This window comes from Nycticebus coucang, chromosome 9, assembly GCF_027406575.1.
Source record: "Nycticebus coucang isolate mNycCou1 chromosome 9, mNycCou1.pri, whole genome shotgun sequence".
In the NCBI taxonomy this organism is placed as follows: Eukaryota; Metazoa; Chordata; class Mammalia; order Primates; family Lorisidae; genus Nycticebus; species Nycticebus coucang.
Window position 1 is genome coordinate 71,832,465 of NC_069788.1, and position 144,179 is coordinate 71,976,643.

The window sequence follows — 144,179 nt, forward strand, 5'->3', positions numbered from 1 at the left end:
GCCAGCTCAAGATAGACAATATGTGCAGGGCTGCCTGTAAAGAACTTGGACCACATGTTCTACTGTCCTGAGCAAGATCTTAGAGGTCCTCTGTGGCACCAAAAAATTGATATTACACCATAAACACTCAGTTCCATCATAATATTTTCTTTCCATATTGACATTTAACTTAGAAATGTAATCTTTAAAATGTGCTCACTTTTAAAATTGCACTAATAGTTTTTATTTTTAAACATTAAAAAATTAATGTTTTTTTTTGAGGCAGAGTCTCACTTTGTTGCCCTATGTTAGAGTGCTGTGTTGTCATAGCTCACAGCAACCTCAAACTCTTGGGCTCAAGCAATCCTCTCATCTCAGCCTCCTGAGTAGCTGGGACTACAAGCACCTGTCACAACACCTGGCTGTTTTTAGATACTAGGTCTCCAACTCCTGAACTCAGGCAATCCACCCCTGAGTCCATGTCCCTGCTGCTGTGGCCTCAATGCACACTTGTGGCCTGCTTCTTGGAACCCCTATCTTGCCTTTCTTCTCTTGCCCTTCATTTGGCTCATTTGATCCTTTCCCCTCTGGCTCCTAGGGAGAGGAGGAAGCAGTTACAGTGGAATTAGGGCTGGGGAACACCTCTCCCTCTTCAATTCCCACAAACCCCACTGGGCCACTGATTTGACTGACAGTTACATAAAAATAGCTCTCTTAAATTATAACTTACTGTCACACCATCTTTCTTTTTCCTCCTTCATCTCTGATCTTCCCTTCTCATGGTATCTTGTCTCTAATGGCCCTAAAATGCTAGCATGTTACATTTCTGTCCCCTCTGCTTGTTTCTTTTCCTCTTTTCTCCCTTCCTGGATATTTTGTCCTGTCCTTTCCTGTCTCTGTGCAGTCTTTATATCTCCTCTAAATGGCCTTATTCTCTCCCCAAATTGCACCACCAGGCACTCTTGATCTTATTTTAATCTGGAATGTTTATTGCAGCTCAATTGACAATCTCTGAGTGCCCATCAACTCATGAACAGATTAATAAACTATGGTAAATGTATACCATGAAATACTCTTCAGCCATAAAAAGATGGAGACCTTACATCTTTTGTGTTTGCCTGGATAAAGTTGAAGCACATTCTTCTTAGTAAAGTATCACAAGAAATGGAAAAGCAAGCATCCAATGTACTCAATACACATTGAGAGAGGATACAGAGAAGGGGAAGTCTAGGAGAACAGGTCTTCTCAAGGAGACCGCAAGGATACACCTGCAGGGTCCTCTCCATGGCGACTCAGCTCTTGGGAATTTGTAGACTTAACTTCCTGGAACTTGGAAATTTCCACTTCTGTGAAATTCTGTAGTTCCGTGGGGGCTGGAATAGCATCTCCTGCTTGATTCAAACTGACAAAACTACCTATGGGTTGGAAGTTTTTGGTTTTCTTTCTTTTTTTTTTTTTGCAGTTTTTGGCTGGGGCTGGGTTTGAACCCACCACCTCCAGCATATGGAGCGGGCGCCCTACTCCTTTGAGCCACAGGCGCCGCCTGGCTTGGAAATTTTTGACTGGAGATAAAAGGGGAAAGACCAAGCCAGTTGGGGAGCGCGGCCATTTGGAATTCTTTTATGCCGTAAGCTCCCAGCTGGTGAATAAAGCCTTTCTCTTATAAACATGGTGTTTGGGTGCTCTTTCTCTCATTGGGCCTCGTCTTCCTACCACAAAATATGAAAACAATTGATAAATAACTACACACCAACATGAGAGAAAAACACAATTAAATTCAAATGGGGGAGGGAAGATGAAGAAAATGGGAAAGGGGCACCTGGTGGTACAATCTTGGGAGAGAATGAGGCCATTTAGAGGAGGTATAATGACAGGACAAAGGAGAGTGGTTGGTAAGCTCTCCCCTGAGTTGCACAATGTGAGGGTAGACAGCGCACCCCCTGGGTGAAGGGCTCAACTACAACTTGGACTTTACCTAAGAAAAGCAAACAATGTAATCTGATCATTTTACTCTCATATCAATTTGAAAAAAAATAAATAAATAAGTTAGCCTCTCTACAGTTAAAGTTCCATTGCCTTTCATTTACCTTTTGAGTCTCCTATGCATTTGTTGTGCAGCAATGAGGAAAACACTAAGCTAAAAGAGCTAGATTAGCAGGCTATGAAAGGCCGAAGTTCCTAACACTTCCCAACTCATGGCCACAGCCTACAAGGTCATGGTCAGCCCTTCAAGGTCTGGTCCCTCATGACCGCTCAGCTTTCACCACTACCCAGAAGTCTGCTATGTGGGCCTTTGTCTTGCCTTGGGGTTTCTGCCTGCAATGCTCTCCCCTATCCCTCTGCTCTCTTGGCTTAGCAGCCCCTTGTCAGTCAGACCTCAGGTCAAACATCACCTCTTCAGGGAAGCCCTCCAGTCTTCCTGACCACCAGCCTTCACCCAGTCACTCACTGCCGCAGCACACTGCTTGAGATCTCCCCACAGAATGTAGCACTACCATCTGGAAGTTCTTTGTGCTCCTCTTCTGGGCTATGAGTCCCATGAAAAAGGGAATCTCAATCACCTTCTTCATTGCCATTTCCCCAGAATGGGACACAGTACATACTCAATGTACACATGCTGAGTGAGTGAACATTTAGCCTCCAGAAGTGTGAGAAATAAATTTCTGTTATCTAAGCTACCAGTCTATGGTATTTTGTTATGGTAGCCTTAGAAGATTATAGGGTTTCTTTCTGGAGTAATAAAAATGTTCTAAAATTGATTGTGATGGTGGGTGCACAACTCTGTGCATATACTACAAGCCACCAAATTGTGTATTTTAAATGGGTAAATTGTATATGAATTATATATATCTCAAGCTGTTTTTTTCTTAAAGCAATATTATCTCACACCTGGATTTCTTCTAGAATTTATAAATAGTTAAACAAAGGTAAAGTAAGTATGAGGCACATCTACCTGTAAGTTGTAAGCACAGGGGAGTGTGCACATCTGTTAGGAAGTTTGGGACTGCAGGTGACAATGACAGTTAACTATAAGGATGTTTTATCTTGAAAGAAAATATTACCATGAGAATGTGACCACCTCTCACTCCCTACCATAGGAATGTGACCTTTTGTAACTTCCAGAAGATAGCTCCCCAGCTAAAGTGGATGTTTATTGTTAAAGACAACTATTTGACTGTTGATCTTAAGACAGTTGAATAATGAACCAGAGTTCTTCTCATCTGGTTAGAGCCCCTGCTATGTCTACTCCCTCTTACTTTATGGTTAGAGCCCCTGCCATGTCTGCTATTCCCGCCTACTTTGTAGCTTTTGCCTTTATAAGCTTGTAAAAACTGCTGTGCCGGGCTTGACTCCTGGGCTTCTAAAAAAAGTTGTGGGTCAAGCCCCGGCATGCAGGAATAAAAATCCTCTTGCGTTTTTGCATCAAGTGCCATCTCTTGCAGTTGATTGGGGTGGTCAGAGCTCCGGGCAGAGTGGGGGGTTCTGCCCCAAGTCTTTCAATCTCACATATTAAGAAGTTCACATGAGGAGCACTTCCAGGGTCAGGTTCAGAGTCTCAACAACATTGTCAGGAACCAAAGTTCTCCCAGATTACCAAAGCACACTGGGTCACCCTTTTAGCACAACAGGCTCCACTCATAATCAAAAACGGCTACTGGGGCATAGAGACTCGCAGCTTCGTGGACCGGACTCAAGCGTAGACTCTCCGCCCGGGCGCACCCACGAGGACAGCGGCTAATCAGCCTGGGAGTCCACGATCTCCTGGAAGATCTGCCTGATGAGAAGGCTCTGTTGGCCGCCGCGATTAAAGCGGGGGTAGAGGACAAGGAGAAAATGAAGGCCAAACCTGAGCCGGGAGCGGCAGAAGGAGAAGAGCGCCACGCTGGCGCGGGAGCTCCCGACATCTTGGACGACGAGAACCCGAAGGGCGGCGGCGACCAAGAGCTGGAGCAGCAGCGGCCACTGGAGATGGAGCCACCTGTGGGGCCGCCGCGGGTCTGCAGCCCCAACACCCGCAGCGTCGTTTCCGAGGCAGCCTTCACCCGCCACAGCTGCAGGCGCCGGAGACCGTTTTCCAGCGCACTCAGTACCCGACGCGTTGGCGCGAAAGGAGCGTGCGACGTGCGCGGATGGGACTGAAGCTGGAGCCCAGTCGGCACGAAGAACCGTACTAAAACCTGCCCCAGGGTCTGGGCAGTTTGGTCTCCAACATTCTCACGCTGTTGTGTTTTCTTGCCTTTTCCATGTTTAAGAAATTAGTTTTAGGGCGGCGCCTGTGGCTCAGTCGGTAAGGCTCTGGCCCCATATACCGAGGGTGGCGGGTTCAAACCCGGCCCCGGCCAAACTACAACCAAAAAATAGCCGGGCACTGTGGCGGGTGCCTGTGGTCCCAGCTGCTCGGGAGGCTGAGGCAAGAGAATCGCTTAAGCCCAGGAGTTGGAGGTTGCTGTGAGCTGTGTGAGGCCACCACACTCTACCGAGGGCCATAAAGTGAGACTGTCTCTACAAAAAAAAAAAAAAAAATATATATATATATATATATATATATATAAAGAAATTAGTTTTAGCGCTTTTAGGGAAAGTTGAAAATGAGATAAGTAAACCCAAGCTTACAGAAATTTGCCATTAATAAAGGGAAAATGATTTTTGAAGGGAAAAATAAAAACGAAAAGAACCAAACTGCTCCTCCTATTCCCTGTACAAAATTAAGCATTCAATAAAGTTAAACTGCTCTGAAAAAACAAATGGCTACCTATGACTGTTGGGGGCTGCACAATTTAGTCTGTAGCACACTTCATTCCCCCTTTCCCAACGCCCCCACCCCCCACAACTAGAGCGTTCCAGGCATAGTTCTTCACATTTGTCTAGAGGTACAAAAATCCGCTTTTTTCCTAATATGTCTCCTTTTAAGAGCTATAAAAGCCTTTCCCAGCAAACGGTCTCTTTTGTAACATTGGCCAGAACTGTGTCACATGACCATACCTAAGCCAATGACTGGCAAGGGGGGTGAGATCATATGACCAGCTTAGACCACTGAGGTCTGCTCTTTGAGGCCAGGGAGTTTTCTTCCCGAAGTCCGTGGGTTCTATAAACAAGGAAGAAAAGGTAAGGAATGGATTTAGATAGGCAACCAGCTGTGTTTGCTAAGTGAGCTAACTGATCTAGGTCATGACAGCCTGACTATTCAGTCACTATTTGAAACACCAACAAGAAACCTTGCCTAAGTAGTACTCCTTATTTCTACCATAAACATGTCCTAGACTTTGCCTCTTTGTGGGTTTGTTTTTTTTTTAAGACAAGAGTGTCACTATGTCACCCTCAGTAGAGTGCGATGGCATCACAGCTCACGGCAACCTTAAACTCATGGGCTTAAGCGATTCTCTTGCCTCAGCTTCCCAAGTAGCTGGGACTACAGGCGCCCGGCACAACGCCCAGCTGTTTTTTTATTGCAGTTGTCATTGTCGTTTAGCTGGCCTGGGTCGGGTTTGAACCTGCCAGCCTTGGTGTATGTGGCTGGCGCCCTAACCACTGTGCTACGGGCGCTGAGCCATGATTAGAATTTTTTTTTTTTTTTGCAGTTTTTGGCTGGGACTAGGTTTGAACCTGCCACCTCCAGCATATGGGGCAGGCGCCCTACTCCTCTGAGCCACAGGCACTGCCCCAAGATTAGAATTTTTTAAGACTCCTGAAGAAGGATGAAATGTATTAAAATCTACTGTTCTAATCTAGTGTTTCTCAACCTTTTTTATCTCACACCACATTTGAACCTATGGTTAAACTTCCATGGCACACTTACATTGATCAAAAAAAAGGGTAAAAAAGAGAATATAGTTACTGTGCTTTGAACTTGTTTCCAAAATAATTTAATTAATGATCTTTAAAATTTTTTGCAGCTTGGGGAAGCACCTGTGGTTCAAAGAGTAGGGACCAGTCCCATATACCAGGGGTGGTGGGCTTGAACCCGGCCCTGGCCAAAACGGCAAAAATAATTTTTTTTTTTGCAGCTCATCTAAGATCCTCTCACCACACACCAGTGAGAAGCCAGGCGTGGCGGCTCACGCCTGCAATCCTAGCACTCTGGGAGACGAAAGTGGGTGGATTGCCTGAGCTCACAGGTTAGAGACCAGCCTGAGCAAGAGCAAGAGCAAGACCCGGTCTCCAAAACTAGCCAGGCATTGTGGTGGGCTCCTGTAGTCCCAGCTACTTGGGAGGCTAAAGCAAGAGAATCACTTGAGCCCAGGAGTTGGTGGTACTTCCCAGTGCTGGTCTATGAACTAGGACCAGGCCAGCTTCATCAGAATCACGTGGAGGGCGTTGTAATAGCAGGATACTGGGACTCTGTGATTACGTAAATGCACCATATAAATATGCTGTGCTCCTGTTTGGGGCACTCATATTGGTCGGTGATTCACTGTCAGGGTTCAGAGCACAACACCCCCAAAGTATGGCACCTTCTTTGTTGAGTATTTTGAAGTGATGGAGACCAAGGCCAATTCTTTCTGATCTTCCCTCTCACCTTCCCATGCCCTCTTTTCTTTCTCCATTTCTGCCTGATGGTTGGTCATGGAAACTTCTCCCCTGAAGCAAGCCATAAAACTGGGAAAGGTCACTGTCGGACTTACCTCCCCTGACAGTAAGCAGGTGGTAGGACTTGTTGCCACAGGTGTCCTTGGCTGATAAGCAGAGGGAAGGAATGCTACCCAGAGAGGCCAAGAAGAATCTGTACTAGCAGGACTGAGTTCTATGCCCCCAGGTATGTCCTTTAGATCCTTTTGCCCAATCACATTCCTCCTCCACAACTATCCACCTCTTTCATCAGACTTAGCATAAAAACAGCACAGTTTTCCCTTGGTTTGGGGGTTTTCCTTTCTGAAGGCTCCAATGTCATGTAAAATTTTGATTAAATGCTTTTGTTATTTTGTTAATCTTGTTAATCTTGAGATGTCAGCATGAACCTTGTGATGGGTGAAGGCAAAGATATTTCTTTTTCTCCTCCCCTACAATATCAATATCTTTTGAAGATCCATTGCCCTTCAAATTTTATATAGTTCATTTAAGAAAACTGACCTTTTTTTCTTTACCTCTATGCATTTTCCCCCTAAAAATAGTAAACTCATATGACATTTGGTCATCCTTAAATGGAAATATGAAAAAGAGGATTTCAGGCCTGGTATGGTGGCTCCCCCTGTAATCCTAGCACTCTGGGAAGCTGAAGCAGGTGGATCACCTGAGCTCAGGAGTTCAAGACCAGCCTCAGCCAGAGCGAGCGAGATCTCGTCTCTATTAAAAATAGAAAAATTAGCCAGCATTGTGGTGGGTGCCTATAGTCCCAGATACTTAGGACGCTGAGGCAGGAAAATCACTTGAACCCGGAAGTTTGAGGTTGCAGTGAGCTGTGATGACACCACTGCACTCTCTAGCCCTAGGACAGAGCAAGACCCCATCTCAAAAACAAACAAACAGACAAAAAAAAAAAAAAAACCAAAAGTGTGCAAGCAGGCCAGGTAAGAGGCTCATGCCTACAATCCTAGCATTCTGGGAGGCCACGGAAGATGGATTGGTAGAGCTCAGGAGTTCAAGACCAGCCTAAGCAAGATTGAGCCCCCTGTCTCTATTGAAAAGAGAAAAACTGAGGCAGGATTGCTTGAGCCCAGGAGTTCAAGGTTGCTGTAAACTATGATGATGCTGTAGCACTCTACCCAGGGTGACAGATTAAGATTCTGTCTCAAAAAAAAAAAAAAAAAAAAAAATGTGAAAGCAGTGTGGCTGACCATAACAGAATCATAGTCTCTTTTTCCTTTATGTCCAGCAAATCTCTAACACAAAGTCCAATCAAATAATTATGATCTTTGTATAAACTACTATCCTTTTCAATAACCATTCTTGTTCTCTCTCTGTGATGTCTAAATCCAGTTGGTTTGTACTTTATTATTTTTTTTCTTTTTGCGACAGAGTCTTACTATGTTGCCCTCAGTAGAGTACCATGGTGTTACAGCCCACAGCAACCCCAAACTCTTGGGCTTAAGCAATTCTCTTGTCTCATCCTCCCAAGTAGCTGGGACTACAGGCACCCGCCACAACACCCGGCTATTTCTTTGTTGTTGTTGTTGTTGCAGTTGTCATTGTTGCTTAGCTGGCCCAGGTTGGGTTAGAACCCCCAGCCTCAGTGCATGTGGCCAGTGCCATAACCACTGTGCTATGAACGTCGAGCTTTGCTTTGTACTTTAACTGAGAACTTAAGGTATCTGAGAAATTTGTTAAAAATAGAAATTTCTAGTCCTACCCCAGACCTTCAAATTGAAATCTCCAGGCCAGGCGCATTGGCTCATACCTGTAATCCTAACATTTTGGGAGAGCAAGGTGGGTGGATCTCCTGAGCTCAGGAGTTCCACACTAGCCTGAGCAAGGGCAAGACCCTGTCTCTATAAAAGTAGAAAAAGTAGCTGGGCAATGTGGCTAGCATCTGTAGTCCCAGCTACTCAGGAGCCTCAGGCAAAAATATCACCTGAGGTTATGGTGAGCTACGATGCCATGGCACTCTACCCAGGGTGACAGAGTGAGACTCGGTCTCAACAACAACAAAAAAAATCTCCAGAGGAAAAAAAAAAAAAAAATCTCCAGAGATGGCATCCCTTAATCTGCAGGACTTCATGAGCTCCCCTTGTGGCTTTGATGTAGTCAACCCAGTTCAGATTCCTAGGCCAAGGCCTACAAGTGGCACTGAGTCACACAGGCTTGGTCTTCAGGGACCTGACAGTTATGCTGACTGTCCTGTGTATTGATACACTGCATCACAAAACCATAATGACCAAAGGTCATTCATCCAGTATTTGTTAATGACTTTGCACTGTGGGATTGGAGTGATGCTGGCTAACCAGCCCACCTCCAGCCCCTGGTAGGGAATTCTAGTTCTACTCAGTAGGTGAAAAGGTGGCAGCCTGGCTCCTTGATTTTATTTTTCCCTCACAAATACCTTGTACCAGGAAACACAGAAGATGAACAAATACCCAGGCAAGCGTTTGAGTAGCTCATGCAAAATTTTTTTGTTTGTTTTGTTTTTTTAAGACAGAGCCTCAAGCTATTACCCTGTGTAGAGTACTGTGGCATCACAGCTCACAGCAACCTCCAACTCCTGGGCTCAAGCGATTCTCCTGCTTCTGCCTCCCAAGTAGCTGGGACTACAGGCACCTGCCACAATGCCCGGCTTTTTTTTTTTTTTTTTTTGGTTGCAGCCGTGATTGTTGTTTGGTGGGGCTGGGCTGGATTCGAACCCGCCAGCTCAGATGTCCGTGGCTGGCGCTTTAGCCGCTTGAGCCACAGGCGCTGAGCCTCATGCAAAGGTTTTTAGGAGTGATGACAGAGTGAAGAGGAGACATACCTGGGTTTTCAACCTACCTGCATTCCAGATGAGAAGATGGTGACCTTGGGCAAAGCCTAGAGTCCTGCAAGTTTAGTTCCTTCAGTTGTGAAGCTGGGACTAGTGACAACTGCCTCTGGAGTGATTGTGAAAAGCAAATGCAGCAGTGTATGAACCAGCCTTTGGGGACTAACAGAAGAAACCACTCTTGCTCTTACAAGAAGACTGTTGCCAGAGAACCCCACCTAAGACGTCTGTACAACACGCCCCATTGATAGGAAGCACTCCATAAAGGGAAGCTGCCATACTTTGAGTCTAAGAAACAGAAGATATACACCATTAATGGAGGAATTAAATGCTTCCAAAATCACTGAAGACTGGAAATACAGAAGTAACTCCCAGAAAAACACCCAGAACTGCCTGGCCAGGAGAATAGGAATTGGGAAAGATTGACAAAGATCAGGGTCACACAACTTGGCAAATAGCGAATGGTAAGGTAGCTGCTTTCACTGTGGCTCCAGGGACAAATGCCCTCAACTCAAGAGCACCAGGAAATCCCTCTAACAACTGGTGCTTCCAGAACCACACCAATAAAGCACATGTCCTGCTTCCTGCAGAGACATATGCTCACACTGTGCAGAAGAAACAATGACGTTTTTGTCGCCAGCAGCAGCAGCAGAAGCCCCAGAAATAAGGACCCCACTTCCCTTCACCTGCCACATCATCAGTGGGTTCAAGTGATTGGCTGACCTGGCGTATCCCAATTCTAGCTGCAGTGGTACCTAGAAACACAGTTTTAAGCCTCCTTCAATCTCTACAATTCAGAAAAGCAAAGCAGGAGGGCAGAATGCATACCAATCCTCCTTACCCACCCAACAGAGCTTATATACAGGACCTCACTGTGCCAGGCTCCTAGTATACACTCAGTATGTCTCCAGATAGTGAAAACAATGAAAACAACAGGAAACATGTTTTCCTTGTTAGCTTAGGGAAAAAATCAAAGAAAAAAGGAAGACTAACCTGTTTCTTTTCTCTAGGGTGGCTTTTGTTGGCAAACAGGAATCCACTGTTATCTTCCCAGCAATAACACAGATGGTTTTTTGAAGTTGCTGGCTTGCATAGCTGAGAAAGTGAAATTCCTAGATAAAGCAGCAAAAGAATGCTCTCTTCCATGAAGACAGGTGCCTTTTATGGCTCTGCTAGAAGATTCACTGCAAAGCTTTTTTCCCCCTACAAATACATTGCTCCTCCTCAATGATTAATTAAGCCAGTAAAGCTTCAGACATTTCAGGAAGCTGCTGACAGGTTTAACTTTTTTTTTGAGACAGAGTCTCACTATGTCACGTTGGGTAGAGTGCCTCACAGCTCACAGCAACCTCCAACTCTTGGGCTTAAGCTTTTCTCTTGCCTCAGCCTCCCAAGTAGCTGGGACTACAGGCAATGTATTGCAATTGCATTGAATCTGTTGTTCAATCTAGAGAGAACTAATAGCATAACAACATCTAGGGCTTCTGATTTGTGACCATGGAATAGCTCTTCATTTATTTAGGTCTTCTTTAATTTGTCACCAGTATTTGTAGTTCTCAGTGTATGACTCTTGCATATATTTTGTTAATTTAATCCTGATATAGTTTATGCTTTTGTATGCTATTTCCAATTTTCATTAGTAATATATAAAAATAACAGACTTTTTATGTTGACTGTGTGTCCTGTGGCCTTACTAAATATTCATTTATTAGTTTCAGTAGCTTTTCCTGCTTTGTAAATTCCTTAGGGTTCTCTTCATAGAACATCATGTCATCTGAAAAAAGCAAGAGGGACTTTACCTAACAATTGCAATCAGTGTAACCTGGCTTATTGTACCCTCAATGAATCCCCAACAATAAAAAAAAAAAAAGAATAAAAAAAAAAAGAACATCATGCCATCTGAAAAAAGATATTTCATTCTTTCCGATTTGTATGTATAGTAGAACCTCCATGGTTGCCCTCCTCCCTAGATTGACCTCCTCCTTAACGTGATCTAATTTTTGTAGATCAGAAAGTACCATATGTACTTACCAAAACAGTTGACCTAGTTCCTTAAGTTGACTACCTCCATGTGTTGACCAGTTTATTATAGTCCCTTGTGTGATCAACTTACAGAGGTTCTATTGTACTTTTTTTTTTTTTTTTTGAGACAGAGTCTGTTGACCTGGGTAGAGTGGCATGGCATCACAGCTCACAGCAACCTCAAACTCTTGGGCTTAAGCAATGCTCTTGCCTCAACCTCCCAAGTAGCTAGGATTACAGGTGACTGCCACAATGCCCAGCTATTTTCTTTTTGGTTTTGTTGTTGCAGTTGTCATTGCTGTTTTAGCTGGCCCAGGCCAGGTTCAAACCCACCAGCCTTGGTGTACGTGGCCAGTGCCCTACTCACTGAGCTACGGGTGCTGCCTGTATTTTCTTTTTATTGCATTACTGCTCTGACTCGGACTTCCAACACAATGTTGAATAGAAGTGGTGTAAATAAATAAATAAAAATAAGAATAGAAGAGGTGCTTCCATTATAGGAAGAAATTGCTGTCTTTCATCATAAAGGGCAAAGTTAGCACTAGGTTTTTGTTGAAGGGGAAAATGCAGGTTCTCCATCACATAACAGAAACACTGTGCTTAGTAAAATTGTTACAAAGTAGACTAAACAGGTCCAAAGATAACTACTTGGGGGGGAACCACTTTCTTGGGTGCCTCAGCATTTCCCTGAAACTGCCAGTTCAAATTGGCCCTGACTGCTTTAGAGCTGCTTTGGTTGTCCTACAGTGCCCTTTAGCTAACTATATTATAATGCCAAAATCTCTGCCTAGGGGAAATTGTAGTATCATTAACATAATATGAGTTGCATGACTGTATATGATGACTGTACTGAGCCTGCATTGTTTCACTGTAAACAAGCAAAGATACAATGTAAAAACTTTGCATTACTCATTGGGAAGAGATTTAAGGCAACACAAGAGATTTTGAAAGAAAGAAATGCAAGAAAGCTCCTATGGAAGAAATTCCTGTGCCACCCAGGAGCAAGTGCCCTTATATCAGTAAGTAGCCTCTACTAAATGTATCTAACTCAGTCCAGCCTGTCTTGTTGGTCTTGCTTGAGTCATTCTTTGGTCTCCTACACTGTTTCCCTGAAAATAAGACAGTGTCTTATTTTAAGGTGTGCTCCCAAAGATGCGCTAGGTCTTATTTTCAGGGGATATCTTATCTTTCCTGTAAGTAGGTCTTATTTTTGGAGGATGTCTTATTTTTGGAGGATGTCTTATTTTCGGGGAAACAGGGTAGTTCTATCTCTTGTTTGGTGGCAGTTTTTCTATACTGTCCCAGGATAAAACATCTGTAGATGCCCTTTATTGGGTTGAAGAGGTTTCCTTAATTAAGAAAGTGAAGTGAAGGCTATGTATACCAGTTTGTTGTATTTCAAGCTGTATATAAAAACAGCACATTGTACCCCATAAATGCATTTTTGTACACAGCTATGATTTAATAACAAAAAAAAAAAAAGAAGAAGAAGAAGTAGAAGAAGAGGTTTTCTTCAATTTCTAGTTTGTTGAGAGTGTGTTTTTTGGGTTTAATTAAGAATGTATGGAACTTTATTATATGCTTTTTCTGCATCCATGGATAACCATGTAATTTTTTGTTAACATGGTAAATTACACTGAGTTATACCAACCTTGCATTCCTGTAATCAAATTTATTTAGTCATAATTTTTTTTCTATATTGCTGTATTCATTTGTTGGCAAAAATTTGTCAAAGTTTTGTTAAGGTGTCTGTGTTCCTGAGAGATATTAGTTAATACTTAAACTATAATGTCTTTGGTTTTGGAATCAATATAATGCTGGTTGGGAAGGTTTTTCTTTTCTTCCATTATCCAGAGAGTTTTGTGAAGAATTGATAAAATTCTTCCTTAAATGTTTGGTAGAATTTACCACTAAAACCACCTAGGAGTTCCGTTGAGGGGAAGTTTATAACTATGAACTCATTCCATTAAACAGATACAGGACTATTTCAAGTTATGCATTTCTTCTTGATTAAGCATCAGTAATTTGACTTTCAAGGAATGTATTTACTTTATTAAGTTTTTGAATATATTGGTATAATGCATTCACAACATTCTTATCATTTTAAAGTCCACAGAATGTATAGTAATGTCCCCATGTTCATTCTTGATATCAGTAATTTATATGTCCCATTTTTCTTTTCCTGATTAATCTAGCTAGATCCACCTACCTAAAAGCTATCCATTTTATTAATCCTTTCAAAGAACTAACTTTTGGGTTTCATTTATTTTCTCTACTGTTTATCAGATTTGTTTTTCTCTTTTTCTTTCTTTTGTCCTCTGATCTTTACATCAATTTTCTATTTCATTTATTTCTCTTCTTTATTATTTCCGTCATGGTTAATTTTATGTGTCATCTAGACTAGGCCATGGGGTATATCCAGCTATTAGGTCAAACATTATTCTAGACATGTCTGTGAGAGTATTATTGAACAAAAGTAACATTTGAGGCCAAAGGGCTAGTTAATCAGTACTCCTGGAGCACAAACGCAACTTCTCTTTATCTGCTCATCTAGCCAAACAGTGAAAAATAATCATGGGACGGAATCAGCAGAAAAACTCTGGCAACATGAATAATCGGAGTAGATCAACTCCCCCAAGGCAGACACACCAGAAGATCCCATTCATAAACAAATGGCTGAGATGTCAGAAATCAAATTCAGAATTTGGATTGCAAATAAGATTAATAGAATGAGTTAAAGTTGGAATTAGAAATTCAAGGAGCATTTCAAAACTTGTCTCAAGAATTCAGTGAATTCAAAGACAAAAATCAACAAAGATTTTGACACATTGAGGCAAGAACTTGCAGCCCTCAAAGATCTGAGAAATACAGTAGAATCCCTCAGTAACAGAATGGAGCAAGCAGAGGAAAGGATTTCAGACATTGAAGACAAAGCTTTTGAACGTTCCCAAAAGCTCAAAGAGGAAGAGAAGTGGAGAGCAAAAATGGATCACTCTCTCAGAGAGCTCTGGGATAATCCAAGAAAACTAATATTCGTCTTATAGGAATGCCTCAAGGTGATGAGGTTGCTTCAAAAGGCCCAGATGCTCTACTCAAAGACATAATGGAAGAGAACTTCCCAAACATGACAAGAGATTCTGAAATTCAGATAGCAGACAGTTTCAGAACCCCAGCACGACTCAACCCAAATAAAGCATCTCCCAGACACATTATAATTAACTTCACCAAAGTTAATAGGAAGGAGAAAATTGTGCAAGCAGCCAGATGTAAGAAAACCATAACCTACAAGGAGAAGAATATTACAATGACTGCAGATCTCTCTGCTGAAACCTTTCAAGCTAGAAGAGCATGGTCATCAACTTTTAACCTCCTAAAACAAAATAACTTTCAACCCAGGATCCTATATCCAGCTAAACTGAGTTTCATTTATGATGGAGAAATTAAATACTTTAATGACATTCACATGTTGAAGAAATTTGCCATAATTAAACCAGCTCTCCAGGATATTCTCAGACCTATCCTCCATAATGACCAGCACAATCCTCTACCACCAAAGTAAACTCACTCAGAAACTTTTGATCAAATTCCAACTTCCACAGTGGTGAAAGAATTAAAAATGTCCACTGGACTTTCGAAAAACTCGATACCTCAAATACTACCAGGCTTATCTATATTCTCAGTTAAGCTGATTGGCTTAAATTATCCTCTAAAGAGGCACAGGTTGGCTGATTAGATACAAAAAATCAGGTCAGATATCTGCTGCATACAAGAATTTCACCTTACCTTAAAAGATAAATTTAGACTCAGGGTGAAAGGATGGTCATCTATAATTCAGGCAAATAGAAATCAGAAAAAAGCAGGTGTTGCAATTTTATTCGCAGATACAATAGGCTTTAAACCAACAAAAGTAAGGAAATTTAAGGATGGTCCCTCACTTCATATTTATTAAGGGTAACACTCAACAAGATGAGATTTCAATTATTAACATTTATGCACACAACAAAAATGAGCCTCAATTTATAAGAGAGACTCTAATGGACATGAGCAACTTGATTTCCTCCAGCACCGTAATAGTCAAAGATTTTAACACCCCTCTGGCAGTGTTGGATAGATCCTCCAATAAGAAACTAAGCTAGGAAATTTTAGACTTAAACTTAACCATTCAACAATTGGATTTAACAGACATTTATAGAACATTTCATCCTAACAAAACTGAATACACATTCTTCTCATCAACCCATGCAACATCCTCCAAAATTGATCACATTTTAGGTCACAAGTCTAACCTCAGCAAATTTTAAAAAATAGAAATTATTCCTTGCATCTTCTTAGACCATCATGGAATAAAAGTTGAACTCAGTAACAACAGGAATCTGCATATTCATACAAAAACATGGAAGTTAAATAACCTTATGCTGAACAATAGCTGGGTCATAGATGAGATTAAGAAGGAAATTACCTAATTTTTGGAACAAAACAATAATGAAGACATGAATTACCAGAACTTCTAAGATACTGCAAAGGCAATCCTAAGAAGTAAACTTACAGTATTGCAAGCCTTCCTCAAGAGAATGGAAAGAGAGGAAGTTAACAACTTAATGGGACAGACATCTCGAGCAACTGGAACAAGAAGAACCTTCTAATCCCAAACCCAGCAGAAGAAAAGAAATAACCAAAATTAGAGCAGAATTAAATGAAATTGAAAACAAAAAGATTATAAAACAGATCAATAAATCAAAAAGTTGGTTTTTTGAAAAGATCAATAAAATAGATAAACCTTTGGCTAACCTAACCAGGAATAAACGAGTAAAATCTCTAATTTCATCAATCAGAAATGGCAAAGACGAAATAACAGCAGACTTCTCAGAAATTAAAAAAAAACCCTTAATGAATATTATAAAAAACTTTATTCTCAGAAATATGAAAATCTGAAGGAAATTAACCAATACTTGGAAGCACGCCACCTTCCAAGACTTAGCCAGAATTAAGTGGAAATGTTGAACAGGCCTATACTAAGTTCTGAAATAGCATCAACTATACAAATCTCCCTAAAAAGAAAAGCCCAGGACCAGATGGCTTCACGTCAGAATTCTACCAAACCTTTAAAGAGGAACTAATACCTCTATTACTCAACCTTTTCCAAAATATAGAAAAAGAAGGAATACTACCCAACACATTCTATGAAGCAAACATCACCTTGATGCCCAAACCAGGAAAAGACCCAACAAGAAAAGAAAATTATAGACCAATATCCCTAATGAATATTGATGCAAAAATATTCGATAAGATCCTAGCAAACAGAATCCAGCAACACATCAAACAAATTATACACCATGACCAAGTGGGTTTTATCCCAGGGTCTCAAGGCTGATTCAATATACATAAATCTATAAATATAATTCATCGCATAAACAAAATAAAAAACAAAGAACATATGATTCTCTCAATTGATGCAGAAAAAGCTTTTGATAATATCCAGTATTCTTTCATGATGAGAACGCTTAAGAAAATTGGTATAGAAGGGACAGTTCTTAAACTGATAGAGGCCATCTACAGCAAACCCACAGCCAATATCATATTGAATGGAGTTAAATTGAAATCATTTCCACTTAGATCAGGAACCAGGCAAGGTTGCCCATTGTCTCCACTGCTCTTTAACATTGTAATGGAAGTTTTAGCCATCACAATTAGGGAAGAAAAGGTGATCAAGGATATCTATATAGGGTCAGAGGAGATGAAACTTTCACTCTTCACAGATGCTATGATTGTATATCTGGAAAACCCCAGGGATTCTACTACAAAACTCTTAGAAGTGATCAAGGAATACAGCAGCATCTCAGGTTACAAAGTCAACATTCATAAATCTGTAGCCTTTATATATACCAACAATAGTCAGGCTGAAAAAACTGTCAAGGACTCCATTTGTTTCACAGTAGTGCCAAAGAAGATGAATATTTGTTAGTTTACCTAACAAAGGACATGAAAGATCTCTATAAAGAACTATGAAACTCTAAGAAAAGAAATAGCTGAAGATGTTAACAAATGGAAAAACATACCATGCTCATGGCTGGGAAGAATCAACATTGTTAAAATGTCCATACTACCCAAAGCAATATACAATTTTAATGCAATCCCTATTAAAGCTCTACTGTCATACTTTAAAGATCTCAAAAAAATAATACTTCGTTTTATATGGAATAAAAAAAAACTCAAATAGCCAAGACATTACTCAGAAATAAAAGCAAAGCAGGAGGAATCACGCTACCAGACCTCAGACTGTACTATAAATCGATAGTGATCAAAACAGCATGGTATTGGCACAAAAACAGAGAGGTAGATGTATGGAACAGAAAAGAGAACCAAGAGATGCACCGAGCTACTTACTGTTATTTGATCTTTGAAAAGCCAATTAAAAACATTCAGTGGGGTTGGCGCCTGTGGCTCAGTCGGTAAGGCGCCTGCCCCATATACCGAGGGTGGCGGGTTCAAACCCGGTCCCGGCTGAAGTGCAACCAAAAAAATAGCCGGGCGTTGTGGCAGGCACCTGTAGTCCCAGCTACTCGGGAGGCTGAGGCAAGAGAATCGCTTAAGCCCAGGAGTTGGAGATTGCTGTGAGCTGGGTGAGGCCACGGCACTCTACCGAGGGCCATAAGGTGAGACTCTGTCTCTACAAAAAAAAAAAAAAAAATTCAGTGGGGAAAAGATTCCCTATTTAACAAATGGTACTGGGTGAATTGGCTGGCGACCTGTAGAAGAATGAAACTGGATCCACACCTTTCACCATTAACACCATTAACAGGATAGACTCACTGGATTAAAGATTTAAACTTAAGACATGAAACTATAAAAATACTAGAAGAAAGTGCAGGGAAAACACTTGAAGAAATTGCTCTGGGAGAATATTTTATGAGGAGGATCCCTCGGGCAACTGAAGCAACGCCAAAAATACATTACTGAGATCTGATCAAACTAAAAAGCTTCTGCACAGCCAAGAACACAGTAAGTAAAGCAAGCAGACAGACCTCAGAATAGGAGAAGATATTTGCAGGTTATGTCTCCGACAAAGGTTTAATCACCAGAATCCACAGAGAACTCAAACGTATTAGTAAGAAAAGAACAAGTGATCCCATCTCAGTGTGGGCAAGGAACTTGAATAGAAACTTCTCTGAAGACAGGCGCACGGCCTACAGACACATGAAAAAATGCTCATCATCCTTAAATCATCAAAGAAATGCAAATCAAAATCACTTTGAGATATCATCTAACTCCAGTAAGATTAGCCCACATCACAAAATCCCAAAACCATAGATGTTGGTGTGGATGTGGAGAAAAGGGAACACTTGTGCACTGCTGGTGGGAATGCAAACTAATACATTCCTTTTGGAAAGATGTTTGGAGATCACTTAGGTATTTAAAAATAGACCTGCCATTTGATCCTTCAATTCTTCTACTACATATATATCCAGAGGACCAAAAATCACTTTATAACAAAGATATTTGCACCAGAATGTTTATTGCAGTCCAATTCATAATTGCTAAGTCATGGAAGAAGCCCAAGTACCATCAACCCATGAACGGATTAATAAATTGTGGTATATGTACACCATGGAATATTATACAGCCTTAAAAAAGATGGAGACTTTACCTCTTTCATGTTTACATGGATGGAGCTTGAACATACTTGTCTTAGCATAGTATCCGAAGAATGGAAGAAAAAGTATCCAATGTACTCAGCCCTACTATGAAACCAATTTATAAATACCCACACTTTCATATGAAAGCTATAACCTAACTATAGCCCAAAAAGAAGGGGAAAGAAGAGAGGGAGGGAAAGGGAGGGGGGAGGACGAGTGGAAGGAGGATAATTGGTGGGACCACACCTACAGTGCATTTTACAAGGGTACAAGTCTATTAAGTGTAGAATTTAAATGTTTTAACACAATAACTAAGAAAATGCAGTGAAGGCTGTTAACCAGTTTGATGGAAGTATTTCAAATTATATATAAAACCAGCACATTGTACCCCATAACTGCATTAATGTACACAGCTATGATTTAATAAAAAAACAAACAAGTAACATTTGAATCCATGGACTGAGTAAAGCAGATTGCCCTCTCTAATTCTGGTGGGCCCCATCTAATCAGTTAAAGACCCATATGAAAAAAAAAACAAAAAAACGCTTAACACTCCTTCAAGTAAGACAGAATTCTTTCTACTGGATGGTCTCCAGTTTGGGACCTAAACTTCTCCCTGCCTTTGGATATCAACTGAAACATCAACTCTTCCTGAGCCGTTTCATGGCCTACAACAATGTTTTTCAACATTTTTAATCTCATGGCACACTTGAACCTGTAGTTAAACTTCCATGGTATACTTAAATTATGTTGATCAAAAAAAAAGAGCAAGGGAGGGTTAATAGGGGGACCACACACCTATGAAGCATACTGCAAGTACAAGTTGGATCTATCAGGTGTAGAACACAAATGTCTTAACACTGTAATTGGGTAAATGAGGTGAAGTCTATGTTAATTAGTAGGATGTAAGCACTCCAATTTGTACAAATAATCAACACATTGAATCCCACAATGGCATAAATGTATTCATGATCTATGTACGAATGATAAAAAATAAATGTATTCATGATCTATGTACAATTAATAAAAAAAATTCAAAATAAAAAAGAGCAAAATAAAAAGAATATACTTACTGTCCTTTAAACTTCTTTTGAAAATAATTTTTTTGAATTTTTAAAATATCTTTATTCATATACATCTATTTGATAACTTCAAATTTAGAACCCTTAAATTCAGCATTAACAAGAACCAGTCCGTGACATACTGTAACTGGGTCCTATCAACCACCCCCTGTGATTTGTATCTTGTATCTCATGCAGTGAAAATTTGATTTACACAGCTTCATGATTGCAGTATTTTTCTAATACCCCATTTTAAACTGATCCATGTATTTAAAGATGAGAAGCAAGAAATCTGCATTGTAAAGTTGAGTAACTAATACCTAATAAATTCATATTTCTTTCCATTAATATAAATATGGAACAATTTACAAGAAACAAACTATCCACGATTTAGTAACAATACAACAGTTCATAATTTTACAGAACATTTTCTGTGAGCCATCCCCTGCATTAAACATCTGAACATGCAATTTCACATTTAATTGTCACAATTGGAAGAGTCACAGGTTCAATGTGTTTTTCACAACCGATGATGATGCCTTGATGACAGCCTGCACTGGGCACTTGTGTCCAAACCTTTACTGCCTTTTCCTCATGACCCACTTGCAGCAGCTCACAGTGTTTGCTTGCACAATTTTACAAATGTTAACCTGAATATGCAGGCTTGATTATCCCTACCCCAACCACTCCTTCAAAACAATAACAACAAAACCCCAAAATAGAACAGGGTAAGTCTTTACTATTCAGAGACACACCCACCTCTAAGACTCCACGGGGACAAGGAAGCAGCTGTGACCTAGGTCTGCACTAAAGCCCCTTTAGGGGACTCCGAAGTGCCCCTCTAGGCCTAACTGCAGGAGGGCTGTCTCAGCTTCCTCCTCCTCCTCCTCCTTGACTTTCTCCTCCGGGATCCCCACCAGCAACTGGAAGTGGTTTGGGGCCAGCCCTTCCGCAGCCTCCGGATGGCCCCGCTCTGGTTGGTCCGGGCATTGACCTGCTCCCAGCGGGCCTGGTTCATGTTAACTTTATCTATGGTCCCCATTTCCACTGCCTTCTGCAGCAGAGGCTCCAGACGAATGACATAGGCAGATAACTTTTCTCCAGGTTTCTGGTAAGTGTTCAGAAATTTGACCTGCGCATCCCTTGAGCTCTCCACGCTCCCGAACACCTGCTGAAGCGCCTTCAGGCATTCAGTAGTGGTTATAGCAGGGTTGCTGGTTTTGAGGATGCGAATGACATCAGCAGCCGGCCCTCTAAGACTCTCCATCAACCGCCGCCTCTTTTCCACATCAGACACCAGCCACTCCTGTATGACCTCATTAGTGTGCTCCAGCCAGGGATCAAAGGTTTCCTCCCCAGGCCCCGGGATGTCCCTCCCCGAGAAAAGCGTCAGCTTCTTGTACCATATAGACTCAACGAGAGGCTGAATAACATTATCCAAGACATAGTTAAGCATCTCTGGGCCTGGGGCTGGAGTAGGGTTCTGAAACCCAAGGACACGGGCAACATCTTGCACGGTCCACCCCTCTCTAGCTAGGAAGATGTGCAACCTTTCTAAAAATTCTGCATTGGAAGTTGGGGGCTTAAAGAGCACTTTCCAGACCCCTCCTTTGCCTGGCATCTCCCTGGGGATCGCGGCATAATCGACAGCGCCAGTGAGTTCTAACAAGGCTGCTTTCCCATTCTCTTCCCTCCAAAACATTCTCCCAAGTACTCGGTAGGGCACCTGGGGCATTGCAGCCTGGAGGGTCTCTTCGATTTCAGCCTCATCACAGTTCACTGGGATCCCCCAGACCAGCAGAGCCCTCTGGGAGTTCACATCCATCCCTCTGCACCAATCTTCCAACAGTGTCATCGCCATTTTCCCAACTATCTGGGGCGCCAATTCTACAAACACGGATTAGACGTAAGCTCACCGTGCTCTAGGACTTAGGACAGTATCAAGACTCCTCCCGGGCAGACCTGAGGAAGGCAAGCTTCACACGATCACAAGGAACAAATGGCACCAGAGTCCTGCTCTCACCCCTTCCCTGCCTGCAAAGCCAGTCCGCGGCGCGTCCACTGAGAGGCGTCTTGGGGATGCTCAGTCACGCGGCCGTCGCCATCTTGCGTCCCGGGTGGGGTCCGCAGCCCGCAGACAAGGCGTCCGGTGAGGCGCAGAAGACTAACGGGCGAGTGGCGAAAGCGGGAGCCGTGGGGCCCGCGAGCGGCCGGGGTGCGGTTACGAGGCGTGGCCGCCGCCGCGGGCCGCAGGGGCGCTGCGCACTCACTGCCGCCGGAGGGTCGCTCTGGCGCTCGCGCTCGGAGCCCGGCCTACAGCCTGGCGAGGAGCGTCGATTTAGCAGACGAGGATCGTGCCGACCCCGGAGGGAGAGAGAGAAGTGGCGCGGGAACTCCTCTGATCTGCGAGCAGGACCAAAGACCAAGGGCGGAGGCAGCAGAGGCGCGGCGGAGCGAGGGCGAGCGCGGGTACGGCGGCGCGGCCCCCTGCGCACTGCGGCGGCTCGGGCGCAGCGCGGGTACTGCGCGTCCCACCTGCCGCCCGGCCAGCAGCTACTGCTGCAATCGGGGGCGGGGCCTGCTCGCTTTTTCGAAAATAATTTAATTAATGATCTTTAAAAATTTTCACAGCACACCTAAGATCCTCTCACGGCACACCAGTTGAAAATCACTAGCCTAGAATATGGCCCATTTTGGTGAATGTCATAACTGCATTTAGAAAGAATTTATTCTGCTGTTGTTGGGTGAAGTATTCTACAAATACCAGTGGGATCAAGTTGGTTGATAGCATTGTTCAACCTCTATCTCTTTACTGGTGTTCTATCTACTTGTGCTATGAATTACTGAGGAAGGAGTGCTGCGATCTCCACCTGTAATTAATTGTAAGTTGCCTGTTTCTCCCTTCAGTCCTATCGATCTTTGTTTTGTGTGTTTTTTAGACAGAGTCTGGCTATGTTGCCCTCAGTAGAATGCGGTGGCATCACAGCTCACAGCAACCTCAAACTCTTGGGTTAAGCAATTCTCTTGCCTCAGCCTCCCAAGTAGCTGGGACTACAGGCGCCTGCCACAATGCCTGGCTATTTTTTGGTTGTAGTTGTCATTGTTGTTTGGCAGGCCCGGGCTGGATTCGAACCCACTAGCTCCAGTGTATGTGGCTGTAGCCCTAGCCACTGAGCTACAAGCGCTGAGCCTGTTTTGTGTATTTTGAATCTCTCTTATTAGGTGTGTTGAAGTTTAGAATTGTTGCATCCTATGAACTGTCATTTCAAAACGTTCCTTTTTATTCCTGATAATATTCATTGTTTTTAAGTCTAGATTCTCTAATAGTAATATAGTTTTCTTATAATTAGTCTTAGCATGGTTCATCTTTTCCCATCATTTTACTTTAAACCTAAATGTTTCCTCATATTTCCTTCCTTTGAAGACATCAGGGTCTACCTTTTAATTGGAGTATTTAGGACATTTACATTCAATATGATCAAAATGCGTGAGTTTAAATCTACATCTTGCTCTTTTTCTATTTATTTTGTTCACTTTTTCCTCTTTTCCTGATTTTTAATTTTTTTGGATTGTTTCTAATGACTTCATCTCCTCTCCACAAGGGCTTATTAGCCATACCTCTCTGCTTTATTCATTTAGTGGCTTCTCTAAGGTTTACAATATACTTCTAACTTACCCTAATCTATCTTCAAATAGTGTTTTAGCAGTACACGTGTAGCATGAGAACCTTACAAAAGCGTATTTCCATTTCCTCTTCTATTCTATGCGGTTTTCTACAGATAGCCTTGGCTCATTTAAGTGCATGCAGCTATGTCCATGCTCAGTATTGCCATAGCACAGCAACAGGGGCAAAGTAAGAAATAGAGCTATGTTCCATGCGAAGATATAACATTATTGAGGAAAGGCTGACTGCCTTGCCATCAATCAGAATAGCCACCAACCAGCCTCCCCAAGCTGCTCAAGGCACTGGCCCTTTATTTACTGGACCATGGTGGTGTGGGAGAGGGTCAGGAATTTCCAGGGCAAAGAGGAGGAAAGGATAGGTTTGAGACAGCAGTTACTTCCCAGTTTAGAAGTATTCTAGTACTTTAACACTGGTAGGTCATTCAAGTGTGTACTGCCTGTATTTATATGCTATAGGGAGGTAACATGAAGCACCCCTTATACAAACTGTTTAAGTCTTCCATGATATATAGCATGTTTTGTTTTTTTTTTGGAGATAGTCTCACTGTGTCATCATGAGTAAAGTGTCTCGGTGTCACAGCTTACAACCTCAAACTCTTGGGCTTTTGGGCTTAATCCTCTTGCCTCAGCCTCCTGAGGAGTTGAACTGCAGGCATGTGCCACAATGCCTGGATAGTTTTTCTATTTTTAGTAGAGACAGGACAGGACACTTGCTCAGGCTGGTCTCCAACTGCTGAGCTCAAACAATCCACCTGCCTTGGCCTCCCACAGTGCTAGGATTATAGGTGCAAGCCCAAGTGCCCAGCCTATACAGCATGTTTCTCTGAGGGCACAAGAAGTATCTAAGTTGGTCCATAAGCAAAACCAGACTCAGGAACCAGAGTAGAAAGAAAAAGCTCACATCTGTATTATAAACCATAATAATGGCAGATATTTAGTACTTACCATGTCAGACATTCCATGAGCCAGATCAAATTCATTATCTCTAAGCCTGACCCTGCAACCCTTTGAAGGCATATTGTGATTCTCAATTTGCAGATGAGGTACAGGAGGCATGGAGATTAAGAATTTGCCTAGGACCACACTGCTAAGAGGCACATTTGTATTGTACCTAACTCATCCCACCGTCCCCTTTCATTAAGATCGTTCCTTCTAGTATATGAAGAATTACTTAAAAGTGTTTCATTTGTGTTAGTGTCAGCAACAGCAAATAAAGCCCAGGCTCCTGCTTCATCTCTGTATTCCTGAAGCTCCCTATTACCTTTCTCATTCTAGACTAAGAATCATGGCTTGGAGCTGGAGAACATGATCCATGATTATGGGAAATCTGCTTTATAAACAATACTAAAGCAACCTAACCCCAAACCCCTTACTTGGTGCCACAAGATGTGATTCTCATGAGGCAGAGAATCCTGCCTGGAGTCTGCAGCCTTCCTTCATTCAACATTATTCTGATAGTGTGTTCACAACTCTACAAACTGGAAGTGCCTTCTGCCTTATATTCCTAAACCAAAGCACTCATGTATTTTAAGGCAGCTTCCTTTTTCTAAGGTGGACTTGTTTTTTGAATGGGAAAGTGACTTAGCTTAGAGATCCAGCTCATAGCCTCTGAAGTCTGAAAGAATTATTTTTATTTTTCTCAAAGGGAGCTCTAGAAATTAGTGGTCCTAGTCTAAATATCCTAAATCTGTGAGGTCTTTTCACAACACCCAAAACTCCCAAATTTGTGATGAGAACAGGCAGCACAATGTAATAAAAAACAAGAGTGGTTTTAAAAGCTTTAGTTTAATAATTCACATGTCTGCAGGCTCAATTATAACAAATGGAAAAGCAAACTATACAAAAGGAAATTAGCTGCTAAACACACTCAAGCAAATGTAAGTGGAAGGCAACAAATGCAACAAAGCTTTGCACCAGAACTCCAAGACCTTCATAAACTCACTAAAAAATAAAATGTCCTCAGAAAATGGGGGACATGTTTATAGTATTCAATTAGTATTTCTACACTTTAGGATATATAGGTAATTAGAAAACTTTTTTTTGTTGTTGTTGTTGCAGTTTTGGCTGGGGTCAGGTTCGAACCCACCACCCTCAGTATATGGGGCCAGTACCCTACTACTCACTGAGCCACAGGAGCTGCCCTAGAAAACTTTTTCAATGCCAATTTATTTTACCTCAAATTTACCTTTCAAAAACTAATTTTCACTAAAGGGTTTGTTTGAGATTATCCAATTAGCCATACTCTGTTGATTCCGTTACTGAATATAACCGGTGCCCTATGCTTAGCACAGCAGTTGCCTTGTCATTTTAGATATTGCCTTGTCAATATCCAAGTTAAAGTGAACATCAGACTAAATATTTGAGAAGTTTCTTTAGTATCTTTTTGCTTACAAATGCCTCCCCTATTGAAATTCAGCATAAATACTCTTTTCCTAGGGTAGGTTGAAACCACACCCACATTTCTTTCTTATCAAGATAAGTAGGAGGTAGGCCTGGGATGGGATTTAGGAGAGGGTAAATTAAGTCCTATTCTTTCCCAGTGATTCCAACTTCCTTATATGGGTTCATATTCCTCCTGGAATCTGGCATTTAATTGTCAACCAGTCTTAATTTGGGAAGAATTTGGGGAGGTTCTGTGAAATCCTGGTTTTTGAGTTTTCATGTGAAATTTCACTACATAAAGTTGACTGATGCAATCAACTTTGGTTCAGAACTAAGTGGTATCAAGATATAATGCAAGTTTAAGATCATTTGTAGATCAGTTTACTGAAATGGTAGGTGGTAGGTAAAATTTTCAAATTTTTTAACTTTATGAGTTCATAGAACTCTGAATATGGAGAAACTGTTATGAAATGAGAGAGACTATCAGGATGTGAATGCATGAAAAACACTGCACAGTTAATAAATGTTTATAAAGTGGTAAAACACTCTAATTTCAATCTTTGTTGTATTACTTGTATGATGCTGAGGAAATAACTAAGCTTCTCTATGGCTTTATTTCCTCACCCATAAACATTTATTACCTGTGTCACTTAGGGAATTATGCTAAGCACTTTGGGGATTCAAAGATAATCATCACATGTCTTACTTTCAAGATTTAAAACCAAGTTGTGCGACTTTAAAAAAAACCTAGCTGAGAATGAAAGCAGTATATAAGTACTTTGAAGGGGGGAAAAACTGAGTGTGGATTTAGGACCTAGACTGCCTGGATTAGACTTCTAGCTCCACCACTTTCTCTGCAAACTAGAGCAGTTACTTAAGTCTTTGAGCCTCAGTTTCCTCATCTCTAAAATGGTGATTAACAGTAAGCAGTTATACCTTATTATCATATAATATTATGATTATATTATATGATAATAAGGTATTAAATCAGCTTAATATAAAGAGTTCATCAAAACCACAATGAGATGCCACTTCAGATCCAATAGAATGGCTATTATTAAAACACAACATAACAAAACAGAAAATAACATGTATTCCCAACAATGTAGAAAAATTGGGTACCTTGTGTATGCTGATAGGAATGTAAAGTGTACAGCCACTGTGAAAACTATATAATGGTTTCTCCAAAAATTAAGCTACCCTATTGACCCAGCAATTCCACTTCTAGTCAAATACCCTAAAGAATTAAAAGCAAGGAATCTAACAGGTATTTGTATAGTCATGTTTAAAGCAGCATTATTCACAGTAGCCAAAAGGTGGAAACAACCCAAGTGTCCACCAACAAACGAATGGAAGAGCAAAAGGTGATGTACTGTTAGAATAGTCAGACATGTATAAGTGCTCAGTAAACATTAACTAGCATTAGTCTTTAAGGGAGTTCAGAAGAGAAAATCATTTGCAGCAGCCAGTATATAAGAAGTGGCCTATCGAAGCTAGGACTTAAGATGGATGGGATCTATAGTCATTATTATTCACAGCAGCACTCTAAAAATCAAAACTAGATGTGAGGTGATGGTGTTAAAAGCTTTTGTCAAAATTTAAAAAAACAAATTGATAACTGTTAGTGCCAGGCATAGGGGTCACACTGATGAAGATACAAAACTTGCTCTAAAGGAGCTCATAATCCAGCAACAGAGCCAAAACACAAACAAGTGAGTATGGAAAAATTAATTCAAGGATCAAAGAAATGTCACTTTTCACCTCATTCTACATTTTATTAAATAGTGCAGCAGTTGATACTTAAAATTCAAACTTTAAGGAGATCTGGATGCCTTTAGATCTTTTCCTTTCTCTATCCTACTCTATCTTCCCCTATTCCTCCACCTCACTCCCAATCTCCACTTATTTCTCTTTTCTAAGAAAGTTCTGATGTGTGGTTGCCTCGGGCTAGCGTTAGAGGAACTGTTTGCTAAAGGGATACAAGGGAACTCTGGGGTACAATGGAAATATTCTACATCTTGACAATGATGATGGTCATACAGGGGTATAAATTTGTCAAAACCCAGTGAAATACACACTTAAAAATGGGTGCTTTTTAATGTAGGTAAATAATACTTCAATTAAGTTGATTTACAAAACACAAAATGACAATGTATTTTAAATTAACATGTGAAACATGAATACCTTCTTTTTAAAATGAATTAATATATTATTGATAAAGCTCAAGTCTCCTTTGACTACTCCCCCAATCACGGTATCCACCCCTAATCGCTCCCATTTATACCCCCTAATTGCTGTTAGTTTATTATAGATTCTTCTGAACCCTTAAAAATGTATTTATATATATTTATAGACATAAAAAATGCATAGTATTGTTATGTACATAAATATAACTTATATATAACTTTTTTTTTTTTTTGCAGTTTTTGGCCGGGGCTGGGTTTGAACCCACCACCTCCCGGCGCCCTACTCCTTTGAGCCACAGGCGCCACCCATCTTGTATATAATTTTTATAACTTGCTATTTTCATTTAGCATATTTCTGAGACTGGAGCCATGTTAATACAGATTTTGTTTGTTTTAATTCCAACATAGTAATCTATTCTATGACTATACCATACTTTATTTAGCCAAGCTATTCCTCTTCAGATGTCTAGATTGTTTTTCAACATTCCAATTCACTGGGGTAGTGATAAAGAGGAGTTACCATAGGAATGGGCAAAGAAACTGCAGACAGTGTTCCATGGGGACTTTAGACTCCTATGTCAAGTACAATTTTCACAATGATAAAGTATTCATACATAACTTATATACTTTGACTTTTTAAATTAAATAATTTATGATACATAAATTAACCAAAAGAACAAAACCAAATCAGTAATAGGAAGTAAATCATCTAATAAAATATATGGAAAACAAAATTGTAGGGCATATAATGTACTCACAGTTCGAAGAAGTAAGTATTTATTGAAAATAATGTGCACTAAACAGATCATATAAATACATTTTCCTATGCAAAGCTATTAAAATATTAGCATATTGATTATCATGGCATAAGCATAATTAATACATGCACGGATAGTCCATTTACATTTTTTGCTTTCTTCTTTTATGACTATGATGTCTCTCTCCATCCCTAAAGTGAAAAGGGTATAAAAAAAATTATAAATAATATATTTTAATATCAAAGTTTTAAAATAGTAATTCAACAGCAATATATTTGTTCATAGGCCAAGTTAAAACATGCATTTGGAAGTGAACAGTGATTTTAACAGTAAATATAAAACATTAATTATTAAAACTAAATGAAAAACTGAAATAGGGATAAGAAAAATATTTTTTTTGAAGTTCTACCTTAAAACTGAACTGAGTAACTGAAAATAATAGATGACCAGAGAATTTACTTCAAGTTGAATATAAAGCCCATACAAAGAATTCAGAAATTATCTAATTTCCTTATCCTGGCTCTTACCTCAAGTCCTCATAATTCATTCTACCTCAAGGACAGATATCAAAGATTAGCTTTGTCCTATTAAGAAGTATTTCTTTCTTTTTTTTTTTTTTTGAGAGTCTCAAGCTATTGCCCTGGGTAGAGTGCCATGGCATCATAGCTCACGGCAACCTCCACTCTTGGGCTCAAGCAATTCTCTTGCCTCAGCCTTCCAAGTAGCTAGGCTATAGGTGCCTGCCACAACATCCAGCTATTTTTAAAGATGGTGTCTCACTCTTGTTCTGGCTGGTCTCAAACCTGTGAACTCAAGCAATCCATCCACCTCGGCCTCCCAGAGTGCTAAGATTACAGGCATGAGCCACTTACTTGGCTGAGAAGTATTTCTTGCTAATGCCTATTTATCTATCCTCTTTAAAGAAAATAATTTCATATTTAGATTTTTAAGGACTTCTAATTTAGTTAAGACAGTGAGGAATGATTAAAGACGTCAAAAATTACTTAAGTTGAAGAAGTACTTATAAACTTGAAAGAAATGAAACAGCACAATTTCTGACTTAATTAGGAGTTAGTCTAGGTAATATATAATTATAAAATATTGTATGAATCAAGAGATCACTAGGCAAATGTTTCATTTTTGTAAGAGAAGGGCCAAATCACAGCTAGCTTTATACCTACAAACTGAATAATATTAGATGAACAAAATTACCAAACCAATATAAAAAGTTTTACTAATTACCAATGACCAATGGCCCTAGAGAGACAAAATGTCACTTGAAAGCATATTATTTGATAAGCACTATGTATATAAAACTAAAAGAGGCCAGGTCCTCATGCCTATAGTCCTAGCACTCTGGAAGGCTGAGGTAGGAGGACTACTTGAACTTAAGAGTTCAACAACAGCCTGAGCAAGACTGAGACCCTGTCTCTACTAAAAATAGAAAATAGGAAAACTACCATCATTTTCCAGATGGACAGTAACATGGACAGAAAGAGGAGGTATATACAGGGTATCTTAAGATTAACAGCAATAAGGAACTGACAAGATGGCAAGCAATAAGAAGTATCTAAAATGACTGCTTGAACAGATGAAGGTCATCTCTTTAATCAGGATAGTAATAATGGGGAAAGAGAAGCAGACTGAGAAAAAGTTACAGACCTGACGAATTTGAGAGCCAGGTAGATGCTTCATAAGCAGCTAGGATATAGGAACAGGCCTCAGTTGATTTAAATTTACCCTGTTTCCCTGAAAATAAGACATCCTCCGAAAATAAGACCTACTTACAGGAAAGATAAGACGTCCCCTGAAAATAAGACCTAGCGCATCTTTGGGAGCACACCTTTTCGGGGGAAAGGGGTATTATTTTAGTATTAATTCATATATCTCTAGCTATCGAAATTTTACTAACAAGGCCAAAACTGACTATCAAAGTCTGGATCTTCTCTCTTACCCTATATACCCTTTAACTGAAAAATTATCAGGAAAAAGAATGAGAAAGAATAAGAGTAAGAGGGAAGAAAGGAACAGAAGAAAGAAATCTAGGCAAACATCTTTTAAACATAGTTAACTTCCCACCTAGCCATTACTTTAAAATATCCTGGTTAAGAAGCAAGCGAGTGATACAAAAGGGAAACCAATATCCAATCACACATAAAATTATGTCACTGCAACTGTGATTATCTGAACTCAACTATGATGAATGTTAAGAATCTTCATCAGTTACTTACTCTCAACTTATTCTTTCAATCTACTTTCTCAGCATTGTCTATAAAGGGAAGACGTATTCTGCTTTTTTTTTTTTCGGAGATAGAGCCTCAAGCTGTCGCCTTGGGTAGAGTAGAGTACTGTTACATCACAGCTCACAGCAACCTCCAACTCCTGGACTCAAGTGATTCTCCTACCTCAGCCTCCCAAGTAGCTGGGACTACAGGCACCTGCCACAGCGCCTGGCTATTTTTTTGTTGCAGCCATCATTGTTGTTTGGCGGGCTGCTGCTGGATTTGAACCTACCAGCTCAGGTGTACATGGCTGGCACCTTAGCTGCTTGAGCCACAGGCGCTGAGCCCCTATTCTGCTTTTCAAAAGTAAACAATTCAGGGTGGCACCTGTGGCTCAAAGGAGTAGGGCACCGGCCCCATAGGCCAGAGGTGGCGGGTTCAAACCAGCCCTGGTCAAAAACCACAAAAAAAAAAAAAAAAGAATCCAAAGTAAACAATTCAATGCTAGATGATGCATATTAGACTCACCTCTCTTTCCTTCTTCTCGACTCATAGTTTTTATCTTTATCTTTATTTCTTTTTCGTCTATGTGGGCTCCTACTCCGATCCCTTCTATGTCGTGAACACTCAGCATCCAAATAGCTTCCAACAGACTGTCGTGAATCTACAGAAGCTGATCGCCTTTCTTCATTCCTGAAAGAGAAAAAAATTCATCAGTTCGTTTTACTGGTGGTCTCTATTATACACACACAGATACACTCAGCCTAAAATGCAATGTTCTATATCATACTAATGGCAGATAGGGTCTAAATAAATAGGCACAATCTAATTTACATAAGAGGACAAAAACCATATATCTTATGGTATGTTTTGCTATTAAAATATTTCACTAATATGGCTACCTCCCCACCCCAAACTGTTGAAGAGCTCTGGTATAATCATACTGAGAACTGACAACAATGAACAATAAGCATTTAGATTATATACAGCATGCTATCAAGGATCTTAAGAATGCTAAAATTAAATAATTATATGTAACAGATTAAAAGTGATTATTTCACCAATAAAGACAATGACATACTTTTCAGCATCATCCTCTGCTTTTTCCTGTTCTTCTTTCCAGTGATTACTGAGTTCTTCCATGTGCACATTTATCACATCTCGAATCACCTAGGGAGAATTCAGCACCGAGATTCAGATAAGAAAGCTGTGAGAAAGTTAACACTACAAAACTAGAAAAATTATTGTTAACAATCAATCAAATATTTAGTTAGGATCTAAAACATAATGGACTCTGTGATATGTTCAATTTAGATAACTTTAAAAAGGCAATGGTCAAACTGAAATATGAACAGTAGATAAAAGTATGATATCAGTGTTAAATTTGAAACTGATAACTGCAGGGCACTGGCCACATACAGGCTGACAGGTTCAAATCCGGCCTGGTCCAGCTAAAACAACAATGACAACCACAACAACAAAAACAAAAATAGCCGGGCATTGTGGGGGGTGCCTAAAGTCCCAGCTACTTGGGAGGCTGAGGCAAGAGAATCGCTTGAGCCCAAGAGCTAGAGGCTGCTATGAGCTAGGCTGATGGCATGGCACCCTCACCTAGGCAACACAGTGAGACTCTGTCTCAAAAAACAAAACAAACAAAAAACCCTAATCTTTCTGTTAAGAGATTATTCACAATTTTTTTTTTAACCTATGACTTAAGACTGCCCAGACACCTTCCTAAAGAGACTTAATCCTTTATGTGTAAGAACTATATGAAAGTTTTTTCTTTCCTATTTACTCATGGTGTCAAGCATAGGACTAGTCTCTGAGGAAGCAAAGATCAAATTAAAATAGCAGCTTTTACTTACCTCATGTTTAAATAGGAAATATTTTAAAAACAAAGGTACAGGAGACAAGGGACAATCTCAAAGACACTACAGCTCAGGGCTGGCTGTGTTTCTCTCCACCTTAAAGAAATTTCAGTGGTTCCCAAAGTAAAATGAAAAAATATACAAACTCCTCAGTGAAGACTTTAAAGCCCTCCAGCATTTTATAACACCAGGTAGAAGCCAGCCTTATCTATCAATGGACAGGTCCTCAGAAGCTCTAAATTCTAGCCACCCTGGATTATTAATGGGTCTATAAAAAACTCCTGTACTCTTACCTACTTTTAAGAATGTGAATCCTTCCTCCTGGAAAATCCTTATCCACCATTTCACACCCCCACAATATGTTTCTGTGGAGTGACATGAGTCACACACACTGGTAGTCAAATTCTACCTCTCACCATTTCCCTAGACACCCACTGGACACCCTGCCTAGCAGGTCTACATGAGTGCCCTGAAGCTCTAGAACCCACCTAACATAGGCCTACCAAACATTCCTTTATTCCTCCCTGCTTCCTTCTCCCCTTTCCCTCAAACGAAAACTTTTTGATAAGGCCCTCGCCAATCTAACCTTTTAAAAACTACCACTCCCTCCTCCCATATACTTCCATTTCACCTTTATTTCAGCGCTTAACACAATCCGTATTTTGAAATGTCTGTTTTACTTATTAAACTATTAAATAAGGTCCTTAAGGCTGGCGTCTGGGAGCCATTTATCTTTGCATACCCCATAGCAGCTGTGCATAGTACTAACTAAAGTATATAATAATTTTTCCCTGAAATTTGTCAAAGTCATTTTGTTCTAGAATAGAGCAAACAAAATGTAGTATGTAGGACATGAATGAGGCTAGAAATGAATAGAATGTTGAAAAAGCCATGACCAGAGATATAATAAGTCATTAACAGATTTAAAGGGCGGCGCCTGTGGCTCGGTGAGTAGGGTGCCAACCCCATGTACCCAGGGTAGCGGGTTCAAGCCTAGCCCCGGCCAAACTGCAACAACAACAACAACAAAAATAGCCAGGTGTTGTAAAGACACCTGTAGTCCCAGCTACTCAGGAGGCTGAGGCAAGAGAATCGCCTAAGGCCAGGAACTGAAGGTTGCTAAAAAGTATTTGGGATCTGGTTTCAAAATTGGCAAGAGGAGATAGACAGTTATCAGGGGTATAAGATAAAACAAAAAGGCCGTATGTTAACAATTTTTGAAGCAGGGCAAATGATATGCACGTAAGGGTTCCTTAGGTTATGCCATTCACTTTAGTAGATGTTTGAATAAAAGATTAACCATAAAATCATGGAGAACGCTAGCAGCAACACTTAAACTTAATTACAAGGTTATGAGACCAGAAAAGAAGCGATGAATCAAGTATCTGAAGGATTTTGAGAATCACCAAGGTAGTATAACATGGCCCCAGACTTCTACTGGGGAAGGCAAGGGTAAAACACATACTTAAATTGTAAAAAGAATGGCATAAAATTAAGTGCTAAGCTGTGTGGTACAGAGTATTAGTACAATAAACCAGCAACAGCCCAGAGTCAACTTGTACCTTGGGGAAACAGTGGCCCTTAAACTCATCAAGATGTAAAATGGCAAAAACGAAGAGCATTTCTGGTGAAAAAATAACATGTATCAAGGCATGGTGATAAGAATAAATATGTATAATCAGATATAGTTTAAGAAACATGCTTGACTAAGGCAAAAGAAAGTACAAGGTAAAAAGAGGCCAGATTATGGAAGGTCTTTGAATCAGAGAGAAGAAATAATCTGGGAACAATTAGGAAATCAATGAAGAAATTATTTATAGTCTGGGCAAGGTAATTCATACACCAAAAAATTCATCAACTCTAGTCAGCCATTAAATGTTATCTGAAAATAAGTCTAGAGATACACCAAGAGACTAAAGCATAAATATACCAACACATTTTTTGTTTGTTTGTTTTTAGACAGTCTCACTCTGTTGCCCAAGCTAGAGTACTGTGGTGCCAGCTTGACTCACAGCAACTCAAACTCTTAGGCTTGAGTGATCCTTTTGCCTCAGCCTCCCAAGTAGCTGGAAGTATAGACACTAGCCACAATGCCTCACTGATTTTTTCTATTTTTAGTAGAGCCAGGGTCTCGTCTTGCTCAGGCTGGTCTCCAACTCCCCTACTCTTGAACGCAAGGGATCCTCCTGCCTTGGCCTCCAAAAGAGCTACGATTACAGGTGTGAGCCACCATGCCCAGCAATATACCAACATATTCTTAAAGCCAAATATATACTAAAGTACACAGACACACTAAGACATCTGCAAAAAAAAGTTAACAGCTAATATTTATTGAGAAATTTCTGTGTTCACATGCATTATCTCAATCCTGCAGAATCTATAAAATGAAAAATATTCAGTCCAAAAAGCTCAAAAAATGTGCCCAAATAAAAGAGCCACTGAGAAACAGTAGAATACAGTGGCACCCACAACTCAGCAGGTAGGGCGCCAGCCATGTGCACAAGAGCTGGTGGGTTCAAACTTAGCCAGGGCCTGCTAAAACAAAACAACAACAACAACAAAATAGCTGGGCGTTGTGGCAAGCACCTGTAGTCCCAGCTATTCAGGAGGCTAAGGCAAGAGAATCGCTTGAGCCCACAAGTTTGAGGTTGCTATGAGCTGACACCACAGCACTCTACCCAGGGGAACAAAGTGAGACTCTGTTTCAATTAAAAAAAAAAAAAAAGAAAGAAAAGAAATAGCAGAATAGGGCGGCGCCTGTGGCTCAGTCAGTAAGGTGCCGGCCCCATATACCAAGGGTGGCGGGTTCAAACCCGGCCCCGGCCAAACTGCAACCAAAAAATAGCCGGGCGTTGTGGCGGGCGCCTGTAGTCCCAGCTACTTGGGAGGCTGAGGCAAGAGAATCGCCTAAGCCCAGGAGCTGGAGGTTGCTGTGAGCTGTGTGATGCCATGGCACTCTACCGAGGGCCATAAAGTGAGACTCTGTCTCTACAAAAAAAAAAAAAAAAGAAAGAAATAGCAGAATAGCTGGGTGTAGTGGCTCACTCCTGTAATCCCAGTACTCTGGGAGGCTGAGGTGGGTGGATTGCCTGAGCTCAGGAGTTTGAGACCAGCCTGAACAAGAGTGAGACCCCATCTGTAAAAAAAAAAAAAAAAAAAAAAATAGCCAAGTATTATGGTAGGCACCTATAGTCCCAACTACTTGGGGGGCTGAGGCAAGAGAAGTGCTTGAACCCAAGAGTATGAGGTTGCTATGAGCTGTGACACTGTGGCATTCTATCAAGGGCAGACTCTGTCTCAAAAAAAAAAAAAAAAAAAGAAAGAAAGAAAAAGGCTGGGTGCCTGTAGCTCAGTGATTAGGGCGCCAGCCACATGTGGGTGGTGGGGCTAGTGGGTTCGAACTGGGCCTGCTAAACAACAACAACAAAAATAGCTGGGTGTTGTGGCAGGCGCCTGTAGTCCCAGCTACTAGAGAGGCTGAGGCAAGAAAATCACTTGAGCCCAAGAGTTGGAGGTTGCTGTGAGCTATGATGCTACAGCACCTACAGAGGGTGACAAAGTGAGACCTTGTCTCAATTTAAAAAAAGAAGAGACAGCAGAATCAAAACTCAAGCTGAGGTCTATCTAAAGTCAAAACACATGTACTTATGATACAATACTACTTTCTCAAAAGCACATTATTTTTTAAGACTGTACAACAGTCTTAAATATATATATTAAATATATATAAATATATATATAAAAGGGTTGGTACTATGAAAGACTGCCTGGGTGGGTCTAAAAGTGATAGGGCAAATACAAATCAGGTGGGACACCCTGAAGATCCTTCCTTTCAGAAAACTTTCAAGGACTGTGGAAATTCATAAAACAGATTTAGAAAACTACCTAAGGGAAATTTTTGTACATATCAATGAAGACATATAAGATTGTGTAAAACTTACCTCAGTATATGATTTCTTGGTTATGTGAACATTCTTAGCTCTATAGGACTGTCGTCGTCTTTTATAATCTCTCACCTCTGCCAAGATTTCAAGGTAGGATTTTGGACTTTTTCGACTATTATCTAATAAGACAGTAAAATTATATTTTTGGAACTTTTAAATTCTTATGAATTAGCAGGTAAGAACACCATAATCCTATATTTCAATGTTTCCAGGCAGCAGACACAAATATTCTAAAAATTCTACACTGTATTTCTATGTGGACTACATGGGGGGGTGAAGGGGGCGCGCGTGGCAGTGTCTCACTGTTGCCCCTGGTAGAGGGCAGTGGCATTAGCCTCCCCAGTAGCTGGGACTACAGGCACCCGCCACTATGCCCAGTTAGTTTTTCTATTTTTAGTACAAAGTCACACTCTTGCTGAGGCTGGTCTCCAACCTCAGCCTCCCAGAGTGTTAGGATTATAGGCGTGAGCCACCACACCCAGGCTCTGGGCAAAAATATTTCATTCCTTTTTTTTGGCCATTAGTTACAGAGATTAAAGTAATAGCATAGTTGTAACATTCTTACAGAAGGAAGGTACGCTTAATGTAAAAGTCAAGCACTGAGTAAATAATATATATATTCATCTCTCAGTATACATGTGGGATTGGTTCCAGACCACCCCCATGATAACAAAATCCATGGATGCTCAAGGCCCTTGTATAAAATGCCATAGTATTTACATATAACCTATACACAGACTCGAATATACTTCGTCACCTCTAGATTACTTTTAATACCTAACACATGCAATGTAAATAATATGTAAATTGTTATACTGTATTATTTAGGGAATTATGACAGGAAAAAACTCTAGATGTTTAGTCTAGACACAACCATCCATCTAGTCTCTCAAATATTTTCAATCCATAGTTGGTTGAATTCATGGATATGTAACCCACAGACATCGAAGGCTGACTATAATGTCAATATTAAAAGACAAAAACCACTCCAACACAAAGTGGCCTGACCATTAAATCATCTTAGTAACATTCACAGAATGAAATAATTAAGAAATGTAAAGCTATTCATCTCATACCTTGATTGACTTTGGCAGCCAAGTCCACAAATAGATCACTGTCATTTTCAATGATTTGAGAATTGGAGCGCTTTTTCTTTGTCTCTTCAACTACAAAATCATAGAGGGCAAGGCGATCCGCTTGAGTTAGATCACAAACAAACCGTTTGTGATTAAGAGGAACTTCAACAGGCAATGAAGAATAAATCCCTAAAGTAAAAATAAAATCACAAGAATAAACAATACATGAAACATCTTGGACTTAAAATCTATGACTTACCTTAAAACACATGCTTTAATAATGCAATACTAACACAAACTGCTTTTTCATAATCCATAAATATACAAAATATCAATCTATGCAACAAATGGTAAACACTGACTCTACCCTGAACACTACAGCCACCCAAAGGATATACCAGATATTACAGATGCTTGCTATTCTCTCCAGCAATCACATAGATCCCATGAAGGCAGGCAATAAAAACCAGAAGAGACAATTTGCTCTAAGGAAAGCTATGAAGTTATTATTTTTATTTTTTTTGGGACAGAGTCTCACTATGTTGCCCTTGATAGAGTGCCATGGTGTCACAGCTCACAGCAACCTCAAACTCTTGGGCTTGAGTGATTCTCTTGCCTCAGCCTCCCAAGTAGCTGGGACTACAGTCACCCGCCACAACACCTGGCTATTTTTGTTGTTGTTTTAGTTGTCATTGTTGTTTTAGCTGGCCTGGGCCGGGTTCAAACCCACCAGCTTCGATGTATGTGGCCGGCCCCCACCCACTGAGCAATGGGCACCACCTACAGTAATAATTTTTAAAAGACTACCCATATCGTGAAAGTAGATATTATCAATATTTACATGCTTTCCTTCATAAAAGCTGAAAAATGCTTTTAATAGGTAATAGACATTAATGTTCCTTTGAAAATAAACTATGGAAATACTTTTAAAAGTGTAAAAAAAGGCTTTTTTGTATGAGACAGCAGACTAGATGGTCAATATTCAAAATACATTCCACTCGTGCAGTGACTTAGAGCTAGGGACCAAAAAACAATTAAATAGCAGAAATCCCATGTTTCCTCAGACCGAAGACAGATTAAACTGAAACTAACCTCATTTCAATTTTCTTAGGAGGAAATATACTAGCTTAAACAAATTAATTTTAAAAAGTAAATAGCAGTGCCCCCCGGAAGTTACAGAACTTTCCAAAATCTGCTCATTAATGAAAAAAGTAAATACAATACCTTGATATGATGTATTAAACATTGAAGAAAATTTTTGTTTTGAGATTCAAATTTTCTCAAATAAAAAAAATGATTGAAACTGTAAAAAAAGCAATTTAAAACAATTCTTGCTAGAGTTCATTACTTACTAATGCAAACAAAAAGCATGAGTTACTAAAGGAATCTTAACCACTTCTTGGCCTTTTGGCTAAGATCAAGTGCAAAGGAATCCTTTCAATGTTCGCTAGGTTATCCTAAACTAGCAACTATGGTTCACAGAACAATGTAAAAATCAGTAGCTCTTCCCAGATACTTGATAAAGTCTAACCTCGTTAACCTTCTTAGGTAGAAGCAAAAGAAGAATTCAAACAAGAACATACTATGAACTAAGCATTACAAACAAAAAGAGATGACTTTACATTTGTCTACAAATTCAGAGGAGAGCTGCTGCTCTAAACCCGAGGCTGTGGTTTAACAGCTATAGATAACAATTTATGGCCATTTTTACTAGACTTTGAATTAGTGGGGAAGAAGATTCCTTCTCAAGTAAATCAACTTTATTCTAACTCTGGTAGGCACTAGGAAAAGTTCTTTTATGTAGCTGGGTATAAAAACATCTAATTTTATAATATAAAATTGTAAGAAAATTAACTTTGATATGCCAAATTCCTTTGAATATAGGCTATAAAAATCTGGTAGAAAAACACAAAACTATCATTTCCTTTAGTAATTTACGATTAAACTGTACTAAAGGTTAAATAAAGATTTTGATATTCTTCAAAAAAAAAGAAAAGAAAAACACAAAACTTAAAAAACAAGGATGAATGACAAACAAGCTCCACATAAACCTTTGCCTATAATTTTTAAACAAAGAAATGTGATTTCTTCCTTAAAATATTTTGGCATTTTCTTTGATTTATTTATCTCCAATTTCTTTATGGTGTAGATTGATACTAAAATTCCTTGTAATTCAACCAAAATTCCAAATTAAGACTATAATATTGTGATAGCTATTAAAATAAAGTTTAGAAATTTGATTGATACTTTTAAAAGGATATCATTTGCAAAAAGGATACTGCATATCTTTAAATAAGGAGTATATTCAGGTTCCTAATTCCTCTTTATACTCACCCCAATTACTGAAAAAGAAAAAGTACAAGAAAAGTTAAGCAACAAGCTGCATTCAAATCATTCAGAACATAGATATTTCTAGCAAAAAATAAAAAGGATAAACACAAATAAGCTTACATTTACATAAAATGCACATTTCTGTAAGATTTAGAGGTACATCTGAATGTGCTGTAATCAGGAGTAACTCATGACCCTCCACCTGCCTTTTTTTGCAGTTTTAACCATAGTAAAGTTTAATGTGTCAACCATTTTTAAGTGTACAGTTCAGAGACATTAAGTATATTCACATGTTGTGCAGTCATCATCTCTATCCATCTCTAGAACTTTTTCATCACACCAAACTCTACTTTTTTTTTTTTTGAGACAGAGTGTTATTTTCTCGCCCTCAGTAGAGTACTATAGTGTCATAGCTCACAGCAAACTCAATCTGTTTGGCTCAAGCAATTCTCTTGCCTGAGCTTCCCAAGTAGCTGGGACTCACCCAGCGAGTCCACAACACTTGGCTATTTTTAGAGAAGAGTTCTCGCTCTGGCTCAGGCTGGTCTTGAACCTGTAAGCTCAGGCAATCCACCCGCCTTGGCCTCCCAGAGTGCTAGGATTACAGGCATGAGCCACCGCACCCAGCCTAAACTCTATTTTTAGTAACACCAATTCTTCATTCTTCCTTGTTAGTCATGTTTGCCATCACAGGGTATCTTATTAAACACATGACATACAATATTTAATAGTAGTAGAGGTATCGTCACAAATATAATTTAGAATTTTAGGGAGAATTCATAGAGTCAATTCCTTAACATCAGAATAAAGAAATTAAGGCCCATAGAAGTAACATAACCGGGCGGCGCCTGTGGCTCAGTCGGTAGGGCGCCGGCCCCATATACCGAGGGTGGCAGGTTCAAACCCGGCCCCAGCCAAAACTGCAACCAAAAAATAGCCGGGCGTTGTGGCTGGCACCTGTAGTCCCAGCTACTCGGGAGGCTGAGGCAAGAGAATCGCTTAAGCCCAGGAGTTGGAGGTTGCTGTGAGCTGTGTGATGCCACAGCACTCTACCAAGGGCCATAAAAGTGAGACTCTGTCTCTACAAAAAAAAAAAAAAAAAAAGAAGTAACATAACCTGCTGCAAGTCTCACAAGTGGTAAGAACAGATCGAGTCTAAAGCCATTCTAACCTCTCTTTAAGGTTCTTTTATAGTATACTGATCTTCAAATCATGGCCATGACTCAAACACACTTCTTGAAATTGAAGTATAGAACTTGAATATTTAAGACTGAAGGAAAAGAAAAACTACTAAATATAAAATGACTCTTATGATTAAAATTAATGTCTTGGTTTTAAAATTAACCAAAGTAACTATCCCTAAAAATAAGCATGTAGATCTAATGATAGTTCAAGTTTTTATAAAAGTTAACAGATTGAGGGCGGCACCTATGGCTCAAAGGGATAGGGCACCAGTCCCATATGCTGGAGCTGGTGGGTTCAAATCCAGCCTCGGCCAAAAACCACAAAAAGTTAACAGATTGAGAATTCTGTACATTGAGTTTAGGCCCAACATGACTAATGGAATGAAACATACATAAAACTTGTCAAAAACTTTACATATTAGAACACAACAAACAAAATATTAATTAGAAGGAAAAATGTAAAATGTTAATCATTCTCTTCAAAGAAAAATACATCAATAAGAAGATATCTCAAAGAGATTCTTGTCTTAGGGTAAAAGTTTTTTTTTTTAGACAAGAGTCTTACATGTTGCCCTCAGTAGAGTGCTGTGGCTTCACAGCTCACAGCAACCTCTAACTCTTGGACTTAAGCAATTCTCTTGCCTCAACCTCCCAAGTTGCTGGGACTACATGCGCCCACCACAACACCTGGCTATTTTTTTGTTGTAGTTGTCATTGTTGCGTAGCAGGCCCAGGCTGCATTTGAACCCGCCAGCCCCGGTGTATGTGGCCAGCACCGTAGCCACTGAGCTATAGGCAATGAGCCAGGTAAAAGATTTTAAAACATGTTAAGACAGGGCGGCGCCTGTGGCTCAGTCGGTAAGGTGCCGGCCCCATATATCGAGGGTGGTGGGTTCAAACCCGGCCCCAGCTGAACTGCAACCAAAAAATAGCCGGGCGTTGTGGCAGGCGCATGTAGTCCCAGCTACTCGGGAGGCTGAGGCAAAAGAATCGCTTAAGCCCAGGAGTTGGAGGTTGCTATGAGCTGTATGATGCCATGGCACTCTACCAAGGGTCATAAAGTGAAACTCTGTCTCTACAAAAAAAAAAAAAAAAAAAAAAAAAAAACATGTTAAGACAGAAGTAGGCCACAAAAACAATCTGTTGAGAAACTGCAGAACTCTACACAGGATCAAAAAAAAAATTTTTAAGAGGGTTATTAAAATAGTTATTCTTGACATTTAAATTTTAATTATAAGAGTATTTAATTTAATTTAAATTTTAATAAAGGACTGTGACAGTACAAGAATTCAAAATCAAATAAAAGTTCTTAACTATCTACTGAAAAAACTCTTTTTGAGACAGAGCCTCAAGCTGTCACCCTGGGTAGCGTGCCGTGGCATCACAGTTCACAGCAACCTCTAACTCCTGGGCTCAAGCGATTCTCCCACCTCCGCCTCCCAAGTAGCTGGGACTACAGACGCCCGCCACAACGCCCAGCTATTTTTTGGTTGCAGCCATCATTGTTGTTTGGCGGGCAGGGCTGGATTTGAACCCGCCAGCTCAGGTGTATGTGGCTGGCACCTTAGCTGCTTGAGCCACAGGTGCCGAGCCTGAAAAAATTCTTTACTTTTGTAAAGAACTAAACTTCATGCCCAAATCTGCCTTATTAGCCTGTTATTTATAAAAAAAAAAAAAAAAAAGAACATTTTCTAAGTAACTCATACATATAAAAATCTCCACCCATTTCATTATCTTAATATTGCTTTTTGCAATTAATTTCACTTAGAAAATAGCAGCTACCAATTACTGGACCTAGGACATGGTTAGCATTCACTATCTCTGTTTCTCTAAACATAAAAGATAGCTTTATATCATAGATAAGGAAAGAAAAATTAAAAGAAGTTGTCCTTTATACAAGGCTAAGCAACTAGCTTATTTCTTTAATGTATGTTTACACAAATTAGAATAAGCAATGAACAGCCCTGACAGTAGCAGAGATTATGCACAGATTTGAAGTTTTTGATAGACTTCCACTTAATCATGAAATCCTATTCCATACATTTCACTAAATATAGAGAGTTTCTAACAGAAAACAGAACAACTCAGTTCAAAGTTTATACCAAAATTCAGAACTTGGCTCTGTACCCAGCTTTGCTATTACCTAGCAGAGGCGATTACTTCACTTTCATGCACTTCTATTTCTTCACCTAATATGTACAAATACTTGTCCACCCTATCACAAGCTTGGTGTGAAAGAGAAATGAAATACACAAAAGAGCCCTGAAAAAAGAACCTTTTAAAAAATAAAAATATTGAAGACCTTTAAAATAAACACACCAGAACTTTATCACATGTACGTATCAGACAGAAACTGTTTCCTTATCTGTAAAATGCAGATGCTGAATTAGATGATCTATCTCCAAGTTCTCTTTCAACTCTAAAATTAAATCAGGAAATTTACCTAACTAGAAAGTCAAATAAAGTCCTTTAAGTATCAACCCCTCCAAAAAAATCAAAACTTTTACTTTTTTTGTGGATATACTATAAACAGGGACACTGAGTAGAACCAATAAGGCCAAAAAAGCCTTGACAGCTCAGTTGTATCTCCAGGTAAGATGAGAGTCAAATGTTCAAGAAATCCTGGAATTTAGCTCAGTTGTATCTCCATGTAAGATGAGAGTCAAATGTCAAAACACCCTGGAATTTAGCTGACTGGCACAAAAATGGGGACTTCAGAACAGGAAATACAAGAAATGTGCTTCAGGCTATTATTGTAGGGAACCCTTAATGTAGACGGGCTAAGTAAGGGTAAAATGGTCTTCCTTCAGATGCCACAACACAACTAATAGAAATCAAATTCAGATACTGGCTTACAACAGTTTGGTAAAAACTCTTCAACAAGAGAGAAAGAAAACTAACCATTGAATATAGCCTGGTGAATATAATACAGCTAGAAAAAGGTAACATGTCCAGAGAAAGCTACCTATGGAAGACAACTCAGAAAGTCTATCTACTATTAACACATTTATTTCTGTTTATTTTTTTTGTTGTTGTTGTTTTGAGACAGAGCCTCAAACTGTTGCCTTGGGTAGAGTGCCGTAGCACCATAGCTCACAGCAACCTCTAACTCCTGGGCTCAAGCAATTCTCTTGCCTCCACCTCCTAAGTAGCTGGGACTACAGGCGTCCTCCACAACACCCAGCTATTTTTTTGGTTGCAGCCATCATTGTTGTTTGGCGGGCCCAGGCTGGATTTGAACCTGCCAGCTCAGGTGTATGTGGCTGGCGCTTTAGCTGCTTGAGCCACAGGCACCAAGCTTTCTGTTTTTCATATAGTAAGTTTTCTTTCAATTTCCTAAAAGTTTATGCTTACAAATTCTAACCCAGTCTCTGTTGGAGCCCCAAGAAGAAAATCTCTTACTCAGCTCCAAAACTGGGCATGAATAGATCTACAAATTCTCTGAAATTATACATAAAACTCTGTGTTTATGCTTTTTTTCTGAGAGGGGAATCCCTAGCATTCATTATTCCAAAAGGTCCAAGATCCAATTCACAGGACCGGGTGCAGTGGCTCACCGCTGTAATCCCAGTACTTTGGGAGCCTGAGGCAGCTGGACTGCCTGAGCTCACAGGTTCGAGACCAGCCTGAGCAAGACCTGCATCTCTCAAAATAGCCAGCATTGTGGCTGGTGCCTGTAATCCCAACTACTTGGGTGGCTGAGGGAAGAGAATCATTTGAGCCCAAGAATTTAAGGTTGCTTTGAGTTATGATGCAACGACACTCTACCAAGGGTGACAAAGTGAAACTCTTCTCTAGAAAAATAAAAATAAAAATAGAAAATAAAATAAAATAAAAACCAACTCACTTAAACGGTAATGCTCTGAAGGCAGCTGAGAGTCTACCCTCTTTCAGCCTAAGCCTATCTTTTACACTGCATTTCAACATTCTAGAAGAAATCTCAGGGTAAAACAGTCTCACTCAATGGCATTTGCTCCTCAACTGCTGACGGGAATAAGTCCCAATAAATTCATCATAAGTTGAAAATACAGTTAAGTTGAAAGCACAGCCCAAAGAGTGTTTGGTAAAAGAATCACTAGTGCTTAAAATCTTAAACTTTATGGTTATGTATCACTTTGACACCATCTATAAAGCTGAAAAATCCTAAATCCAACCATGGTAGTCAGAACAATCTATGTTTACTAAGTAATTTTTCAAAAATTATCCACAAGGCAATCTCATGTATAAAATCACCATATAATTCCAAAGCATGAACCTTTAGCTAAGATAGTGTTCTAGTAAGACTCTGGTGTACTTGAGTAGGTGGTATCTAACAGATTAAGCTGAAACCAAGCAAATACCCCAATGTTAAATGCAAAATTTAACCTTTCCCATGTAACTTTTTTCATGAAGGTTTTCCTGAAAATATTAGTAACCTGTGCTTATGAGAAAAAACAATTTGATTCATTAATTAGTTCAAACTATGATGCTACTTACTTTGATTGTTATAATCACCATCTTTTCCAACTGCGGTTCTAGCTTGTTTAATTATCTGGAATTGAGAGTCCTTATCTGTCAAAAAAAAATCCACAAATATTATTAATCAGTGTCACAATTAAATGATTAACTGGTTTCCAATCAAAACTCTTTGGGCACATAGACAAATCTTCCAGAATCTAAAAAGAGCAAACATCTACATCACTACCTAAATAATCTGAACACAGAATTCTTTCTGATCTATCTAGAGCCCAGTAAATAACCAGACTTCAGGCAGTTCACAAAACACTGTAATTAGGAATGCAACAGCAATAGCAGCTACAAATTTTAGCGATCAATAGCTAACATTTCTTGAAACCTGTGCTGTAACTATATTAACTGTGACCCCTCTGGTTGCTTCCAGCTAAGTTTCAGGCACAATTCTAAACATAACACATTTGTCATTTAATCTTCATAAATTGCTATTATCATTGCCCGCACTTTATAAAAAAAATTTAGGCAACAGCTTAATTACATTGTTGAAACTTAAACATTTGTTACAAAACCAGGAATTCAATCTGGGCATTCTATTTCCAGAGCCTAACACTTTAACCTCTGAATATGCTATGCATCTCTGGAACCCATTTACATTTCTTAGTATTATGCTCCAATCTTTGTTATATGCTCAGATTTTTGTTATAATCAAGAAGGAAGGCACCTTCCCTAATATACAAGGCTTTATGGGGTTTTCACTGCCTTTTTAATATAAACCTGGTCTCCAAATTTCAGATTACACAAACTAGTTTCCCCAAAACATTAATGAATCCTACATTCTCTTATGGTACTGAATGTCTTTTTCAATCATAAGCATGCTTATAAAATCCACTCTTGATAATTCAAAAATGAAAAATCAATACCTATACTAAGACATTTTAAAATTATAATCAAATAAATAAAATAAAATTATAATCAAATAACTTAATACTTACTCAAAGTAACTGAAGGTATCTTCACATTCTCATAGAAAAAATCAGGATTATACATTTTATCCTAAACATTAAAAAAAAAATTGTTAGTGTTCCTAAGTATTAGATACTATTTTAAGATTTGACATAAACTGCAGATTAGTACCATTTAAATATTTCTCATTATAATTTGTGAAATTAGGCAAGTACTATCCTACCCTACAAAAAGGGCTATTATTTTATGTTAGAAAACCTTACAATGTTAAGTTTTAAATATTATGCCTTTATTAATACATGAATTACATGACACACACACACACATATATATATAAAATACAGTAAACATATGGTACCTCTTCTTCTTTGGTATAGCCCAGTTTCCTCAATTTACAAGATACGACGTGCTTTGCTAAAGATGATTTAGGCATGTGATGATTAGAATCAAAAGGACATATCACAACTTCACCCTATAAAATTCAAACAGAAGCAAACAAAATAGATACATAACTTTTAAAGAAATAATTATACCATAAAATGTTTACTATCTGATTAAGTACCAGACTTCCTCTTCTGCAGATCTCTCCCAACCCCCACATAGGTGTGTATGTATTTAAAATTAAAAAATAAAAAAAAAAAATCTCCCTCAACACTCTGTGTCCCCTTAAAGCCTCTGCCTATGTTCCATCTCATCAAAGACTAAGTCTTTGGAAGATCTGTTTACATTCCCTGTCTCAACAGTCTCACCTGCAACCATTCCTCACTCACTGCCACCTGGTTGAAACCAATTAGTAGGTCACTACTAACAACCTTCTCACTACTAAAGCCAAAGAACATGTCATAGGACTCATAAAATTGAAACTATTGAAAGGCCACATTGCTGTTGTCCATTTCTGTCATCCTGATATACATTTCATATTCCTTTTACCTCTCTGGCTCCTTCTTGGTCTCCTCCAAAGATCTGCCTTTCTTGCTCTACTCCTTTCCTTTTAATGTTGATGTTTAATGTAGATGGAAACTACTGATCTTCTGCAATTCAATACATGCTTACAGAGCTCATGGCTTCAATTCTCACTATACAGTGATGACTCTCAAAATCTCTATCTTTAGGCTTTGTTTCTCTCTTGAGCACATTATACTAAGGAAACTAAAAATTCAACATGAACAATAATACATTCATTATATTCATAGTCTACCAACCCTAAAACCTGTTTCTCTTGTGTTTTCCTATTTCAATGAAAGGTCCCACTCGCTCAAACAAGAAATTTCCTCTTCTCCCTCATCACCTATATTCAATCAATCACCTAGTTATAAATTTATTCCTACAAATCCCTGAAATCCCTTCACAACCACCATTCCCAATCATCACCTCTCTCCTGGATTACAACAGCCATTTCCAGACTCTATCTGCTTCCAGTCTCGCTGCACTGCACCCCATTCTCCACACCTGCTAATTACTGGCTGTACAAAATTGAGAAAGGTACTTAACCTTTCTTTACCTCAGTCTCCTCTTTGATAAAAATGAAAATAACAGCAGGACTTCTCTCACAAAGCTACTGTGGAAATTAAATTACACGAAGTTTATACACATAATACAATTAGAACAGGGCCTAGTACACAGCAAGTGTTCAAGAAACATAAGCAATTATTATTTTATTAAAAGGCAAATATTATTATGATATTCCCCAGCTTACAGTATTTCCAGGCCTTGCCCACTGCACTCATTAAAAAAAAAAAAAAAATAGGCTGGGCGTGGTGGCTCATGCTTTGTAATCCTAGCACTCTGGGAAGCTGAGGAGAATGGATTGCTTGCACTCGCAGGTTTAAGACCAGCCTATGCAAAAGCAAGACCTTGTCTCTACTAAAAATAGAAAAATGGAGGCAACAGTATCGCTTGAGCCCAAGTTGGAGGTTGCTGTGAGCTATGATGCCATAGCACTCTACCTAGTACAATAGCTTGAGACTGTCTCAAAAAAAAAAAAAAAAAAAATCTAGATTCTCTAACATGGCCAACCAAGGACCTTTAAGATCTGGCCCCTATCTGCCATAATCACTCTTTTCTAACCCCACACACACCCTAAGCTTTAGCTATTCTTAACTACTTAATGTTTCTTGATCTGGTCACTCCTTTATCTTTGGATTTCTATACACACTGTTGATGCTTCCTCCATGTTTCACCTAGCTAATTCTGCTCACTTTTATTTATCAGCTTAGAATTCACTTTGTCAGGGAAGCCTTTGCTGACCCACCACAGCCTATGATAACCTGTACCACATACCAGCCCCACCCATCAGATTTTAAGATAGACTACTGCAATGGCTGACTTCTCAGTATTGCTCCTCCCCACTCCCAAACAACAAACATTAAAAACACTAGTGGAGGGCAGTGCCTGTGGCTCAATGGGGTGGGGCGCTGGCCCCATATGCTGGAGGTGGTGAGTTCAAACCCAGCCGCAGCCAAAAAAAAAAACACTAGTGGAAAAGAGAAGATTCATTAACTGGACTCCACCTATTCTAGGATTTATGGATATCACTAACTAGAATTTTTAAACCAAGTCACTCCCTTTATTATTCAATAACTGGTTTTGCGAAAATTAGATGTACACCCATAGCTGATTGTCAGAATTGTAGGATTTTTACAAAGAAGTTTCAGAGAGGCAGCACAGCACTTTAGCACACTCAAAAGATCCAGAATGCCTGGGTTTAAATCCTAAACGCCACATACTGTGCAATATAAACTTGAACAAATTACCCTTCTGTGTCTGTTTCTTCATGTGTAAAATATGGCCAACGGTACCAACCTCATAGGGTTATCCGGAGTTTTAAATGAGGGACCTTAAACATTAAGTGGTATACACAAAGCTCTGCTTCTATGTGTTAATACAGGGAACCCAATGCTACTGCAATGCTGAGTAAACAGCCCTGTGGAAAGGTTTAGTAGGAATTCACACTATGGAATTCAAGCTTCAAACAAATTTTAAATTGTCCACTGAGCTTTTAATACAATAAATAGTGAATAGTGTATATACAAATTGAGTATGCTTTAAAGGCCTCTGAGGAATCAGTCATGTAGCTTAAACTTGGGAAAAATTATCACAGCACAGTAAACCCATAAAGAATACTAGAGATCATGATTTACCCCACGTTGGACCACTTCTTTTCTTCTCATAAAAAAAAAAAAAAGTGAAGATTGTTCGCTTGACTACATTTTTAAAAAAGCAATTCTAACGTCCTGGTTACCATCTCTTTGAAACGTCTTTAATAATCCCATAACCGTGTTTGTTTCAGTCCTAAGTGTCCAATTTTGAGGCTGAGAAAGGCGAACTATTAAACTCCCAGCTCTCCTGACACCCAATTTGGTGCAACTAGAACCCATTTGACAAATGACAACGCAAATTGCCCAACACTGAGATCCATTCATGCATTTTCTAAACAAACACCAGATCTACCTTTCGCTCCCCACCCACGACATGTTCCCATTTTCTTCAAACCCGAAGTTCCGCAGGAGGAGCGCCAGGCCAGAGGTGGGTGCGGAGTGCTCGGAGGCCGTCACGCGCCCCAAACCCAGACCCACAAGCGGCAAGGCTGCGCCAGGCCTCACGGCGCCCCTCGGGTCCCGGGCGCCAGCTACGGCTCTGCACACCGATCCGGGCTCCACGCTCTCCCCGCCGCTGCACACCGTGCATATTCGCTCGCCACACGAGACCGCGGGTCCCCCAAAGGGCCCGACTGCCTCGCCCCTCACCTCCGCCGACTCCTCTTCCCCGGGATCCAGGCTATCCAGGTCCCAGCCCAGGGACGTCGTCACCTCCTCCAGCGTCCGGCAACAGTTCTCCACGAACTCGCCCAGCTCCTCTTGCAGCCGCCGCCGCTCCTCAACCGGAGGAGGTTCGCCCTCCATAGCCGCAGCCCGCCAGCCGGGAGGAAGCGGCGGAACTGCCGGTCGCGCGCGCGGGCCTCTGGGAGCCGTGGGCGGGGCCGAGACGCCACGTGACTGGAGCAGCCTAGAGGGAAGAGCCGAGGAAACCGGGAGGTCTTTCAGACGCTGGTTCTGCTACGCGTGGGTGCATTTTCCTTGGTCTTCCTTGAATTGCATTTTCCTTCCTCCTCAACTTACATTTAGAAAAAATGATTTATATCTACAGATAAGTTTAAAGTATAATACAATGAGCGTTTATTTAATCGTCCTTCTGCTCATTAATTTTTAACATTTTGCCACATTAGATTTCTTTTTTTTTTTTTTTCAGACAGAACCTCAGGCTGTCGCCCTGGGTAGAGTACTATGGCTTCACAGCTCACGGCAACCTCCAACTCCTGGGCTCAAGCGATTCTCCTGCCTCTGCCTCCCAAGTAGCTGGGACTAAAGGCGCCACATTAGATTTCTACATCTCTTCACATTTACAGCCCCACACGCTTATTTTTGCCGAATTCTTTGAAAGTAAGTTGCAGATTCTTCACCCCCCAAGTATGTTAGCATGCATGTTCTCAGAATAAGAACATTTTCCTGTACTACAATATGTGATCAAATCTAAGAACTGTAATAATTCTATAAAATCCTTTAATATACAGTGCATATTCGAATTCTCCACTGTCCCCAAAATTCCTTTTATAGTAGTTTTATTATTTTTTTATTTATTTTTTTTTTTTGTAGAGACAGAGTCTCACTGTACCGCCCTCGGGTAGAGTGCCGTGGCGTCACACTGCTCACAGCAACCTCTAACTCCTGGGCTTACGCCATTCTCTTGCTTCAGCCTCCGGAGCAGCTGGGACTACAGGCGCCCGCCATAACGCCCGGCTATTTTTTTGTTGCAGTTTGGCCGGGGCTGGGTTTGAACCCGCCACCCTCGGCATATGGGGCCGGCGCCCTACTCACTGAGCCACAGGCGCCGTTTTATTATTTTTTTAACCCATAATGTAATTGGTTATTGTCTCTTAATCTAGAAGTCGCCCTCACCCTTTTTTAAAAAATTAAGTCATTGAATTTTGTGATGAGCCTACTTATCAGATTTTTTTCCACTCATAATTAGAGTCAGTTTAATCATTTTTGCAAGAATACTACGTGGATCTTGTGTGCCTCTTATTGCAACCCATAGAGACACTATCTTAGATTCTCCTTTTAGTAATGCTAAATTTGATCAAGTGGTGAAGGTGGTGGCTGTATTTCTTTATCCTAATAGTATATTTTCCTCTTGGTAACTGATAAGTAACCTGTGGGATTCTATCCTGAGGCAGTAAGTATATCCTGTTCCACAACTGCTCATACAATCCTTCACTGAGTGTTTTATTACATAGGGAATTATAAATGATGATGCTCTGTCGTGGCTTTCTACATTTATTAACTGGCATTCTTTCCACACCTCCATTTTGTTGTTTGTTTCGCTATGAATCAAGGGTTTTTTAAGAAATTACTGGTGTAATATTTTTAAATTCACCCCCAAACATATGTGTATATAAATCCATTAACATCGTGATTCTTATTGATGCTCACATTATCCCAAATTTGGCCAGTTGATGCCACATAAGCCACCAGTGTATTTCTTTGACATACCCCATTAGTCCTTGAGTGCTTTCTTGCTTTGATAACCAAAGCTTGCTTTTTACTGTGTATTTCCTACACAAGACCTGCAACTAGCCCTTTGTTTCCCCAAATGCTTTTAACTCCCAGAATCTAATCCTTTGTATATTTTTATTTTTTCAAGCCTGATTATTAAACTTTTGCTTCCCCTTGCATTTTCCTTACCCCATGAACAAACTGGAGGAAATTTTTGTGAACAATTATTGCCACAGGCAAGTAGCATGGTTCTCACCTTAAAAAAAAAAAAAAAGCACAGATAGGCAGCACCATAAAATACAGCAGTGGGCTGGTAACTGCAAGCAAACATGGGGTAAGAGAGTAGTTCTAGAAGTAATACATTCATGCTCTGCCCACAGTACCTTTACTTTTAATGTGGATTTCCATAGTTACAGTATATGTTTCCCTTTTCTGTGTATGCACCATGTATGTGAACCAAATCAAAACTTAGCCACGGACAAGCACGTCCTCTCTCCAGGACATAACCCCATCCCATCCCAGAGCTTAGTGACAACTTTGGCAAAAGCTTGGAGGGGATAAGAAACATTTATCATTTGACTATACTCTATTTACTGTTTCATCCTAAGAAATAACTCTATGCTGATGCTGTTAACCTATATAATAACATAGCTGGAGAGATCTTCAAGACCTCTGCACGAGGCTGGGCCTGTCCACTGAATTGCTCCCCCTCACCCCTTCCAAAGTCCTAACTCATGATGTGACTGTGTTTAGAGATAGGGCCTTTAGGAGGTAATTAAGTTAAATGAGGACATGAAGGTAGGACTCTAATCTGGTAAAACTAATGTCCATATAAGAGACACCAGAGCTCTCTCTATCCCCACCCCTTTGCATAAGCACAGAGAAAAGGCCATATGAGCACACAGTGAGAAGGCGGCCATCCACAAGCCAGGAAGTGGTCTCCCCAGAAACCAACCCTGCCTGCACCTTGATCTTGGACTTCCAGCAACCAGAACTGAGAAAATACATTACTGTTTAAGGTAGTATCTTATCATGGCAGCCTGCAATGACAAATAGGGTCTCCCAGCTCTAGTATAAGGAACTTCCTTCGTTTCCCCCAACACACCATTTACCACATTTTTCTTCTTCCTCTTAGATGATGAGTGCTATTTTTGTACCATGTATTTCTAGCATGTGATCCATGGCTTCTGGCACAACATGTTGAACTCACTATTTAGTAAATGAAATTAATTCAAGTCCTCTAAATTGTGAGGAAGAAATGAGTGCTGTGGAGGAAAAATGGCCCATACAATAAGAATGGAGGTAACTCACCCTAAGCACCAAAAGCTCCTGATAAGTATTACATGACCATAAAGATCCTTTTTGTTCTACACAATTAAGCGTTTCACTTGCTTTCCTATGATCTGTACAATAAAATTTGACTGTTTTGCTATACACTGCTGATGTGGGAAAAGTGTTCCACTGATTGGCTTCCTGTATGTCTTCTGTCACCACCCAGACTGCAAATGCTTTGTAGTCAGAGGGCTTAAAATTCTACTGAATCTTTATAGTACCTCACTCACTAGACATAGCAAGTATTCAGTAAGTTATTATTCATTTAATGAAAAATGTCTGAATTTCTTTGATTAAATAGATGTATTTCCTTGTCTTGAAAGCCAAGAACATTTCAGTAATAATTTTCATACATTCTAGGACAATTCTTTCCACTTAAGGGACAAGATCAAACACCATCTATTTTGAGGATGCTCAGAAAGGAATGTTAGCCACCTCAAGTTTTTTCAATTCTATGATGGTGACTTTGCCAATGCTACTTGGTACTCACTGTCCAGAATAAACTAGAACAAAGTATTGATCTCTTGACACAAGCTTCTTTTTAAAGACTCTATCTGGTACACAGTAGGCACTCAAAAAGTGTTGAAAGGCCTCAGCACCTGTAGTTCAGTGGTTAGGGCGCCAGCCACATGCTGGTGGGTGTGAACCCAGCCCGGAACTGTTAAACGATGACAACTACAACAACAAAAAAAACATAGCTGGGCATTGTGGTGGTCACCTGTAGTCCCAGCTACTTGGCACAAGAGTTTGAGGTTGCTGTGAGCTGTAATGCCATGCACTCTACCAAGGGCGACACAATAAGACTGTCTCAGAAAAAAAAAGAAAAAAGTGCTGAAAGGATTAATTTCAAAAGACCACCTTCTAACAAGAATCAGGACTAAAATAGTTTTTTTTTTTTTGTAGAGACAGAGTCTCACTGTACCACCCTCGGGTAGAGTGCCGTGGTGTCACACGGCTCACAGCAACCTCTAACTCTTGGGCTTACGCGATTCTCTTGCCTCAGCCTCCCAAGCAGCTGGGACTATAGGCGCCCGCCACAACGCCCGGCTATTTTTTGTTGTAGTTTGGCCGGGGCTGGGGTTGAACCCGCCACCCTCGGCATATGGGGCCGGCGCCCTACTCACTGAGCCACAGGCACCGCCTAAAATAGTTTTTTAATAGTCTTTTTTTTTAAGTCTCCTCTGTCACCCAGGCTAGGCTAGGATGCAGTGCCATCACCATAGCTCACTGCAACCTCAAATTCCTGGGCTTAAGTGATCATCCTTCTTCAGCCTCTAGATTAGCTGGGACTATATGCACAGGCCACTACACCAGGCTGTTTTCTATTTTTTTTTGTAGAGATTCGGTCTTATTCTTGCTCAGCCTGGCCTCAGCAATCCTGCCTTGGCCTCTCAAAGTGTTAGGATTTCGGGCATAGGCAGTAGTCTTTCTTAATAAATAAATGGTTTTAGGTCTATTTTACGACAAACAAAAAGCGACTGCTATATGCCCACGTATGTATATAAACATATTATTAAATTAAAACACAAAAACTTCAAAAGTCTAAAAGTTTATTGCCAGAATAGCAAACTTCATAAAGATACCTTTTAAAAGTACATAGAAAATGACAAGCAAAATAAACAGAAAACTTTGGCCAAAGAAAAGCAAAGATTGCTGTTATCATGCACATAGTCAAATTAATACCAAACCAAACAGGTACATTAAAGAGTATATGAGTTACACAATCCACATTCTAAAACTAAAGGGGACACATTCCAAAATCCTTGTATTTGGGGTGGGATTTTTTTTTGTGGGGGGGGAGGGTGGAGGAGGGCAGGTAATATTTTCCTAATACAGAAAATAGATATATTTAGATAAGAAATAGAAAGATTAAAATATCAGTGATCAATTTAATTTTTATCTCCAATAACAGAAATCTGTATTATAGGCCCCCCAAAGTTGATGAATTAATCAAATATCTAAATACAGAAGAGAAGAAACAACCTCTAAGTTCAATTCGTTCTATCCTTACAAGTGATTAGCACTTCATGCACACTTCATCCAAGTGTACTACCCTAGTTAAAACGAGCTAAGAAGCCAGAACAGCCTTTGCTATTTGATTTCAACGTGCCTATGTTTTTCTGTAAGCAAAAAGTGTTCTATTACTATACTGCAAACTACAGGTTTTCATTTTTATTGTTTAATAAAGTGGAGATTCGTATAAAAGAAACCAAGGTATAGCAACCCTTCCCAACTGACTACTAGCGCCCGATAGAGCTACTGCTGAATGAATAGGAGTAAGAGTAGGAAGAATTCCCAGTGGCATCAAAGCTTCCCCTCCGGGACCCACTGCGGGAACCAGAGCGAGATCCTGAGCGGGAGCCAGAGCGGGAGCCTGAGCGGGAGCCTGGGGCTGAAGACATGTTATAAGGGCTGGGTAAGCCCTTGGATGACACAGAGGCGGCTTCCAGAAGGCGCAACCCAGTGATGTCTTCAACCATGGAGCGATTCACGGCATCTTTATAGGATATTTTTAACTTGGTTTTAGGGCAGGTCAGGATTTTGGCATAGCTGCTGGTGTCTTGCAGCCTCTGTGCTGCTCGGCCATCAATAAACCCCTTTCTGATGGCTTCTTCCATGCTTATCCTCCCCTGCCCTTCAGGGTCAACAAGGCCTCCTGTGAGATACTGGAACTCCAGGAAGCGCTGGCCAGCCTCATAGGGGAGCCATTTCTCTTTTACTGCCTCCGCCGCTGACATCTTCTTCTTTCCCTTCACGCCCTCAAAGCCAATGAAGGCTTTCTGAGCAGGCTTCAGCCTGGTGGCCATATCTTGGTCAATCAGACCCTGGGAAACCGCATCCTGAAGCAACAGCTTCTGACCTGTGGCAGGGTGGATAATGCCACCTGTGCAGGCCTGAGCCTCCAGAAGCCTCTGACCAGTGATGCTATCCACGATGCCCCTCTCTATACCTTCTGTAATGGAGATTTTCTCAAGGTTTTCAGTGTCAAAGATGGCTGCAATGGGGGTAGATTCTTCCAGGGGGTCAGACAGAGAGCTGCTCCTGATGGTTAAATTCCTCATGCTGGATATGGTAGTAATCTTACTTACTGAATCATGTCGTGAGCTGCTGAACACATCATCACTAACACTACCACTCAGGCCACCGCTACTGCCCACACCATTTTTCAAGGAGATCATGTCAGCAAACTGAGTGAGGCTGAGGCTGCCGGATCGGTACTGTTCAAAGAACTTCCTATCAACAAGGCCCTTGTCAATAGCATCTTGAATATCATACTGACTGCCTGTTTTCCTATCCACTAGGACCACTCTGGTGGAGCCATCTGATCCTGTGATGGTTATTTCTTCCCACTCACATTCCTGCTCACACAGTTCTTTGAAGGTATCATAATCGATAAGGCCCTTCTTGTAGGCCTCCTGAACAGACATCTCCTTATTGGTTTCCGGGTCAACTATAACCACTCTGCGCTTCCTGAGTGTATTCTTTTGTGATGTCTGCACCTGTTTCTTCTTTTCTTTCAGGGGCAGAAGACAGAGCCCCGTTTCCTCATCCTTAATGCATCTTTCTTTTAGTTGTAGATAGGTAAGGTTTTCTTCAGTGTTGGGGTCAAAAAATCCTTTCGTATCATCACTTGGATCTGAGAGAATCTCACTGAGCTCCTCATTGAAATAGCCCCTCTTGTATGCCATGTCAACTGGTAAACGATGGCTCTCTTTCGGGTCAATGATCCCACCAGTTGCGATCTGTGCTTCCAATAAGCGAATGCCATGGCCCTTTTCAATGAGTTCTTTGTTCATGGCTTGGAACAAAGAGATGATGTTTCCTGTTTCAGGATCATTATAGCCAGTGACAGCTCGTTCCGCAGACAGGAGCTTCTCTTTGAACTCAATGCCCACCAGACCTCTTTTGTAGGCTTCCTCCACCGGTAACCTCAAGTTGCTAACAGGATCCACTATAAAGCCAGTAGCTGCTTGGGCTTCCAGCAACTCCAGAGCAGTACCAGGTCGGACCAAGCCAATCTTCATGGCCTCATAAATGCCAAGCTTCCGTTTTGTGGTCTCATCATATATGCCTGCTATGCAGCTTGAACCCTGGAGGAAGTCCTTAATTCTCTCACCGACCTCATCGTAAGAAATTTGACCTGATTCCAGTTCATTGACAGTGGATGGTCTCAATATACCAGAATCTACTAGCTCAGTAACAGTCACAGGTTGTCTGATTCCTTGGAAGGACATGCTTCTCTTCTGTACCGTCAGCAAGAGCAGACCAGTGTGTGGTTCGATTCTGCACCGCTCCTTCAGCTGCATGTAACTGACCTTCTTTTTGGTAACTGGATCCACAAAGTTTTTCTGACTATCTCGGGGATCATTCAGGGACCTATACAAATCTCTATCAATCAGCCCACGGGCCAAGGCGACATCTTTTGGCAAAAAGACACTGTTCACAGGGTCTACTACACCCCCTGACGCAAGCTGGGCTTCCAGCAAGCGCATTCCAGTTTCTCTATCAATCAAATTCTTCTTAATGGCTTCTGAAACAGATACTGTCTTGCCTGAAAATGGATCATCAAAACCAGTGATAGCTTTTTCTGCTGTATATATCTGCTGGCGGTCATCGAAGTCGATGAGGTCCCGAGCTATGGCACTGTCGACAGTCAGCTTCTCATTCCGATGGGGATCGATCACACCACCTGTAGCTGCTTGGGCCTCCAGAAGCATGACTGTAGATTCTGGGGTGATTAATTTTTTTCTCTTGGCCTCTACCAAAGAGTATTTTTCCTTAGGAGAAGCAGACGCTCCAGCAATGGCTCCCGCACCCCGAAGGAAAGGCTGAATTTCAGAAGCAACTTCTTCCACTGACTTCTTCCCCTTCAACAGTTTGTCCAAGGTCGTTTTGTCGATCAGCTGGCACTCATAGAGCTGCATGGCTGTCACCTTCTTCCTCAGCCCATCAAACACCAGCTTGGAGGAGTCGACGGTCCACTCATACTCAGTCTGGGTCTCCCGGTGGGACCCGTACGGGCGCTGTCTGAGCTTCTCGATCTCTCTCTGAAGTCGGCAGCGTTCTGTTTCCAGCTGCGACTGTGTCTCCCTGCTGGAATCCTCCAACTTGCGCCTGCACCTCTCTTCAATCCTCTTGATCTCCGCTTGGAGTCTTTCAATCTCACTCCTGAGGCTGTTCTTCTCTCTCTCACTCTTTTCTCTCTCTGTCTCTATCTTCCTGATAGCCTCCTCCTTGCGAGAATATTGAGTTTTCCACTGATTCAAGTCATTCTGGATTTGCTGCTTCTCACACTCCAGCCGCTGCTTCGCCCTGCTTTCTGCCTCGAGAGTTGCTTTTGCACGATTCAGCTCATCCTCCAGCCTCTGCAGCCTGGCTTTGTCTTGCTCCAAGACTTTGATTTTCACCAGAAGGCTCTCTCTTTCCTGTACCACCTGTGTGCACTGACTCTTTGATTCCTGGATCCTATTAGATGCCTAAAATTTAAACAGAAAGAAATGGGAAAAAATAATGTTTTGAATCCATCACATTACTATCATAATTTAACCTCATTTCCTATACCTTAAAAAAAACTTGTTTACTTATGTTCTTTTCTGTGTTTTCCCTGAATATACTGTGAGCTTGTTATCTTACACATTCAAGGAAAAAATTCTATCAATATATGTTGCCACTTTGATTAATGGCCTCATACTTAGTGTTTTTTTTTCCATAGACAGAATTGGGAAAAGTTGTAGACCTGTCTTACTCTTAAAAACAATTATAGTTTGAAAAAACATGGAGAGTTTTATTCTAGGTCATCATGCCTATCATACCTACTTCTCACCTGTTACAGCTACGCTAAGATGTTTGAGAAACCAATACAAATACATGGATATTTATATACACACACACATCCCACCCAGCCCCACACAAATATTGTCTATAGAAGTCAAATGTATTAGAAGTTATTTTAAAATTAGGGGTTAAAAGAGGAAAAGGCAAACAAAAAGAATGATATGAGGGACATGATCAAAAGAGAACACAGAATAACACATGCAGGAAAATAATCTAAGCCAGAGTGAAAAAGTGATTTCAGAATTGTATATAGAAACACTTTAATATGGCTTCTATTTAGGAAAACTTTCATTACAATTGTATATCACAGCATAGAAAGTAGAGTGAAATGTTCAGAGGAAGGGCTCATAGAACACATGCTAAAGTTCTTAAAAGCAGGGCCAAACACAGGCTGCACACAGACGGGCATTTGATGCAGTGAGAGAACAGCAAGGTCCCAAGCACCGAAATTATTTTAAAGCAATTATCTGGATTATGACATGCAGTAGTCATAAACAGAGCAATGAATACAAAGGTTAGACTTTCCGCAAGCATCCAAGTAGCAAGAGGACAGTTCAGATGAGATGATAATGAAGTGAATCATTCAAGAAACAGTGAAGCTGAGATCAAATATTTGTGAATACCTCTAAAGCCTGCTTTTGGAATTTCTCAATTTCCTGTCTCAAATTTTCCCTCTCTCTCTGTAAATCATTAATCAGCCCCTGCAGTTCCAGGGTCCGGTTGTTGCTGATCTGCAGCTGGCTCCTTAGTTCAGAGATGGTTGCGTTTTTATCGCTATCAGCTTCACTTCGGCCCCTCCTCAGCTCGTCATACTCCAGCCTCAGGTTCCGCAGTTCTTCCTCCAACATCAAGTGCTCCTTGGTCAGGTTCTCCGTGAGAGACTGCAGCCTCTCAATTTCTATTTTGCTTTCATTTAAGCTTCTGCTCTTATCTTCTATGGCCTTCTGGAAATGCTCATTCCTCAAGTGTGCCTGCTTGACATTTTCCTGTTCCTGGAGCAACTGCCGACTGAGGGCCTCAACCTCAGCGGAGAGCCTCCTCAGCTCTTCCTGGGTCCTCTGCTTCTCCCTCAGGTGGCCCTCCAGGACGTCCCTCTGCTGGCGGAGATCGTCCTCGCTCCTCTTCTTGACAATGGATGCCTGCTCCAGCTGCTGGGTCAGGCCAGTGATTTTGATGGCCTGCTCCTTCAGTGACCTCCTCATGCCTTCCAGCTCCTCCTCCAGCTTCTTCCTCTTGCTGGAGTCTTCGGAGGCTGTCCTTTTCAGCCTATTCAGCTCCTCTTCCACTTTCTGCTTCTGCAACTGCAGCTCTTTCAGAGAGCTCTGGAATCGCGTGATGTCCTGGTCCCTCACGGTCCTCTCCTGGAAAACCCTTTCGTAGTCAATTCTCAGGCGCGTCAGTTCTTGCTCCTGACCCTTCAGTTTGTTTATTGTCTCGGTTGCACTGCTGTTTGCTTTCTGCAGGTCATACTGGGCCCTCTGTAACTTCACGTTTTCATCTTCCAGGCACTTCCGTTCGTTTGTTTCTTTATCGATCAGTTGCTTTAACCTTTCTATCTCCTTGTTTTTATCCTGGATGGTTTTGGCAGCATCATCAAGAGACTGCTTATATCTCACGGTCTCTTCTGTTCGCATCTGAGTGACCTGCCTCAGCTCAATCTCCAGCTGCTGTTTTCTCTGAGACACCTCGGAGCCAGTGGCCTTTTGCTGTTGGACATTTTCTTCCACCCTCCTGAGATTTTCTGTGGTCTGAGTTAAAGTGTTCTTCAGCCTCTCTATTTCTTCAGATAAACTCCTGTTCTCTCTGGTGAGACAGTCTATCTGGGCTCGGTAGTTGCTGGTGTCCTCATCCTTCTGCAGGGTGAGCTGGTGAATGGTGGTCTTGCTGATGTTGACCTCCGTCTCGAACTGGTTTTTTAAGCTAATGATCTCCTCATCGTAACTGTTTCTTACCTTGCTCAGTTCATTTTCGTATTCCCAGCGGCGCCTGGCCTCCTCCTGAAACTCAGCTTTGAGTCTTTCGATCTCCTTGTTTTTGTCCTGAATGGTCTTGGCAGCCTCCTCCAGCGACTGCTTGTGCCGCGCGTTATCCTCTGAGCGCTGCTGGATGACCTGCTTCAGCTCTATCTCCAGATGCTGCTTCTTCTGCATCATCTCGGAGCCGCAGGCCTTCTGCTGAAGGGCATTTTCCTCAGCCCGCCTTCGCTGTTCGGTGGCCTGCAAGATGCTGTCATTGAGCCTGACAATTTCATCCTTCAGATCTCGATTTTCCCTGCACAGTTTGTCAAGCTGGTTTCTAAGATTTTTGGAATCATCCTCCTTTTGCATGGATATTTCCTTGATGGTGGTCTTCGTAATGTTAATCTCTTTTTCATACTTGTTCCTTAAATTACTCATCTCCTCATTATAGTGGTTTCTTACCTTTGCCAGCTCATTTTCATATTCTCTCTTCCGGGCTCCCTCCTCCTGCAGAAGAACCCTCAACCTTTCTATCTCAAACTCCTTCTCCTTGATGGCTTTCTCAGACTCTAACTTCTGCCAGCCGAGGCTCTCCTTTTCACATTGCCTTGCTTTCTGCAGTTGGTCGTAGTCACTCTTCTGTTGGTCAAACCTGTCTTCCACAGATTTCCGTCTTCTCTTTTCGTCTTCGATCTCGTACGTCAGCCGGGTGATCTTCTCGTTGAGTTCTTTTATTTGGCCATAGCACTTGTCTAGATTTTGCTTAGCCGACTTCCCATCCAGCTCAGCCTGTCTCTTCAGCTCCTCCAGGCTGACAAGCTTGGCTTTGAACTGGGAACACTCTGCCTGGTATTTCTGCAGGTTCTGATCCAGGAATTTGTTCTTGTTGCAGTTTTCCGAGTTGGCATCTCGGGCCAGTCTGAGCTCCTCTTCCAAAACTTCAATTTTGGTATTTTTCAGCTGTGGAAGTGAAATCAGAAATTAGGTTAAAAGAAAAACACCTCATTCATATCCCAAGAAAGAAGCAGTACTTTTCCCCTCACAGACGAATGTGTATTCTTATTTCTCTTTGCATACCTGCACGTGCCCACGTATACCCTCCACACACATAAAAAGTGATCTGAGACAAGAACTATTTATTAGACATAAGTTCAAGAAATCTGGATTCTCGTTAAAATTCGTTTATCAGCTACTGATTTGATCTTAGCAAATGATACATTATTTTTGAGTCTTAGGGTCCTTACCTGTAAAAGGAGATAATTTCTTTTAAGACGCTTATGATTTCATAAACGTTGTTCCCTTTATTTTAAGGTATAAGGTAAGTTTGCATATAAACTTAATTTGAGTACCAGAAATGAGGAATCAAGTGAAGAATCACTCAATATGAAAAATTCAAATCGGCTAGTCCAGGATGTTCTTACCCGTAATAAAAGCAAATTCTTTGAGCAAATATTAAATGAAATTACTGTGTTTTGGCAAAGCAGCTGCACTTTTGCAAATATTAACCAAAGTCCATTTAAAGTAGTGTGCCGGAGCACAGTGCCAACCCCAGACTTAAGAACAAAATATATTAAATGTTTACAGGAATTATAGTTTTACCAGGAGTACATCCTAATCCAAGTTATAATGAGGCAATAAGGTTTTATTCCATTTTCTTTTTTGATGCTCCAAGGAAATAAACTAAGGAAATTACCTTCAGATCTTCCAAACTCTTTAGCATCTCACTTAAGAATCTGTAATAGTCTCCAGACCTCGTAAGTAGTTCTATGTACCGAGCATGAATATCTGCAGCCTTGGAGAAAAGGAGAGAAAGAAAAAAATATATATCACATTCCAAAAAAGTCCTGTGCAAGTTGACCAATTTTGTTTTCTAAAACAATATAATAGTGAAATTATAATTTAAACAGTAAACTCCTTTCGTTCATATGTGCTAATTCCAAAACCTAGAAGTACAGCAAAACAAAGGGTCAAAAACACTGGACCCCACCCCCATCATGCCAGGTGTTTCCCCTAAACCATCTGACAGGTGATATTCTCTGACATCTTTGGGAAGAAGCTGTCTTTTTAGAATCTACATATGTAGTATTTTCCACTTTGTAAAGTCCAATTTCTGCAAAGACTCTAAGTAACAGACTTGGTCTTCCCTTGGTCATTCCTAAAAATGTGTCATCTATCAATGATTCACACTGGAGGGGGCATAAGCTGCTATTAAACCTTTTGAATTCATCTCTCTACAAAGGATGAATTCAGGGATGGGAGGGCAGGCAGAAGACAGGGAAAAGAGAAGAGACAGAAGGAGAGCCGGGTTCTAAGAGCAATGCAATGACATCTGTACCTCTTGCAGAATCACCCCAGAAGGGGACTGGACCATGGTTCTCTTGATAGGTATGCTGAGTAGAGTCTCCAGTCCTGAGGTATATGATGCCAGCTGGAGCTCATAATCCTGCAGAATAAGAAAGTTTAAGAAGGGCGGCACCTGTGGCTCAGTTGGTAGGGCACCAGCCCCATATACCAAGGGTGGAGGGTTCGAACCCAGCCCCAGCCAAAATGCAACAACAAAAACAGAAAGTTTAAGAAAAACATTCTTCATGGACTTAAAAGGAGTCACGAATAGCTACAGATCCAGTTTTAAGTCATGAAGCTGCACTTCTAATGACCAAACCTAAAGATAACGTGCCACTAATGTCCAAGCAGCTAATATTATATTACTAAACCAAGCAGTACATCTTTGTATGCTACCTGGAGAATTTGGCCCATACCACCAATCTACAGAATAGAGACCAGCACATGGATGTGGATTATTGATGGTATGGAACAAATTCAAGTTAATGGATAACAAAACTTTATGGCCTATTCAGGAGACAATACATAAAAGCCATAATCTCTATCCTCAAGAAGTTTATAATCTTTAAAACAAATCAGCAAATAATGCAGTTAATAATATTCTGGATGAAACACCCTTATTCTTTATAAAACCAACCTACCTTTATTGAATTTGCACAAAGTTCAGCAATTTTTTGTACTTCTTCTGATTTGTCTCGTTTGCCAGATATTTCATTGTGCAAGTTCTATACAAAAAATAAAGTATTTACAAATGTTAAGTTATACCAGTATTTTTAAATAAATGTTACTTCACTCTTTTATCACTGTTATCTTTTCCTTTAGGTTATTACTATTTTCTGGTTTTTTTGTTTTGTTCTGTGTTCTTTATTCTACATGTGATGGTCTAATATTCTTACAGTTACAGCTGAAGAGATGAGCATATTTTTCCATTCAGAAAAAAGAAGAAAGCTCTTCAACTTCTAGGTTACTTTCTAGTCAGCACTATTTTCTCATCTTCAATTTATAAAGACACTTTATAACAGTAACATGAGAAGAACATTACATTATTTCTTTGTTCATAATTACATTTCTTCATAAATATCTCAGTTGCTTTTTTCTGAGCATTCATTAAATAATAAAAGGTGGACTAATAATATTAAATATTCACATTTTAAACCCACGCACTACTGTGAAAACCAGAGGAAAATACAGTTTACACTGAATTAATCTCAAAACAGCTATGGAATTACAAGTCAGCTTATACCTTTTGGTCATTCAAAAATCTCATGACGGTGTTGGAATCACCAAATTTCATGGATTCTAAGGAATCCTGGCGGCGTTTGGCATCATAGAGCCACTTGCAGAAAGCCTGATAGTTATCACGATAATTCCTGAGTTGCTTGATTTGTTTTTCCAGATCCCATAATCTGGGGGAAAATAGATAAAATAAAATCATTATTTTATTAGTTCCTAAAATATGTAATATAGAGTCATGCAGCAATTCCCTTGGCATATACTCAAGAAAACTGAAAACATATGGCCACACAAAAACTTACACATAAATGTTCATAGCAGCATTTTTCATTGTAGCTAAAAAATGAAAACAACTCAGCTAGTTACCAACTGACAAAAATATTAACAAAAATGTTGCATAGCCAAACCATGCAACATTTTTCAGCCCTAAAAAGGAAATGAAAAAAATAAAATAGAAAATAAAGAAATGAAGACTGAAACACACTATGTGAATGAACCTTGAAAGCATCACGTGAAGCAAAAGAAGCCAGTTACAAAGAACCACCTGTTGTATGATTCCATTTCAATGAAATGTCCAGAGGAGGCGAATCCATAGAGACAGAGAGTAGATTAGAAATCGCCAAGGATTGGGAAATCGGCAGGTAATGGGGTGTGACTGCCAATAGTGCAGGAGTTTCTTTTCAGGGTAACGAGAATGTTCAAAACTCAGGTTGTCATGATGGTTGCATAATTCTGAATATTTCTCAACCCCACTGATTTGCACATTTTAAATGTGCAAACTGTATGGTATGTGCATTATACCTTCATACAGATGTTTTTCAAAGCACTGCTAGTAAAATGCACTATAAGCAAGACAATTCTGAAGACTTGTTTTTAGACCCTCATTTGTAGTAAGGCATTTCTTTTGTATAAAATTTAATTTTGATGCATTTTTGGAAAAGGCTTAGTCAAAGTAGCCACTTTTTCCAACAGTCATAACAAGAGTTTATAGGACACGAAAGAGCTGGCTAAATGGCTTCTGCTGTTTCTCTAAGTCTCTGGACGGCACATGTGATGCACTCTCCATTTTAAATAAACCTGCCTACAGGTAGTCAGGAAAAGAGACTGTTACGCCTAACTTAAACACAGAACAAAACCTCGGTCTTTTACCATGACATTCAAGTGACATTATCATGGGAACACAAAAATGGGAAGAACATGGGAAAGGAAGTTGGCACACCTGTAGTCTATCTGTTTATCTATCCTTTGCCAGCGATCTGTCAGCTGTGTGACTTTTTCACTGAACTTGCCCAGATCCAGGTCATAAAGCGGATACTGCTGTGAAGTCTGAGAGTGGATCTGCTGGGCTTTCTGCAGTTCTGTCTTCATAGTGGCCAACAACGACTTCTTCAAGTTCAGGTCATTTTTTATTTTCTGTAAGAGGAGAAAAAATGACTATAAATGTTTCCCATCTCCCACTGTATGCTATTCTACAAGTTACCAAATATGAGTTATGAAACTCTTTAGAATATATGTATATATTTTTTTGAGACAGAGTCTCACTTTGTCATCCTGGATAGAGTACAATGGCATCATAGCTCACAGCAACCTCAAACTCTTGGGTTTAAGTGATCCTCTTGCATCAGCCTCCCAAATAGCTGGAACTAAAGGCGCCCACCACAATGCCCAGCTATTTTTAGAGACAGGGTCTCACTCTTGCTCAGACTAGTCTGTCTTCTGAGCTCAGATGATCTACCCACCTCGGTCTCCCAGAGCACTAGGATTACAGGCATGAGCCTGGCCAGACTATTCATATTTTTAAGGAAACAATCCAGGAAAACACATTTACTGACTTGCATTTCCCAGTATTTGTTCCAATGATCTAGTTCCTTGTGCTACTCTGTTTAAAAAGGACAAAATGTGTAATTTGGTTTGAGAGATGCTAAATATCATATGTCATCCCTGAATAATTATTAATGTAAGGTCTATTAACATATTAAAACTTCTGAAAAGTCCTGTAGTAAAAACATCAGTTTAACTCAGCATTTCTCAAACTAATCTTACTGCAAGTTACTTTCTCACCTAGTTTCTGCTAACCCACTCTGGAAAACAGTTTTAGAGATCACTGATACCAACCATGTGTGGCCAACGGAATACAGTCATCCTCAAAACTCACGAAAACCTAGGGAGTCTTTGTAACTGAGTCCTGCATTATTTTCTATAAACGGAGCCACTGTTATAACCCTCCGAGTTACCCTTAGTCCACAGCGGTAAGCTTCCACTTTATCCAGGTCCAGGCAGACGGTTTCTTCTTCAGTGAGTCTGGCTTCATAAACCTTTAACATGTCTTCTGTTTGGAGAATGGCTTGGAGTAGGGCCCGGACTGTGCATAGGCTACAAAGAGCAGAAGAGACAGACACAATTGCCAGGAACATAATGAGACTGTGCACACTTGGCTCTCATCACTCCTAATGAAATGAACAATATTAATATGAGTAAAATTTTCTTTTGCTGATTTTATAAGCTGCAAGAGCAGGAATTTTTTTCTCTATCATGATTCAGACTACCATTTCGCGTTCACTGAAGAATTCTCAAGGTCTGGCCTAAGATACATTAAATTTCAGAATAGAGGGAAAAAAATAAAATAAATTTCAGAATAGGGGAATGAACATGCTAGTCTAGGGGACACTGTCTCAAATCCAGAAAATACGGTAAGTAACTCTCTAGAAATGAGAGAAGCTATAAGGCAAAGGTTCTAGGAAGCCAAACATCCAAAGGAAATGAAGTCTGAAAAAATGAGACTTGAGAAAAGCAAAACATTTTAGATGAGTATTAGTTTACCTATTTAAGTAGCCATCTGTAACACCATTGATATTTTCCAGTTTCTGAAACAGTCCAAATATCTCATTCTGCAAATAGCAATATTTTTCAGAACCTCTGAAGTTAGCAAGCATATCTTTAAGCTGGTTGAGAACTGTAGCAATTCCGTGTGAATCATTCTGCACACTCTGTCAAAAAAGGAAAGTTCTTTTGATTTAGCTGTAATTCTTTTTTTACTTTACTTTTTATTATAGATATTTCAGTTGTCCAATATGCTGTTTGTATACACACACACACACACACACACAGGGTCAAGATTGCCTACAAGTAAGCAAATTAAACTCCCATAGTTACCTTTTTCTATTATGTGTGGTAAGAACACCTAAAATCTACTCTCAGAATGCTTTCAGTATTACCACTTTCAGAGGTCCTCAAACTTTTTAAACAGGGGCCCAGTTCACTGTCCCTCAGACCGTTGGAGGGCCGGACTATAGTTTAAAAAAACAACTATGAACAAATTCCTATGCATACTGCACATATCTTATTTTGAAGTAAAAAAAACAAAACGGGAACAAATACAATCACACTGCCTCATGTGGCCCACGGGCCATAGTTTGAGGACCCCTGCATCAGATGTGTTTATTCTACATAACCGTAAATTTGTACTGTTTGACCTACCATTTCCCCATTTCCTTCTTGTTGCCCCTGGTTACCATGGTTCTACTCTGTTTTATTTTTTTTTTTATCATGTAGTGCACTTTTACAGGGCCTGTTATCACAGTTATCGCCCTCGATAGAGCACAGCTCACAGCAACCTCCAACTCCTGAGCTTAGGTGATTCTCTCACCTCAGCCTCCTGAGTAGCTGGGACTGCAGGCACCCGCCACAACACCCAGCTATTTTTTTGTTGCAGTTTGGCCGGAGCTGGGTTTGAACCCACTACCCTTGGTATATGGGGCCAGCGCCCTACCCACTAAGGCATAGGTGCCACCCAGTTCTGCTCTGTTTCTATGTATTAGACTTTTTTCTTAGATTCTTGTATATAAGTGAGATCAGGCAGTATTTGTCTTTCTCTACCTAGCTTATTTCACTTGGTATACTGCTCCCTAGATTCAATCATATTTTTGCAAATGGCAATATCTTCTTTTTAAAGGCTGGGTAATATTTTATTGTATACATATATCTATACACACACAATCATGTGCCCTATAATGATGTTTCAGTCAATAATGAACTGCATTTATGATGGCAGTTCCATAATACCATAATACTGTATTTTTACTGTATCTTTTCTATGTTTATATATGTTTAGACACATACCTGCCACTGTCTTTCAATTGCCTACATTATCTGTACAGTGACATGCTATACAGGTTTATAGCTTAAGAGCAATTGGCTATATCATAGGCCATACCTAATAGCCTAGGTGTGCAGCAGGCTATACCATCCAGGTTTATATAGGTATACTCTGTGATGTTAGCATAATGACAAAGTTGCCTAATGACACATTTCTCAGAATGTATCCCTGTCACTAAGCAACATACTACTAATTTTTGCACACCCTGATCATTATAGAAGTTAATGCTATCATTGTAGCTGTATGAGTCTTATGAACAGTTAGGCCCTGTAAAAGTGCACTACATGTAAAGAATTCCAGAGAGAGTTGACATTTCACTTGTTTCTTTGGCATGGCCATATTAGCACTGAGTAAACGTGGCCCTCTTATTTTAGAATATACATACCTCAGAATATACATAGGATATACATATCTCAGAATATACATACCAGATAGAATATACGTATCTTTAGAATATACATTGCAATGCAGTGCTCAGGAGTCGTTGAACAGAAAGTATCACTGAGTTAGGAGTTGACACACCTGGGCTGCAGTCACAGCTATGTCTATGGCCTGGAGATCTTACCTTACCAACTAAATTTCTTTGTGTCAGTGTCTTATCTATAAATAATGTCACGTGTCTAGCCCATGCCATAGGCTGCTCTACATAAGAAGCCAAATCAATGTGTGTGAAAACTTTTGAGATGGACTGTAGCCTGATTGGCAACCCACAAACTTAACAGCAAAGGTGGTTTAGCCCCCAGCCTAATACCCTTGTACAAATTTAGAAACATGGGAAAGAAAAAAGGCAATCCTAGCAGAAGCCTGTCATCTTTTGAAAATTAATGTCTCTTGCCTAAAAGATTTAAACTAGACAGCTTTTTTTTTTTTTTTGCAGTTTTTGGTGAGGGCCAGGTTTGAACCCGCCACCTTCGGTATATGGGGCCGGTGCCCTACTCCTTGAGCCACAGGTGCTGCCCCAGGCAGCTTTTTTATCTGTCTGCAAATATATATACATGGAGAGAGAAGTCATGCAAAACACTAATGGACACCCACCTTGAGCTCGTTTATTTTCACTGTGATGTGGTGTGAAGACCCCTGGTCTGTTAGGAGGAGGTTTTTTAGAGACATCCTGCCCTCACAGTGCTCCATCTGCCTGCGAATCTTCTGGAGCTCCATCAGCATCCATGTTTCTTGCTTGTCATTTTCTCTGTTGGTTTCGATTACTTTATTATGGTTGACATCTTGGCAGGTACCAAGATGAGTGATTTCAGTTGTGGTTACTGGAAAAAGAAGTGAGGGCAACAAAAATCAGAATTCCTAACAAGGGGATAGGCCTCAAAAAGCATCTTTACTGAATGGAAGTATACCTATTTCCTTTGATTTGATTCTAAAGATTTAGTGTATAAATGACTTTGGATATGTATCATTCAAAGAAAGCGTTCTGAAACTAGTTTTATATAAGCCACTTTCGCATTTAAACTGCATACGTAGTTGATACAAAGATGTCCTAAGCTCACCTGTCTGGTGCTGGGGGTGGCCAGGGAGTTGAATGACCAGGGTCTGGTAATGCTTCTGGGCGTCCGTGAACTGAGACTGCATTTTCCGCTTGTCATCGTCTCCAAACATCTCTGAGCCTTGGCTATTCCTGATAAACTCTTGGTAATGTAACTCAAGATCAGATATTGTCTTCATGTAATCTTCCTGCCGCATCGTTTTCAGCTGGAAGCAAACGAGGCAGAAGTGATTTGAGACGTATATTTGCCCACACAATGTAATCCAGGAAAGCTGGCAAACAAGTGTCCCCGCTAGATGGGGCTCACGGCAATATTCACCACAGGCGACTTACGATATAAAAGGTCTGCGGGTTTAGACATTGCTCCCAAGAACCAGAACGGTAACTTGCCAATTTTTATTTTCCTATAGAATTTTTTTTTCTGCAAATGAAATATTACTCAGAACCCTCAAATATAAAGCAGAGCATAGTAAAGCAGCTCTCACTAAAAAGCTGAAAAGGTATTGGGGGACCCCAAAACCTACTTGTTCTGTGCCCCTCTCCCACTTCCATCCCTATCACTCCTAAAGAACTTTCCCAAACACACCTAGGATTCTTCAGATCCTAACTTGAAAACCACTGATTTATAGTACCTAATGCTTTGGGTGCTCTTCTAAGAATTCTATCCCATCTTTTACCCCTGTGATATCCAGTTAATCTTTTTTTTTAAAGAGTCTTATTCTGTTGCCCTGGCTTCAGTGCAGTGGCATCATTTCACTCACTGCAACCTAAAACTCGTGGGCTCAAGTGATCCTCCTGCCTCAGCCTCCTGAGTCGCTGACACTACAGATGTCTGCCACAATACCCTACTAATTTTTCTCACTCTTGCTCAGGCTGGTCTCAAACTCCTGAGCTCAAGCAATCCTCGCCTCCCACTTCGGCCTCCCAGAGTACTAGGATTATAGGCGTGAGCCACCGCATGCAGCCCAGTTAATCATTTATGACCTAACTGCTGCATCTAAGGAGAATATGACCCAGAATCATACAGGACCACATGCCTTTTCCACAGATACTTTTGCTTATCAGGTCACTTGAATTAGTATAACCTCTTTATCTCATAACTAGCCATGTGCTATTTCTTCCCATTTTCCCCACAGGATAGACTGAAATCTCTAAGGAAGGCTGAGCTGACTTATTTGATAAGATACAAAAGCATTAGCTGCACAGATAAGTCTAACTGGTGGTAATAAGCACTCCCTCTAGGCAGCCTGAGTGGTCCTGAAGACATACCTTGGCAATGGTCATGGCCCTAATCTTCTCAATGTCGATCATGCAGTAATGCCAGGACACCAGGCTCTTCATGTTGATGTACAGCTGGTTCCACAGAGCCAAGATGGCTTCATAGTACTGCTCAATCCTGGGAGGCACAAAGGGAAAACATGCTAAAGTCAGACTCTCCAACTTCATCCCAAATGGGAAACATGGGCATACTTGCACAACTGCACAAAAACCTAAAACCATCACTTAAACAGTAACTGGAATATGCATAATTTTCAAAACAGTTGACTTTTTTTTTTTTTAGAGACAGTCTCGCTCCACCGCCCTCTGTAGAGTGATGTGCTGTCACAGCTCACGGCAACCTCCAACTCCTGGGCTTAGGCGATTCTCTCGCCTCAGCCTCCAGAGTAGCTGGGACTACAAGCGCCTGCCACAACACCTGGCTATTTTTTGTTGCAGTTTGGCCGGGGCCGGGTTCAAACCCGACACCCTCAGTATATGGGGCTGGCGCCCTATCCATGGAGCCAGAGGCGCCGCCCAACAGTTGACATCTTAATGACTTGGATTCATTTATTCCCCCAAAGTACATTCTCAATTATCTACATCATTGGCTTAAATGCACACTACAATTTATTGTTGTCATCTTGTTTGCCAACAACATTTTAATTGACATTAGTCTGACGCAGGATGGCAGGTGCCTGAGACACTGACGACCACCCCAGCTTGGGTGTGAACACGTGGGAGCTCATTACGCTACTTTCTATGTTCTGTGTGGGGTTGAAGATTTTCATACTAAACGGTTTAAAAGAATCTACCATGGTGCTCACTTCAGCAGCACATATACTAAAATTGCAACAATACAGAGAAGATTAGCACAGCCTCTGTGCAAGGATGACACACAAATGCATAAAACAATCTGCAAACGAATGCTCTACCTGTTGATGAGCAAATAAATATTCATATCAAAGACATTTTACATTTGTGCCTACATATAAAATGACTGATTTACAAAGAAGGAAATAACCTTAAAACAGCACCTACAAAGTACGTGACAAGCATTATTCACCCTAACCTTCCTACATTGTCAGACATTTCTTTTTATCCTCCAATAAGGGTAGTCTCTTCCACATAAAATTATAAGAGAAAGTGAAGATGCCCTTGCCAGCTTCCTTTTTTGAGGAGGTGATCATGTGTCTGAGCTTCTCACATAAGCACTTGCCCTCTTTCTCTCCACTTGTATTCACGCCATCGCTGTTAGGAACTTACTTTCCAGAGAGGTCCACAGCCAGTGGATTTGGAGGAGGAATAATCAGCCCGACAGAGGGAACGAGCATGTCAACGCCTCCGGGGCCCGTCACATACCACTTGCTACGCTCATTGTTGTCCTTCAGGATGCACTCATCCCCCTTGTGCACGATTTTCTGTAAGGCAAGCAGTCCCACGGTTTGGCTTTATTCATAAGGACAGGTTTTTAAATTTTCTCTCAAAGGGATGAAAACGTGCACATCGTTAAAAGCTTTTATCTTATTTTTTTTCCTCCACAAATGAAGCAGATCACATACAACCCACTCATACGAATGCTCTAAATAAATAGTACATGGGAATCTAAAATGTGTACATAAAGTGAGCTATGTTTTAAGGGGAAGTGACTTTTCCAAGATAGCCTGGGAACCTACAAAATCTTTCTGTAAAGCAAAAGCTCATTCCATCAGTTTCCTATTTTTGTGCATTCATTTTTACATTTTAGACTTTACGATAAAGTGTCATTTGTCTCATTCATTTGCTCCTAAAATTTTAAATACATATTTTAAAAATTCTCCCATCAGTCTCCAGAAAATAGCTTGTAAATAAACCCCAACATCTAAAAAGCTTCTCTTCTAAACTGACTTCTTTTCTATATAGCTTCTTAAAAATGACTACCTGAGAATATGACAACTATCTTACATACTAAAATGTAACAATCTTGGTTTTTATGTATTTCAATTTCCGTTTCAACTTGCTTCTTACTTCTCCACACAAGTTCTTAACACCTTTCCACACGGTAGAATAAACCCCATTGTTTAATAAAGTTTATCTAGTCACATTTTCTATTTGTTAAACCCTACATAATTTTATAATAAAAAGCAGAGGTGTGAAAAATCATATAATTACAAAAAGTAAATTTTCTGCATAAATGCTTATATTTGCTAGCAAATATGAAAAAAATAAACTGATATGCCACTAAATTACTGCAAAAAATCTGCAAAGACATTCATTTTATGTGCAGCTTAATAGTGTCATTTCTCATTTCTTTCATCAGAAATTTAAGGATGACGCCAGGCGCAATGGCTCACACCTATAATCCTAGCACTCGAAGAGGCCAAGGCAGGTGGATCACTTGAGCTCAGGAGTTTGAGACCAGCCTGAGCAAGAAGAAGCCCCATCTCTACTAAAAATAGAAAAATTAGCCAGGTGTTGTAGCAGGTGCCTATAGTCCCAGCTACTCAGCCACAGAAGGCTGAAAGCAGGAGGATCACTTGAGTCCAGAAGTTTGAGGTTGCTATGAGCTATGATGGCATAGCACTCTAGCCAGAGCAACAGAATGAGACTCTGTCTCAAAAAAACAAACAAACAAAAAAAGAAATTTAAAGAAAAGAGTGATCACAGATAAATACGTTTTATTTTCTTTTTTCTTTTTTTATTATTATTTTCTTTTTGTAGAGACAGAGTCTCACTCTACCACCCTCAGTAGAGTGCCATGACGTCACACGGCTCACAGGAACCTCCGGCTCTCGGGCCTACACCATTCTCTTGCCTCAGCCTCCCGAGTAGCTGGGACTACAGGCGCCCACCACAACGCCCTGCTGTGTTGTTGCAGTTTGGCCGGGGCCGGGTCTGAACCTGCCACCCTCGGTATATGGGGCCAGCACCCTATTCACTGAGTCACAGGCACCGCCTTTTATTTTTCTTTTTTTGAGACAGAGTCTCACTAGGTCTCCCTGGGTAAAGTGCTGTGACATCACAGCTCACAGCAACCTCTAACTCTTGGGCTCAAGCAATTCTCTTGCCTCAGCCTCCCAAGTAGCTGGGACTACAGGCGCCCACCTATTTTTTGGTTGCAGTTGTCATTGTTGTTTGGCAGGTCTAGGCTGGGATTGAACTTGCCAGCTCCGGTGTATGTGACTGGCGCCCTAGCTGCTGAGCTATAGGTGCCAAGCCAGATAAATACGTTTTAAATACTAGAAGAAGTATTAAGCTCTAAATAGAATTTTTTTTCAGTTCTAAAAATAACTATTGTCCTAACTATTGACAACAATCATATGATTCAGAATAGAACTCTAAATTTGTTCAACAGCTTGCTGCTTTATACAGAAAAGACAAGACACTGGCTGTGGTGACTATTAAAACCTAGATTAAAGTCTGCTCTCTTGATTAACAAAAATCCAATGTAAAGAAAGGGAAAACTTTTGTACCATTCTAAATGACTGAATACACACCTGGTCTTGTTTATAGTCACAGAGAGCCCTGAGAATAATAGGTTTATTGCTTCTGTAGTCTGGGTTGCGTGGTTTCAGCTGTACAATCTTCTTGGACTTGTTTACCAAATTCTGCACCTGACGCTTGTATTCAAGGATTTTCTCTCGTTCTTTCTGCAATTGCAAATAAAATCATACTTTAACATCAACACTCTGTGAATTTTAGAGATCTTCAAATAGCATTAATGTGGCCACTATGACATTACAAATTATCCATAAATATCACTGTAGTTACATTAGCTGTAAAAAGCCACAAATTCGTCAGCAGGAAACATGAGAACCTTCATAACAGGACTCTCCAGAAGCTACACAGCCATGAATTAAATGGACAGGAAAAGAATATCCTGTGTGACAAACTATGCTTTCCCTAAGGAATCACCATGGTAAGTAATCAGTATTCTCTATGTTTTGTGCCAAGTGAATTACCCAGACACTAACAGTAATTCTCAGTAGTAGTTGAGTAGTAGAATGCCAAGAAATACCCTGGGAGAAAAGCCACTGAAAGAGGAAGAAAACATTTGCTTGGGCTCTGGGTGTACTTGTACAAAAATACCCATCAGCAGCATGCGCTGCATGCAGGGGGTGCATTTTATCTCCGCCCCAGGTACAGCTACTGAAGTTCCAAGGTGGAGATACTACCTCCAGCTCCTTGATCTGTTCCAGCAGGTGCTGCAGGGGCATGTTCTTGTCGCAGGGGTACTTCTTCCTGATGGAGTCTTGAAGCCCCTTCAGGTATGCTTCAGTTGACTGGGCCTCTTCAAAAAACTGTGAAGGATGAGAGTGTTCCCATGCCAATGAAAAACACTTCAAAAAGCAATTTCACCAAGTAGTTCTGTTTCAAGGACTATCATCCCTAAGCCCCTCTCTTTGCTAGGTGGCTAAAGCAAAGGCAAGAGCATAAACTATTTACGTATGTAACTATCTGAGTGACTAGTGGCCAGGTTAGAAATGTCTGCACCTCTACACCAAAAACCAGTAAAGAGGATTTATGCAGCATTTTCAAGATTATTCTCAGTGCTTTTAAAAACATACTCAAAAGGGCGGCGCCTGTGGCTCAAGGAGTAGGGCGCCGGTCCCATATGCCGGAGGTGGCGGGTTCAACCCCAGCCCCGGCCAAAAAAAATCACAAAAAAAAAAAAAAACCATACTAAAAAAATTAGGTATTATAACATAGAAGATAATGAAATGATTACTAAGTATAAAAACCTGAAAGTAGGCAGCATTTTCTTTGAGATGAACATCAATGCATTTGGTGATCTGAAGAATCCAACTCCACTGTGTCTGCAGAGTATCCATATAGGCCTGAAATGAGAAAGTGTCTGTTGTCTTAGTCCCACTCAGCCACAGAGATGCATACATTCCTTCAGACATACGTGACTAGGAAGAAAAGTTAAGAAATAGTTTTTATCTAATTTTAAGTCCAGCAAACGCTTTTCATTCTCAATTACAAAGAGAATGTCCCACCAGAGAACTGTTCATATGATCGAAATGAAATTTTAAAATCAGTCTCTTAAATACATACTCCTAAGAGTATTAGTCAAAATATTTATTATCCAAGTAGCCGGGCTACTGACCAATCAGAACAGACATGAGGGATAGCCCTGGAGCAGGGTCCCTCTGCAGCATGAAGCCCTGTCCTTGAACAGTTGCTGCACCATGGCACAGGCTGAGGCATTCACGTGAAGGGCTTGGTAGGCTTGAAGCATGATTCTTACCAACTAGGGCCATATCAGTGTCACCAACTAGAGTCAGCTGTGAGCATGGCCCACAGATAGCAGCCTAGGGCAGAGGATCAGCAAACTGCAGCCTGAGGGCCACGTTTGGCCCATTTCCTGAATTTGTAAACAAAGTTTTATTGGAACACAGCCATATTCATTCATTAACATATTGTCTGTGGCTGCTTCTGCATTACAATGGCATAGTTACATAATTATGACAGAGACCAAATGGCCCACAAGTACAAAACATTGATAACCTAGTGCTTTTCTACGAAAGTTTGCCAACCCCTGGCCTAGGGTATTAATCCCAAAATAGAAAATAAAGTTAGTATAGCTTTATCATGAATAAGAATCATTCATTTGTATAGTCTTTATAAAAAGTTTCCCTTTTTTGTTCCTAACATAACATCTGGAAGCCTACCTCAATTTTGTCTGAAGCTGGATGCTGATTGAGGACAAGTTGGTCACATTCTTGCTTTAGCTTATTGAGTTCTTTTTCCTTAACTTCCAGTTCACTCATGCGTATCTGTGAATGGAAAAATCAAGCAAGCAATCACTTAGAGCAAGTCACCGGTAAGCTTCCTTCACTCCCACGGTAGTTAAAGGAAGTTAAATACAAAGCTGCATTTTGAAAAGGAACAATGCCAAAGAATCATGTTCTGTTTTCCTCAACAATTATAGAATTTTTAAGGCTGGAATGGATGTTTGATTTAGGACAGAATGTGGCTGAGGTCAGACCAGTGACATGGCTTGTCCAAGGTCACACAGTAAGAGAGGCAAAGCTATGACTGATGTGGAGGTTTTCTGATCCAGGGTTTCAATCCACCCTACTAGAGTGCTACACACACCCTGGGTTATCAGAATGAACCAATTCTTATCCCATCTAAACAAAGCACTGGCTTCCAGGCCATTAAACATGTATTACCCCTCTTCACTCTCTGGAAAGTGTTCAGAAAAGGTTTTCCAGGATCAATTCACTGAGTTACAAAGAGCTGATTAAGTTATTGAAAAGGCCACTCATTTCCCCCCTTATATCCCTCCAAGACAAGCATCTGCACCATCTGTACAACTACACGGCGGGGAGCTTACGGAGAAGGCCTCCTGCTTCTGGGCGATGTTGGTGTTCCTGTCACTCCAGTCGTACAGCAGCTCCTCCTCCTCGCAGTCGTTGATCCACATGATCTCCCGGGACGTGGCCTGGATGATGTTCTGCAGCTGCCGCAGGTGATCCATTCTCTCAAAGGACGCTTTCTGCACAGGAAGTTCAAGAGCAGTGTTAGAACCTCAATACACAGGTGAATGTCAATCTGTGCAGATCTTATAAATTAACCCCCAGGATCCCTTTTACAAAACAAAACAACAAAAATCACAAAAAATAGGAAAGGCTCAGTGCCTGTAGCTTGCCGTAACAGTGGTTACGGCACCAGCCAAATACACAGAAGGTGGAGGGTTCGAACCAAGCCTGCGCCAGCCAAACAACAACTAAACAATTGCAACAAAAAATAGCCAGTGTTGTGGCCGGCACCTGTAGTCCCAGCTACTTGGGAGGATGAGGCAAGAGAATCACTTAAGCCCAAGAGTTTGAGGTTGCTGTGAGCTGTGACACCACCGCACTCTACTGAGGGCAACATAGTGAGACTTGGTCTCAAAAAAAATAGGAAAAATGTTAATGGTGTGTATTCACTGACCACCTGGTATGGGAAAAAAGTCCATCCAAATTTGCAGTTAACAAGACAGCAATCTTAGGTCGGGGCCCATAGCTCAGTGGGTAGGACACCCACCACATACAATGAGGCTGGCAGGTTCCAACCCAGCCCGGCCAGCTAAAACAACAATAACAACTGCAACAACAACAACAACAAAAAAAAATAGCCAAGCATTGTGGTGGGTGTCTGTAATCCCACTACCTGGGAGTCTGAGGCAAGAGAATCACTTAAGCCCAAGAGTTTGAGGTTGCTGTGAGCTGTGACACCATAGTACTCTACCCAGGGCAACAGCTTAAGACTCTGTCTCAAAAAAAAAAAAAAGGCAGTAATCTTAGATTCAGTGAAACCGCTTATTTCCAAAGGATTATGAATCATTTACTGATGTTTGGGTTCAATAATTAGCGTTTTTAAATATGTTTTTAAATCCTTCTTTTTTTTTTTTTTTTTAAGATAGAGTCTCACTATGTTGCCCTGGCTAGAATGCTATCGCATCAAACCTCACAGCAACCTCAAACTCCTAGGCTCAAGTGTTCCTCTTGCCTCAGCCTCCTGAGTAGCTGGGACTATAGGTGCCCACCACAATGACCGGTTAATTTTTCTATTTTTAGTAGAGATGGCCGGGGAGAGGCAGAGGGAAGGGGGTCTCGATCTTGCTCAGGGTGATCTCGAACTCCTGAGCTCAAGCAATCCTTCCACCTGGACCCCACAAAGTGCTAGGACTATAGGCGTTAGCCACTGCACCTGGCCTTAAGTTCTTCTAAATAAGGTCTTCTTCTAACCTTTTAACTTTTCATTGATATAATCATAGTACATATTTTTGGGATATATGTGGTATTTTGATATATGTATACAATGTGCAATAATCAAACCAGGGTAACTGGGATATCTAGCACCTCTAACATTTATCTTTGCCCTGTGCTTATCCTCTCTTCTGGCTATTTTGAAATATACAATAAATTATTGCTAACTATAACTTCCCAATTGTACAATCAAATACTAGAATGTATTCCTTCTATCCAACTGTATTTTTGTACCCATCAATAATTAGTTTTAACTATGAAAGGGAAAATGAACCCTTAGATAAATCCTGTCCTACCTTTCTCTTCCTCTACAAATTAAGTGTGCACCAGTCACACCCCCATCCTAATAGGAAAATTGCTGTCACCACTAGCCATTTTATATACAAAAGTCTCACTATCAACAAAGAAATATTGAAAAAAATGAAGACAGGGTGACACAAGTAGGCAGAAGAATGGAAACCTCTCTTCTAATTATGAATCAAGTAATTGATAGAGTCTACCACAAAATAGTAAAGACTGTCTGGTAGACCTCACTGGGGGAGAGTAAGTTTTATTTTTGCATATACTTCATAAAAAAGATCACAATTCACAGCGGCAAAGATTTATTGCTTTAACTGCTAGTATTTAACAAGGGTCACTTATGTGACACCACTTTAAAATAGAACACGTAAGCACACTTTCCAGGGTCCTTATGCCAAGCAGGTGCCTCACCCCCAGGAGGTGCTTGGTATTTATGGAACTGAATTGAATTGAAAACAATGGAGCCTTTGTGCCCTTCAGAAATAAGCCAACTTACCAGCAGGTTTTCATATTCTTCCTCCAACTGGTAGATTGCTGACTTCTCACGCTAGAAAATGAGAAAAAGCGGGTCATTCTTTAATTGCTCTTGCAGATATGTATAGCAGGAACAGCTCTTCTAAACCTCCTTTTGGTCAGATACCAGCCTCAAATCTCTAAGTAGAAAGAAGTATTTCCTCTATGAAATCTTTCACCCCCGGGGAACCTTTTCACAGGCCCTTTCAAGGCAAACCCTCACTGGTTTGGTAATGCCAGCTCCACAACAGAAAGGTTTGAACACAGTCACTTAAAGATTCACTTGTTACATTTTCTTAAAGTTTGAAAATATGATTTAGGATTCACTAAATGTTAGAGAAATCAGGAAGAAAGTTGGTCAGATACTCAGGTGGACCACCCTCCACCCCACCCCCAAAGAAAAGGTGCCAGAGGAAGAAGAGTGAGTAGCTTTGGTTCAAGTAAAAAAAGTTAGGGATTTAAAAGTGTCAGGCTCTGGGATGAAACCAAGCACTTAAGATCAGGTTAATACTTTATGCTATAATTCTCAATCCAGCTTTGAGTCTGCTTTTGTCAGCACACTAGGGGTGTCGGGATGAGACACGATTTCTTTCGGTAGAAACACATTTTAATTACAACCTAGGAAAGATTCACTAACAACACAGATACAGTATGTGATTGTGTCGCATTTTCTCTATCAGAAGGTATGCTCTGCTTTCTGCAGAAAGGAACTACCACCTCCAAAGATATTTATTTATAAACTGCAAACAAATGAGTGTGTGCACACCCTTGGCCTTCTGTTTAACTCCTCAAGGGTTAACACTGTCCTTTGGAGGGCCATCCAATTCCATTTACCCACTTATAAAATGGAATTTTAAAAAATTTCCAGTCTCTTAGGGAAGAAATAGTAGCCTAATAGTCAGACCAAATTGCCCAGGATTTAAATGTAACTAAATTGTAATCACACAGTCCCTCAGTATGCTTTTCTAACTCTAAGATGAAACACTGGAAGGTACCAGGTCAGCTTTGATTTTGTCCAGTTGCCAGCGATAGTCTCCAATGGCATTGTGGATGCCCCTGTGGCTGTTGATGTGCTGCTCCACTGAGGCGAGGTCCACACCCCAGGCCACCAGGTCCATCTGTGCCTGCAGAGGGACAGGAAGAGAGAGGCATCCTTCATTTTCATGACTTTGCATCTGATTCATCTATGTAAACATCAGGGGTCAAAGCGCAAAGGAACTAACCTAAGATCATATCATAAAGATCATAAAAATCAGATCATAAAGAAAAGAAAAACCTATGTGTGTATGTGCAAGCAAGCATACATATAGACGTGTGTGCACACAAGTGTATAAAGATTTAATAAAATGCACACAGACATTTCTGTATTCAATCATTTTAAAATGTGCATCAAAAATCATTAAACACAATCATGCACTGCTTCTCAAGCCAAATAGCTAACCTGAAATTATTTCTCAATGTTTATTTCTTTACACTGTTTTCATAAATGTAATTTGGGGGTCTTTTATCTTTTTTTTTTAATGAAATCATAGCTGTGTACATTAATGTGATCATGGGGCACCATACACTAGTTTCATAGACCGTTTGACACATTTTTTTTTTATTTTAAATTATTATTTTTTATTCTTTCAAAGTATTATGGGGTATAGATGTCTTTGGTTACATGGATGGCTTTTACTATGCCTAAGTCAGGGCTGTCAGTGTGTCCAATCACCCCGACAGTGGTCACTGCACCTGTCAGGTGGGTTTTCACCCATCCCCCCCGGCTTAATTCTACCTTGAGACTGTTTATTCAACAAGTATCTCTTGTCCATCACATCCATTCAGCTGCCAAGTTCTATAGGTTCTCCCCTAAAATTCCTTCCTTTTTTCCTTCCGTCAACCAATAAATCGTTTGACACATTTTCATCACACTGGTTAAGATAGCCTTCCTGGCATTTTCTTAGTTATTGTGTTAAGACATTTACATTCCACATTTACTAAGTTTCACATATACCCTTGTAAGATGCACCGCATTTTGGGGGTCTTTTAAATCCAGCATTTCCCTTTCTCTTTCTGGGTACAACATTCTCTATGACCCATTTCAAAGGAAAGTTACTAAACACATACTCAAGGTCTTAATTAATGTTTGCAGTATTAAGATTGTGATCTATATTAGCTTTTTAAAAAATTAAATCTGACTACATTTATTTGAGTCTCAGATTTAAGAAGCCCCCATAGTAAGAATCAAACATATCATTCCCCAAATTTCACTCTGGAGCAAGTCTATTACCTCATCCCTGTTTTGCATGAGTACATGTAAATTTCCAAATCACCTGGGTCATCTCTTGGACATGCCAAGGGCAAACATTCCAGCTGGGGATTGCAACAAGAACATAATACACATTGTTCCAAGCCACGTCCATGTTCTAAGATACTTGGCAAGGCTCCAGAAAGCGGAGCCATTTTAGAGTCAGATAACTGATGGTTACCCGGGACTTTGGCCTTCCTTTTCTGTAGGTGTCTCAGATTTAAAAGAGAAACAGCCAGTTGTGCGTCCTGGGAAGTGAGCAAGATGACCAGGCTGCAGTCACGCCTCTCATTACCAGCCAGGTGTATAGTATCTGACTCGTCCATCAGCAAACACAAGTCAGGGAGACAAAACAAATCCTGGCAGAGGAGATGAGTGTCAGCCTCCCGACTGTGCTGCTGGGCAGCAGTGCCCTTATCAGCAGGCCCTGCCGTTTGGTCTCTAGGGAGGGAGGTAAAGAATGCAGGCCATAAATGGGGGAAGAAGGGATAAGAGAAAAGGAGCCAGAGAAAATCCCAGCGCAAACCTGCAATAAGCAACCTAACAGCTTTTAGTTTGTCGGAGACCACGAGGGCCACCTGCCTGCTCTGCAAAGCACTGCACATCCATTACTTCTGTTAGAAAATGACATAAAACTTAGTTCAAGTAACAATGCCTCTTTCCAAACTTTAAAAATATTGGACCTATGCTACAAAGTATTGTTTAAAAAGCCATGCCCAATATGAACACAGAAAATGACCAATTATGGGCTATTTTATTAGATATAACTGTCATACTGACTAAGGACACTTCAGGGAATATGTTTCATAACTAGTTTGGTTCCAAGGATATTCTGCCCATCATAAGGGATGGTGAAAGTGTAGTGCAAACCCTATGACAGGGGTCCTCAAACTGCGGCCCGGGGGCCACATGAGGCGGTGTGATTGTATTTGTTCCCATTTTGTTTTTTTACTTCAAAATAAGATATGTGCTGTGTGCATAGGAATTTGGTCATAGTGTTTTTTTTTAAACTATAGGCCGGCCCTCCAATGGTCTGAGGGACAGTGAACTGGCCCCCTGTTTAAAAAGTTTGAGGATGCCTGCTGAAGTCTGCCAGGTCCTCCTTTGACTGCTCCACTCCACAGGGGCTGGAGAACCATCTCTCTCCCACCCCAACTAAACGAGATTTTACTGCAGCTCTCACAGAACCATTAATCGCACACTGATCTAGATTGAAATGTGGCATTTGGGTGTATGTATTTTGTTTTCTTCAGTAACACTCATTTTTAGAACTATGGAAAACAATTTTTGAGCCTTCAATTTCTGGCACAATGCCAATATTCATGAAATCCTCAAACAATGTGTGTTCACAGATTTAGAAGGGAAATTTGAAAACACACAAATATGTTTGTATTTAGGTTTCTGGGGTTCTAACTGACCTTTCCCCTCTGTAAATCCCACCTTCTATATTTACAGCGTTTTTAATTAAGTGTGAGAAAAAGTTGAAAGAATGAGTGAGTAAATGAACGGACATTGCAAAATTCCTCACCGCCTAGGCAAGAACACACCTCAAAATTTGGAAGTAGTTGAGACATTTTAGAACCACTGCCAACAACGAATCAAATGAACCTTTCTCACAACCACAACTACCCTGGGTAACAGTCAATCTCTCCATAACTTATCACGCTAACATATCCACCTTCTCAAGGGAATGATGGTTCATTAGTAGGTTTTCATTATTAAACTTCCATCTATGTGATTATGGCATATTTCTACTGCCACCTGTTCATTATGGAGCATTAATTACTACATAAAACAACAAAACAATAATTAGCATTGAAACATGCTTTGTAGAAACTCCAGTGCTAGGGAAAGGATCAGCACATACTTCTGCCATTACTTTACTTCATTCCCACACCGGTGACATGATGGTTGCACAACTGACACTTCAGAAGTATAAGGTAAGCGACCAGAGAGCCCAAACCAGAATATCCAGTTTTACCGTTTCCACTCCTCCAGTTTGTTCACTTTTAAATGAACCACCACAACTTGGGTGCTTTTTTTCCCAGTACTTATCAGTAACACGGATGAGGTCAGTTGTCACTGGAGTAGAACAATGAATTTCTTTAACACAGATACTCCCACAATGGATTTTCTAGTTGTGAATAGGAAAAGCTGGATATTCAAAAAACTTATTCTACTAAATTTATACCTCTTAAATATAACCTGTGTGATAAAGTGTGACTATACGGCAATGAGGCGAATTCCCTAAGCCACACAGCAACAAAAAACTACCTAGAAATTTCACTTATTTCAAAATAAAAGACCACTTTCAAGTTGTGTAGGAGGAAGATTCTGAAAATAGAAAGTTGTTGCTGCCACCTGAGGCCCAAACTCCCCTCTGTGGACAGAACACAGGGGCTAACCCCGTTGTGCTCTCTATACCTGGTCTCTACAGGTCTGCGTCCTCCACCTGAAATCTGCTTACCCTCTGCTGCTTCATCCACCCCAGACAGTCACTGGTGACACGCCTGGTGAACTCATCCCACCCGGAGCCGCTCTGACAAGTGTATCCTCCACCACCCTTGGAGCTGGCCCTGCGGACTCGAGGGACACTGATGGCCTTATAAAGAGCTCGCATCTGCTCTTGGAGCTGAAGTAGTCTGAAAAGAAAAACAAAGACACCATTGAAGGAAAATAGCCTATGAGAATATGTGCTGGGCAAATTTTCCCTTTTTTGAAGCTCCTTTAAGTCAATACAGAGAGCACAAATGTCTTAGGTATCCCATGTTTTCTTTATCCCATGACTTGAATCCTGATCACATACAAAAGAAAAAAAAAATTTGATCACATACAAAGAAAAAAAAAAAACATTAAATGTTTGGAAGTGTCCCAAAGCCCGAAACTCTGTGGAAAGTGTAATCGCCTTTGCCTAACCTGGTAGTACCTTTCATTCATAAGTTTCATCCTAGGGATTTTCTTAAAACTCTGGGCCTTGGGAGGCAGCAGACCAAATGCAGAATACACATCTCTGCTTTAAAGCATTTTTTTCCAACTTTGAATCTCATTTTTTTAATTTTTTTTTTTTTTTTTTTTGTAGAGACAGGGTCTCACTTTACCGCCTTTAGTAGGGTGCCATGATGTCACAGGACTCACAGCAACCTCTAGCTCTTGGGCTTCCGCGATTCTCCTGCCTCAGCCTCCCGAGCAGCTGGGACTACAGGCGCCCGCCACAACACCCGGCCATTTTTCGGTTGCAGTTCAGCCAGGGCTGGGTTTGAACCCACCACCCTCGGTATATGGGGCCAGCATCCTACTCATTGAGCCACAGGCGCCACCCTGAATCTCATTTTTTAATTTATTAAAACTAAGCTTGACTTGCTATTAAACTCTTAAGAAGCCAAATGCTGTGCCAAAGGCCCTTGCTTCCCTCTAAATAAAGCTGCAGTTAACATCTCAAAAGGAACTAGTCAATTTCTATATCCAAAGCTGCAAAATACCAAGTAAGGGAGCCCTTCCTTAGAAATGAACACCTATGCTACCTTCACAGGAAGGCCTGGGTGGCCAGACTGAGTGTAAGGTATCCTCCGATCCGCGTCCTGTGGGTAGTACCTTTTCTGATAAGCGTCACAGGGCTGGCCCATCTGCCGCATCTCTCTGATCAAGCTGTCAGCAATTTCCATGTGATCATTGGCCTGGGCAAAATACTCATCCAGTTCTCTACTCCGAGCCAGCTGTATTCCATCTCCATATTTCAATTCCTAAAAGAAAGGATTCCCTTGAAAGAAAACATAATACTGGAAAGAAAAACATTAATGGAAGCAAAAGCTTCTACCGTAAACACAACAAATCTTTTCAGCTCCCCCATCTCAATGCAGAAGATTTCTAACTAGAAGCAATCTTACTAATTTGAGGTAAAAACATAGAAAGAGATTCATAGAACAAAATGTGTGGACTACCTTGTAAACTTTCACTTGGCTTTTAAAAGCTTATGTACAGAATGCTAATCTTTCCCTTGCTTCAATATTTTTTTTAATTTCAGGTTAATATAAGGGTACATACAATTAGGTCGCATTATTTGCATGTGTAAGGGAAAGTCCAATGTCCAAGTTCTAATCGAATCTTTCACCCAGGAAGTGTGCCATATACCCCTGCATTGTACGCGGGAGGTGGGAACTTACTGAACTCCCTCCCCCACTCCCATCTTCTTCCATTTAATTGTGTTTTTCTCTCATGTGAGCCTGTAGTTTTTGATCTAATTTTTTTTTGAGACAGAGCCTCAAGCTGTCGCCCTGGGTAGAGTGCCGTGGCATCACAGCTCACAGCAACCTCCATCTCCTAGGCTTAGCTGATTCTCTTGCCTCAGCCTCCCAAGTAGCTGGGACTACAGGCGCCTGCCACAACGCCTAGCTATATTTTGGTTGTAGTTGTCCTTGTTGTTTGGCAAGCCTGGGCTGGATTTGAACCTGCCAGCTCTGGTATATGTGGCTGGCGCCCTGGCTGCTTGAGCTACAGATGCCAAGCCTTTGATCTAATTTCAGATTAGTACTGAGTACATGGGATTTATGCTTTTCCATTCTTGCAAGGTCTCCATCTTTTGCTATGCTGAATAGCATTCCAATATTTTAAATGAGATCTTTCAAATTCACACACAAGTCTCATCTAATGGGAATTTCACTATGATAAGGACACTGTACCAGTATACCAGATATGGCCTTTTACCTGATCTTATAGGAAAATAACTTTTTATTTCTTAAAAAGAAAGCTTCTACCTAGCTAAATAGCATGGGGCTAATGTCCTCAGGTTTTTTGTTTGTTTGCTTTGTTTTTTGAGACAGAGTCTCAGAAGAGTGCATCATACCTCACTGCAACCACAAACTCCTGGGCATGTGCCACTATATACAGTTAATTTTTCTATTCTTTGTAGAGACAGGGTTTCACTCTTGCTCAGGCTGGTCTCAAACCCCTAGCCTCAAGCAATCTCCCACTTCATCCTCCAGAGTGCTAAGATTATAAGCATGAGCCGCCATGCCTGGCCAATGTTCTGATTTTGATGATGCACCGTATCATATAAGATGTCACCACTGTGAGAAGCAGGGTTCTAGGCAGAGATTGTTCTGGATTATTTTTGCAACTTCTTGTGAGTCTATAATTATTTCAAAATAAAGTTGTTGTTTTTTTTTAAACAGAAAGCTTCCTCTGCTGCTTCCAGGAAGCTTTCATCTACTGTTTTCATTCAGCTTCAGCCAAATGAGCCTCATTTCTCTAAAAAGAAATATTAGCAAATCTGATACCATTGCCCTGACATATTTTTATTGCATCTTGATGCACACAAGTAAAAATAAACTGAGAGCATGATGCCATGTGAATTTTTAGAAATACATTTAAAATATATCCATAGTTACTATAAACCATACCCAGGGCTGGGATGCAAAAATGTTCCATATTAAATCACTGATGACTCCTATTTTGCTTTATATAAAGGAATTGAGGCACTATGATGAACACTTAGGGGGATACGTTTCAAATCAGATATTAGAAACAAATCAAATTAGTTTGCTGATCCCCAAATATCTTTGCACATGGACTAAAATGACATTTTTTAATTGTATGAAATAAACCAGAACTTAATATATAATATTATATTTATACCTACTATAAATTACAAAATGAGAACATTAAGATATTCTCCAAACAGAACCCATAAATTTAATTCACTTGGTTAAAATCTGTTTCAAATATAGAACTATTTTTTTTTTTTTTGGCCGGGGCTGGGTTTGAACCCGCCACCTCCGGCATATGGGACCGGCGCCCTACCCGCTGAGCCACAGGTGCCACCCCAAATATAGAACTATTTTTTTTTTTTTTTTTTTTTTTGTAGAGACAGAGTTTCACTTTATGTCCCTCGGTAGAGTGCCATGGCATCACACAGCTCACAGCAACCTCCAACTCCTGGGCTTAAGCGATTCTCTTGCCTCAGCCTCCCAAGTAGCTGGGACTACAGACGCCAGCCACAACGCCCGGCTATTTTTTGGTTGCAGTTCGGCGGGGCCGGGTTTGAACCCGCCACCCTCGGTATATGGGACCGGCGCCTTACCAACTGAGCCACAGGCGCAAGTCTCTCAAATATAGAACTATTTAATAGGAGTACTTTAGGATGAGGCAGATTCCACGATTTTCCTGAAATAATTGTGGAGAAAAAAAGGTTTTTAAAGAGCTGGATGTGGGTCAGGTGAGGTGGCTCACGCCTATAATCCCACCACTGTGGGAGGCCGAGGCAGGTGGATTGCCTGAGCTCGTAAGTTCAAGCCTAACAAGAGCAAGACCCCCATCTCTAAAAATAGCCGGGCACCAAGAGTTGGAGATTCCTATGAGCTAGGATGCCATGGCATTCTACCGAGAGTGACAAAGTGAAACTCTGTCTCAAAAGAAAAAAAAAAGTCAGGCATTGTAGTAGGCACGTAGTCCCAGATACTGGGGAGGGTGAGGTAAGAGAATCACTTGAGCCCAAGAGTCTGCAGTTGCTGTGAGCTATGACGCCACAACATTCAACCAGGGGCTATGAAATGAGACTTTGTCTCAAAATAAATAAATAAATAAATAAATAAAGAGCTGGGTGTGGTGGCACATGCCTGTAGTCCCAGCCACTAGTGAGGCTGAGGTGGGAGGATCTCTTGAGCCTAGGAGTTCAAAGCTATAGTGAATTATTATCACAATCAATACCAGACTCCAGCCTAGATGACAGAGCAAGAGAGACCCTCTAAAAATTTTTTTAATAAAAATAAATAAATAGTGGCGGGCGCCTGTGGTCCCAGCTGCTCGGGAGGCTGAAGCAAGAGAATCGCTCAAGCCCAGGAGTTGGAGGTTGCTGTGAGTTGTGTGAGGCCACGGCACTCTACAGAGGGCCATAAAGTGAGACTCTGTCTCTACAAAAAAATAAATAAATAAATAAACCTGTGTTTCTCCCACTATTAAACCACTATTACAAATAGATTAAGATACATATCCCCCTCTATTCTGTTCAGAACTACAATCTCCAAACAATGTATATGAAAGAGGTCAGTGAACAGGAATATTATGGCTTAAGCCCAGGACAGTTGAAGCTAACCAGGAATACGATCAGGTGTGGATGATACTGTGGGAGAAACAATGGGAAGGAAGCTTACAGGCTGCACAATCAGCTCCGCTCGCATCAAACAATCCGAGCAGTTCTGCAGGAGCTCCTGGATGGTGTTCTGATTCTGGTGCCTGGACATTGTACCCGTTTGACTAAGGAGGCAAACAGAAAGAAACCAAATGTGAAGTAACTGTTTCTTCCATTTTGAAATATTTCAAACTTTCAGAAAAGTTGCAAAAATGGGACAAAAACACTTCTGTGAGACCCTTCACCAAGATTTTCCAATGGTCAACATTTTGCTATGTTTCCTTTACCCCTCCCTCCCCCTCCACATTTGTGTATGTATTTATTTATGTGTGTGTGTATATATTTTTTTGTTTGAACCAGTGAGGATAATCGTGTCCCCTCATCCCCAAATATTGTAGCATGTATTTCCTAAGAACAAAGACATTCATTATATGCACATGTTAATATAACCACAGTATAATTATCAAAATCAAGAAGTTTAAAACTGATTTAATACTAATTTGTAATCTACAGAATTTTTTCAAAGTTTGCCAATTAGCCCAATAATGTCCTTTACAGCCAGTTCCCCACCACCACCACCTCCGGACCTAGAAATATTCCTGTGAGTTGTAAAAACACACTTCCGGCAATGACAGTGACAAAGAGCTATTTCAGCTTATACACATGCTCACTTCATCCCACAGTGGTCCCTAATGCCCAGTCCCCACAAGTCCCACTTGACAGGAAGACTTCACGTTGTCAGGCAAAGAGCATGAAAATTTCACTGGCAAGTTTAGCTGAAGGAAAAGATGAGCGATGAAAGAAAAGCTTACTCTATAAAAGCATTTTCTGCAATTGCAGTAAAAGATAATAATGGTGTAAGAGAAAAATCATGGTGTGAAGAAAGTGCTGAGAAATTGTAGTACAGTGTATCTATCCTTAATGCAGAACAAACCCCTTCTCCTTTCAAGATGTTCCTAGCATAAACATTCTTTTCCCACAACATGGCTCACTCAAGTGTGCATTTTAAATGGGGTACTTTTCTGAAAAAATATGTGGAAAAAAAACTTAAAATAACAGTAATGATAGAAGAAAAACCTTGCAGATGGTCCACATTTTAATTGTCTGTATTGTAAAGAAAGAGAAGGCAGGAGTTTCATTTGTAAGTGAATCCACAAAAGAACAAAGCATAATAAAAGTCTTTTAAATTTGCCCAGATACATTATTCCGCAGCACAGCCTACTGCAGTTTGGTTTAAGAGAGATGTGAAGCATATCAAATTATTGCTCAGTATTTGTGAAAAGTCCTCATGAAGGTCCCAGAAGAAGCTGGAGCTCTTCACCCTGTCCTTCAGCCAGGGCTGGCCTACGCCTGATTTTATCTGTTTGATGCCTGTCTGATCAGCTGCATTTTCTCTGATGTGTGTGTGTCTGTGTGTGTTTTAAAGAAAGAATTTAACTATCAAAAAGTAAAGGTTAAACAAAGGTTGTATTATGCACAGATGGGATAGGAACATGAGAACTTGAGAACTTCTCCCACAGCACCTGCCCTCATCACCACAGGGAAGCACTTTCTTTTTCTACCTAGTTAGGGTCCCTCCCTGCAAGCAAGGCTCTCCAACAAGTCAGCACTAGCTGTATGTGGGAGAGGAACCCAGCCGTCCCTGGGAACCACTCCCAGACGATGACACAGGCTTCCCCAGGCAGGCCCAGACAATGTGCCCGAACTGTCCACCTATCAAAACCAGCACAGCCTCCCCCTCATCCCCATGAATGCAACCAGTCTCTTTCTTGCACTTTTACAGGAAATAGGGCACATTTCTTTCACTGCTGAGATATAAGTATGACTACAACTGTTGTCCCAACTTGTGCAAAATTCCAACCAACTTAGAGCAAGCCAACAGGGCAAAACGTACTTGTTACAAAATAAAGGAAAGAAATTCCAGAGACCCAAGGAAAAAATTAAGAAATACAGAAACCTCATTTAGAACCCTCATATGAAAGGAATTGGGAAGGTCCTGTGTAATTGTATTTGTTTTCTTTATAAAAGGGGATGGGAGAACCTTTCTTTTGAAACATTTCATAATTCTATTCAGCTGGCACAGTGGCTCACACCCATAATCCTAATACTCTCAGAGGCCAAGGCAAGTGGATTGTTTGTGTTCAGGAGTTCAAGATTAGCCCGAGTAAGAGCAAGATCCCATCTCTACTAAACACAGAAAAACTAGCCAGGCGTTGTGGTGGGCGCCTATAGTCCCAGCTATTCGGTAGGCTGAGGCAAGAGGATTGCCTGAGCCCAAGAGTTTGAAGTTGCTGTCCGCTATAATACCATGGCACTCTACCCAGAACAATGAGATTTTTGTCTCAAAAGAAAAAAAGAGGGCTGTGGCTCAGAAGAGTAGGGCACCGGCCCCATATGCCTGAGGTGTTGGGTTCAAACCCAGCCCCGGCCAAAAACAGCAAAAAGAAAGAAAGAAAACAAAAAGGAATTCTATTCAGTAATTTGGTTCTGAGGGTGATTCCCAAAATTTATATGCAGTCTCAAGTATATCCCAAAAGTGAAGGAGTTATCCCTTAGCACCATGGAAAGTCAGTTTCTTACATAATTTTTTTTTTTTTTTTGTAGAGACAGCGTCTCACTTTATGGCCCTCGGTAGAGTGCCGTGGTGTCACACAGCTCACAGCAATCTCCAAATCCTTGGGCTTAGGCGATTCTCTTGACTCAGCCTCCCAAGTAGCTGGGACTACAGGCGCCCGCCACAACGCCCGGCTATTTTTTTGTTGCAGTTTGGCCGGGGCCGGGTTTGAACCCGCCACCCTCGGCATATGGGGCCGGCGCCCTGCCCGCTGAGCCACAGGCACCGCCAGTTTCTTACATAATTTAATAGTGTGTGCCACCATAAAAACTATCAAAAACTGAGCTATAAAATGGTGGCAGATAGTGGAAACTATGTGAAGGATACACAAAAACTCTGTACTATCTTTATAATCTTTTTTTTTTCCACAAGACAGAGTCCCACTATGTTGCCCTCAGTAGAGTACAATGACGTCACAGCTCACAGCAACCTCAAACTCTTGGGCTTAAGTGACTCTCTTACCTCAACCTCCCAAGTAGCTGGGACTACAGGCGCCCGCCACAATGCCCAGCTACTGTTTGGTGCAGTTGTCATTGCCATTTTTAGCTGGCCCAGGCTGGGTTCCAACCTGCCAACTTCAGTATATGTGGCCGGCGCCGTAACCACTGTGCTATGGGCGCCGAGCCCCCCTACCTTTTCTATTTTTTTTTTTTTTTGAGACAAAATCTCACTCTGTCACCCTAGGTAGAGTACATGGGATCATAGCCCACAGTAACTTCAAAGTCTTGGGCTTAAGTAATCCTCTTGCCTCAGCCTCCCAAGTAGCTGGGACTACAGGCGTGTGTCACTACACTGGGCTAGTCATTCTATTTTTAGTAGAGATGGGGTCTCACTCTTGCTCAGGGTGGTTTTGAAATCCTGAGCTCAAGCAATCCACCTGCCTGGGCCTTTGAGAGTGCTACGATTACAGGCATGAGCCACCACACCCAGCCTTTACAATCTTTCTGTGAATCTAAAACAAAAATGTATTTAAAAACAGGGACAAGGAGGTCAAAGTCAACTGCGAATGAATGCACCAAAGTGCACATACACAGTACAAGTCTATTTAAAGTGAATTTACGAGACCAAATTCATTTGACCACAAAGGATAGAACCAGCTTCTTTTTACCCAACTACTACAGTAGTTAGTTACACAACACTTGGAACTGAATGGCATCCAGGAAAAAGAGGGGTTAAGCCATTAAATGTTGGCTTAAAACCTTTGCAGGTTTTGTCTATTTTTCTAATTCTCTCTCCCGAGTTTTCTATTAGAAGACATTGCCCCTCTAAAGGTCAGCAGACATGTCTCTAATAAGACTCTTCTCTGCTTCCCTCTGCCCATACAAACCTGAACTTAAAATAAAAGTAACCTCACATACTGATTCTAATAAAAAAATTCTTCATGGTATTGCTATTCGTCCATAGGAAAGTGTGATCTGATTAACCAAATTTCATCTTACAGACAAACTTGTCAAGACTGCATCTGATCCCTACCACGAGGTCCACTTATCCTGACTTTCATTCATAAGCATCCCACTTCAGTCTGAGGTGCGGCCCAGAGATATTCTTTGGAAACAGACCTAAGCAAGAAAGGGAACCAGGTGTATATATGTTGCACATGGCTCAGTCCATCAAAACAGGACGGAGGCAGACTCAGGTCCACTGAGATATAGTGACTGGGGAAAAAAGAATCCACCTTGAAATGCCAGTTTGCTTGTCTTAGCCCAGTGAAAAACCCACACAGAACTGGCTGTACTTAAGGAGGAAGCACAGGTAGAAAGGATTATGACCATGTGGTCAGTCTAATGTCATCCTCCAGCCATGTGTGTAGCCCTGGATTCCTTAGCACTAGAACCAGGAGAACTGGCTTCAGGGAACACAAGCATTTTTTGAAGTTTTAATTCAGAACTTTCTAAGATTATATACTGACCACATGATTTTAGATCTTTTTATATGAGAAATTTTCTAGACCTCCATCTGTTGGGCTCCATAATACCCAAGATTTCTTCACTTCACTCTTTCTGGAACTCAGTTTTATAAAACCACCAAACTCATTGTCCCTTGCTGAAAATAATACAAAAGTGTATGTTCTAGTTAATGGAAACTAAGTTTCCTCTTCAACTTATATAGTGCATTTTGGGAAGATGATAAATTCTATCATGTTATGAAGAAGTACTTTTTAAATAAATGTATTAATTGAACAAGTATGGAAGGCTATTAAAAAATCCCTAGCCTCAAAGAGATGTTTAATACTGTTACATATGGATGTTAGGGGTGGGGAGATTTTAAACCATGTCAGGAATCGAAGTAACAAGCCACAAGTTTCAATTTTTAAATCCCCTTTTCAGTGGCACCAAAGATGAAAGACATCAAGTGCTTTTAAAAAAAGAGAACAAAATTTGTTTGGGTCAAACCAATCGAAAGAATACTGACTTCTAAACGGAAAGTAACAGGTATTCTTGAAAAAATAGCATTTGTCCTTAAAAGTTTGTAACTCTTCTGAAATTGCTTTATCTTGAAACTTACAAAGACAAACCATCAATACAACAAAGAACCTGCTTACTCAAACTTTTTTTAAAAATTGTTTTAAAACTTGTTTAAACAAGTAATGGTTCCAAATGTTGGCATGGAGAGCCCTTAATCAGTTGGCTAAAAGGAAAACAAGTTCTGGATTTTCGTTCAAGATGGACTGAATGAATCTACGAACAATATTACAAAGCTTTCTGAGTTTTATTTTACTACCTTCAAATAACACTCTTTTCTTTAAAAATAAGAGTACAAAATTAGCTGCCTAAAAACATTAGTTTAACACTTGTTCCCAAGAACATTATAGAAAGAAATACATGACAACTATTTTGAGGCAGGGCATTACAAGGTAAAAATGTTTTTTAAATAAACAATTACTATGTTTTATAAAAATAATTTTACAATATGTGTAATCTAATATTGTTCATTACACAATTGGCCCATGCCCCCAACCCTATATTTCTTTTTGTTTACATATTTTCTCTTTCATTGGATTTCTTCTTTCCTTCTTTTTTCTATCCCTCTCTTCCTCTCCCCTTTCCTTTGTTCATTCGGGATCAACACAGGGTCTTGTATTTGTGCCAGAAAGAGTCATATGTTTGTCTGTATTCAGATCCATAGAGTAAGGGCCTAGGAAAAGCTCAGTCATAATTTAGAAACTATGATAATCATAAAATGCATTGATACTGATTTAAAGCCTCTTTGCTTAGCTCTTTTATGTTTTTCAGAGCATTTTTCACTTACACTACTTTTTTTAAGTCTCTTCATAGGATCCTATGTAAAAAGAAGAAGTGTATTTTTACTTTTTCACTTAAGGATGATACCTTGCCTCTATGACTCACGAAACACCCCTATATCACCTGAAGTGTCATGTCTCCATCCTACAAAAGTTACAGACGAAACAGTGCTGCCACCTCTATGGAACTTTCCTGATTACACCTCTGCCCCACTCCTGCACCAGTTTTTGCTTACTTGGCTACCCCAACTCCTGGATGGCAAAGTCCCACATCTTTAAAACTCTTAAAAGCACCCAACCTTCTGACACAAGGTTTTGCACACAGAAGGTACTTTAAACCTATTTGTTGGGTTTAGTAAAGTAGAACAACAAAGGCAAACTGAGGACTGAGCAGAGGATATCACCACTCATCTCATTACCGCAATTCCAAAAGCTTACCAGGGAGCACATTCATCCTCCTTTTCCCCCTACCTCACCCCAACAATGAGCAAAAAAAGGAAGTTTTTTTCCTATAGTTTTTAGGAAGAGGCCTTCCTGAGTCTTCATTTTCTCCTGCCAATGAACTGTAGGAGCAGTACTCTAATAAAAAAAGCTCACTTCCTTTCTGGCAGGATGGTTCTTTATTTTCACACTGTGTGTTTGGCAGATTGTGTTTGTTAGGGGCAGGGGAGTGGAAAACTGATCACCTACCATTAACTTCAGAAAGACTTTGAAGTCGGCAGAGTTGAAGTCCACTCTTAGCTCTGCCACTTCTAGTTATACAGCCTGTTACTAGGAGCAAGTTAAGGTGACACCCATTTCAGGCCCCTGGAGTTCCACCTGTGACAGGTAGAACACCCATGTCCCCAGAGTGCAGGTGAGGCTCAGACAGGGCCCCACAGAAGGTGACTCCTCACCTCAAGACAGCTCTTCCTGTGGAGGCTGCTGCCATTGTATGGTTCTTTGAGTTCATATTTGTGTTTTTTATCTTTGCCCTTGTCCATAATTTTAAGGATATTTTGCAGCAAATTGGGGATGGGATTAGAAGCAAAAAAAAAACAAGAGTAGAAGGAAGAAATGGACTGGGTATTGAGTGTTAGGTATTTTCAGGAGTTTCTCAGATTACGTACAATTCTCAAAAACGACAGTTTGGGGCAATCCAAAGAAAGTGGTGCGTTTTTGTTTTTTTTTTTTAATGTTCCCAAACCTAATTTTTTTTATTAGATCATAACTGTGTAAATTACTGCATTTATGGAGTGCAATGTGCTGACTCTATATACAATCTAGAATGTTCACATCAAACTGCATTGTAACAGCATCAAAGAAATTTATGGAAGGAATAAGAAAATTCAGAGTCCTTTTTTTCTTTTATTAAGCGGGGATGACACATGAATATTTGGACAATGCCAAATTCAATGCCAAAATAGAGATTTCTATTTTGAATTACCTCCCTATACAAAAACTTACAATTATTTTACTAAAATTTAAAAAAAAAAATCATTTACAAGCTATCTGGTTATCCATCAAGATGCCAACTCTCCAGATGCCAGATGAAGCTAGGGCTGTTATGTTTGTATGTCAAAAATTGTGATTCCAGGTAGAACCTCAGATGTGTTAGCTGCAGCTTCTCACTAAAGTGTCCTCATTTTCTTGCAATGTGGATTTTACATTCACAAAGTCTTTGAAGCCCAAGGTGTCAGTGGTGAGACATAAATCACCAGTTGCACTAGCATGTTACAGTTGTCACTTCAAATGAGTGGCTCATGCCTGAGTCTTAGGGTCTGTGGGCCAGTGTTTCCACATCAAAACCACACCTAACCATTTGCAAGCAGCAGGGCCACTGAGACCAGCCCAGCAGCGGGGAGAAGGAGAAAATGAAGGGGCAGGGCAGTGCACCCAGCTGCAGCACCCAAGCCTGAGGACTGAAACACTCCTAGCACCTCCTCTTCTGGAAAGACTGGTTAGCTGAAAGTCAAGACAGATGCCCAAGTCATGCCCTCCTCTGCTCCACCCTAAGAAGTAAGCATTGAGGCATCAGACGTATCAGCAGTTTTTTCCTTCCCAAGACATTTCAGTCACCTTTATGACAATGAAATTATGCCCATATTTAGAGAAAGAAAGATTAACTACTGTTGAAAGTTGTTCCATCCCACTAAACAGATCTGATCAACAATTGATTGGCTTAATGCAGAATCAAGGTTGTTGTTTTTTTTTCTAAGTACATAGAAACTCTACTAATGAAAGCATACAATGGTTATGAAATAGATATTTCACAGAAATGCAGGCTGGGGAATGCAACAGACTAAAAGTAAGTAAAAACTTATATAAGATAGCAAAGAGTTTACAGTAGATAAGATGAAGTCCAACAACAAGGGTTTGATCTTTTCTTGAGTCCTCCTGGTACGCTGGATTGCAATCTAGTTCAACCACTTACTAGCTGTGTGACCTTGGGCAAGTTGTTTGACTACTTTAACCTTATTTCCCATCTGTAAACTGGGAAGATTGTTGTGAGCCTTGAGATAACAAACGTAATACACATGGTACATCATAGGGGTTTGCCAGGTAATGGTAACCATTATTAACCATGGATCTGATATTTTTATAAAATATACAACTTACTCAAATTTAATAACCATGTAAATGTTATCTGCCAGATATTAAGCTAAGCTGAATCTTACTTTGCGATCATGTCTCAGAAAAGTATTTAGAATACTCATTCTATGAGTCACTCTGGCTCCTGTTTTCTCAGACTCTTCCTTGCCTCTCACATCCAGTTCTTAGGTGCAGCTGTTCACTCCACCTTGGCAATGTCTACTTTCCCATCCTACTATCACGGCCTCGCCCTTGTTCAGACTTTCATTCCCTCCCTCCTTCACTGGTGCAATGGCTTCCTTAATTAAGCCAACTAGCTCTTTCGGTCTCTGGCCATTTGCAGTCACTCTACATGAGCAGCCACACACAGACCTACAGCTTGGCTGTGATCATCTTGTTTCCCTGCTCCTTCCCTAAAGGAGACTTTCACTGACTTCAGTGGAAGACTGCAATGGCTCCCCTCTGCCTGTTCAATTCCCTCTCCAGGGCATTCAAGGTGTCCTGAGCTCTGGTCCTGAATGATCCTTCCTCCTGCCTTCTTACTGCCTCCCCTTCATTAGAGTGTATGCTCAAAAAAGGAGACACTCCATAAGCCTCCAACTTGTCTCATACTCTTCTCTCCCCCCTGGAAGGCTCTCTGACCCCTCCCACATATTCACCAAACGAAATACTCCAAAATCTAATTCAACACCAGTTCCTCCATAAAGTCTAACCTAACCGCTGCCCTAATGACAGGGATGTTGCCTTGTTGCCTCATGAAGCTCTGAAGCCATGCATACCCCTCCTGGGCCTTACCCTTTTGTGTTCTAGTATTCATGTACTTATCTTTCTTAAAAGAGCACACAGTCCTTCCAGGTCTTCATATTTTCACTTGACCTCCTCAACACCTAACATAGAGCACACGGCAGATGCTCAGTAAATACTTGGTGAATGAAAGAAGATATGGGAATTTGAGATATTTTCTTTGTGTAACTACAATCCGAAAGTCATGCTAAATGGTATAGGAAGGACAAGGGTGAGAAGCCTTGGGTTCTCAGGCCAACCCAGCCCGATACTCTGGGATCTTAAGGATTCAGCTTCTTGTCTCTAAGTGGGAAAGCAGGGGTTTTGGAGATGATGTGACACTTAGTGGTCCCTCCTGGTCTAAAATTCAATGCAAAAGGACCTATTTACCTCCTGCTAAGAAACAGGCTTCCTTTAAAAGGTAATTTAGGTTGGGGCACCTTGGCTCATGCCTGTAATCCTAGCACTCTGGGAGGCCAAAGCTGGAAGATCCCTTGAGCTGAGAAATTTGAAACCAGCCATAAGAGCAAGAGGCCAAAATAGAAAAAGTTAGCACGCATTGTGGAGGATGCCTGTAGAACCAACTACTGGGGAGGCTGAGGCAAGAGGAACCCAGGAGTCTAAGTTTGCTGTGAGCTAGGCTGATGCCATGACACTCTACAGACTGGGCAACAGAGTAAGACTCTGTCTCAAAAAAAAAAAAAAAGTAATTTAAAACAAACTTTAAAGTGTGTATCAAATAGTGATCACATGTATTTCAGCTTCAAAATCATGAGATCTGGAGAAAAGTAAGCATTAATGTTATATCCACATATTTCTGAAGCTTAATAAGTACATTCTGCTTTTAATCCTACAAAATCCACACTTTGATCAGTGAAAGATCTAACTGTGGGACTTCATCACTTCGGTAACACATTTCACTACAGATCTGCAATTTAACTACAGGAATAAAACTAGAGTAATTCTCCTTTAATTGGAAGCAGTATTAATATGACATCCTATACAAGAAAAATCCCAAGTTTATATTTTCAAAACTATGCCTATTATGTTAGAAAGCATGTAGCATTTACCAAACATTAACAAAACATTAAGGAGAACAGGAGAAAAATTAGGTAGCTGCAGATTCCATTCAACCTAAAAGACTCTAAGTAATGCCAGAAGGTGGGGGAATATATAAAACAAATGATATCTAACATAGTCCTAAAAATGGACAAGTGTTATTTGTGGAAAGGACAGGCAGAGGGGAGATGTTTTAAAGTCATTTTAAAATAAAAAATAAAATTCAGGCTCTCTACACACTCAAATTAGTTTATTTACAGAAGGGTTAAATATACTCATTTCAAAAATCACCAATTTAATTCAGCCAATAAAGTAGCAATTTTTTTATTTAAATGAGTTTACATGCAATCAGTAGTTTTCATATCAGTTTTTACGCTTTTAAAAAAGTTTCGGACATAAAAACACTCATTAAATTCTGAATCATCATTCATTTAGCAGAGGGCAGTGGCTCCCTCAGGCAGAGGCAGAGAGAGTATATCCTACTTCTACAAAAAGCTCCCCATGGGCAAATATATCCCTCCACTCCAAACCATAATGCCACCAGAAAAACTGGTGCCGGTGAGTGCTCTCTCTTCAGTCAGTCGCTATTATTTGAAAATGCATAAGTCAGCTTTTGTGAGTTATTTTGTATTAAGCAGCACCACTGCAGGCCCAGACAGGCTTAGGAGGAAACTCTTGTACCCGGTGGCCAGAAGGAATGACCACCCACTGACTCAAGCCTGCAGATCAACACCAACAGTAGAAAAAACATCCTTCCTCAAAGAGAGGTCATTTTTCACTCGGGTCTGTTTTCCCTTCCCAGAGAGATATAAAACTTAACAGGTTTATAAACAGTCTTTAAATTGAAAAAATGTAAACAAGAAATGATGTTATGCAATAAAAAATCATAGAGCCCCTCCCCAAATTAAATGTTTCAATGAGGAATTCTAATAAAACGTCTTTATGCAGTTCATTAACCAACTTATGAATTAAAATTTAAGTTTTCTACAACATGTAGGAGCCAAGGCAGTGAAATATCCAGTTAATAGTATTATTTTCAGTTTAAAAGGTAAGAAATCTAGCTTACAGAAGAACATTAATAACGAATAATAAAAAGTAATACTTGGTTCATACAATGCCGAAAGAGCTACTAAAGAATCCTTTAACATTCTGACTTTGATTTAAATTGTGTGCAATCCATACAGGTAAAGAACGTGCTTCCCAGATCCTGCAAGACTGCGAAAGAAAAGTTTCAGATTTAAATGACTGGCAAAATATTAAAACAAACTGCAAAGTTTTCTCTCTTATGGCTTGGCACATTTTTCCTGGGAATCCCCAGGCCTGTTATGTTCAGAAAACAGAGCTCCGAGAGACAATTCTTTGCTAACTCAAAAAAGAGAAAGTAAATTATCAAGACTCTCCAGAAATAACTAAATCTAAGGAGAAAACAGGTTGCAACTCGGGTAATCTCCACCTTCAAAATTGCTTGCAAAACAAAACTCCCCTGGAGTGAATCCAGGTTACTCCTCCCCAGCCTAGGGCTACCACGCAGGGTAAAAAAATGTCCTGGAGCTCAGGGCCCGAGGAGGGCTGGGCTGGCTGGCGGCGGGTGGTGGCGGGCTGCAAAACTCTCACGGCTCGCGTGGGCATTTAGAGTCAGCTCCCAGGACCCGATGAAAGTCAGCAAGGTCATTATCTTTCCTACCCACCCAAATGACCCCCTCTGACAGTTCTGGCGATGATACGAAGATTCAGCTCTCTTCTCGGGGGCTCTTTACCGGGTCACCGTGGCCGGGGAGGGTCACCGGTGTCGTCCTCCCTTCCACAAATCCCCTGCTCACACTGTCCAGACCCAAGCGCAGACCCTGAGCCGGCGCTCTACAGTATGACCAAGGCGCTGGGGTCGTTCTTTCGTTATTTTTTAAAAGAAGAAAACAAAGGGCCTAAACGCCGGGCCAAAGGTGCGCACACTGGCGGGGACTGCGGCGCGGCAGACACGTAATCTGGCGCCCCCCGGCCGGGTTTCCACCCCCCTGACCAGCGAACAACCCTGTTGTGATGCTTTATTTGGGGGACGGGCGAGGCCTGAGGTGTCTTCCTCGGGACGGGACCCCGCCGGGACGCGCAGCCTTAACACAAATACCCTCAGGTAGCCGGAGTAGCCCAGGCACCGCCGCCGTCGTGGTACCGGGTGACCAGGAATTCGGGGTGAGCAGGTAGAGACAAGGGAGCCCTGGTTGTCACTGTGGCCAGCAGACAAGGCCAGGTCCCCCGCTCCTTTACTGCGGGGCTTTTGATTTAGTTAGAGAGGCTACATTTTGAAGTTGCAGCCCCGCCTCTCCTGGCCTCCTACCTGCGGCCTGGACAAAGGCCACTGCAGCCCGGACAAAGGCCACTGCAGCCCGGCCCCGCCACGCGGTGGGCAGCCCCAAGCGCAGCCCAAGTCTCCCCGGGCTGGCCATCACACGTGCGCGCCCCTTCTCGGCCCGGGAGCGGAGAGGGGGTGACGCCCCCTCCAGCCACCAGACCAAGTTCGCAATAAGTGAGAAAAGTGGGACACCAACGCTCTCAGGAAAGGAGTCGTTTCTTACCCCAAGCACACCCACACATCCACCCAGGTCAACACAGCGCACTGGGCGTAAGGACACCTGGGTCCCGCTCCCAGCGCTGCCAGGAAATGCTCTCGAGATCTCGGACACAAAGTCTCTCCTTCCGGGCCCCCGGTTTCCTCCTCGGCCTGAGGAGGCCCTCCCAGTCCCTGACGGCTAGGATTCGTCTAGAACAGGCGTCCTCAAACTTTTTAAACAGGGGGCCAATTCACTGTCCCTCAGACCGTTGGAAGGCCGGACTATAGTTTAAAAAAAAACAACTATGAACAAATTCCTATGCACACCGCATATATCTTATCTTGAAGTAAAAAACAAAACGGGAACAAATACAATTCACACCGCTTCATGTGGCCCGCGGGCCGCAATTTGAGGACGCCGTCTAGAAGGTGGGGACGCGCCCTCAGGCCCGGTAGCTCCGCGCTCTCCGGGCGGGTACCCACCAGTAGCCGTCCGAGTTCTGGTCGACGGTGCAGCGCCGCGAGTAGTACGTCCTGCTGGTGGTGCCCCCGCCGCCGCCGCCGCCCCCGCCGCCACCAACGCCGCCGCAGGTCATTTCGTAGCGCAGGTCCGGGCCGGACTCGGCGCGGGTCATGCGGCCCAGCGTGTTGATCCGCGGGTGGGAGCCTCCGTTGCAACTCATGTCGGCGGGCACTCAGGAGAGACGCTCAGCGCCGAGGCATAAGCGAAGCCGCCGGCAGGGAGAAAGCGGAGGGGCGCGAGGAAAGGCGGACAACCAGGAAAGGGGGAGGGAGGAGTGCACAAGTGTCTCTAGGATGCGGCTCTCCACTGGGGCGTCCAGACCGCTGTGAGCGCCGGGAGGCGACTGGCGCGGGGTAGGAGCGGGAGGAAGAGCTGTGGCTTCGAGGGCGGCGAGGGCGCAGAGGAGCTGGGTCAGGGTAGGGTGTTGGTGTTGATCGGCCAGGTCGCGAGTCTCCTCCCCGCTGGCACCCGGCGCCCAAGCCACACCTGGTGGGTTTCTTCCCAGAGCGGGGTGCGGCCGGGGTGCGGCCGCCGTGCCTCCTCCGCCCCCCGCGGGTGTCACCGACGCGCTCAGGCTGCCCCTCCCCATCTGCGCCCGCCGGCGGGCAGCTCCGCCCAGCGCCTCCGAGGCCGGAGCGCGGCCACAAGGGGCGGGGCGGGGCGGGGTCCCGGGGCGGGGGCGGGGTCCCGCCCGAAACCAGACGGCCCTGTTGCGGCGACCGCGGGCTGGAAGTGCGCTCACGGGGACCCTGTGCTCCGGGTTGGGCAGTCCTGGCGGGGAAAGTGTGGCCCTGCTTTTGAGGATTTCCTCGGTCCCCAGGAGCGGAAATAAGGTGAAATGGAAGGGCCATTTGATTGGACAATTAGTTATTAAACATTTACTTTGTTCATCCCTTGAAACTCCAGCAAAGCTTTGAATGGAAACACGGTTAGTTGATGGAGTTTTGTTTGGGGGCTTTTTCTTTTATTCCAGTAATTCAGGAATTTGCCTCAGAAATCCAATTTTCAACATGCAAAATCGACTTTCTGAAGACATTGTCTCCATAAATAACTCATTTAACTCATTTCGTTGTCATAAAGCTAAAGAGGGAAACGCTACAGCTGTTGTTTTCATAGGATAACGTGAAAATATAAGTTGCAATTTCTTTTCTTTTCCTTTTTGATGGTCATTTTAAATGAGAAAATGTAAGACTTCACACCCCAGGCCGTTTAAAAATTTACTAAATGAACTTTCATAAGACCCAGAGCGCCTAGGTCTTGTGGAATTCTGAGCGCCTTCTCCCCAAGCCAGGTCCCTTTTGGAACTAAGAGTTCTTTGCACAGGTCAGTGGCCGAGGCCTCTTGGGACTTGAGCCTGAGGGCGGCAAAGAACCCGAGACAGATATCATCCACTGGGTACAGATGAGTAACTCTGAGCCAGAACATTCCAGCAACCTGCTGGAGAGCCACTCCCAATTAGTGTGGCTGAGTGTTAATTACACTGCAGTCTCCTTGACTGGTTTCAGATACAGACACAGTCACATCATCCATGAAAAGTTGTTTCTATAATGTGGAAAACTGTTAAATTACTCTTTATTAAGCACCATTTATTAAATAATACATATTTCTCGTCTTCCCAACACTGCCAGGTGACTTACCTTTGCATACAATGTATTTCAGAAATGTTTATGAACAAAAAACCAAAGGTAAAAATCAAACTACATTTGCATATTGTAAAGGGAGTTGGGGAAGTTATCTAAAATTTGCCATATTATAGCGCTTCTAATGACACCTCCATTTTTGGGGGTTTTTTTGTAGAGACAGAGTCTCACTTTATGGCCCTCGGTAGAATGCTATGGCATCACACAGCTCACAGCAACCTCCAACTCCTGGGCTTAAGCCATTCTCTTGCCTCAGCCTCCCGAGTAGCTGGGACTACAGGCACCCGCCACAACGCCCAGCTAGACACCTCCATTTTTTTAGGCATAATCTTTGACAAATGTCCTGTTCTTTTTCTTCTCAGAAAGAAACAGCTGAAGTTCAAGGAGTCAAACATACAATGAGATAAAAAGTTTAGCACACCCACATTAGCACACCCAATAATTTGCATCATTGTCACAATTTCCTCTAATCTTTAATAAAGGCAAATGTGGTCAAGTTTTAAATGATTACACAGGTTGAGTGTCTCTTATCTGAAATTCTTGGGACCAGAATTTTGGAATATTTGCATGTGTAATGAAATAACTTAGGGATAAGACCCAAATCTAAACATGATATTAATTTGTTTCATTTATGCATTATGCATGCATACCCCAAAGGTAATTTTATATGATATTTTTAATAATTTTGTGCAAGATACATAGTTTTGACTAACACCCATCATATACTGTGAGGTGTGGAATTTTCCACTACAGCATCATTTCAGGGCTCAAAGAGTTTCAGAACTGGGAGACATTTTTGGTTTTTGTTGTTTTTTTTATTTGAGACAGAGTCTAATTCTGTCACCCAGGCTAGAGTACAGTGGCATCAGCCGAGCTCATAACCACCTCAGACTCCTAGATTCAAGCAATATTCCTGCCTCAGCCTCCCCAGTAACTAAGACAACAGGCACCTATTACAACACCCAGCTAATTTTTCTATTTTTAGTAGAGATGGGGGTCTCTTGCTCAAGCTGGTCTGGGATCCTCCCGCTTCCGCCTCCCAGAGTGTTAGGATTATAGACACGTGCCTAGCTTGATTTGACAGTATTTTGGGTTTCCAATTTTCAGATTAAAGATGCTCAGCCTGTACAAACACTGGTGTATGGACAAGACAATGTTTTTTTCTGAAAAGAAATCAATGGCTGTAAGTCAGCTCTGCACAGACCAGACCATAGTATCCATTGGTTGGAGGGGAGAAAGGCTATTTCAGGGTGTTCATGTATAATGTGCAAAATTTTATTTAGGATGTTTTCCCTCTGTGCTCCTCATTTGTTTAGCAAGTAATTATAACCTACTGTATGGCAGGGCCAATGCCAGACTCTGCAAAATATTAAGATGAATTGTCCTAAAAAATGTTGCAGTAAAACTTTGGTTTTTAAAAGTCAGGGATTCTTATTTCTAATAACGTGGTAAAAGGCATGCAATTAGATTGTAGAGTTGTCCTTGAAAACAACACAAATAGGGTGGCGCCCGTGGTTCAGTGAGTAGGGTGCTGGCCCATATACCGAGGGTGGCAAGTTCAAATCCGCCACGGCCAAATGGCAACAAAAAATAGCCGGGCGTTGTGGCGGGCGCCTGTAGTCCCAGCTACTCAGGAGGTGGAGGCAAGAGAATCGCCTAAGCCCAAGAGCTGGAGGTTGCTGTGACGCCAGAGCACTGTGCTGAGGGCGACAAAGTGAGACTCTGTCTCTAAAAAAAAAAAAACAAAAACAAAAAAACACATATAGCTATGAACCACCTCCCAGTGGTGACAAAATCTCTTCTCTGCTAAGGGGCCCTCTGGGAGCTCATATTTAGTGGTTGGACTAAGCTCCCAAAAGCCATTCCCAGAGCTGTTGGAATCTGTTTACAAAACCAGAGAAGAGATGAAAAGTGCAACCCACCAGTCACACCCATCTGGCTGCCTTTGATTCCTGGCCTGGTGTTTATGCTTCCTGCACTTCTCCAAGCATTCCCCCAAACACACAGGGCTTCCAGCTAACCAAACATGCCAGGTCTGAGAAGACAATGGCTTTCATTTATCTTCCTCTAAGGGTGATAAAGGACAATAAGAAGATGAAATAAATGGATTGACATACCAGACAGATGGAATCCTCACATACACACATCAGTCACTGGGTCTGGTCATCTCATGATGAAGACTGAGGCTCAGAGACCCATAATGCTACTATCTACTTGGGCAAGAGCTCGATTTCTTCTCATTCAAAATGGAAATAGTAGGACAGCGCCTGTGGTGCAAGGAGTAGGGCGCTGGCTCCATATACCAGAGGTGGTGGGTTCAAACCTGGCCCAGCCAAAAAAAAAAAAATGGAAATAGTAGGCCAGGCACAGTGGCTCAGTCCTGCAATCCTAGGACTCTGGGAGGCTTACAAGTTCCAGACCAGCCTGAGCAAGAGGGAGACCTCATCTTTACTAAAAATAGAAAAACTAGCTAGGCATCATAGCGGGCGACTTGGAAAGCTGAGGCAAGAGGATTGCTTGAGCCCAAGAGTTTGAGGTTGCTGTGAGCTACTATGATGCCACAGCACTCTACCCAGGGCAACAGAGTGAGACTTTGTCTCAAAAAAAAGGAAATAATAATGGAATCATAATAATGCCTTACCAACCTTCCAGATCTACAGTGGGAGTTGAATGAGATAAAACACATGAACGTTCTTAAGAACTCTGAAGCTAAGGTACCACCCATCAAACCAAAAGCTCTTGGCTGGATGTAAAATTTCAACCTTTAATGTTTCCATCTTCATCCCACATGTGAATCAGTAAGTCTCCCTCTTAGAGACATTTAATATGCATTTATTTAAAAAGAAGTTATTGAAATCTACCCTGTGTCACAGGTTCAATACTAGACACACAAAGATGAATAAAGCATGGAACTCCATACTGAATCTTAGAGTCAAAGCATTCTATAATAGACATACTCTTATTTGACAATGTGAATGTTACTTTATTTGCATTATTATTATTATTGCTTAATATTTCGATGTAGCGATTGTCTGATTCTTTTCTGAATATATTTATGTTTGTTCGTTCTGTACAAGGTTTTTGTTTCTAATCCTTATCTTAAACATTGTTATCGTTATTAAATTTTAAGTCTTTTTAATTTTGTGAAGGCAAAAATAAAATGGAAACCTAATTAACACATGTATATGTAAAAATAAAATAATTTTTTTTTTTTTTTTTTTTTGTAGAGACAGAGTCTCACTGTACCGCCCTCAGGTAGAGTGCCGTGGGGACACACGGCTCACAGCAACCTCTAACTCTTGGGCTTACGCAATTCTCTTGCCTCAGCCTCCTGAGCAACTGGGACTACAGGCGCCCGCCACAACGCCCAGCTATTTTTTTTTTTGTTGCAGTTTGGCCGGGGCTGGGCTTGAACCTGCAACCCTCGGCATATGGGGCCGGCGCCTTACCAACTGAGCCACAGGCGCCGCCAAAATAAAATAATTTTTTAACTTAAAAAAAGATGAATAATGCGTGGCTCTTGCTCTGTAGGATATCAAATTCTGCAGTAGAAAAACAAATAATTACAACTCACTGTTAGGTATGCTATAATAATGGCATATTGTGAGAACATAGCAAAGGGGTTTAAAAGAAGTTTCTTGCAATTAGGTTTAAAAAGTTTAGAATTTAAAGTCTGGCAATGTCTTTGCTAGCTGATGTAAGGTCAGCTATTTTTTCCCCGCCACTCATAGATAGCTCCCCTTCTGCTGATAAAGACAGATCACTGACAGGCAACTCTTTCTCTCTCTGACCTTAGAAATGATCTTAAAATTAGAAAAAAGTACCAGTCATACCCAGAGCAGATTTTTAAAACTAAACACAACACCTTGATTTTAATGAGATTAAGAGGAATCACTTACTTGTTCAAAATCCCATAGGAATTCTGTTATGCCTCTTTGTTGCTAAATGATATTCCTTCATCACACAAAGATTAACTGTTCTGCCTGTCAGGGAAGTTGTATTTTTAATAAATCAGAGCTACTGATAGAAGTTAGGATTAGAACTATAATGTGTGAAATGAAAAAAAGAAATGCCTATTAAAGTGGCAGGCAATTACATTTTAGTGACAGAATATATATGTATATTTTACTTTTTTTTCCTGACAGAACAAGAGTCTCTCTCAAAAATAAATAAATAAATAAGTGCTTTCTTTTTTACTAACTTTAATTGGATAGTATGGATGTTGGGGATTCAACCATACTTTTCTGCCTTATCCTCTTTTTCTTTAAGAGTGCAAGTGTGTTAGATGGGAGGCTGGAAGTTAAGGGTACAAGTGATGGCTAGCACAGCTATGACTATACAGGGCCATCCATACCCACAGCCAAGTAACTTCTAACCCACCAAGCCAAACAATAGCTCACACTTATTTTAGTGGACAAGCCACACGGTCAATAAATAAATACAAAAGCCAAATACATTAACCTTTTAGGGCCAGGCACAGTGGCTCACACCTATAATCCTAGCAGTTGGGAGGCCGAGGCTGGTGGATTGCCTGAGCTTATGGGTTCAAGACCAGCCTGAGCCAGAGCGAGACCTAGTCTCTAAAAATAGCTGGGCGTTGTGGTGAGCACCTGTAGTCCAGCTACTCGGGAGTCTGAGGCAAGAGAATCACTTGAACCCAGGAGTTTGAGATTGCTATGATGCCAAGGCACTCTACCAGGGGTGACAAAGTAAGACTCTGTCTCAAAAAAAAAAAAAAAAAATTAACCTTTTTAATATGCTCTCAAAGTAATTTTCTAAGCTTTTCATGATTGTGAGGGACTGCAATCTATATAACAATGCTGGGATTGAACACATACTCAAATTTCTATAAATATGAAGTCAAGATGCAGATTATTGCTGGTGTATTTATATAACCACATGGTTATATACTGTGCTAATAGATATGTAAAGAGTCTTACAAATAGGTACTCAGCTTTTACTAAAGAATTTTAAAATTTATATTCCATAGAGAATTTCAGAAACAAAAGCTGCCTTAAAGAACTTTTCTACCAGTTGTTTGAAAAACTTGTAGCGCCTCAGAATTCTTTCCCCAGATGAAACCCTAGGAGGACAGGCAATAGCGGAAGTAGATGACAGTGACACCAGACTAGTTGTAAGTCAGTCCTCACCTGCTGCACCTGCACCATGCCAGCTCTGGCCCATAAGCAGGTCTCCCATCTAAGCACCAATATAAACCCCCGTCTACCTTTTAATAAGTTCCAGAGACGTTAAGAAATTCCCTGGGTTACTTGATATCTGATATCTAAAATATCAGATTTCTGCTTCTAACCTCATGCTCTTTACTCTATGTCAGAATTCCTGTCCCATCAGGCACGAAAGAACACATTTCTGAGCAATGATTTGATATCAGTCTGAAACTAAGAAACTATCCAATCCATGCTGTTTTCCTGTGTCAGAAGCATAGGATGTCTGGATATGCAAAAACTATAAGGTACTAAGCCTGCTTTGCAGACTGGAACTGACGAGTTCAAGGGACCCTCCTGCCTCAGTCTTTGGGGTAGCTGGGATTATAGGTGCAAGCTACCTCACTCTGATACTCTGGCTATTTTTCGACCTATTGCTAAAGGTAAGGTGATTGTCTTCCTTGATATCCCCAAATCGAAGTGCATATGTTTGTTTTGTTTGAACATAGCCGCCATTGTTTAGAAAAAATAAAAATGGGGCATCATATACCAAACAACATAAAATCAGAATAAAAAGCCAAGCTATAAATGATCTAACATCTAACTTTGGGTGGAATATAATGCAAACAGCAATGTAACCCAGCCAGGCATGGTGGCTCACGCCTGTAATCCTGGCACTCTGGGGGGCTGAGGCAGGTGGATTGCTTGAGCTCCTGTGTTCGAGACCAGCCTGAGCAAGAGCAAGACCCTGTCTCTGAAAAAATAGCTGGGCATTGTGGACGCCTGTAATCCCATCTACTCAAGAGGCTGAGGCAATAGAGTAGCTTGAGCCCGAGAGTCTGAGGTTGCTATGAGCTATGATGCCTCAGCACTCTACCAAAGGCAAGGGCAACAAAGTGAGACTCTTATCTTAAAACAAACAAACGACAATGTAACGCAGTTTCTGAACTGACCATTTTCCACAATTCTAGGCATTCCTGGGCAACAAATTTCTGCAGCCATTATCATTTTTTTTTTTTTTTTTGTGGTTTTTGGCCAAGGCTGGGTTTGAACCCACCACCTCCAGCATATGGGACTGGCGCCCTATCCCTTTGAGCTACAGGCGCCGCCCGCCATTATCATCTTATCATGAAGTATTTACTGCACACACACTGCCTGCCTGCAGGAGAGAAGTGACTGCATAAGAAAGATTAAAGGATAAGGAAAATGTCCAAGTTTCTGTCTTCAGTGATCTTAATACCTAAAGCAGAAAAAGTCCCAAGAGTTTTTCTTGTCAGAGACTTGGTAAAATCCCAGATCACTGGAAAGAAACCCTAGTCAAACTCCTTGTCTCATTCTATACCAAGAAAATTGAGGCCATGAGAAAGAACTTGCATTACTTGCTAAAGTCCTCGGCTATAAGGGCCAAACCAAGATGAGAGCTGAGAGCCCTCACTCAGCTAACCAAGACAGAGGGTTGCTTAGAAGGATGAACCCAAAGTTGGAGATTTTTTCTCTCCCCATATGTTCAATCCCAGCATGTTATCTAGACATCAAAGTCTATATGTTTGCTGTAAAACACTCAGAAAGGGCAGAAGGGAGTAGAGAGAAACTAAGAGAATTTCATTTATAATTATACCAACCAGACAAGGCAATCATGCTAAGCATTTTTGCTAGATTTCCCTCCAGTTTCCCCGCCTCCAACAATTTTTTTTTTTTTTACCTAACTGATGTTAGATTCTATACACAAGTTTGTATTTAGTTTCTTCCTTTTTTTTATTGTATTCAGTTTCTTAATTTAGAGTTACATCATGAGCATTTTCCAGCCAAGATGTAAAACATCTTGTTGGCATTACTTTTAAGATACATATTATTTTCTGGTGACATTTAGTTTTTTTTTTAAAAGTCATTTTGAAAGCGGCAAGGTACAGATCCTGGGACTTCCCAGGGAAGCGATCCACTCTTGTTCTAGAACTTTTCACATCAATGGCAAATAGCCATTCACTATGGATGGGAAACAGTCACTTGGTGGAGGGCGGTGACAACCACCACCAAAGGTGTTTAAACGATGATCCTGGCCTGTGGGGTTCGGCAGTTTGTGGGGTCTTCCTAGCGATCCTTCCCTAAATGGCAGCATAGGGCTGCACACCTCAGAAAAAGAAGAGGGTTTCCTCCTGAAACCTGCAATAATCTGTAGACCATTCATATGTAGGAAACTCTGGGCTACTTTTTATTTCTTTAACTAGCTCCTTACAACTTAACTGACTGCAAACCTCCAAATGAGAAAGAGTCCCTTTAGCAAGAGTAAGATTTAAGAAAAAATCATGCAAGTTCAGGAGAACCCAAAGGATTTGTCTCTTCTCCTATAAGAAGCTAATGTCCATGGCACCAGAGCTAATTTGATTTGATTCATACATTTTTTTACTAATTTGAAGAATGTTAACCTGAAACATTAAACCATGCTGGCATAAGATAGAAACATTTCAAATATAGGAAAAAGTTATAGCACAGTTTCACAGCAGTTTCAGAAAACCTGTGAAGCAGTTCTGTCTTGCAAAGGTGGATGTGGAGTGCTGCACATCATTCTTGTTAAACCTGTCTGTCTGCTCCTTGAGTTTTAACTGATGAGCAGTTTGGCTTCAGGTGAAATTGAACAAAGCATCTGGAGTCCTTTCCCACCAAGGCAAGCAAAAGAAATTCGTCATATGTCATCTCCAAACAAGCTTTTATTTGGCTTTACTGAATAAGGAAAAAATAATCTCATGGTTTAAAATTGGCATTGCTTTTATCTTAAAACAAAAATCAACATTCTACATGCCTTTGAGAAAATATACAAAAATATACAGAAGGAGGTTTTCAAAGCCTTCTTTTTAACTATAGAGGGACATGTCCTTATAAGAGCCACTTAATGTGAAATATATCTTGATCCCAGAGTTATTAAAAATTAAAGTTAAGAAAATGAGTGTGTTTATGTAGACATAGATGTGAAAAGAAGGAAAAATGTGTTGTAAAGTTTTTTAAGCCATAAATGTAGTATGGTCAGATTTTTTGCACTCAAAATTATGTTAAAAGAGACATACCTATATAAAATGATGTTAAGGCCTAGAGGTTATCACTGGAAGATGGATGTATAGACATTTATTTGTTAGAGTATGTATTTCTCTAACTATAGATTTTCAAAATAAAGATAGGCAGTTTTATAAGAAAAAAATCATTTTTACAACCTAGTTTTGAAAATGAAAATGAGATCCCTAACACTTGATTCTTTAAAATATGATATTTGTTACTATGAGAAAAAGAATTCCGGTTCTATTCACTTGTACAGCATCTTATAGGGTATTTGGGGTTTTTTTAAACAGTTTTTTTATTGTGGTAAAATATATAAGATTCATCCTTTTAATCACTTCTGAGTGTACAACTCTGTATTGTACATACATTCACACTGCTGCACAACCATCGCCATCAGCCATTTCCAGAACTTTTTCATCGTCTCAAACAGGAACTCTGTCCCTATTAAACACTGACTTCCCAATCTTTGCCCCATGGCCCCTGGTAACCACCACCCTCCTTCTGTCCCTATGAATTTGACCACTCCAGGTACTCATATAAGTGGAATCATATAGTACTTGCTCTTCTGTGACTGGACTTATTTCACTGAGTATAATGTCTTCAAAGTTCATCCATGTTGTAGTACTTGTCAAAATTTCCTTTCCTTTTGAGACTAAATCATATTCCATTGTATGAAGATACTACATTTTGTTTCTCCATTCATCAGTTGACGGACATCTGGCTTGCCTCCACCTTTTAGCTATTGTAAATAACACTACTATGTTGGTTTTAAGTAGCAAAGTGATCACAAACTTTTCTCTCACTACATCCCCATCCTGCAGAGTTTCTTTAGTTGTCTCTTATTATTACTAATTTATCCCGTTGAATAAATATTTTCTCAATGCAAACATTCATGTCAGTTATTCTACTAATTTCATTGCTTGAAGAAATCTTTCCTAGAATCTTCTGGCTTGCTCCTGTCTAAGTTGATCACTCCCCAGACTCACTCCTCAACTTTGGATGTTGGAAACCCCATCACCATCAATCCCCTTTTAGAGAGTTGGTGGGACCGTCTGGCTGGCAGGTCCAATGCCTTTTGCTTTCTCGGTTTACTTCCTCGTTTTGTCTTTTTTTTTTTTTTTTGCAGTTTTTTTGGCCAGGGCTGGGTTTGAACCCACCACCTCCAGCATATGGGGCCGGTTCCTTACTCCTTTGAGCCACAGGCGCCGCCCTACTTCCTCATTTTGGTGTCATATACCTTCTGCCAATCCTACCCAGAAAGAGTATATGGCAGGTAAGTTTTTTAAAAAACTTATGTGTCTGAAACTGTCCCTATTCCACTACATGCTTAACTGATCATTTAGCCAGATCCTAAGTTCTGGTTTAGAAATAATTGTCTCTCTTCCAGGCACTGTGGTGCAGGCCTATAATCCCAGCTGCTTGGGAGGCTGAGGCAGGAGTATCTCTTGAGCCCTGGAGTTTAACCTAGGCAACCTAGTGAGACTTTACATCAATTAAAAAAACAAAAACAGAGTGGCGCCTGTGGCTCAAAGGTGTAGGGTGCCAGTCCCGTATGCCGGAGGTGGCAGGTTCAAATCCAGCCACGGCCAAAATCTGCAAAAAAAAATTGTACCTCAGATTGTCAGAAGCAATGCTCCATTATTTTCTGTTTGCAGAGTTGCTGTTGAGAAGGCCAAAGACACTCTGGTTCTTTGCACAAAAACTACAAAACCTTCAGCAAGCAGATTTCCCATCATTTTACAACATAAATTTTGGGGTCTCAGCCCAAGTGCCCTTCTTGCTATGTCCCCAGTGCAGGAGATATAGAATGCGTTACTGTCCTCAGTCTCTGCAACCAAGATGAAGACTCAAAAGGTGGTGCCACCTGTTCATGTCATTTCCTCCACTACGCAGTCTTCTTCTCATGTTAAAGGCATATTTTTTCTCACTGGAGAAGTAAACCTCCTGCTGTGCTGAAAGGGCAGTGTAAACTTATTTTCCTGGGCTCTGGAATCCTCTGCGCAGTTTTCAGTCTTCACGTATTGGAAATCACCCACCAGGCTATCTTCAGGCCAAAAATAATGTAGCCCTTCCCACTTTCATAACCTGGAATCCTTTCTGCTATTTGGGAACCTTTTCCAAGTTAAAAGTTTCCATCTTTTAACTAAATATCACTGTCCCCAACCAGGCACATCCTCTTAACAATAAACCCCAACTCTCCTTTAAGGTCAACTGCATGTCAGACACTGTAATTGCTAATTGCCCCGTGTTTCATCTTAGTTAACCCTCAGAAGAAACCCAGGTGTTACCATGACCCGGCAGAGGCCTAGGGAAGGCGATTGACTTGCCTAGGGAAGGCAGCTGGTAAAGGCAAACCTGGGATCCAAATTCAGCTCTTCTTACTCCAAAAGAACCAAGATCTTGAACCATTTTACTAGATCCCCTTGGTCAGAAAATATGCAACAGAGGGATACTTCAGTGGATATTACCCAACAAAGTCCCCAGGAGCCAAGTGTACCCACATGTTAACAGCAATGACCTCTGGGTTTGGAATAATGAATAGATTTTCTTCTTCATACTTTTCTGTGCTTTCCAAAGTTTTGCCTTTACAATAACTTTATTGTCAGAAAAATATAATAAAAACTTTAGAGTTACAATAAGTTTATAGTCAGAAAAATACAATAAAAACAACAGACTCCAAAGCTGTAATATTTAACTCAGATTCAATGTCTCTATTGTTTTGTCTGGAACAGGCTGAAAACTCCTCTGGGCAGTAGTTCTGTCCTTTATAACACTGATTATCCTGCCAGGCACTGGATAATAAACTCTAATAATATATCTACTTCATTCCTCTGTCTGTTCTATCTGAAAAGCTATCAGATCTGTCTGCGTCCTGTAAGACCTGTGACAGCTTCCCACCAACCCCACCCCACTTAGATGTGCAGAAGTGGATTAATCATACATCAAGCTCATGACACACACCCATCACTGGTCCCTGCATGCCCCCATTGCCCTATTTGTAAAATAATACGTAGACCATGCAACTACCTACCACCTAGAATGGGTATAATTTACCTGTGGTCACTTGAGCTAACAATCCTGAATGTTGAGTTTGTAGTTTACCATTCATTTCCTAGTATGTCTATGTTTGTTATATAGTTTTATCCCACATACACCTATTCTGGAAAAGTTTATTTAATTTGAGTTGTTTTAGGAATTACTGTTGCAATTAACTACTTGGACTTAACTTTCGTACTCAATATGATTTTTTTTTTTTTTTTTTTTTTTTGGTAGAGACAGAGTCTCACTTTATGGCCCTCGGTAGAGTGCCGTGGCCTCACACAGCTCACAGCAACCTCCAACTCCTGGGCTTAAGCGATTCTCTTGCCTCAGCCTCCCGAGCAGCTGGGACTACAGGCGCCCGCCACAACGCCCGGCTATTTTTTGGTTGCAGTTTGGCCAGGGCCGGGTTTGAACCTGCCACCCTCGGTATATGGGGCCAGCGCCTTACCGACTGAGCCACAGGCGCCGCCCTCAATATGATATTTTTAAGATTCATTCACTTTGTTACGTGTTGCTATAGTTCCTCTGCCATTTTGTTGGTTTAATAACTTTCTATTGTATTGGCATATTATAATGGATTTATCCTTCTGCTGTTGATGGACATTTAGTTCACTGATAAATTTTTGCTATTACAAACAGGTCTGCTCTGAACATCCTTAGATATCTCCTGGTTATTCTTATAGGTTCATCCAATGGTAGAATGGCTGGGCCAGAGTGTATATGAATTTTTAACTTTCCAAAAAAAGGGCCAAACTGTTGTCTCAAATGGTTGTGCCAATTGACATCAACTCCAGTTTCATATAAGAAAGGTGAAAGGCAACCTGCAGTTCAGATTTGCATATAAATTCCCCAATACTGTTAGTTATATCTTTACCCAAGTTTTCAGATCAGATTTAATGCTAAAGTTCTACTTCCAGGCTAGAGCAGCTTACCTTTTTTAAATTTCTTTAAGAAAATACTACCTGTGATTTTGTGCCAGTCTTCTTGGGTTAATCTAATTCTCCAGAGAATTTTTAAAACTCTAAGAGCATGCCTAGGCCTAATCACAGCTTCACGTGTCACAGGAAAAGCATTCCTGAACTGGTGTTCTCACCTCATCCCTGGTGCTCACACAGACTCTCAGATGATGCCATGTAATCGACAGCGACCAAGTCGAGTAATCAGTGCACGTGGCAGTTAGGGGGAGAAGAAGAAAGTGGCTATTTACTCAATTCAATAAGTGTGATAAATGAATGAATGAATTTCCCCAAAAGTAGGAGAAAAGAAAGTTCTTATTTTTCTTTATTTCTTTTTTGAATATATATCTTTTTTCCTTAGAGATGGTCCCTTTGTCTAACAGAGAATAACTTTCTTAAAAAATAAAAAGAATAACTTCCTCCAGAGAGACAGACCTCTTTCCTAAAAACGTAACAAAAGGAAGTGGCCTGCTCTGGTTTCCCTGGCCAGGCTTCACTGAGTCCTCTCAGTCAAGTGAAAGTGGATTAGGAAGGGAGGTCTGCATGGGAAGTGGAGGGGAAGGGAGTGTGGGATACAGCATAGAGTTGAAAATGCTAGGCAAGGCAGCGCCTGTGGCTCAGGGCTAGGGCCCCATATACCAAAGGTGACAGGTTTAAACCCAGCCTCGGCCAGCTAAAACAACAGTGGCAACTGCAACAAAAATAACTGGGCATTGTGGCGGGTGCATGTAGTCCCAGCTACTCAGGAGGCTGAGGCAAGGGAATTACCCTAGCCCAAGAGCTGGAGGTTGCTGTGAGCTGTGACGCCATGGCACTCTACCGAGGGCAACAAAGTGAGACTCTGTCTCAAAAAAAAAAATGCTAGGCACTAAGGACAGAGTAATCTGGGAAAAAGCCAAGTATCTCTGCTGGCCCTGAATACTAAAAACAATACTCACTAGACACAGCACACTGTCCCAACCCTAAGTCATATATTAGCAGTGATAAGATTTAGGCAAAACAGAAGTGCAGTAAACAGAATGTGTTAAGAGTTCAATCATCAGCAAGATAAACTACTTTTTTTTTTTTTAACCTTTACTCTCTCTTTGAAGCTTTTTGCTGTACTATATTTTCTCATGCCTGAAATTTCAATAAAAACCAGTGAGGAACGCTGGAGAGGGACACAATCTTGCCTCTCCAAGTGAATTGTTGACTGGTGTGGGCCTCCCCTGGGGCCCCTCAGTTTAATGGGAATGGACTGAGTAGGTGTTATGAAACTGAAGGGAGGAAAGGAGGTCTCCAGGGGAAGTAGCCCGGGAAATGGTGTCTCCATGGAAAATGGAAGGGAAGGGAGGTCTGCATGAGAAGTGGATGGGGAAGGGAAATCTCCATGGGAAGTGGAGGGGGACGCGATGTGACATGGGGCCCTAGCTCCCCAGCAGCAATGATGGGGAGTGGCTAAGTCTGGGTCTGTCCCACAGGCTTCACAGGCCCCTCCCTCACCGCAGGTAAAGCCAGCAGGTGTCTCCTCTCCAGGTCTCTCAGTGAGTCCTGCCCCTATCCCTGGGCTCCCTGTTAACCTCCACCTGGCTGGGCTCCATGCAAGTGAACCCCCTGTGTTCAGTTCCACATTTTGTAGATTATTCCCCATCCATTGCTTAAAAAATAAGAAAAAGGACTGGTCATTAAACTGCCTTTACTTCTTGTCTTAGTTCATACCGCATGTTCACGATCATCTATCTGTCCCTCTAACTTCAGTTTGTCTCTTCTCCAACTTGATATTCAGCCACAGTGATTTGTAAAATATTATCTTATAATTAAAGAGTCAACATGAATGTTGGTAGATGGTTTAAATGACCTCATTAAGAATTCAGAGAGAATAGAGCAGATGTAGGGACCACTGCCCCTCCCTGATCCGTCCTTGGGATCTCTTTTTTCCCATAGTTGTTCCCCTGGACTTGACCACTTCACACTTAGAATGGGTTGCCCCCTTCCTTTCCACCCTCTGCACCACACATCCCCTGATAACTTTTCTACTCATATCGTTCTCTCCCTTAAAAATCTTCACTGATTCCCTGCTGCCAGCAAAAATACACTCCCTCCCTCTGCCTGGTACACAAAGCCCTCCGCCAGTGAATCCCGGCCTAGAGCGAGGGGTAGACGCACCAAATGAGCTTTCCTGCCTCTGTACTTTGGTTCATGTTGTCTCTCATTGCAACCCCATGAAACCCTCCTATGTCATGAAAGCCCATGGTTCCCTCTCTCTCTTTTTTTAGAGACAGAGTCTCACTTTGTTGCCCTTGGTAGAGTGCTGTGGCATCACAGCTTACAGCAACCTCCAATTCTTGGGCTTAGGCGATTCTCTTGCCTCAGCCTCCCCAGTAGCTGGGACCACAGGCACTTGCTATTTTTGTTGCAGTTTGGCTGGGCCGGGTTCGAACCTGCCACCCTGGGTATATGGGGCTGGCACCCTACTCACTGCCCGCCCATGGTTCATTTTTAAAAATCCATCCATACCTTCTTTCTCTCTCTCTCTCTGAGTACCTATCACCTGTCATGAGCCAGACATTGTGGCAGATTCTGGGGAAACATAAATAAGTCATCATTCCCATTTTGGAGGGATTTACCATCTAACAGAATAAGTAATAGCTATCCTTCAGTTTGTACATACTATACACTAGGTATAGTACAAAGCATTTACAGCATAAATTATCTCATATTAACATACAAGAGAGATTATATAGTCATGTTTTTTTTTTTTTTTGTGGAGACAGAGTCTCACTGTACCATCCTCGGTAGAGTGCCATGGCGTCACACAGCTCACAGCAACCTCCAACTCCTGGGCTTAAGCGATTCTCTTGCCTCAGCCTCCTGAGCAGCTGGGACTATAGGCGCCCGCCACAACGCCCGGCTATTTTTTGGTTGCAGTTCAGCCGGGGCTGGGTTTGAACCCACCACCCTCGGTATATGGGGCCGGCACCTTACCGACTGAGCCACAGGCGCCACCCTATAGTCATGTTTTTTATTGATGATAAAACGGGCTCAGCACATTAATCCGTCCATGGTCACTCAGGTGGCAATTAGCAGATACAGGAAGAAGAATGTATAAAAACCTGCCGTGATATTCAGACTCCCCCCGAGGGACACGCTCTGTCTCACCACCCACCTATCTCTCTCCTCTCTTCTCTCTCTCTCTCTTTCTCCTTGGCACTCTCCCTCTTGCTGCCTCTCACTCTCTCTTGCTTTCCCTTCCCCCCTTTCCCTCTCTCTTTTCACTCTCCCCCACCTCCTCCTCACTTTAATTCACAGCGTTTAGCAATGAATGCCTACCGTATGTTTTCACCTTGCATTTTCTTAGCTTGTTGTTTACTTTTTTTCTGTGCTTATACTGTATTTTCCCTCACTGGATTGTAAATGCCATGAGACAGAGGGAGTGAGGAATGGCTGCAATCAAGAACATCGTGTCTGGTGCAGAGTAGTTCCCATGCATTTGTTCCAGTTATAACAGTTTGGTGAAGTCAGCACCTCAGTAGTTTATCGAGCTAACAGGAAGTCATCCATAAGCTAAAGGCCTACACTCTTCAAACAATGACCCTCAAACTTTGAAATTACAAGGACCATTGTATTATTACAAAACTGAAAATCTGTATCTAAACTATGCTTCTGACAGCACCTGGTGGAGGAAATACTAATTATGGATTAGTATTATAAAAAAAAAACTTCCATGGATTTAGCAGTGTCTTTAAATAAATTTGTATTTTGTTGATTACAATTACAAATCTCCATGCTTTCAAAAAATAGTGCATGTAATTGTAACATTATTCATGCATTGTGTTTAAATAACCTTTGCAAACGCAGTATTAAAATGGCCCATCTCCTCAGGCATCTTCGTACCATAGACTAGGAATGACCAAGCTACTGGCCCTGAGCCAAGCGTGGACAGGGTGATGTCAGCTTCCCTTCTCAGTCCAGAATACTTTAATGGGAAGAAATTTTAATTTAGGGCAGACCACTGACATTTCTCTGTCTTCCCTATTCTACAAGAATACAAAAGGGGCGGCGCCTGTAGCTCAGTGGGTAGAGCTCCATCCACATGCACCAAAGCTGGCAGGTTCAAACACAGCCCGGGCCAGCTAAAATAACAACAATGACAACTGCAACAACAACAACAACAAAATAGCCGGGCGGTGTGGCGGGTGCCTGTAGTCCCAGCTACTTGGGAGGCTGAGGCAAGAGAATCACTTAAGCCCAGGAGTTGGAGGTTGCTGTGAGCTGTGACGCCACAGCACTCTATCCAGGTGACATGTTGAGACTCTGTCTCAAAAAAAAAAAAAAAATACAAAAGGGAAGAGTCTCTACTCACTGGGTATACAACATAATTACTACAGGTGTGAATAAGATTAGCACTCCTTGATTCAGTGGGAAGAATTTAAAGAAATTCAGGGAGTTTATTTTCAATGCCTCTTCCTTCTTCCCAATCTAGGTCTCAAATATCAACAGTTACGAGTTCAGTCAAAGGCAGAAGTGTGCAAACTGTCAACTGACAACAGAATGCTGGCTGTGGAAGAGAAGGATTTTCTCTCCCTTTGTTGAAGCTTTTTTGTAACTCATGTATTTGTTTTTTATTGAAAGTCAAGACTAGGCTCGGGGCCTGTAGCTCAAGCAGCCAAGGCACCAGCCACATTCACCAGAGCTGGCAGGTTCGAATCCAGCCCAGGCCTGCTAAACAACAATGACAATTACAACCAAAAAATTGCCGGGCCTTGTGGCAGGTGCCGGTAGTCTCAGCTACTTTGGAGACTGAGGCAAGAGAATCGCTTAAGCCCAAGAGTTGGAGGTTGCTGTGAGCTGTGATGCCACAACACTCTACTCAGGGTGACAGCTTGAGACTCTGTCTCAAAAAAAAAAAAAAAAGGAAGAAAGTCAAGACTATATAATCTGAGTAAAATATGTTTCTGAATGAGTCTGGAACAAATCACATGAAATGCAAAATATGTATCTTATTACCTACCATGAAAGGATATTGAGTATTCCCCTTCATGGTAGGTATCTTATTACCTACCATGAAAAGGATATTGAGTATTCCCTTTAGACCCCTATGTAATGCTTCCTTAAAGATGCTTAACATCCAAGCTGGGTGCAGTGGTTTGAACCTGTAATCCCAGCTACTTGGGAGGCTGAGGCAGGAGGATCCCTTGAGGCCAGAAGTATAAGACCAGCAACATAGTGAGACCTCATCTTTAAAAAAAAATTTTTTTTTTAGAAAGATAGATAAGATCCTTCTGCCGTAACACTTTCAACTGTAAGGCAATGCACAAAGGTAGACTATAACAAGCCAGCCTGAAAATAAGTAATCCCCATAGAAAGAAACAGGCCCTGCACAACCCACTGCAAATGTATCATAATAACTTTAACCAGCAAGAGATTACATTCGATTTAAAAAATAATAATGAATCTGGATTCATTTAAATCTAAGCAATCCAGAGTTTGTACCAATTTATCCTAGAGAAACATGCACAATACCATCACCCTCATGCCAAAATATGTAGCTCTTATCATGTGCATGGCATAATTAAAAGCAACAATATCTATTTTAAGGAATTGGGTGCCTCTTAACACTCTAAAGGTCAGGCCTATAAATACTGTGCTCTATTTGGGCTTTCAAGTTTCCCTCTGGGCTGAAGAACAGATCGATCTCCCCTTTGCAAAGTCCAGCCTTTAACACAATGACTGGCACATACAGGACTCAGGAAAGATTTACTGAATGAATAAATGAGTTAACAGGATACATATGACTTTGGCAAACAAATGTATAAACACAGACGTTCCATCCTCTTTTAAGAAAAACTCAGGCTGGAGCTCCAGGCAGATCATGAGGAGCCGGGCATTCTCGCATTCTAGTGCTTTGAGTTCTTCTTCTTCTCCTCCTCGTCCTCTTTTTCTCTTCTCCTCCTTGTCCTCCTCCTTCCCTTTTTTTTTTTTTTTTTTTTTTTGGTGACAGATTCTCACTCTCTTGCCATGGTTAGAGTGTCATGGTGTCAACCCAGTTCATCGCAACCTCAAATCCTTGGACTCAAGCGAGCCTCCAGCCTCAGCTTCCCTAGTAGCTGGGACTGACTATAGGCACTCGCCACAACACCTGGCTAATTTTTCTATTTTTAGTAGAGATAAGGTCTCACTCCTGAGCTCATGGCATCCACCCATCTCAGCCTCCCAGAGCTCTATGATTACAGGCGTGAGGTGTGAGGCATGGTGCCAGGATGCTTTGAGTACTCTTCCCCCTCCAATACCTAGATTTCTTATGTTCTTTACATCAAAGGTAGAGAGAAGTAAGAAGGGATTCTCTGTGGTTGTGTGTGTTTAAACAGTAAGCAATTCAAGGTAGGGGTTATTGATTCTGGAGAGTAGGATTTGTGGAGGAAGGTTTGTATGAGGAGCCTAAAGCAAGAATATATCCTGGGGCAGAGCAGGAAAGAAGACAAGAGAAATTGAGGCAGGAAAAACAGGAAGCTTGTGGGGGGTTGAGCATCCACCCACAAGTGCACACTCCAAGAGTGCATAAAATAAAATATGCAAATACACAAACAAGCACTGAAATGCACCAACTACCCAAGAGATGTTCACAGCACCTCTTGGTCAAATGATTAAACAAGAGGACCGGTTCCAGCAGCAGGAAAGACGTTTTATCATTTGAGCTCTATGGCTTTATATCAAGCTGGTCCAACTCACACTGGGACACTAAGGAAAAAGGGGAGAAACATAGCATTCTTTACCATTGTGATTGGTGAAGTAAAAATATTATCAAGGAAGCTCTCTGTCCACTGGAACAGACATAAACTGGTTAACTCTTTGAAGAACAGCCTAGGCAATTGAGTTTATTAAAAATTCTCCCCAGATGATTCTAATGTGCAGTGAAGTTAACAACAGTCATTGCTTTTTGGCACTGGCTCTGGACCTTGGCTGCACATTGGAATAACTCAGGGGATTTTAAAAACTATATGCCTGGGCCAGGCTTGGTGGCTCACACCTGTCATCCTAGCACTCTGAGAGGCTCGGGCAGGAGGATCACTTGATGAGGTTGCAATGAGTTGTGATGACACCACTGCATTCTACCCCAGGCAACAGAACAAGTCTGTGTCTCTTACATTATATATATATAATATATATATAATTTTTTTTTTTTTCTGCCTGAGTCCCATCCTCAGAGATGCTGAGTCACCTGGATACAGCCTAGGCCCTGGCCTTTGCAGAAGCTTCTCAAGTGATGCTAACGTGTAGCCAGGAATGAGGACCATTGCTGGTAGGTTCCTCAAACCATTACTCTTTAGCCTAAAATCATCTCCTAGGGAAGGGCCTAACCATTCAGCATTCCGAAAATGCCAGTACTGCCAATGTTCAATAAATGCTTGTGGGAAGAATTGCCTAATGAGGATCAGTACTAATAGATGAGAAAAAAGGGGCAAGCTTAAGAAATAATGACCATTTAATATAAAAATGTCCTGAGGGTAGATTACATAGTTAAGCAAATATTATAATATGCAGATTGTTTTATGCATACACAAGTGGCCCTCTTAGGTAATAGAGGCTACTATCCTAAACCTGGGATATCCTTATCCCCAAGGATATTATGATAATGAGAATAAGCAAATTCTACCTACCTTAACAATCCACACCTCAGATGGAATCATTATTTACTGAGTCTAGTAGCAATCTCAGCACAAAGCATCTGGAGTGTGAGACAATTCTCTTACCAAATGCTGTGCCCAGTATGTAATGGAGAAAATGACCCAGCAACAGGAATTTGAAGAGAGAATCATTTGAAGAAGAACCATTTTCCTTAATGACCTCCTCTTTTCACATTATTTAACAAGAATATTAAATGAGTAGAAAAGCAAGGCTGTCTATGGGACATAATCCCACATTTGTAAGAAACATCACCAGGAAGAAATTTACCAAACAATGAATAGAGCCAATCTATGGATAGTGAGATTATGGTGATTTTTATTTTCTCCTGCTCACTTTTCTGCTTTCTGAATTTTCTATCAATTATAGGTATTACTTTTTAATAAGAAAAAAAGAACACTGTTTTTTAAAATTTAATTGTACTCAAGCTTAGAGAATGAATATCCAAGGCATTTCTAAATCTGTTGGCACTTAGGCAAGGAGGAGCAGGTCTGTCTTACAGTTTGAAAGCTCAGCAGGTCCATTAGTGCTTCCATAAGCAGAAGGAGATTTTGCAAGCCAGGTGTGGAGCTTGCCTGTCTGAGTAAAGTGGGTGTTAGACAGGTAACCAGTAAAGATGAAGCTCCTAGTAACCTCTGTCTGTTCACGTGCTTGATTCATGTTAGGAACCCCTGGGGACTGATGCTTGACTAAAGTTGGTCTCAATGTTTATAAATCTGTTTAGTTTGAAAGTCAGATGCAAATGGCATATGGGCAAGTCTTTTAGAGAAATTCTAACTGAGCATATGTACTTGGCTTACCTGAGAAACCCAGTGAGTAAAACAGACCAGTGAGAGCTTCCAAATAAAACCTCAAATTCTGCAGCGAGGTCCTCTTTCCTTTTGGTTGTCTTCTCAGAAACATCCACCTCTTCATGACCAAACGTTAAGAGTGCTTTTTACAAACTCTGATGTTTGGGCAGGGCATGGTGGCTCACACCTGTAATCCTAGCACTCTGGGAGGCCAAGGCTGGTGAATTTCTTGAGCTCAAGAGTTCAAGACTGGTCTGAGCAAAAGCTAGTCTCCCATCTCTACTAAAAATAGAAAACCTGAGGCAAGAGGATCGCTTGAGCCCAAGTTGGAGGTTGCTGTGAGCTATGACGCTACGGCACTCTACCCAGGGCAACAGCTTGAGACTCTGTCTCAAAAAAAAAAAAATACTCTCTGATGCTCAATCTCCTTTTGGTATGAATTTCTTCCTCCTCTTTCCTGTATTTTCTGACTCTCTCTGTGGCTTCACACATATATTCTTCCTTTAGTGCTTTTCCAAAACAAAAGTCTCTCTTAATTTCTGCTTAATTTATTTTCTGTTTAACACGCCATCTATCATAAATTGAATCGCAAACAATGGGAGAGGAAAAACCTACTTCCTCATCTTTGTATTTCTCCAAAAGCACATAGCTACAGTAGGCTACTGCACATCTGTCACACAAATGAGTTTCCTCTCAAAGAGCAATAGTGCACTTTATAATGGTTTTCTATGTTTATTTCTATAGAACTATTTTCAAAGCATATGAGCCTTGCAGCTCCAAATGTGATCCCCAGCATTGCAGGAGTTTCTTCAGAAAGAGGTGTCTTAGCCTCCTGCTACCTTCTTCTCTCTTACATACACTTACTAAATTGGAATATGAGTTTTAGTAAAATCTCAGGCAATTCCTATGCCATGCATAGGAATAAGTTTGAGAACCACTGGTCTAAAGCATTGGCTCTCAACCTTGGCTGAACATTGGAATAGGTTAGGAAACTCAGAAAACACAGATACCCAGGCTCCAGCCCTCCTTCCCTGTCCTGAATTAGTCAGTCCAGGCAGAGCCTGAGCAATAGGATTCTTAAAGGTGCCCAGTGCACAGCCAGGGATGGCAGCCCCTGGGCGTGTCAGTGCTACAGCTCTCCAAAACTTCTATAGTAGTATTTTGTAAGCCCAGTCTCTCACCTCTGTTGTTTCTCTCCTCTTTCATACACCACCTTCCCTTAGGATTATATAACTCCTCATCTTTCATAAAAATACCACTTGGCTCCATTTCTCAATAGACTGTTATTGAGTATCCAGGATTTACGTAAACATAAAACCTGTTCTTAAACATTCTTTCACAATAAATTGTCTAAATTCTCTCTATTGGCCTCTTTCTTCACTAATTGTTTTCTAATTTTGTAAGCATTCTATGGTGCCAGTATAATTTTGGCTTGTCATTTCTAGAGTAGAAGAAAAGAAAATTATGGCTTAGCGCCTATGGCTCAAGCGGCTAAGGTGCCAGCCACATACACCAGAGCTGGCAGATTCGAATCCAGCCCAGGCCCGCCAAACAACAATGACAATTACAACCAAAAAATAGCCAGGCGTTATGGCGGGCACCTGTAGTCCCAGCTACTTGGGAGGCTGAGGCAAGAGAATCGCTTAAGCCCAAGAGTTGGAAGTTGCTGTGAGCTGTGACGCCACGACACTCTACCCAGGGCGACAGCTTGAGGGTGTCTCAAATAAGAAAAGAAAATTAATTACATTTTGTCCGGTTTTAAAACAACCTGCAGATTATTTTTATTTTAATCATACAGAAGTTGATTATATTTAACACTAAAGAGACCCTGTTCTTTAATCTGGATAAACATACCATGTTCTACTTTATCATTGTAACCGTAACAGCTAAAACTTCCAGAGGGCTTGCAAAGTCTTAGCATATACTGAAAGTTTTACCTGTTTTAGCTTATTTAATCCACTCAACAATGCTAGGAGGTATACTCCATTGTTGTCCTTACTTTTTGGATGAAAAACAGCAGGACAAAGTAACTTTTGCAAGGCCAGACAACTTATTTCCTGAAGACAGGATCCAAACCCAAGCCCTGAGACACAGAGCATGCTGGAACTATCCTCCCCTGTTCTACTGAGGGTGATGTTCCAGGAACATATGCTGCTGTGGTTCAGGATTCCAGGGCATAGAGGAACATCTTATTGTTTCACAATTCTCCACAGATTATTTAGTGCAGTTTTTCCAAACCTTTTTCCCACTTTAATCTCTGGTCCATAAAACTGCTTCCCAGGTATAAGCCACTATGAAGTTTAAAAGGATTTCATGTTTGGACAAATTCCTTCTGAATATTAAGCAAGACAGGAAACAAGTCCTGACTAATACAGTGAGGCCCAAATAAAGAAGCCTGGATATTTTATAAAGGAATCCCCCCCAGCTCACCAAATCCAGTTTTTGTCTTTTTTTTTTTTTTTTTTTGAGACAGAGTCTCACTATGTCGCCCTTGGTAGAATGCCGTGGCATCACAGCAACCTCAAACTCTTGGGCTCAAGTGATTCTCTTGCCTCAGCCTCCCTGGTAGCTGGGACTACAGCTCCCCGCCACAATGCCCTGCTGTTTTTTGTTTGTTTGTTTGTTTAGCAGGCTCAGGCTGGGTTCCAATCCACCAGCCCTGGTGCATGTGGCTGGCGTCCTAATCATTGAGCTATGGGCGATGAACCCAAATCCAGTTTTAAATCTATCTCTGTTGCAAAAAGGTAATAGATAAATATAATAAATGATGTAGGCTCTAGTGAGCTCTGTGTGTGTGTGTGTGTGTGTGTATACAAAGGTGAGGGAATTAAGTAATGTCAAATAGTGTACAAAAGTCATCCTTTTTCTTTGGGCCTCTTCTTATCATCCATTTTAACAGCTCCTTTCTTTCGTCTTTACCTCAGTGAAAAGGAAATAATTTCTTCTGACCCTTCTGTTTGTTCTAGAGCAGGATTTCTCAACTTCAGCATATTGACATTTTGGGCCAGATAATTCTTTGTGGTGGAGGTCTGTTCTGTGGACTGTAGGATTTTCCATGGGATCCCAGGACTCTGCCATCTACCTATAGTAATGTCCCATTTCAGAGGGACAACCCAAAATGTCCCCTGGGGAGTGGAGGGGAAAAGAAGCAAATGCAACCACAGCTGAGAGTCAGTGTTCTGGAAATACATCCCTATTTTGTCATGTTTCATCCCTAAATATTTCCTCAAAGCTACCAGTCCACATGTTCGGACTTCCTAGTATTGTTTCTCCGTTTTTCTCCCTGTCCTTTACTTTTGAGCCTTCAGCAGACAAACTTCTCAGGAAATCTCCTGAAGGTTGAATGCTGGCTGCTGCAGCCAGAAGCACAGAGATGGCTTGAGGGGTGGGGTCCCTGAGTCCCAGAGTGGGATCCCGGGGGGTGGAGGCTTGCTCTACCACCATGGCTCCCTTAGCTTGGACCTGGCTTGTGGGCCTTGCTATGGAGCTCACGTGGATACCATACACTTCAGACATTATTCTGGTCGTTCTTCAAAGAAAACAAATGTCTAATCTTTGCGGGTGTAGATAAACATAAACAACCTCTGCCTCGAATGCTGTTGGCCTAAGGACGGAGCAAGACTCTGACATTCACAATCAGTAGAAAAGAAAGATTAAGAATGCTGTCCAGAGATCGTAGCTTGTCTTTACTCCTTATGTGGGGGTCTTGATGATGGGTGTATTTTTGGATGTGAATATGTATGGTAGGAAACTATTGTTTCCATTTTGGTGATCAAGTTTTAAAAAGCAAGTTAGCCAAGACTGCCCACAGTTGGTCTTCTAGTTGACCTTCAACCCTGATGCCTGATGACTCAATATTAATAGCAATGGCTAATATTTACTGAGTACATACCGTGTGTCAACTGTGCAAAGACTTTACCTGCACTGTCTCATTTAAACCTTACAACAGTCCTAACAAGTGTGTGTCATTACCTTCTCCATTTTACAGATGAACACAAGGCTCAGATTGATCCAAGCTCATTCTTTGTAGAAAGCCATGAAATAGGGATCTAAACCCAGGCAGTATGTCCCCAAAGGTTTTGGTTGTTGTTTTTATTTTGGGGGGATGTATAGAATTTTTTTCAAATTGTGATAAAATACACATAACATAAAATTTACCATCTCGACCATTTTTAAGGGTACAAAACAGTGCATATTTAATTTATTATTTATTTATTTATTTATTTTTGAGACAGAATCTCACTTTGTCACCCTTGATAGAGTACCCATGGCATCATAGCTCACAGCAACCTCAAACTCTTGGGCTCAAATGATCCTCTTGCCTCAGCCTTCCAAGTAGCTGGGACTACTGGAACTCACCACAACGCCCACCTATTTTTTTTAGAGATAGGGTCTTGCTCTTGCTCAGGCTGGTCTTGAACTCATGAGCTCAAGCAATCCACCTGCCTTGGCCTCCCAGAGTGCTGAGATTACAGGTGTGAACCACCAAGCCCGGCCCCAGATCCTTTCATATTCACACTGTTGTGCTACCATCACCACCATCCATCTCCAGAACATTTTCATCTTGCAAAACTGGAATTCTGTCCGCATTTGACAACTCCCCTTTACTTCTTCCCTCCAACCTGCTTTAGGTGCCTCATATAAGAGGAATCATACTGGGGTGGCGCCTGTGGCTCAAAGTGGTAGAGCGCCGGTCCCATATGCCGAAGGTGGTGGGTTCAAACCCAGCCCAGGCCAAAAAAAAAAAAAAAAGAGGAATCATACAGTATCTTTCCTTTTGTACCTGGCTTATTCCACTTAGCATAATGCCTGCAAGCTTTATCCATGTTGTAGAATATGTCAGTATTTCTTTCCTTTTTAAGATTGAATAATATTCCATTGTTTGCATAGAATACATTTTGTTTATTGATGTTCTATTAATGGAGAGTTGAGTTGCTTTCACCATTTGGCTGTTGTGTATACATATCTGAAGACCTTGTTTTCAGTTCTTTGGGGTATATACTCAGAGGTGGAATTACTGGATCATATGAGGGACTGCCGTATTGTTTCCCACAGTGGCTGAATCATATTATATTCCCACTAACAGGGTACAAGGGTTCCACTTTCTTCATATCCACCCCAACACTTGTTAATTTCTGTTTGTTTTTGTTTTAATAGTAGCCATCCTTATGGGTGTGAGGGTGTGCCTGAGGTTTTGAAATTTAATTATATACCAAGTCTTGCCCTTCTAGACCTTCTCCCCTTAATTCAATAGCAGTTTTGCACACACACTCAGTGGAAAGATCTTGATCATGACATGGCAACTCATAAAGATTCTTGCCCATTATACACCATACTGCTATCAGCTTATTGGTTCTTTAGCCAGTTGAGGCTAAGAGTGAATAATATAAAACCATTCTTCTCTCTATAATCCTCGGGCTTCCAGGTATCAAAGTATGCTTCTTCTTCATCTTCTGTTCTTCTTTTCTACACTTTCAGCAGTCCTATAAGCATTTAGAAAACACCTTAAAAAGGAATAAATCACGTTTTGGAAGAGATCAAGCTACTCTGATTCCATTCTTTTTAATGGCAATGATCTTTCAGGAAACCTGTTGTAACTTGATCAAGGGTGCATGGTCTAGGCAGATTCTCCACCTGGCATTCAAGACTTGGACAAAGGGTGTGGCTGCCCAGGCAGAGAGGAGTGACTCACATCTGCCTAGAACTCAGCAGGTGCCCTACCCAAGGCGAGTCCCTTTCTCCTCCTCCCTGTTTTCCTCTGTCTGCTTCAAGCTCTCAGGCCTTCTTTGCTTCCAGGCACCCTGGGAAACAGTAGTTGAAATAACATAGTGATGACTCATCATCATCTGACCAAAAGCTCTAAACTGACTCTTGGTGGCTCAAGGCCCAAGTTCTGCAACTCACAGTCACAACAGATTCAGAGAAGCTTCTTGTTTCAAGGCAGCTTGCTCCAAAGCTGGACAGAAGTCAGCTTTAATCAGCATGCCAATGCACTGATGCAGCAAGCCAGTGATGTTAATTAGGCTTGGGGTGTATCCCAAAAAGTTTTTAAAATCATCCAGTGACGGAATCATAAAATTGTAGTGTTTTAGGGCAGAGAAGATTTTAGATATACAGTATTAGAGAATTTTATGATTAAAATAATGTGCAATATTGATCCTATCCACTATTGCCCTGGAACTGGTCCATACCAGCTTCAGCAGAGCTGATGGTTTAATTTTCAGGAAATTCTTGAGCTAGTTTGAAGTGGACCTTTGGTGGAATTGTTGACACTATAGAAATTGGCAAACACCACAAATCAGGGCTTGTCTCTCCCCATACTTCAGTAAGAACTGGTTGCTACAAGATTTACTCAGCACCTTGTTGATCTTATGTAAACTCTCCATCTATAGATGAGAAAATCGAAGCCCAGAGAGAAGAAATAACTTACTTATGGTCACACTATTAATTAGTGACAGAATTTAGAACCCGGACCTTTTGCATCCTAGCTCAGTGAGTGGATACTTAAAGTATTGCCTTGTCACCGAGGCCCAGAATCCTGTCAAAAAAATAGAACCATGAGGATGTTATTGCCATACCTTTAGGGAGTAAGAAGCAAATAGTTCTTCTGAAAATAGGTTTTCAGGGGAAAGAAATTGCCCACTAAGAGACCCATTCTGGAATTCCTCTTATCATTCAAGCTGAGCATTGAGTGATGCTCTGACTATATGTAGGTGAAACACAATTGGGGAACTCAGGAAACAAGCATGTGTTTGTAATATCCTCAAGAATAAGAGCCTTTGATTGCTCTTGAGGAAATAAGTGGCATGTCTCATCATAGACTTGATGAGACAAGAGAGAAGAAACCAAGACGAGTAGACTAAAAATGCCTCCTTTAGGACAGGTTATCAGACTTGGCTCTTATGATACATGCAGGTCCAAAAGCAAAGATGAACTTTGAGGCTTGGGTGATTTCTCTGTGCTTACATAGCTGAGCTCAAAAGTCTGGTTTAGGGTTTTTACAGAAGGGCAAAAATTGAGAAAGTATGGCCAGTTGTAAGTCAGAGGAGCAGGAGAAGACAGGATGGGTGGAGGAAATGGGAACCCATGGAGTGTGTGTGGAAGGACACATTCCACATGTAGCTGACCCTTCAAAAGGCAGAGGACCTCAAGCCTGGGAAGAACAGTGCAGCCTCTTCTTCTGTGTGGTGGTGGACCAGAGCAAGAACTGGAGCAGTCACGTTCATGGGATGAAAGAGAAAAAAGGAATGGGCCAAATGTCTTCAGTTGGATCACTGTCCCTGTCTCCACATTCATGCTATACCCTTTGCCTTTGGTCTGGTCCAACCTACCCTACAACCAATGTACATTTGCCAAAAGCCACTGGTACCCTTCTCATCCTTTCCCTGAAGCTCATTCTCAGCCCTGGCCTCCTCCACCACAGCAAGGTTGGCTACACCTGGCTCAGTGAAAGAACACTGCCTCCTCTCTCTCCAGCACCCCCCAACTGCAATTCATGGTGCTGACCTTGAGGTGCTTGCAGTGCCTGTAGCTCCTTACCCTCTCCCTGTACTCTTGGCCCTGCTTGAGTCATGGTCTCATCAGGAGAGTGACTCTAACCAGGATGAAGAGTCATTCATGTTGGTCAAAGGAACAGAGAAGCCAGGCCTTGGACAGGTCACCATCCTGTCCATACCCAAATGCCAGATGTAAAGGCAGGTGCCCCATGGGAGGGGCAGAAGGAAGCCACCAAGTGGAAGCTACCAAGCCTCTGGAAGCCTGGAGCCTAGACAAAGCCTTGAAGGATTCATACCACCTTTGGGCTGTGATGTGGAGAACTCTTTTCCCCGTTAGCAGAAGCCCCATGAAGAGACCCAGGTGTGCTGTCCCTAGGACCATACACCTTGCAAATCTGGTATCTAGGGTATCCTCTTTTGTTCTGTTAGTACCACATGAAAGTCTTTTTTAAAAGTTCCAACTTATCAGAGACAGCAACAGAGGGAGAAAGGAGGGAAAGGGCTGTATCTAATTTTTGGCCGCAATACTAAAGAAGAGGCAGCAAGCTAAATTGTCAAGGTCCTGAGTTTTGAAGTGATTTTTTATTTATGCCACCTCCTTTTTGAAATTCCTCTTCCAGACTTCTCAACCTCTACACTGCCCTAATTCTCCTCCTACATCACCTTGGTCACCTTTGATGCCTCCTCTCCTCCCACCCTGTAAACGCACTATGTCTCCAGGTTGTGTCCTCTGCTGTCTCCCTGTCTCTTCACTTTGTCCTCCATAGTATCAGCTAATGTCAAGACTTCAGTGGTAACTTCATGAGGTTGATCACAAGGCACCAACTTTTCTCCAAATGCATTGCCAACTTTCTCCTGGGCTGCACTGCCTGGATAGGCCATTGTTGTCTCATCTTGGATTCCCCAAATTTATTTCTTTCACCCCAAGTTCAAAAATTTCAAGGCGGTCATAGACTAGTTCCCCATCCTCTAGCCTAATCTGTAGGCATCAAAGCCTGTTGACTTCATGTCCCCTAGTCTCTTTTCACCATCCTCTTCTTTTGAATACCTGGGTTTCCATCCAACGCCCATTACTTCTTCCCTGTCTTACTGCAAAATCCTGCTAACTGGTCTCCCCACTCCCAGTCTCATCCCATTCTAAATCAACTTCTGTCAGGGAGCCCAACCAAGGGTTTCTACTTCTCCACCAAAAACACCTTACTCTACCTGTCATTCAAGGCCACTTGGGGTATGCCATTGCCAAAACCTATCCTTGGGGCTTCCTACACAACACATGAGGTTTCCGTATCTGTGCCTTCCACCTAGAAGGTTCTCCATTGTAATTCTACCTGCTGAAAGCTCCTTTATCCTCATCTAAGTCCCCCTTTAAAAGACACAGGTCCCTTGAGAGCCTTTGCCAATCAGTACCCTCAACCAGTAGCCTGCTTCACACTCTTGGACTGGCCCACTTAATCTCTTCTGTCCCAAACAACTGTAATGCCTGAGTTTGTTTTCTTTTGCCTTTACCTTCTTTTTCCACAGCCTTAGGGAATTCCATGATCTCTCTGTTGTTTTCTTCACGCCATAAGCTTAGAAACTGTTCTAGATTGCTTTCTCTCCTTTACCTTGCACTCAGATGGTCTCAATTCTGCCTCTAAAATCTCACTACTCCCTTCCGTTCAGCCTTCCTAAGCACGGGCCATGCTTGGTCACAGAGTTGGGGTGGGATTTTCTACATGGCTCTGAGGTGGGCAACATCCATTCTCCTCCCTTCTCTGTGTGCCTCAGGAGGTTTATTTACTTTGTCTAAGCCTTGGTTTCCTCACCGCAACAGTGGACTTAAAAAAATCACTCTCACAATGTGTATGTATGTATATACAGGCTGTGTATCCCTTATCCGAAATGCTTGGGATCAGAACTGCTTTGGATTTCAGATAGTTTTAAATTTTGGAATGTTTGTGTATATATATATAGGGAAATCTCATTGTATTATACTTCATAGATATTGTGTGTTTTTAAAATTGAAGTAGCAGCCCTGCATAGGGCAAGTCTACCAGTGAGTTTTCCAACAGCACATGCTCACTTCATGTCTCTGTGTCACGTTTTGGTGATTCTCACACTATTTTAAACTTTTCCATTGCATCTGTTTTGATGATCTGTGATCTTCGATGTCACTATTGCCATTGTTTCGGGTCACCACAAACCGCGCCCATGAAAGACAGCGATCACAATCACTTAACGTGCTTTCAGACTATTCACATAAGAAGATCAGAAGAGAGGCTATTTCAGTCATTCCAGGTGTGGGGTGATGAGGGCCTTGTGCAGGAGGTAGCCACAGAATAAAAGCTAGAGACAGGTGGGTGTGCCTGGAAGTTGTTCCAAGCTCTTGCACCTGCTGATGTGTAAGCAATGGCCACATTCCACCTTTACCTTGAGAACAATGAGTCCTCTAGAAACTGGAAATGCAGTGGCTATCAAAACATTGTAGGATGAGGGCGGCGCCTGTGGCTCAAGGAGTAGGGTGCCAGTCCCATATGCCAGAGGTGGCGGGTTCAAACCCAGCCCCGGCCAAAAAAAACACACACACACACACAAAAATTGTAGGATGAGTTCATAAGTCCAGAGACATCAACAATTCCACATACCTCCTTTAATTGCAAGGCCCTCCCAATGCTCTGCAGCTGGGTCCTCTCCCTGATAACAGAAGATTACACTAAAACTGAAATTTTCACCGCTTCACAGAAACATCAAATCCTTACCATGTCTTGGATTTTGTGGTCATCGCCTCTTCTCACACCTATTGCACTTACTAGAATATCCCCTCTTTTCTATTTTACCTCTAGAAATCCATCCCAGCTTATATACTGCCTTCTCCGTGCAGCCCTCCATGATTACTGCAGCTCACGTGGTACTCTACCTCAGCTGAACCCCATTATGCATATTTTCTATACCACAAAATGCACCATGATATTAAATAATGTATTAATGTACATGCTTCAGATATTTGCAATGTTCATATGCCATGCAAACTCCCCCAAGGTTTAGGGTTTCTCATGCATTTTTTATACTGCCCAACCCAATACACATTAGGTGCTCAACAATTTCATGCTGAGACAATCACCAATACCTCATAGGCCAATGGAAGACTTTTCCCTTGGCCCAGGAAATGGGGTTATTTGGTAAAAAGGGCAGAGATTGAATATAAGCATATTCATTTTAATCCATAGAATTAAGTCCCAGCCCCACCAATTCTCCCTTGCTCTCTTAATCCAGCTCAACAAACCATCAGCACTGTGTCAGAAAGGATTCTTAGACCTCCTAAAAGAACTTATGGGTAGGAGCTCAAAGTTGATGTATCTTCACTTACATAATGTTGATAAAAGAGTTGTGAAGACCAGGCTCTTGCCAGTCTGCATCCAAGGAGATGATTAACTTGTCCTGGCAGGCAGATGGAACCAAAACCACTCATAGAATCACTCAGAGAGCCCAAGGGGAAATGGTGCCAGGTGGCCTTTGGGAAAGAAGACAGTTGTTTGAATGCTTTTTATTGGAAAAGGACAAAGGACAGTTGGCAGTATTTTTGGAGAAATGTAATAGGTGATACTCAAATTCATATGGAATTGCAAGGGTCCCAGTAGGACAAAAACAATTTTGAAAAAGAACAAAGTTGAAGGACTCATATATCCCAATTATCTAAACTTATTGCAAAGATATAGTGATCAAAACAATATGGTACTGGCATAAGAATAGTCTTGTAGGCCAAAGGAATAGAATTAAGAGTCTAAAATAAATCTCTATGTCTATGGTCAAATGATTTTCAACAAGGGTGCCAGGTCCATTCAATGAGAGAAATACCAATCTTTTCAACAAATGGCACTGGGAAAACTGTATTCACACATGCAAAAGAATGAAGCTGGGCTCCTCTCTTTACACCATATACAAAAATTAACTCAAATAGCTTGCTGTGAGCTATGATGTCATGGCATTCTAGCTTGGGCAACAAAGTAAGACTCTGTCTCAAAAACCAAAACCAAAAACAGAAATTAACTCAAATAAATCAGTGACCTACGTATAAGAGCCCAAACATGAAACTCTTAGAAAAAAACACAGGGATAAATCATGACCTTGGATTTGGCAATGATTCTTAGATATGACACCAAAACACAATCAACAAAAGAAAAAATATATTTGATTTCAAAATTAAAAACACAAAAGACATTATCAAGAAAGTGAAAGTACAACCAAAGAATGAGAGAAGACCATATGTCTGATAAAGGTTTAATATCCAGAATGTATAAAGAACTCCTAACACTCAACAAGACAAACAACCCAACTTAAGAAATGGGCAAAAGAGGCGGTGCCTATGGCTCAAAGGAGCAGGGGCCTGGCCTCATATACTGGAGGTGGTGGGTTCAAACCTGGCCCTGGCCAGAAACTGGAAAAAACGAAAAAAAGAAAAGAAATGGGCACAAGACTTGAGTAGACGTTTCTCCAAAGAAATGGCCACTAAGCATATAAAAAGATGCTCAACATCATTAGTCATTAAGAAAATGCAAATCAGGCTCGGTGCCTGTGGCTCAAGCGGCTAAGGCGCCAGCCACATAACACCTGAGCTGGGGGGTTCAAATCCAGCCCGGACCCGCCAAACAACAATGACGGCTGCAACCAAAAAAATAGCTGGACGTTGTGGTGGGCGCCTGTAGTCCCAGCTACTTGGGAGGCGGAGACAGGAGACTCGCTTCAGCCCAGGAGTTGGAGGTTGCTGTGAGCTGTGATGCTACAGCATTCTACCCAGGGCGACAGCTTGAGGCTCTGTCTCAAAAAAAAAAAAAAGAAAGAAAATGCAAATCAAAACCACAAGGAGATGCTACTTCACCCCCATTAGGACGGCTATATTTAAAAAAAAAAATGTAGAAAACTACAAATGTTGGTGAAAAAGATGTGGAAAAACTGGAACCTGGTACATTGTTATCAGAATGGAAAATAGTGCAGCCACTCTGGAAAACAGTTTGGCATTTTCTCAAAACCTAACTTAGCATTATCGTATGACCCAGGAAATTCACTCCTAAAGATGAACGCAGGAACTCAGATAGATATTCATATGTCAGTGTTCATTGTGCCATCCATCACAATAGCCAAAAGAGGGAAACAACCCAAGGGTTCACGAACAGACGGCTGGATAAACAAAATGTGGCATATCCATACAATGGAATATTATTCAGCCATATAAATGAATGACGTTCTTACACATGTCACAAAATGTATGAACCCTGAAATTATACCAAGCAAAATGATGGCAACACAAAAGGACTAATGTTGGGTGGTTTCATTTAATGTGAAATATCCAGAATAGGAAAATCTGTAGACACAGAAAGTGTAATAGGAATTACCAGCAGGTGGGGGAAGGAAAGAGTGGGGACTTAGAACATTTATGGTTTCTATTTAGGGTGGTAAAAAGTATTGAAAAAAGATGGTAGCAGGGTGGCACCTGTGGCTCAAGGAGTAGGGCGCTGGCCCCATATATCAGAGGTGGCAGATTCAAATCCGGCCCAGGGCAAAAACTGTAAAAAAATAAAAATAAAAAAGATGGTGGCAATAGTTGCACAACATTGTGAATATCCTTAATGCAACTGAACCATATGGTTAAAATGGCAAATTTTATGCTGTATATATTTTACCAAAATAAAAGAAATTTCTAAAACAATAAAATAAAAGGAGATTTGGGAGATACAAGGAAATGATCCCAGGGTGCAATGTTTATATGGTGTTCTTTGGAATGAGATACTCATTGGGCAAGGGGTGGTGATGACCAGCTTTCTATTCCAAAGATATTTTCTGTTAGATGCCAAAATATGCCCAAATACACAAAAATCATAGGCAAGGAAGATTTTCTCCAGAAAATACAAGAGTAGCAAGATTCACCCGTGGAGTTAAGAAACTGAACTCTTGGCTCGGTGCCTATGGCTCAAGCGGCTAAGGCGCCAGCCACATACACCTGAGCTGGCAGGATTGAATCCAGCCTGGGCCGGCCAAACAACCATGATGGCTGCAACCAAAAAATAGTCAGGAAGTGTGTCAAACGGTCTGTGAAGCTAGTGAATGATGCCCCATGATCATATCAATGTACACAGCTATGATTTAATAAAAAAAAAAAAAAAGTCAGGTGTTGTGGCGGATGCCTGTAGTCCCAGCTACTTGGGAGGTGGAGGCAGGAGAATCGCCTGAGCCCAGGAGTTGGAGGTTGCTGTGAGCTGTGATGTCATAGCACTCTACCCAGGGCGACAGCTTGAGGCTCTGTCTCAAAAAAAAGGGCCGCGCCTGTGGCTCAAGGAGTAGGGCGCCGGTCCCATATGCTGGAGGTGGTGGGTTCAAACCCAGCCCAGGCCAAAAAAAAAAAAAAAAGAAACTGAACTCTCAGGTTCACTGAGCCACCCCAAGATGCCAATATAATAATCTCTAAGGTCACTTTCTATGCCAAAGTTTTTTTTGTTTTTGTTTTTTGAGACAGAGTCTCACTATGTCGCCCTCGATAGAGTGGCATCACAGCTCACAGCAACCTCAAACTTTTGGGTTTCACCAATTCTCTTGCCTCAGCCTCCCAAGTAGCTGGGAGGCAGCTGACACAACACATGGCTATTTTTTTGTTGCAGTTGTCATTGCTGTTTAGCTGGCCTGGGCCAGGTTCCAACCTGCCACCCTTGGTATATTTGGGGGGCACCATCACCACTGTGATACAGGCACTGAGCCATCTATGCCAAAGTTTTGGGTTTGGGGGTTTGTTTTGTTTTGTTTTTGAGACAAGGTTTCACTCTGCAGCCCTATGTAGAGTGCTATGACATCATAACTCACAGCAACATCTAACTCTTGGCCTCAAGTGATCCTCTGGCCTCAGCCTCCCAAGTAGCTGGGACTACAGGTGCCTGCCACAACACCCAGCTAGTTTTTTTTCTCTTTTTTTTCTCTCTTTTTTAGCAGAGACAGGGTCTCACTCTTGCTCAAGCTGGCTTCGAACTCCTGAGCTCAGGCCATGCACCAGTCTCAGCCTCCCAGAGTGCTAGGATTACAGGTATGAGCCACCATGCCTGGCCTATGCCAAAGTTTTATAATTCTGAAGGCATTTTCTTCTTCTGCCACATCAAATCTAAGGTCCCGTATCAAATAAGGGAATATAAAAAATGATCTCGGCTGACAGTTGTCTGATGCTTGCTTAACCAGAAAATTTTCACTCTTCCAGTCTCTTTTCTGTAGGAAAATAGTACAATAACCTATTAATTTACTTTTTAGGATAAAATTTTGTCGGTTTCCTATTTCTTCTTTGCAGCATTATAAATTCTGTTACCTATAGAGGCATGTTGTCCCCATACAAGGATTGGGCTTTACACCCTCCTGGGATGTTCAGGGACTCACTGGTTGTACCAGAACAGTGCTGCCTTCGTGCTTCCTAGGACTCTGGCTCTGGAGGGCTGCAATATTTAGGACTCAGAATGGCATGAGCATTGAGACCCTGTGTCTTATACAGCTCAGCATATGGTAGTTATTCAGAATACATTTGTTGTATTGTAGAGAGTTCCACAGCTCTATGAGATGGAGAAAGGAGCATACAGAGGAAAGTTGAGGAAGAAAAAAATGACATCCACTAATGAACTGAAGTCTAATTTTTATTTTTTCATTTATTACTATTATTTATTTATTTATTTGTAGAGACAGAGTCTCACTTTATTGCCCTTGGTAGAGTGCCGTGGTGCACACAGCAACCTCCAACTCCTGGGCTTAGGCAATTCTCTTGCCTCACTCTCCCGAGTAGCTGGCACCCATTTTTTTGTTGCAGATTGGCTGGGGCCTACCCACTGAGCCACAGGCGCCGCCCGAAGTTCAATTTTTAGACAGGGACATGGGAGCATAATCCCTTATGCTCTCTTAAAAGAGAGAGCATAAGATCCTTGTTTACCTCAAGCTTGATTTAAACTTTCAGTTAAATCAGGAACAGATTTTCAGGGATATCCACTATTAAACCGAAGGGTGAACTGCCTGTAAATTGAATGTGTCCTTAAATATTTAAAACTCCTAAATGAAATGGGCCTCCTGATAAGCACAAATAAAAAGGTGTGAGTAGGGTAGCACCTGTGGCTCAGTGATTGGGGTGCCAGCCCCATGTACCAAGGGTGGCAGGTTCGAACCCAGCCCCAGCCAAACTGCAACAAAAGAAGGGCCGGGCATTGTGGTGGGAGCCTGAGGCAAGAGAATCGTCTACACCCAGGAGCTGGAGGTTGCTGTGAGCTGTGACACCACAGCACTCCACCAAAAGCAGCAGGGTGAGACTCTGTCTCTAAAAAAAAAAAAAAAGGTGTGAGTAATACATAATACTGGTTAAAATTGAAAAGTGGGCCTTAAAATAGGTCTATGCTTCTGGGGAACAAGTGATGTTTGGATGGATTTGATATGACAGCTAGTTTGCTTGGTTTTATTTTGGCTGCTTTATTCTGTTTCAATTGTATTGAACAGATATACCACACAGCAGGCCCTAGTTACTAATTGTTCCGAGACAGCTCTTGTGGGGAAGTGGATTCAATTAGCATCATATCATCATATCTGTAATTACACAGTATGTTACATACTTCACATGTATAATTATTTATTTTATGGCATGGTGCCATCTTATAGATAAACAAAGACTTTGAGAAAATTTACTAGCTTTTTTGGGAGTGTCCCCAAAAGGGTGTAATTTTCACTCTACCCAGTAACTGAGAAGGGGATGATTCTACAAGCAGATCACCAGCCTGTTAGGGTACAGTAAATTCAGAAATTCCCCTCATGAATTTATGTTCTTTTAATCTAAAAATACTGAAACATTCATCCCTCCCACCCCCATGTACAAGGAATAGTTATAAATACCATAAGGTAGAGATGTTGTATTCAAGGAACTCACGGTTCAGCAAGAGGGGTTGACATGCAAGTAAAGGATGAAAATAAAGTCTGAGAAAGGCACAAAAAGAAGAGGTGAGTAGGAGTCTGAGAGTGGTGATAGGGCGATTTCACAGGAGAGCTGAAGTCTAATGTGGACGTGGAAGGATGAGTAGGCGCTCTAAACACATACAAAAGTCGAGAGGACATTCCAAGAAGAGGGAAGATATGTGCAAAGGCACAAAGAGTGGCGGGTCTGGGACAGCTCCCATGGACCTGCACAGATCTGGAGGGTACATTGGTGGGAGGGGACACTGCACATGTAGGAGCTGAAGGTAGAGTAAAGGTTGGGATTTCTACATCCTCCTCCTAAGTGAGTAATAAAGAAAGAGGCACAATTCGCTTTTCTTCACCTTAAGTACAACCTAAGTAGCACTATCAGACTGTAAAGCAGGATTGAGGTAGAAGGAGTGGTCCTAGGAACTGCTGGGCAAGACTCTTAAGCTCAGCTATACTCTCCAGAAAGCCAGCAGCGTAAGAGTCTCCTTTTCCACCTTCAATCCCTAAGTTTTAAAAAATTGTCACTTTATCACAAGTAGGCAGAGCGGAACGAGGACAATCAGAAGTGGATACTGTGGGGACAGTTCCCCGATGGGTGTGGCATAGGGTCCTGCTGTTTGTGTCCTGGGGTCCTGGGCCCAGACTGAATGGCCTGGAGGCAGACCTAGGGGCACACGGGGAGGACAGGACACATGAGGAAGAGGAGGTCTGGAGAGGAGGCTCGGAAAATGGAGAGAACTTTTTTTTTTGAGACAGAGCCTCGAGCTGTCGCCCTGGGTAGAGTGCTGTGGCATCAGAGCTCACAGCAACCTCCAACTCCTGGGCTCAAGAGATTCTCCTGCCTCTGCCTCCCAAGCAGCTGGGACCACAGGCGCCCGCCACAGTGCCTGGCCATTTTTTTGGTTGCAGCTGTCATTGTTGTTTGGCGGGCCGGGCTGGATTCGAACCTGCCAGCTCAGGTGCATGTGGCTGGTGCCCTAGCCACTTGAGCCACAGGCTCCAAGCCGAATGGAGAGAGCTTTAAAACCGTAGCGTCCAGCCTGCTGCAGAGGGGACACTCTACCTCTTCTCTAAGGACTGCTGCTGCTGGCAAGTCTTACTCCACCTCTGGCACTTCTGTGGCCCGTGGCTCTATTTTCTCTTCTAACATCTTCCAGGGACATGATGTTCCTGCTACTCAAGCCCTCAAGCAATGATTCTACACAAAACTGCCTGGTGTCTACGATTCCTTAATCTCTCCTACCACCTCCTTAAAAAACATTAGAAATTCCTTTCAATCAAGAGTTTCTAATTGAGTAAGGGGATGAGAAAGGAAGAGAACATTTGTGACACAAAACCCACCAAGGGCTAGGCCCTGTGGTGGGTGTTCTAACTATATTATCTCAGTTAATACCCTCGACCTTCCCGTGAAGTAGGCATTGTTAACCCACTTTACAGATTTGTAACATACAGAGTCTGTGGTATTGGGATCTCTAGCAGACATCCTCACCCAGCCCGAATCAGAGCACATTGTTTGACAAATGATGGATGGGCTTGGCTGCCTCCTTGTGCCGATCAGACTGTTAGAGGTTAACCTAGTTTTTCCTGTTCTCTCACTTTTAGCCATTTATTATCCTTTTTCAACACTCAAAACCTACCAAGTTTGCTGTATATAACACACACTTCTTTTTTGCCCAAATTTTTGAGGAAAAAATAAGGATGCACATTATACATAACTTGTGGATAATGGACCCCTACAGGTCTCCTAGGGTTGCTGCACCCTCCCACCTGGGGAGACTCAGCTGCACATAGGGGACCAGGAGCCCCATGCAGGCCCCAGAGACCCACCTGCTGCCCACAGGTCAAA

General features: G+C 41.4%; 2 protein-coding genes, 1 non-coding gene and 1 pseudogene across 6 annotated transcripts; 1 reads left to right on the forward strand and 3 right to left on the reverse strand.

Moving 5' to 3' along the window:
* Positions 1–20,120: 20,120 nt before the first annotated feature.
* Positions 20,121–22,549, reverse strand: LOC128593224 (paraneoplastic antigen Ma1-like; annotated as a pseudogene). The gene has a single exon (XR_008382291.1). The product of XR_008382291.1 is annotated as a paraneoplastic antigen Ma1-like (transcript).
* Positions 22,550–28,220: 5,671 nt separating this feature from the next.
* On the reverse strand, positions 28,221–51,438 carry SNRNP48 (small nuclear ribonucleoprotein U11/U12 subunit 48). Its single transcript, XM_053601056.1, has 9 exons — positions 50,878–51,438; positions 47,490–47,603; positions 47,161–47,221; positions 46,193–46,267; positions 38,202–38,390; positions 37,123–37,244; positions 32,395–32,483; positions 31,842–32,006; positions 28,221–29,282 (listed from the first exon to the last, which is right to left on the reverse strand). Exons 1-9 carry the CDS (start codon positions 51,031–51,033, stop codon positions 29,234–29,236), a joined length of 1,020 nt encoding a protein of 339 aa, XP_053457031.1. The 5' UTR covers positions 51,034–51,438; the 3' UTR covers positions 28,221–29,233.
* Positions 51,439–55,548: 4,110 nt separating this feature from the next.
* On the reverse strand, positions 55,549–104,126 carry DSP (desmoplakin). Of its 3 annotated transcripts, none has more exons than XM_053601053.1 (24): positions 103,554–104,126; positions 90,280–90,382; positions 86,726–86,874; positions 85,602–85,776; positions 81,840–81,968; positions 80,828–80,878; positions 78,615–78,776; positions 77,947–78,051; positions 77,014–77,109; positions 76,447–76,572; positions 75,769–75,921; positions 73,559–73,713; positions 72,305–72,431; positions 71,040–71,241; positions 70,576–70,802; positions 68,205–68,371; positions 67,619–67,757; positions 66,604–66,797; positions 65,395–65,557; positions 64,793–64,876; positions 64,144–64,251; positions 63,502–63,600; positions 60,474–62,768; positions 55,549–59,492 (listed from the first exon to the last, which is right to left on the reverse strand). In XM_053601053.1, exons 1-24 carry the CDS (start codon positions 103,751–103,753, stop codon positions 56,256–56,258), a joined length of 8,646 nt encoding a protein of 2,881 aa, XP_053457028.1. In that variant the 5' UTR covers positions 103,754–104,126; the 3' UTR covers positions 55,549–56,255. The 3 variants fall into 3 exon arrangements, with proteins under 3 accessions (XP_053457028.1, XP_053457029.1, XP_053457030.1); XM_053601054.1 differs by having other exon boundaries at positions 61,803–62,768; positions 103,554–104,122; XM_053601055.1 differs by having other exon boundaries at positions 62,271–62,768; positions 103,554–104,119.
* Positions 73,112–73,220, forward strand: LOC128595079 (U6 spliceosomal RNA). The gene has a single exon (XR_008382768.1). It is a non-coding gene; the product is annotated as a U6 spliceosomal RNA (small nuclear RNA).
* Positions 104,127–144,179: the final 40,053 nt, after the last annotated feature.

What these genes read in the sequence shown, in the direction of transcription:
- SNRNP48 (XM_053601056.1), bottom strand. Translation starts at nt 51,033, where the DNA reads ATGGAGGGCGAACCTCCTCCGGTTGAGGAGCGGCGGCGGCTGCAAGAG. An exon ending in GGGAAGAGGAGTCGGCGGAG is followed by an intron (nt 47,604 to 50,877) that starts GTGAGGGGCGAG and finishes TGAATTTTATAG; the next exon opens with GGTGAAGTTGTGATATGTCC. An exon ending in TCGAGAAGAAGGAAAGAGAG is followed by an intron (nt 29,283 to 31,841) that starts GTGAGTCTAATA and finishes TTTTCACTTTAG; the next exon opens with GGATGGAGAGAGACATCATA.
- DSP (XM_053601053.1), bottom strand. Translation starts at nt 103,753, where the DNA reads ATGAGTTGCAACGGAGGCTCCCACCCGCGGATCAACACGCTGGGCCGC. An exon ending in TGAAAATAAACGAGCTCAAG is followed by an intron (nt 68,372 to 70,575) that starts GTGGGTGTCCAT and finishes CTTTTTTGACAG; the next exon opens with AGTGTGCAGAATGATTCACA. An exon ending in CTGGGGTGATTCTGCAAGAG is followed by an intron (nt 63,601 to 64,143) that starts GTACAGATGTCA and finishes CTTTTCTCCAAG; the next exon opens with GCTGCAGATATTCATGCTCG.